This window comes from Dermacentor variabilis, unplaced genomic scaffold (assembly GCF_050947875.1).
Source record: "Dermacentor variabilis isolate Ectoservices unplaced genomic scaffold, ASM5094787v1 scaffold_12, whole genome shotgun sequence".
Classification (NCBI taxonomy): Eukaryota; Metazoa; Arthropoda; class Arachnida; order Ixodida; family Ixodidae; genus Dermacentor; species Dermacentor variabilis.
The window spans coordinates 47984999-48129177 of NW_027460280.1; the positions used below are offsets into that span (position 1 = coordinate 47984999).

At 43.7% G+C, this 144179-nt stretch overlaps 7 protein-coding genes across 10 annotated transcripts in view; 3 read left to right on the forward strand and 4 right to left on the reverse strand.

Annotated features, from left to right (window-relative positions):
- Window positions 1-522: 522 nt before the first annotated feature.
- barr (non-SMC condensin I complex subunit H) lies at window positions 523-75473 on the reverse strand. Of its 2 annotated transcripts, none has more exons than XM_075677171.1 (17): window positions 75148-75473; window positions 74697-74938; window positions 74498-74588; window positions 74339-74428; window positions 74102-74231; window positions 71376-71449; window positions 59578-59643; window positions 54397-54562; window positions 42287-42384; window positions 36085-36260; window positions 35809-35930; window positions 26070-26299; window positions 23885-23968; window positions 18493-18618; window positions 10449-10541; window positions 5155-5319; window positions 523-842 (listed from the first exon to the last, which is right to left on the reverse strand). In XM_075677171.1, the coding sequence occupies exons 2-17, from the start codon at window positions 74873-74875 to the stop codon at window positions 783-785; spliced, it is 1950 nt and encodes a 649-aa protein (XP_075533286.1). In that variant the 5' UTR covers window positions 74876-74938; window positions 75148-75473; the 3' UTR covers window positions 523-782. The 2 variants fall into 2 exon arrangements, with proteins under 2 accessions (XP_075533286.1, XP_075533285.1); XM_075677170.1 differs by having other exon boundaries at window positions 74697-74941; window positions 75148-75472.
- Window positions 75474-77488: 2015 nt separating this feature from the next.
- On the forward strand, window positions 77489-78589 carry LOC142566159 (uncharacterized). 2 transcript variants are annotated; one of them, XM_075676998.1, is made up of 3 exons: window positions 77489-77736; window positions 78017-78127; window positions 78250-78589. In XM_075676998.1, the coding sequence occupies exons 1-3, from the start codon at window positions 77638-77640 to the stop codon at window positions 78427-78429; spliced, it is 390 nt and encodes a 129-aa protein (XP_075533113.1). In that variant the 5' UTR covers window positions 77489-77637; the 3' UTR covers window positions 78430-78589. The 2 variants fall into 2 exon arrangements, with proteins under 2 accessions (XP_075533113.1, XP_075533114.1); XM_075676999.1 differs by having other exon boundaries at window positions 77491-77685.
- On the reverse strand, window positions 78555-84934 carry mRpS18C (mitochondrial ribosomal protein S18C). Its single transcript, XM_075676997.1, has 5 exons — window positions 84671-84934; window positions 84139-84215; window positions 83990-84073; window positions 78793-78919; window positions 78555-78721 (listed from the first exon to the last, which is right to left on the reverse strand). The coding sequence occupies exons 1-5, from the start codon at window positions 84789-84791 to the stop codon at window positions 78630-78632; spliced, it is 501 nt and encodes a 166-aa protein (XP_075533112.1). The 5' UTR covers window positions 84792-84934; the 3' UTR covers window positions 78555-78629.
- Window positions 84935-94415: 9481 nt separating this feature from the next.
- On the reverse strand, window positions 94416-130597 carry LOC142566059 (ELMO domain-containing protein 3-like). Its single transcript, XM_075676789.1, has 10 exons — window positions 129818-130597; window positions 103529-103577; window positions 103386-103454; window positions 103235-103323; window positions 103035-103158; window positions 102828-102950; window positions 102634-102764; window positions 98602-98678; window positions 94789-94916; window positions 94416-94695 (listed from the first exon to the last, which is right to left on the reverse strand). The coding sequence occupies exons 1-10, from the start codon at window positions 129845-129847 to the stop codon at window positions 94568-94570; spliced, it is 948 nt and encodes a 315-aa protein (XP_075532904.1). The 5' UTR covers window positions 129848-130597; the 3' UTR covers window positions 94416-94567.
- On the forward strand, window positions 103999-130992 carry LOC142566060 (ADP-ribosylation factor-like protein 3). Its single transcript, XM_075676790.1, has 5 exons — window positions 103999-104198; window positions 104941-105084; window positions 112202-112318; window positions 114639-114875; window positions 130604-130992. Exons 1-5 carry the CDS (start codon window positions 104196-104198, stop codon window positions 130643-130645), a joined length of 543 nt encoding a protein of 180 aa, XP_075532905.1. The 5' UTR covers window positions 103999-104195; the 3' UTR covers window positions 130646-130992.
- On the reverse strand, window positions 130736-143947 carry LOC142566058 (isocitrate dehydrogenase [NAD] subunit beta, mitochondrial-like). Its single transcript, XM_075676787.1, has 9 exons — window positions 143826-143947; window positions 143344-143400; window positions 137955-138097; window positions 137746-137886; window positions 137515-137647; window positions 137172-137408; window positions 136823-136969; window positions 131766-131921; window positions 130736-131341 (listed from the first exon to the last, which is right to left on the reverse strand). Exons 1-9 carry the CDS (start codon window positions 143874-143876, stop codon window positions 131264-131266), a joined length of 1143 nt encoding a protein of 380 aa, XP_075532902.1. The 5' UTR covers window positions 143877-143947; the 3' UTR covers window positions 130736-131263.
- A 224-nt stretch (window positions 143948-144171) lies between these two features.
- The window catches only part of LOC142566140 (protein TEX261), a 12185-nt gene continuing 12177 nt past the window's right edge, over window positions 144172-144179 (forward strand). For both annotated transcript variants that reach the window (XM_075676961.1, XM_075676963.1), the window contains exon 1: window positions 144172-144179. This exon is cut by the window's right edge and continues 147 nt beyond it. The gene's annotated coding sequence lies outside the window, so the exon portion shown is untranslated.

Consider the following 144179-nt stretch of genomic DNA (forward strand, 5'->3'; position numbering starts at 1 on the left):
TGCATCTAATAGTACATCTAAAGTGGACAAAATTGATGTTACATATGAATATAAAAAAAAATTTAGTAATATGAAAATACAGCTTTTGCAGAACCCTTGTAACCAACTTAACAAATTCACGTAAGATGTAAAAATGACGTATCGAATTTTTGCGCTTTGAATGATTTCAAGTATACCGTTTACAGAACCGCGATATCTGTTCCTGATGGAGAGCTATGAATTTGTAAACTTCGTGCTTCTATTTTTTTCAAACGGTCGAATATTTGAAAATTTTAATTCAAGCCATAAATCAAAATTCCGCTTTCAAGAGTCACTAGAATTTAACTTTCTCTCTCAAATGCAACAAATTTCATTAAAATCGGTCCATCGGTTATCTCAAAAGTTTTTGCGTTTTACATGTATTTGAATAGGCCGCGTCGGAGTTGGGCTCAAGCTAAAGCTACCTCTTCAATTCAATTTATAGTAAGATATGTTCCAGCAATGATTCTTTGAAAAATATAGACTTGCACTTCAATCACACAATAGTGAAAAAGCATCCACTTTATTAAGAATAAAAACAATGTCTATGCAAATGCTTGTTGCATTGAGTGTAGGATAAAAATTCAGTATGCAAGGTTATACCATTAAACAATGTTTGAATATGCTTATTCCCTTGCACACAAATTGTAGATTTAGCATGCAAGGTCGTCCAATAAAACAAAGCCCATGAATGGTTGTTTCCTTGTGTACCAAACAGATTGTTCATTGCATAAGGTGGTTCAATGAAAGCTGCTCTGCAGCTTTTATGTTTGCAACTTGATATCCAAGTCTGTCATGTCCGAGACCGATTCCACAAAAAACTCCTGTAAAAAAAAAAAAGCATCAACAAAACAGCTGGACCATTCCCAATAAATTTCTCACTCGCACAAGCATAACTTAAAGTGACACTAAAGAGAAAAGTCATTCGGGCTGTGTTAGTAAATTACCTTTGTACAATAGAAAAAAAAAAAGGCTCTTTCAGCGTGCGAACAGGCTTGTAAGCCAGAAAAGATGTGGAAACGAAACTATGGTGGCGACCCATCAGTATGTTCCCACACCAGCTTGCTGTGATGTCATGCATTTTATGGTGTCTTCTAGAGCCTAGTTAATTTTTCGTCAGCAAAGTTGGACAGTAATATTGAGATAGTTTACACCATAAAATGGGTTGTCCAAATGTTGCCCAAATCAGTCACAATGATGAGGAAACGGAGTGAGCCTGGCAGGAACATGACACAGGGATGCACCCATTTATGTTTTTCTCTCTCTCTCTCTCTCTCTCTCTCTCTCTCTCTCCCCCCCCCTGTTGTAATGCTTTATGGAAGCCTACTCTGAATTGGAGGAAAAGAAAAAAAAAACAGCACACTGAACAAAACCATGCATTAGAGGCTGCAACTCAATACAAAAGACACATTAAATGGAAGTGAAGAAGACCATACCTAGGACACCGCAAAGCAAGTAGAGCGCAGCAACGATTGAGAGCATGTCCATGAAGCCAAAGCAAAGTATGGAAGGCGGCTAGGGCAAAGGGCTTTGAGCATAAATACCACGTTCACAGGCATGAATGTAGAATTTTGCCAGCAGTTCCTGGACCCACCATTCAGTTACAAGTGCAACATATATGACTGTCCATAGCCTAGAGGAGGCCCTGATGTCACTGTCCACAAAGCCTTCCAGGACAACTTATGAGGCAGCTCCTGCTCCTTCTCACCTGAAGGCCCAACCACAAGAAACAAATATTTAATGGATTTTTGGCATCAGCGCCATTAAGAACAATGTGACGCCGGTTTACGCCCACTCTGCAAGCCAGATTACAGTGTTCACGGCGGAAGTGGTGGTCGAAGCAAGATGCAAACAAACTATGACCTCCGAGATGGCACAGCGTGCCACGTGAGCAAGCTCAGAGGCAATTCACAAACCAAGCTTCTGGCACTGCGGTCTGCGAGTGACTTGTCTGCATGGTTACCGAAGCAGCTGATCGCTCTCATGCGCTCCGATCAAAGCAAATAGTGCAGCCAGCTACGGCACCATCGACAATGATGTTTTGGTCTCTCTTCTTTCTGTTTCAGCTTCAGCAACAGACATTCTTCTGTGTCCGTGGAGAAATCTCGATCGTAACTACAGTGTATGAGAATGAAGTGCTGTGTGCCAATACTCACAGGCAGGGAGTGCCGGAGTGCGTACTAGCAAGCATGGAGTGTGTGCTAGCGAACTGGTGATGCTATGTCACTGGTAATACGTGTTTCAGTTTAGAGAACAACAGGGTGTCTACAAAGTTGACATTTTCAAATTCCATGAGTGACACAGAACTTTATGTCAAGACCGGCTGACACCATGTCACCAGATGCTGTCACTCTCAAGTAAGCATAAAAAAAAAAAGAGACTTAATTCAGTTTGAATAGTAAGGAGTAGTGTTTATTTTATTCAAACTAGAAAACTGAAAGAAGGGGATAGTAAAATGCACAGCAAATAAAGTGTATTCGAAAAAGAAAAATGATAAAGCCTATTGCAAATCGAGTCAAGCATTTTTAAATACAAATAGAAAGATGCATACAGAAGCAAATATTTTCGAAAATGAGCTCTTTATATCAAGTGATAGCAAGATCATTGGTATTAGGTCCGAACTTGTCACAAGTGAGATTTTCTAAGCAGCTGGAAAGTCAACCTCAACTGTCCTCACATACTCTTAGCCCATGCACAACGCCTCCGTTTTATGTTTCACTGCTTTCAAGAGTTTAGTTTGGTTTGGGTGAGGGTCACCTGCATCTTTGCGTCAGCCAACACTTTGCTTTTTGAGCTCAAGCTCCTACAAAGAAGAGGCGGCACAGTTCCTTCCTCTATCATTCCTCAGTGCGACGGTCATTTGTGTTCTTGTCTAATTCTGTTCAGCCCACGGACCATTTGAAGCATCTTCTTGGTCAGTTGTACAGTCAACGTTCGATTTTTCGTACTCCCTAGGGGCCACGAAAACGTCCGAAAAATCAAATCGGGCAGTCTGAAAAAATGAATACGTCTTTTACTGCCCTTAAGGGCTCAAATCCTCACAGGCCCGTCCGAAAAAGCTCTGAAGGCCTGCCAGTACACTTATTAAGCATATCGGTGCTTGTACTGTGATAGCAGACGGCGGGTGCACGCATGTATAGTTATGCAATACATACTGTGTCCCGTGACAACTGCCTTTCCCACGCTTGAAAAGCTTCACCGCGTAACATCGCCGTGCTGAGGCGAAGCTGCCTTTCGGCAACCGGCATTATGTAATGCGCCATGCTTTCTAAGCTTCGAAGCCAATCGCAAGGATTACAGAGGTGGAGTCGGTGCCGTTACTGACAGCGGCAATTCTTTCAATGAAAAACACGGCACCAAACGGCAAGGACCTTAATAAGCGAACTTTGAAGCAGCTAAGCTCAGCATTGCCGCTGCGGTCGCTACGGCTGCCAGCGGATCTGCGTGCGAGAGCGCTGGTTTGAGGCGGCAAGATAATAAAAAGGACGATGTTGGCTTAGATTAATACCGCTTCGGACCTGCAGTCGCGGCAAATAGTCCGGAAAATCTGACAGCGAACGGTTCTTGCATCTGCAATTACAGACATTCGTATACGTTGACTCTATGGGGCACGTGGTGGTGCTGCGAAGCCGTCCGCATTATCGGGAATTTAACAAAAAATCAGGCGTCTGGAAAATGGGCCTTTGACTGTACACTAGCAACTCCTCCACCTGACGACATGGCGTCAATGACAATTTGTTCCGATTTTTGTTCCCTTTCAATAAAATGACAGCTAATTTTCCCTGATTCAAGCATAAATTCCCCGAGTTTTCCCCAAGTATTTCCGGACTATTCAAAATCACTGAGAATTCTCAGTTTACCCGGTTAGTAGACACCCTGAACAAGTAAACTGCTGTACATATTTGCTCTAAAGCTAAAGACAATATTTATGAAGTTTCAAAGCTACAAGGCTTTATTAAGTAAAAATAAGTGTTGTGTTAGCACAACATTTTGCAAAATCGGCCATCTAAATTCGGTGCCTTTATAAGGGGAGGATCTGGCCATGTTGCGGCATGTTTGAAGTATGTCGAAGCAAAGAGTACCTTGCGATTGAGAGCCAAGCCTGCCTTTTTTCTTTTGTGTCATGTTGACTAAAGTGTTGCCAATCACAGTGTGCAACCAGCATTTTTAGCAACCGTTGTTATTTGCCCCATAAACGAAAATAATGAAGCCTTGAAATGACATGCAACTTCTACCACACTTTTTGCATTGCACCCATAGTTTCAGCAAGACATCCCACACTTTTCTTGCAACTCTCTGTCATTGCTCACTGCAATGTTTTTCAGCAAGGTCATCATTCCACTCAAAGCAAGTGGTAAATGCTGGGACAGGCCCCAGTTTACAAGGACAAGGCTTCAACCCTGCCCAGGAATTAACGAGTATGGATACCTGACGATGTCCAAGGGCCATTCTAAGCTGAACTGAGCATGTGACCATCTGATTTCGCCAGGAATTTTCTTTAGACTGCTTCACCAGCTCATGCACAAAGGTGAAGAATAAAGAATAGTGAATCCCGTCATGAAGTTTCTAGCCAACATGGAGACTACAGACATTATAGTCATCAAGCTACCCTATAACCTCAATGCAGAGAATGCCATAAACATGCACATCCACTGCTAGCTGCTCAAAAACGTGTTTTACAGTGTCGGGAAGGTAAAGTAAGATAAGAAATTGCAGGTTCAACTTTGAAAACACATGCTCAAGCCAGTTGTCCCTGTTATGCACGAAATGTGAGGGTTATCTGAGTGGCCCTCCAATCTTTTCAGGTGTTTGCTTTTTTGCTTTCCCGGCCAAGGAATAAAAAAAAAGATGCATGCATGCACAGAGAGAGAGAGAGAGAGAGAAGGGTATTTGAACTTCTTGCTGGCCTAAACATGGCACGCTGCTCTGGTCTGAAACCTAGAGTGAAGTCCTAGAGCCTGGCACCAATAATACTGTTACTATTGGAATGGGATTTATTTTTCAGAACAACTACTCACCAACAATACTTTTGGCAATTTGGCATGCAAATAAGCTTTGGTTCTTAATATACACTAGTTTCATATACTCCTTCTTAGCCCTCTGCATTAAATCAAAAACAACTGTGACAATATCTACCTTTTCTGCTGCCAAGTGAAGCAGTGCCACAAAAGCCACTGGAACATTAAGACTTTCCCGGTTGATATGGTTCAGTTGGGGTCCCACATGTTCATACAAGCTCCGAAAAGTGTGCTTAATAATGGCTGCCTTGTCAAGCACATTCGCAGAGCTTGGGATATTCTCCTGAAAGTAAGCCATTATTTAGCATGCAAGAAAACACTCCACATTGCCACATACAACATTTCTTTTCACGTACAACTTATCCAACCCCCCATTATAGCCTACAATTTCAAGCATACTTATCATAGTCAGAATCAGAAGAATTTTGAAGGCAAAGCACTAATTAAAATGAAATTAGTACAAACTGTTTTTAAATCAGTAACAGGAAAGCTGCTGCAGCTGTCGCTCCACCCCTCAACGGTCATACTCCTACTTTTTGTAACAGCACACTATTTAGTAATATCACCGAGAGCTCTCGAACGTAGATGATGTTTTTTTTTTTTGGCACAAAGGCCAAAAACAAGCAAAATGCACAGCAACAAGATGCAATAGGCCTGCACATGATGGCAGACTTCACCACTGTATGGAATGTTTTTGATGAAGATTATAAAAGAACAAATGGGACACTACTGCACAGGTCTGTTACGAACAATGTAATGGACTAAGTCAAGCTATGGGGATTTCATTTCATTTCACTACCTTAAAAACCCCTTGATAGGGGTATTACATAAGGGGTGGGAATACATTCGTACATTTCATTTCATTTTATTTGGGCCCATTTACAAGCAAAGAGAAGGGGCCAAGGTAAAAGCTGCTTATTGGCAGCTTGAGTGGTCCCTGGCCCCCTTTACATATTGGCAGACCTGTGGCCAAGGACACTTTCAGAAATGAAAAAATAAAGAGCAGTGGGTTACATCAATTGGACTAGTTGCATTTCTTAGCTCGCAGGACCTTTCTATAAAGTTACTCCATCCATCCATCCATTTCTTTCACTGTGAATACATATGGTTTTACGGAACCATGGTGATTTAAATCGTAGTTTTCGTCAAACAGATGAGCTCCGATGGTGTCAAGCCATGGATGTCAATGCCGGCTTCTAGATGAGAATTTAGTAGCCGTGGCAAGCTATTTGCAACCATTTGAGGGCCGCAATTTGTTCTTGAAAAGGGTATGAGCCATTTTTCAAGGCTGTGCGTCTCATATGTGGGTGTATTCTCTTTTAAGTTTGCTATATTTGTTATTAAATTGCTTCTATTTTTTACCTGAAAGTAGTAGGTGCGTAGGGGGGTTTGTTTGTAGAGATGATGACTTTTTGTTAAGTTGTATACTTGGTGAAAAGACCCTCAGTGTGCGAGTTGTATGGCCCATTTGCAATAGCGCGTATTATTTTATTTTTTGCATCAGTAATATTTTAGAGTGATTGGAAGCTGATGTCGTGCCCCATACAAGATGACAGTAATTTAAATGCGAGGCAGACAGTGCATTATAAATGATCAATTTAGCTGACGTTGATAAAAGGTAGCGATTTCGATGTAGTATACCTGTTACGCAGCTCAGTTTCTGGAGTACAAAATCCAAGTGAGCGTCCCATTACAATGTGTTGGTAAAGAATACGCCAAGTACTTTTACCGTGTCAACAACCTCTATTTTCTCAGAGTTGTAAAATATGTTGTGGGTCAATGGTGTACATGTACCTCTTTTTTTAACGATGACTGCTTGTGTTTTATTCGAGTTTACTTTTAAAAAGTTGTCCTGGCTCCATTTTGAGAGATGGGTTAAGAGGTTGTTCGCTGCACCAATGAGGCCTGTATAAGAGTTGTTTGATAAAAAAACACTCATTTCGTCTGTGTAGTTTATGGATTTTGCTTCTCGGTGGATAAGAACAATGTCGTTTATGTAGATATTAAACAGAAATGGACTAAGGATACTTCCCTGAGGGACACCTGTTTGTATTTGTCGTGTAGATGATATGCTAGTGTTTATAGACACATATTGCTGTCAATTTCTAAGTTAGGATGTCAGTAACTGAAGAGGAAGGCCCCTGATGCCATATCTTTCAAGCTTAAGTATTAGCAGCTCATGATTTATGCAGTCAAATGCTTTTGTGAAGTCTATGAATAGACCAATTACAAGTAACTTATTTTCGAGGTTGTGCAGTATGTATTCTTTCTGTGCTACAAGTGCTAGTTCCGTTGATTTACCTTGTTGAAAACCGTATTGAGCATCTGTTATTAGTTTATGTTTATTGCGGAAAGATGTTACTTGGTTAAGAATGATTTTTACAAGACCTTTAGAAAACTGCGGGAGAATAGATATCGGACGGTAATTTTTAAAATCAAGCTTGTCACCTTTCTTACATAGCACAATAACTTTTGCAATTTTCCTTTTTTCAGGAAAAGTACCTGATGGTATGCATAAGCTATAGATATAAGCTAATACTGGTGCAATGTCACAAATGACAATTTGCATAATACATAACTGAACATGCAAACAAAAAACCACATGAGCTAAAGTGCTACATACGTCAGTGCAAATACATAGACCTAAATAATACAAACTAAAATTGCACGAGTACCCGCCGTGGTTGCTCAGTGGCTATGGTGTTGGGCTACTGAGCACGAGGTCGCAGGATCGAATCCCGACCACAGCAGCCGCATTTCGATGGGGGCGAAATGCGAAAACACCTGTGCACTTAGATTTAGGTGCATGTTAAAAAACCCCAGGTAGTCGAAATTTCCGGAGTGCGTCATAATCAGAAAGTGGTTTTGGCACGTAAAACCCCATAATTTAAAGTTGAATGAGCATATAAGTCTGTTATCACAAGTCATTTTCATTGTGAAAATGACTTGTGATGTACCGACGACAATTAAAAATTAAGATTATATTATGGGGTTTTACATGCCCAAACCACGATCTGATTATGAGGCATGCCGTAGTGGGCGATTCCAGAAATTTAGAACCCCTTGAGTTCTTTAATGTGCATTTAAATCTAAGTACAAGGTTGTTTTTGCATTACACCCCCATCAGAATGCGACCGCCATGGCCGGGATTCGATCCCACGACCTCGTGCTTAGCAGCCCAACACCTTAGCCACTAAGCAGCCACGGCACGTCCGACAACAGTGATATGCTATTGCGCAGCCTCAAGAATGCAACTGTGGCAACTAAGAGAAAGGTAGGAATGGATGTGAATTACACACTGAGGCTGTCCAACTAGGATTATGAAGGATACTTTATATTGCAACATGCTGTAGTATTAAAGGGGCCTTGAACCACCCCTTGGGCTCGGTGAAATAACATAGTCCGTGCGTAGCATATGCTGTTATAATCTCAGCCAAGTTTTGCTGTCTACATGGTGCGTGGAGCTCACAAGCGGATCGAAGTCACCTTTCTCTCAAACGCTCTCTGTTCAACAGAAGGCTCGGTCCTCACTCTCTTCTAGACACACTATTTCTTCATTCTTTTAGACGGCTGCTATTGGCCAATAGCTGACATCAAGCTGCGGCCGGCTAGATGGCATAGATACTGCAGCTGCCACGGGGTACCGCCACGAGTCCACCGGCTAGGTGCACTGCGGCTCGCTGAGGACCACCGTGTATGGCTTATGTTTAGCGCGTCGTTGGCACTAAAGGTGGAAGTCGTGGCATCTAGGTTAACATCCAAAATGAAATTTGAACTGCACGCCACGGTGACATTTAAAAGGTGCAGCGTTGTGGGCACGCCCCACTGCACCCTAGCCTTTGCAGTGCAAGGCATTGAAGAACGAACGGGAGCACAGTGGAGGCCATGTTTGATTGCCAATAACTCCACTTCTGCTGAACGCATTGAAGTATTTTTTTGTGGCAAAGTATTTCTGAAATAGCCTATTTTCACTTCAAATTCCTTTCTCCACTTTGATGAAAAGTGGTTCAGTGCCCCTTTAAGACATAATTCTGAAAATTTTATTCCACCTGATATTTTGTATGAAGAGAAAAAAATTTTTCAGCTAAGAATCATGTCAGCTGGCCCCCCCATCTCTGTATTTCACTTTCGCCATATGGCGTATCCTTAACTGCATCAAAGAGGCTTACAGAATGCATTTACAGTTTAACCACACAATTTCGAGCAGTATGTTCATTCATTATTCCGTTGGTCATCAAAAGCAGTGATTGCATGCAACTTTGCCCACACGGAGTTTTAGAGGCAATAATAGAAAACAAATAAATAGTTTTAATCCATTTAATCAGCTGTTTTCTGGAGATGCACAAGGAGCAGATGAAGCGGACGCCTTGGAATTGACGGTGATGGATTAACTCGGCTCTGCAAAGGCGCGAGAAGTTGGGACATGGCAACGGTTTGCTGCTGTACTGTCTGCTAATACCCTGCTCTTCGGCAATCGTCATATAAATCTCACTCTAGTGGAACACGTCCTTGTAGGGGCTGTGCTTTATTGTACAGCACAGGGCCATGATTTTTGATCACATCAATTACCATAGCCACTGGCACTTTGGCCACTTTGTTCAACGTTAACATGGCAGTGCAGCTGCTGGTGAAACAGAATAACTTTTCACTTTCACCAAGGCCAAAGAATTGATCCGAGACCAATGAGGCTTGCCAGCAGATTTTGGGGTTTTTTTCTGCTTCCACCCGCTTCGAGACCAAGAGTGAATTTAGCCTAAAATTGGGGAGCGAGTTATGAATTTCGACTTGAAGTGTGGCTTCACGGCAAACAAATTTCGCCTCCAGGTGTTCTTTCACTGCAGTGCAGCTGACACTGCCATGAAACCACCTTTAGTGCACAGTTTTCCACCATTAGCGTCGCTGAAGAGGTTGGGAACAGAGCCATTGACGAAAGATACAACCTAGGCAATGCGTGCATCTGCGAATGGAGGCTACTTTTATAAAGATTTATGTATTGTATGCCGTTATTTATGTGGGTCATATGCCCTTACTTTGTTCCTTCTTTCCAGGGTGTTGTAACTGGGAGTGTTGCTTATATGCAGAAAAATTTGTATATATTCGTTCGTTTTGAATACTTCGAAAACTTCTACTGAAATTTGAGCCATGAAATAGCATAATATTCAGCTGGATATTCAAACCATTGAACATTCGTACAAGACTAGTTTTGGGCTTCTCAGGTAGTTGAAATGAGAATATGAAAGTTTCTTCAAAACAGAAAGGGTACCAAAGCAAGAGCTTTGATTGTTTTTGTCTATATAGTAAAGAACTGAAATTCATTATGTGCAAAGGTCTTACATGTAAGTGTAAAGTACTCTAAGGTTGACACTTGAGAATGAGACAATAATAAGGTGAAACAGAAGGAAGAGACCCAACCTTGTTGTCCATATTGCCAGTCAGTGTGCGCCACATTGCTTGTTTCATATCTTTCATGTCAAACCTCTTGAATGAAAATTGGAACTTTGGCGGCTGAAATAGCAAAATAGACACTATAAACAATTATGTCCCTCAGTAAGTTACAAGCATGTGAAGAAAACAGGCAATGAAACATAGCGGTACTATAATTGATAAAAATACAGTATTTATTTGAATCTAGGCCGATAGTTTTTTCAAATAATTATATACCAAACTCTAGGGTCGGCTTAGATTCGAGGATTTTAAAAAATGTGCCAGTTTGTAATTGAAAATTATAGATGTGGCGCATAGCTAGCGCCATCTAGAAAAGTCAGTATCGGTGTGCGGCGCGGCATTATTGTAATGGCACCAAAAAGGCAATGCCACTGCAGTGCCGCTTTCAATAGAAAAATTGTGCTCGTAAAATGTAAAATGTTTACGTAAAATGTTAAAATGTAAAATGTAAAGAGGCATCGTAAAATGTTCAAGCCGGGCAGGACTTAAGCATCGATGAGAAAAACGTCCATCGGAGGGGGAAACGGGAGACACCTTTTGCGTTTGCCACTGCGAGGAGATGACAACGATGACGAAGATAAGCACGCAATAACAGAGTTGTTCACCGAGATGGCACTGCGTTTCGATGCATAGAGCCGCGCAGCACTGTCTGCACATACGTGGGTGCGCAGACGTGAGCTTGTGCATGCTTGCAAGCGTACAAGGCTAGCAGCGATGCTAACCTACAGTGAGCTCGGCATGTTTATATTAAGTAAATGCTGTTTTCATTTTGTGAACGCTGCCCTCACTTTTTTGTCCGGCTTACATTCTAAGCAAGTTCATTTTTTCTGGCTTCGGAAATTTGGGGGTTGGCTTAGAATCGGGGTCAGCCTAGATTGGAGTATATACAGGAACAAAAAGAAGGTAAATGAAAGTGGACGACAAGACAACTTGCCAAAGATGGAAGCATGGCAAACATCTTCCACATTATGCATGCAATGCTTAAGCATAAAGCTACCACAGCAGCCATCCTCCCATCAACCTTCTGGTGTTTTTGTCTACCTGTACAAGATTAGCACTGGGAGCATCAACCAGCACAACCAGGCAGACGTGCAACATCTTTTCCACTGTAGGCGTCCCGTAGTATGTGAACTTATGAGCAGACAACTGGATAATACAACCTTGCATGCAACCTCATGGCATCAATACTGTCAAATCCTAGGCTCTTGATATGCAGTGAGCAAGAATAAGAGAAATCGAGGGGCTCAATTATTTGGTCCCTTGGCTCAACCATTTTTTTTTTTTTACAGTAAATCCAGGAAAATGGCAATTGCCGGTTAAACAGAAGAGCCTCTAAATTGATTGGTTTTGTATTTGGATAATGCAAAAAAACTGTCACTAACCGGAACCAAAATTTTAGCAACTCTCAGTGAACAGAACCACCAGAAGCAAGCTTTGCACATTTTTTTTTTTTCAGGCCACAATCTGATTTTGATGCAATAACTGTATGCTATGCTGAAAGCCACCCTTAAAAGGCTGTGGCAAAGACTCAAGCAAGCAAAAATATGACAGATATTTAATGCATAGCACGTGCATCCCAGACAGCCTAACAGCACTGCCACTCGCCCCAAAGATGGCCGAAATAAGAATGACTGAAATTTCGGATGCCATAGAGCATGCCGTTCCATAATCGGGACTCCACCAGCATGATTTTCTGTTAATTTAGCGACCGAGTTGAGCAGTAAGAGCAATGTTATTGCTTTGATTTGTCAGCGGTGTCTCTTCTAAACCAAAACTAGCACTAGCACCAGAATTCAGAAACTGACAACCGTGTCCTAACAATGAGACAAACCAGCTGCTACATTTACTTCTTGATGCTCAACATTTTTAAGAGTGTTAAGATGGTGCATGGCATAGAGTGCTGTAACTCTGCCCATCTTTCTCAGTGAATGGAACTCCTGTTATTTGGAACATATTTCTCCAGTCCCTTGAGGGTCCGTTTAAAAAGATTCTACTGTAGTTACAATAATATTAAGCAGAAAATGAAGCCAGAATATTATTATGCACATCCAGGATGTTTTTAAGGTTATATGTGTATTCCTAACAGTTTAACAAACTTATATGCAATTTAGTGGCACAGGCTTCAGTGGCAAAAGCTTGAGTGGTAAAAGCTTCAGTGGCAAAGATCTCTGGAGGCTGGTCACTATATGTGATGTGATTCTAAAAATTCACCAACGATTACCATACTCCCTAATGCGAAATTTGAGTGCAGTTCTATACGTGTTTTAATTTCATGTGTCGATATTTTGTATTATGATTATATAGGTTTATATTAGGATGAGAACACTGTGAGTAGCACACTTTGTGTCCATAAAGACAACACATGCTACTCTGACACCATATGCATACCTGCCAACCTGAAGATTTGGAAATTCGTAAAACTATCATGGGGATCCGGATGCAGGGGTGCGGCAGCACAATTTTTTTTTTTTAAGGGACCGCAAGTGAAATCCGCATCTTGGAGAGTAAAGAGCGAAAACTCCACTGGGGCACAATTTATTTTTGCAATTATATTTTGCTGTTGCCAACTTTGCCTGCTTCAGAAACTTCTCCGTGTAGGTTTGCTCAAAGCAAGTACCACTCTGGTGCCCCTTGACCATCAGCAGACTTTGGAGTGTTTTCTCACAGTGCTGAATATTCTTTCACATTCAGCATTGCTTTGGCGAATGGAGAGAATACCCAGCATAACCACTGAAATTCTGTGGAACCTGAGCAATCTGTCGACACTTTGAACGCTTTCTAATTGCGGCCACTGCACGTCACACCTTGGCTCATTCAATATGTTGGCTGGAACCTGATATGTTTGCAAGTTGGCAAACTCGACTTCAAGTGTGTCGATTGCTTGTTCTTTTGATTCGCCACTCTGCTGGGGTAGGATAGCAGGGAACGCCATAATAAAATGACGTATGCTGTTGAATGAAGCAGTTTTCAGAGCTTGTACTTGAGCAACCTCAGCCATCTTGAGATTGAAGTCTTCTAGCGGGAATTTGTGGCAAATGTAATTGCACGCTGCCGTTAAGTACAGACGTACAGCAGAGAAGAACTGCTCTCTCTCAATGCAGCGCAGTGTCTCAAGCACAGAGTAGGTTGTGCTGCCAATGGCTATGTCTTGATTCCCATTCTGGTTCTCTGCAGCTCCATAGTCAACTTCCAGGAATGAATGACATGCCTTGACGACACCTGGGTGCACTAATCCACTCAGGAGATCCTTGAAAAGGCGGTTTAAGAGGCCCCTCAGTACATGAATCTGAGAAGCCTGTGCGTTAAGAAGGCAGTTTGCCTTCTCAAAAAGCATAACATTTTGGAGAAAAAGACAGCATGCCCGGTTTAGCTCCGATGATAAAAAATAAAACAGGCGCTCCTCACGGGTCATGTGGCTGGCTTCCCCAGAAGCCCCGGTATGAAGTTTGTTTTTTTGCTTGAGGTCCAGAATGAGCTCCTTTTCTCTTTAGCGAGAGTTCATCACCGTTTGTGCTTTTGTTCCCCGAGGCCTGCAGCAGCCTTGTGAAGATATGTAGCAGCAGATGTGTGGGGCCAGTGCAGGGTTCTTGGAGGTTTGTGCAGTCTTCGGAATTTGGTACGACTCCAAAAACAATCTCTGCTATTTGCACTGCTTTGTTTCAACCTTTACAGGAAGACATGAAGCTCCTTTTTGGGCGGCCAAGTTGAGGAGATGCACGGGAAACCAGCCTCTATCAAACCTGGTTGAGCCTCTCTGAATACAGTAGAAACACTGTTTTTCTTGCCGATCATGAGATTGGCATTGTCCGAACATACAGCCAACAGGTTTCCAATAGGCAAATTCCGAGACTTCATCTCAAACAGAACCAGATTTGCAATATTGTGGCCCGTTGCTTCCTTTTGGATTGTCCCGAGGAAAAGAAGGCGGCTTTCGACTCTACTCGTTTCTTTAACGAAATATGTCACAACAATAGGGTAAAGCTGCATATCTCTACTGTTACTGCCATTCACAGTGATCGAAAATACTTGCCGCTTTAGGGCATCCAGCAAAGGAATCTCCGCGTTGGTGACCATTCCCCGAACAATTGACGTCGTCTTTGCTCATCTGCAGGCATAGCATTTTGCTTCTTCGCACTTGGGGAACATCTTCAGGAAAAGCGGTCAGGCATGATCGCTGATACTCAGTGGGATGTTGTGTTCAACTAAAAACGCCGTGAAGAGGCATCCTACACGAATCACACTAAGGTAATTGTCGGTGCGTAGAAAAGTTGCTAGGCATGGCTGGCTGTCCGCGGCTAGCACATTGTCAGACTTGCCGCCATGCGAGACGTTCACATCACAGGCACACATCGTGCAGAATCCGAACTTCTCCCCTTTCTTCGAAGGCACGAAGCACGGAAATTCTGCCGTGTATGATTTCAAAAACACTTGGAAGTACTGTCGGGGCTTCGAGCCCGCCACTGCACTGGAAAGCTCCTACAAGCCGGAGTTGCACTGCGCCCGACGCGGCAGCTAGTCACACAAAAGGCGAGGCCAACACTGCAGTGACTGAAGCTGACTGAAGTCTGAACTCAAGTGCCCGCACGAACAAAGGCAACAGCATGGCAACAGGTTTGTGGAGGCGCTAGAGGTGCTATCACCACTATGGGGAACCAGCGCTGGATAGGTGGCACGTCGAAAAGAGTGCTTTGCACACCACCCTGGCGACGAAACACGGCATATTACAGCCTCGCGACCAGACGACACACACGTGTGCGGCCGTATTATAGTTCGTATGTTTCCGTTTTCCCGCCGCTTCAAGCGGACAGTTTTCGTAAAGAAGCTAGCGCCATCAAGTGAAGAAATGACGAAACAAGCTTTTTAAACTTTATATATTTTTCACAGTGTGTCGCAGCGAGCACGTGTGCTTCTTTAACGGTTGCGCCATATGGTTGCGCCGTGGTCCGTTGCCATGCTTGCGTGGCAGCCTGCCTCGCAAATCTAGCAGCTATGGCTCCGGTCATGCTGCGCTATGGTTTCGGAAGTATTAGTTGGCCTGAAGACATTCCATATTTCTCTGGCTAGACATAAAATATTCTGATGTTACTTCGCCACAGCAGTCAATGGAGAAGAATTAAGCTTTATCGCATCAGCTGACTCGCGCAAGCAAAGGTTTGAGTGCTCCGCTGCTGGATCCGTAACAACGCTGGCTACATTTAGCACTAATAACATAAATTTACCGGATGCATCTCAGCCCCGAGTCCTCATCCGCATGCGCATTTTTAAAAACACATAGGCGGCTTAGTCGCGGGTGCGCCGGCAGTATGCGCACGCAACTCGTGTTGCAACGCAGCTTCCCTTCCACATAATTCTTGGCAATGAATGGATAATATTTACCTTTCGTATCGTTCGCTTGGTTGTGGTGGCGTCGGAAGGGACTTGGCGGTAGTATTGCGAAGGAAAAATGGTTGGTACATATGCCGGATGGTGCATGCTATTGCTCATTTTGTTTCCGACGAAATGCCGACTGCAGATTCTGCTGTTTGGTACTGTCTGCCATGGCTGACAGTCTTCACTATCGAATAAACCAAGCACACACACGAAATTCGATTTAGAAACCAGCCCGACACCGCTTGGGCGACAAGACGGGAACTTACTTCGCTCGCCTGACTGCTCGGATCTAACGCCGCCTCCGTTCTTGTTCTTAGGGTTCAGATGGAAAGACGCAGAAGGATACATCCTCCCTCAACCCGACATAGTTGTGGCACCTGTATACGCAACAGTATTGTCGGCGTGCTTTTGTTTTCCTTCGATTTTCGGGGCATGCAACGCCACTACCAGTAGCAATTTTCTTCCGCGGCTGTGGCTGCATTGTGCACGTTCTGACCGCCAGGGCGGCGCTGCAGGCATCGTCAAAACTCCAGTGCTGGTTCTCCATTGAGCTTTGGATATGGATTCGTGACCCTCCCTAGTAGTCGACAGAAGTCACTACAACCTTGCAGCTGCTGATGATGATACCACAAATACGTATTGCCCTCTTGTGTCGGCGCAAGGTACCAGGGTGTAGTTTTAGTACACTTTCTCATTTTTCCCCCCCAAATAAAATGTTTTCCACAAAATTTCAAGCAAGATTTGTAAAATTGTAAGACTGCTCAAAATTCTTACATCTTACAGAAAATTCGGAAGAGTTGGCAGGTATGCATATGGTAGCCGTCGTTGCCGCACAGCCTGCCTTGTGCAGCACTACGCTTTTCTTCTCACGCTTTCACTGCACTAACGACGAGAGCGGCCCTTTTTTGCGGGGAAATCGTGCCACCACTGTCAGCGGCGACAACACCTAAGAGAGGGCCACATCGAGCCACTCGTAGCTGCTCGCCACTGCCCCTTGCAAACGGCACACAAACTGGCACAATGGATTGACCTGAGCAGCTGACACCGCAAATGAGCATAACCCTCCTCACCTCATGCCACCCTAGCCCCCTTCAGAAGCACAGATGAGATCGCCCAAGTGGCGGCAGAAGCCGTGGCTACCGGCAACTTGGCGCACGAGCAGGCCATTTCCCTCTGCTCTTCCTCCACTTTCCCTGTAGCTGCCTCCGCCTCCTCCTCCGCTTCCGCTTCTTTCCTCGCGCGCTCTTCTTTCATCTACTGCTGCATTCTGCGTTTGCTTTTATCTTTTGCCTGTGCTTGTTTGCTCGGTTACGAGGTGCAACGCCACCGAGGCATGTCGACGCTCAATGCAGGTATGGGTGCTTAAGAGCTGCACTCTAAAATGCTATCATGGTTATCCTATACCACAAGTGACTAGAAAACTTGCACAACTGTCACACAGAGGCTTTCTATGGCCATTGAAACGACTGACCATTGGATCAACTGAGATCAACCACAGTCAATTATTTTCTTAAGTTAAATGGCCGTCGAATGCAGCCCCGCACTGGCTAAATGGTGAAAAGAAATTTAGTCTAGAAATTGTTAATCATAAAAAACTTCGACAATAGACAGTTTAAGTTTAGCATTTGCAACCAAACGTAAACGCATTACATACGTAAAGAAATAGTGTTGTCATCACTGCGCATGCTCTGAACGTTACTGGATTTCTGTGGTTTACGTATGCCATGATAACATACGTTACTTGGAGAGTTTAATGTTCGAATGTTTACGTACGCTAAGAAATAGCACTGTAGAACATGGCGGCGCCCATGGCTCCCGCTTCAGCATGAATTCTCGTGATGGTTGCGCTCTGACTCGCGTTGATCGCTAGGAACTATTGAAATGAGCTTTCGCTTTCTCTGAACTCACCTGAAACGTTAGTTATGAGCGCATAGCGCGTCCAATTTTTTAGACTGTTCGGCGATTCTGGCACCCATAGATAGATAAAGATAAAGCAAATAATAATAATAATAATAATAATAATAATAATAATAATAATAATAATAATAATAATAATGCAGTCTGACATTCTATATGCAAAAACACAAACTGATTATGATGCACACTGCAGTAAGGGACTCCAGTTTAATTTTGGCCACCTATATTCCTTCAATATGCACCTAACTATAAATACACAAGCATTTTTGCATTTCATCCCCATCAAAATGCACCTTCCAAGATCAGGATTGAAGCTAAGATGTCAAGCTTATCAAAAATTTAATTACGGGGTTTTATGAGCCAAAACCACAATCTGATTATGAGGTACGCTGTAGTGGGGGACTCCAGTAATTTCGAGCATCTGGGTTTTTGAACGTGCATTTAAATTTAAGTACATGGGTGTTGTAGGATTTCGCCCTTATCGAAATGCGACTGCAGTGGCAGGAGACGTTAAGCTTATCAGCGCAATGCCATTGCCACTAAGCTACCATGGTGGGTAATATATAAAGCTAATGGACAATGAAGCCAAGGAAAGCAAAGAGGAAATCTTTCACTGAAATGTACAACAAAATACTAATGACTTCATTAGTGCCACGAGTTTGCAGACATTGAATGCAGTATGAGAAAATGGAGCCTGCAAAGACAACTGTGTTAGTGAACAAACCTTTGGATGGAAAGGAACCAAAGGTTTGAGCTCAGGTCGCGGTGGTGGTGGCGGCAAAAGTTCCACTGGATTAGGTGGGCCGACGTCAACAGCATGGTCCAGAGACATGTTGGAATCATCATTCATCTGGCAAGAAACAGGGACACAGAGATGGCTAAACTTTGCAACAATAAAATACAGAGCCAACCAAGGCTTTAGCATTGTGCCACAGTGGATTGCAGTGAACAGATGGCCTATATTGAGGGAAGTTCTTATTATAAAGCTAGAATTATCAAACTTTAGACAATGATAGCGTATTATTGATTTTTATTTTATTATGGTTAGAACAGTAAAATATTGTCTTTTCTGTGAAGGTTCTTTCACATGCTAAGCTTTTGCGACAGTTATCATACAACAGGCTAATTTTTTACTTTTTACTGTAAATTGCATAAGAAAAAATGATGTACAGTGCTCAGTGATTGAAACACGATACTCGGATCGCATGGCAGATGGCACTTGGGTGGGGAGGGAAGGGGAGGGCAATGCAGTCACAATGCACCAGAAAGCCTCTTGCTTTCATGTGATAACAAAAATGCATCAACTCGGTGCCCACTGCACCAGTGACATAAAAAAAAAACACCGGCAGCCATGCGCACCGTATACCGCATTTCGATTGCTGAGCTCTGTACATAAAGGACATTTTTCAAAGATAATGATAATTCTGAGTGCTTGTGAGAAATGTTTTCTTCAGATTCTTAAGTACGTATCAAAGATAACCTATACATATCCAGGTAATTGTGCACTAAGAACAGTGAAGAGCATATTATAAAAGTTCATTATATGACAGTTAGGCAAAGCACCACACAAACAACTGATTTAAAAATGAACCCATAAAGCAGTAACAAAAATGCTTTTGCACGGATGACATGCAGAGATGCTGAGATGACAAAAAGAATGGATAATGCCGTTTTTTTTCTTCATTACAGTATGGCATGAAGAAAGGCTATATCGATATTAAGTGGTTCTTGTATATCTCCAAGTCAATGTTGCAGCTACTGCCCATGCAACAAATGGACGATGCACAAACAGGGCCACATTTATACCTTCCGGTCTTAAGCTGTGGAATTACCTACGTTGTGCAAATAGGCCACTCAATCAACATGATGGAATGAGAGAACACACGAACAATTTAAAGAAGGATTTGAGTGTAAATATTTCAGTGCAGTACAAATCTTGCCCCTATGAGCCACATTTTCCTGATGTGTGGATCTGGGGAAGAAGATAAAGCTGTGTGGGAACTGTTCAGCATTTCACATCCAAATCAATAGTCAAGCTTGTTAGTTAAACCTGTTTCCTTACACAGTAGACTTCCGCTGGTTCGACTCCGGTTAATTTGGTTTTTCATTTAATTCAACCTCGACTGAAGGTCCCAGCCAGTGCCCATGCATTTCTATGGGCCCCAACCTCCGTTATTTTAAGGGGGTACTGACACAAAATTTCAAAGTCGAGTTAACGTGCGAGATTGATTTATGTGGGCACACACACATCGTCTGCAAAATATGAGCGGCGAAGACAGCTCAGAACATATCTAAAATCAATTTTAAAGTATGTGCGCGCAGCCAACCGCAAAACACAGCACCTTGTGACATCGACACAAAGAAAGGAATGTAAACAACCGAAAAAACGCTAGATCACCAGTTTGCGCTGCCATCAGGACGGGCCCTGCGAGCAAGTTTCTCGCCGCTCCGATCGTCCTGGTGTCTTTTTTTTCTCCCTGGTCATGACGCTGACCTCTTTCGCTGCTGACAGCAGCACAAAAATCAGCAAAAATTTGTTTCTGACATGAAATAACTCATAAAGTGACCTCGAAAGTGTGCATGTTATAAAACGTTGCGCTATATAGTAAATCAATAAAGAAAAAATCAGACATCCACCAGTTCGTAGCAATTTCTCATTATTATTATTATTATTTATTGCTCATAATTATTCATTACTTCTCTCCACCTTGCGGGTTTCTGTAGAACTACTACGTCAAACCCTTGCCTTTGCTTTGTGTTGTCGACAAATTCGACTTCGCCCTGCCATCTGCTAGCCGCCTGGTTAGCTCAGATGGTAGAGCGTCTACCCCGGAAAGGCAGTGGTCCTGGGTTCGAGTCCTGGACCAGGACAAATTTTTTCTTCAACTATGAGGCTTTTCTTTCGAGGAACCCGTATGGGTTTCCTTTGTAGCAATTGCTACGAACTGGTGGATGTCTGATTTTCCCTTTATTCATTACTTCTCTCGACCTTGCGGGTTTCCGCAGAACTACTACGTCAAATATAGTAAATCGGCGTGATTCGACTCAAAGCGGTCAGCGCAGTGCAATCGTCTCTGCGAAGCAGCTCGCGCGCCTGGCTAACGCGTTTTCTCCTCGCTACCATCGGCAACAAGAAAACTATTTGTATTGTCAGTTATGAGCGACATAAATGTGCAGACATTGATTGTGTTGATGAATACAGATGCTTTATTACCAACTGTGGACAGGTCGTAAGTGCCGTCAGCCTCGGATCTGACAGCCAGCGAGCTAGGCCTATATACCATTTCCCAGCGATTGCCAGCTCGTCTGACTTGCTTGCTGGCTACACCGTCTGCGTCGATAAGCGGCAAAAGTGGTCCGCGTTCTTGCACGTCACTGGACACTTAGAATTGACCCCTTTGAAGAGAAGCCAGATTTGCTCGTTCCATTTCGAGCGTAAAACCGGCTGAACTTAGAGCAGTCCGACTATCTTCCGCCAAGACTAGGTAGCCCCAAACCCGATGCTGTGCCGACATATAGCTCGCCTTGTGTTCTGCTCCGGAATATGCTTTGATCCCAAAGCACCCGCGACAAATGCCTTGTACTACTAGTACCACTGCGTACGCATATTGATAGCTGTCACTAGCCGCACTTTCCGAGTCGCTGCTCTGAAGTGGATCCAGTCAAATGTGGTTGGCCACGTCTAATTTGGTGGCGACTACAGCAAGCAGGAAATAGTCGCCGCTGGACGATGAAAACGAGAACGACGGCGATAGCGAGCACATTGCAAAGCACGTGCAGACGAACTAGCAGCATGAAGCTCATGCGCTGGTGAGGGTGGCACGTCACAGTTTTGTACGATCACGTATCCAGCTGTGTTTACATTCCTTCTTTGACATATCGTTGCTCTCTCAAACTTAGACTGGCCGCTACAAACAAGACTTCAAATAATTACCTCTCGCGCTCTGAAGCCAATGATGTTTCGTAGCGTGATTAGTGGGTCATTAGCTACTCATTGCAGCAGAAAAAACAAGATCGAAAATTTTTGTGTCAGTACTCCTTTAATCTCAAAATTGGCATTCACCGAATAATTTGAATTTGACTGATGAACTTCTCCATAATACAGCATTGTTATCGGGTGAAGCATACCAGGAATGAAAAGGGGCCACTGTCATGGAACATCATACGCATTCCTTAATTTTGCAGTAGCACATGCGCCATCTCCAGTCGCAGTGCGAGCACCCAGACGCCTAATAAGCATACTGGCAGCCATTCAGAGCTGTTTCTGACATTGCTGTGGCAATTTGAGGCCTCATATCGGCCGCCATGCATGTCTTGTATATGAAACCGTTAACAGGGCCTAGTACACATAGCTTAATTACACGCGCACGCATGCGCCTTGCACTGAGAAGTGGAGAAAGACCATCTGTGTTTTTGGAAAGCTAGCAAAATAGAAGGCAGTAAGATGAAAAAACTCCGAAAGTCCGGGGGACGTTTAAAGCCAACAAAAAGAGCAGGGGTCTATCTAAAACTCTGAAGGCCTACCAGTAAACTTATTTAAATCAGTAAATTTCCACTAATTTCGCTGCACGTAGCGATGTAATACTTAGCAGACGTGATCGTTAGCGAGCATAGTATGCACAGCGCTTTTCAGCTCAAAATGAATAGAATTGGTGAGGGACCCTCTAAGGGCTCAAATCACCACAGGCACACTCGAAAAATCTCTGAAGGCCTGCTAATAGACCTATTAGGCATATCAGTGCTCACACTGTGACAAGGTGGCGGGTGCAGTCATGTATAATTAAGGAATACACACAGTGTCCCATGACAATTGCCTCTTCCCATTCTTGGAAAAGACGGGGAATGCGGGAGATGGAAATTCAAGACAATGAGCAAAACGCGAACAAGGTGAAGAAGACAAGTCCACTTGTCGAAACGTTGGCTCCTGCATTCACCTTATTAGCGTTTTGCTCATCTTCCCATTCTTGTTATGCGTCACTGCAATACTTTTGCATAAGCTTCACCACGTAACATTGTTGTATTGAGGCAAAGCTGACTTTCAGGAACCAGCATGCAACGCCTCATGCCTTCCGTGCTTTGAAGCAATTCGCGAGGGCCACAAAGGCAGAGTCGGTGCCTTTGCTGACAGCGGCGAATTCTTTCAATGAAAAACATGGTGCAGAACTTAACAGTGAAGATCAAAGCAGCTAGGCCTAGTGTTGCCACGTTGGTGGCTACAGCTGCCAGCAGATCAGCGTGCGAGAGCGCCGGTTCGAGGCGGCAAGGTAATCAAAATGGTGGTAATGATGGTGGCTTTGATTATTGTTGTTTTGGACCGGTGGTGATGGCAGAAAGTCCAGAAAATGGGACTGCAAAGGGTTCTCGCGTCCGAAATTTCAGATTTTCTTACACGTTGACTCTATGGGGGACGTGGTGGTACCGCGAAGCCGTCCGAACTATCAGGCGTCCGGAAAGTCTGTCGTTGACGGTACACTGGCAACTCCTCCAGCGCACAACACGGCATCAAAGAGGATTCGTTACGATGCCTCTCTGTTACTCAAGCCAGCATTACCACGACTTTTGTTCCCTTTCAATAAAATTACCGCTCATTTTCCCTGATAGAAGCAGAAATTTCCTGAGTTTTCCCTGAGTATTTCCAGACTATTCAAAAATCCAGAGAATTCCTGGTTTTCCCGGTCGGTAGACACCCTGAATAAACAGCCTGCCTTTGTGTCTGCTGTTTCCTTTTGCTGTTTTTTTTTCGTTTTCCGATTTTTGCCCAACAAAAATCACGTTTTACTAGTATATGTTGTGTGCACCAATACTTCAAAGAAAAGTTGTTTTACTGCCACTCTCATGATGCACCAGATATGATTACCTTTTGCTCCTTACTTACGAGCTGCTCCGTTGATTGAACATCCAGTTGTGAAAGGCATTACATGTATCAGTTAATGTAAACAAACCTGCCTTTTACCAAGCAAACTTTCTACTTTACTTTGTCTAGAAATGAGAAATACTCAGTATTTGATTCAAATTGGAAATTTCGCTATTCGTACATTTGTAGTTTAGGGCATAAAGAGTTGTAGAGAGGATCAGTGCCAAGTGTAACAAAGACAGTTGTTAGCTTTACAACATACGTCAGGTGGAAGACCACTGTCAGGGCTGGAATGAGCATCTTCACCAGCAGCATGTCTAGTGGAACTTATAACAAACTTGGGAATCTGAAAAAGTCCAAGAACATCACTAAAATATATGGAAAAGTCCCATACAAGAAGACCTATAAGTACAAGTTATGACAACCACAAAGATGGAAAAACCATGTGGCAAAGCTCTCACTTTACTCATTCACCAAAATATAGATAAACCATGGGTCTCCGTTTTTGTTTTTTTCCTATACAGAATCTTCATAAATTGCTTGTGCCAGATAGCACAATTCTAGTCCTTGAGTTAGATTGCAGAGGCAGAACATTACTTGCACAATAAGTTGAAATGCATAATTGAATAATTAACATAATTTCCCTAATTCAGTTTAGCTCATTACTATACCACACATATCACAATTTACAAATGGTAGCCGGTGAGTTTGGAAGGCATATCCAATTGGAGGATGGCACCAGCCTGGAGATGTGTGCCGTCAAATTTTAGTTGAAACTGCACTGTGGTCCCATTTACATTTTTAACCCCCTCTGTGTCTGGACAAGCTGGGTAAGTTCATGCGTTCCTTGGTAAGAACAGCCAAGGACGAGTTGTGCTTGTGGGCTGTAGTTTCCAATTTCTAGCGAAGTCCTGGATGAGCCGATTTTGTCTCAGTGCTTCGTCGTGCCTCTGATAGACGGCAGCACACCTTCCGTGCAGAAGCGCTAGCAGGTACAAGTTTATGTCAAAGAAAGTAAATCAATTTGCCAACTTGGCCTATTAAAAATGTCGCCTCTGGCAGCTCATACTTTGCTGGCTTCTTTGCAAAAAGTAAAAGCTGATTTCAGTGATGAATTGAGTGACTTCAAAGATGCAGTATATTGCTCTGCAAGTAAAGATTCTCCATGTACTCAGCTCATCTTCCGAGAGCGGTTCTGGTAACCTTGAGGTTGTAAGGCAGTGGTATGAACTCGACGTAAAGCCCATGAATAGCCCAGCTCACTTCGTTTTTGGTGTCTGCAGTTAGGACATTCAATGTGGAGGACACAGGTGACCCATTGGAGAACTTCAAACTATACTCTGCAGGCGAACATAGAGTTTTATTAACCGTTTTTATACCTATCGCACGGTATATGATATAGTGCTGTTAAGCTTCTGTTTTACATACAATTAGGCTTGATTTTGAATAAATAAACATGTCAAGCATTGTCTGCAGTCTTCATAAAATTCCGCAATAAATAACTTTGACCATTATTGGACAGAATTAGGGATAATGGTCCGGCACGGAAGTGGTTAACAAAACACTATTTTATGCATTGAAGCAATAAAGTAACTGGAGAGCGAAGGTATCCTGTCACACACTTTGGAAATGAATCTGAAAATTTATGTCATCCTGAGAACTTGTTCCAAGTGGATACGCGTTGCACTCACAACTACAATTAACAAATTGCACTATGTGCCATAAAGTACTTAAAAACAGAATTAGTAAAGTTGTGTTAATTGATAATGCATTTCGATTTCCTGTGCAAGTGATGTCCACTTGGTAGCTATCTGCCGCAGGCGATTTTTAAGAATTCTGAAAATAGGTGCCAGACTGCTGAACTCAGCAGAATTAAAGAGAATGTGAACTTAACCAATGTCAAACATCAATTCAAATTGAGCATAATTTGAGCCTTCAAATAGCTAGCCCTGCTAGCATGGCATCGATTGTCATAAGCACAATGAGGCACGCGACATGCTACCATTGTTGTAGCATGCTGTCGATTGTTTCACACTATTTCTAAACATTTCATATGATACTTTTTTTCTTGATGTACTCCTGTCACTAACTCCTGCAACACAATGGCCTGGAGAGCACAATAAATAAATGTTACTATATTCAACTTTTTTCGCTGCTACTTAGCGCTAGCCAATTACAATTTGATTCTGAGGTGAAATTCCATTATTCCTATACATTAGCATGGCCTCCTGAATACTGCAAGAAGTAATTATCACTACGTTAATACTACAATAGCGCTTGATCTTTTACAGATGCTTTAGGTGTGTTGCTTGAGCACTGGTAAGCATTCTTTCAGCAAGATAATTGTGTAGCTTCGCTGTCAGTGTCTATCTTTTGTTACTGCCAAAGCTGCAATGCCCCTCAGAAACATAAGGCCAACAGCAGCTAGATACAAACACAGTACTTGCCTTGTGGTCTTCAAGTAAAACCAGGGTACCTAGACTAATGTCTTCCCCATTCTTTTTCTGAGCCATCAAATTTTTTGATTTACTCCAAGAATTCATCGTTGTGTTTTCCAGAACAGGGTCCTTCTTCAATCTTGCAAACTGAGTGAAGTCAGGCTGCATCTTCGTAAAATCTAATAAGGGGACAACCTTTTCAACCTTCTTTCGTGCTCTTACTGGTCCTGCTGCCTTTGCTGCATGTAGAGAGACAACATTATTGTCAGATGCACTACAGGCATTATATCTGCCTTTAGAGAGATTTAACAAGACTTGAATGTAATGTGTTACAGGTATGACCTACAATCAGTTATAGCTTCTTTTTTTTGTACTTGTAACAACACTTTTTCTGAGTGATAATATTGATAGTAATTCTATAATGTTTTGCAGCAGCAGATTACTAGCTACATTATTCAATTATATTACTCAGAAAATAGCACAAAGTGTGCTACTTTGTAACACAATGCAGCCTGTGGGAATATTTCCTCAGTGAATGAACAAAAACAGTCAAACTATCCAAACTGTACACCTTGAACACATCCACACACATCAACTCAAACATCTGGCACTTCAGCACTTTAACACATGACAAAAGAAAGTGAATAGTGATATGCACAGCTAGAGTGTACACCTGTAAAGTGTTGAGAGTTGCAACTTTGCAAGAAAAGCAGGAAACCACTGAAGTAAAATACCAACTACATCTAGTGAAAATTGCATGTCGAAAACAATGAAGAAAACTACACCAGCTTAATTTGGTGCAAGTAGTTTTATGAAACTTCACAATGTATGAACTGAAAGCAAACTGAAAGCAACAACAAAGAATAGGCTACTTTTTTTATTACTCATTCAGTTACTGTTTTGCGGCTGCAATTTAAAACTGAAATCAATCACATTTTTCAGTGAGGTATACGTAAATGTAAAAGCCTTTTACTTGTTCGTTTTTTTTTCTTTGTTAGATTAGATTACTTTGAGATCAAAACTAATGAAACATCAAGGCATCGTCATAGTAAGTTTATCCCATTACCGACTATAAAATATAATTGTTTCAAGTTTAGTTACTTTCCCCGAACTTGTAGAGACTGGAACTCTCTTCCAGATTCTGCTGTTCGGTCGACATCATTAGCTGAATTTCTACGCCACTTAGATAATTTCATCTATGGCACTAGCATAGGGCGATGAGGTCAGATTGCTGCTGTATAAGATTGCTGTTCTGATTTCTGACTGATGCATTTTTGATTTTGTTTATGTGTGCATTTCACGAGATCTTTTTTTTTCCTTAACCAATGTATAACTATGGTTTTCAATATGTTCTGTACTACTTACTTTGCTGTTCAGTTTCATTTTTTTTTCCACTCCTGTTACAGCCCCTGAATGAGGCTGACAGTATTAATAAATAAAATGAAAATGTAGAAGACTAGCTTTAGGGTCAACTATTATGAAAGCTCTCATGCCCCCAGACCACCTACTTCACATCATTTGACACATACAAACAGTAGCACTACATATAACAGGGTGTCTACCAAGTTGACATTTCCAAATTCCCTGAGTTTTCCAGGTTTTCCCTGAGCACCTTTGCAAAATTCCCTGAATGAGCCAGAACTTTGTTTTATGTCAAGGCAGACTGACACCATGTTGCTCAGTGCTGTCACTCTCTAGAAGCATGTTTAAACAAAAAAAATGACTAAATCTAGTTTGAATAGTAAGGAGTAATCTCTATTTTATTTAAAAAGAAAACAGAGGGCATAGCAAAAAAAATGGCAAAACCCATTCCAAATTGTGTCGAACATTATCAAATATGAATGAAAAGGAGATGCATACATAAGTAAATATTTTTGAATATAAGCTATTTCTATCAACTGATAGCAGGCTTATCGGTATGAGGCCTGAACTTTGTCACGACTAATATTTTCTCTCTGCAGCTGGAAATTCAACCTCAACGGTCCTGACATACTCTCAGCCCGTACACAACATCTATGTTGGGTTTCACTGTTTTAAAGAGTTTATTTTGGTTTCAATGAGGGACACCTACATCTCGGTGTCAGCCAACACTTTGTTTTTTGAGCTCAAGCTCCTTCAAAGAGGCGGTGGCATGCTTCCTTTCCCGTTAATTCGTCGGTGCGTTGGTCCTTTCTATTTTCATCCTCCTCCTGCCACGCATTCACCCCATGGATCATTTGAAGCATCGCCTTGGTCAGTTGTACAGTCAAAGTCCGATTTTTCGGACTCCCTAGAGGCCACAAAAACATCCGAAAAAAATGAATGCATGTCCTTAACTGTCCTTAAGGGCTAAAATTGCCATAGGCACGCCCGAAAAAGCTCTTAAGCCCTGCCACTACACTCATTAGGCATATTGGGGCTCGTACTGTGACAGGAGATGGGGTGCACGCGTGTATAATTAGGGATACATACTGTGTCCCTTCACAATCGCCCCTTCCCACGCTTGTTATCCTTCACCGCGTAACAATGCTGTAGTAAGGCAAAGCTAACTTTCGGAGACGCATTACGCAACGCGTTGTGCTCTGCGAACTTCGAAGCCAATCAGGAGGATTTCAAAGGCGGAGTCGGTACCATTGCTGACAACGGCGAATTATTTCAAGGAAAAACACAGCACCGCACGGCAAGAAGCTTAATAGCGAACGTAGAAGCAGCTAGGCCTAACGTTGCCACGGTGATGGCTACGGCTGCCAGCGGATCTGCGTGCGAGAGTGCCGGTTCGAGGCGGCAAGATAATAAAAATGACGGCGGTGGTGGCTTTGATTAATGCCATTTGGGACCTGCAGTCAAGGCAATATACATTGACTATATGGAGTACGTGGTGGTGCCGCAAAGCCGTGCGAATTATCGAGCATGTTCGAAAAATCGGCCGTCTGGAAAAATCGGTCGTTAACTACTCTGGCAATATTTCCTGCCGATGACACGGCATACGTTGCAATTCCTCTGTTACTGGAGCCAGCATTAAAACGACTTTCGTTCCCCTTCAATAAGGTTACAGCTAATTTTCCCTGAGTTTTTCCAGACTATTCAAATTCCCCGACAATTGCCGGTTTTCCCGGTTGGTAGACACCCTGATATAATCAATTTGGGGCACGTGAACGTTTAAGATCAGAGTTGAACTTGAATACAGTTAAACCTCGACATAAAGTATTAAGAGGAAGCTTTAGCTCGGGTGCTCCTATCTAAATACATTTAATAGGAGAATTCGTTTTTCTCGGCAACCACTGCACCAAATTTGATGGAGTTTGTTGCATTTAAAAGAAAAACTTAAAATCTAGTGACTGTTGGTTTCGGATTTTCGATTTAGTTCGTCAATTTTTTTTATTAAAAATTGGCAAAAATCGCAAATTTTCAGAAAATGAAACTATCAAGTTTACAACTCCGTAACTCAGCAAGAAAAAATATCACAATTCTGTAAATTGTATCTGATAGCACATCTAAAGCAGACAAATTTGACATCTTAGGTACACATGAATCTCAAAAAATTTATGTAATTACAACTTTTGCAGAACCCTAGTAAACAACATAACAAATTAACGTAAGACGTAAAATGACACATCAAATATGTCTGATTTGAATGATCTAATGTATGGCGTTTCCAGAACCGCGATATCTGTTTTTGATGCAGAGCTATTAGTTTGTAAACTTCGTGCTTCTATTTTTTTCATACTTCTGAATTTTTGAAAATCTTCTTAACAAAATTCAAGCCCTAAATCAAAATTCCACTTCCAACAGTCACTAGAATTTGACCTTTTCTCTCAAATGCAACAAATTTCATTAAAATCAGTCCAGGGGTTATCTCAGAAAAACGGTTTTGCTTTTTTACATGTATTTGAATAGGCCGCGTCGGAGTTGGGCCCGAGCTAAAGCTTCCTCTTAAAAGGAAGCTTCCTCTGCTTCTTCCAACTATCCAGGCACTATGATGGTCTTGCTGTGCATGTCGCTGGGTTTCTTGCAACACCACCAGATGGTGCTTGCATCCATGCATCCCGGCTGGCGCCGCTGAGGGCTGGGATGCATAGTTCGTGCATATGGCATGTGCTATGTTTGCTTTCCTATGCGACAAAAATGCAGGTGCTGGGGTGAGATCACATCCTGGGCTGTGATAGTGTAAACAATACAATCATCGATAGCCTGAAGAGAGTGCTTGGAGCTGGCATCTCAACAGCATGCTGGTCACGTATGCACAAGGAGCACATTAACACGCGCTCAATGTTCCGGCACCGAGTGACATGGTCGGACCTGTGACAAGGTGGCCGTTGCGGAGCTCCGTGATGATTAGAGGGAAGAACCACCACCTCCACCACAAAGATGTTATGTAAGAGGCATTACTATTTACAATATATTTACATTGAGGTACGCAGCAACAGGAGGTATTCAGAGGCCTGGAGTGGGAAGAATTGGGGATAAAAGTTGATGGAGAATACCTGAACAACTTGCGATTTGCTGATGATATTGCCTTGCTTAGTAACTCAGGAGACCAATTGCAATGCATGCTCACTGACCTGGAGAGGCAAAGCAGAAGGGTGGGTCTGAAAATTAATCTGCAGAAAACTAAAGTATTGTTTAACAGTCTCGGAAGAGAACAGCAGTTTACGATAGGTAGCGAAGCACTGGAAGCGGTAAGGGAATACATCTATTTAGGGCAGGTAGTGACCACGGATCCGGATCATGAGACTGAAATAACCAGAAGAATAAGAATGGGCTGGGGTGCGTTTGGCAGGCATTCTCAAATCAAGAACAGCAGGTTGCCACTATCCCTCAAAAGGAAAGTTTATAACAGCTGTGTGTTACCAGTAGTCACATATGGGGCAGAAACCTGGAGGCTTACGAAAAGGGTTCTGCTGAAATTGAGGACGACGCAACGAGCTATGGAAAGAAGAATGATGGGTGTAACGTTAAGGGATAAGAAAAGAGCAGATTGGGTGAGGCAACAAACGTGGGTAAACGACATCTTAGTTAAAATCAAGAAAAAGAAATGGGCATGGGCCGGACATGTAATGAGGAGGGAAGATAACCGATGGTCACTAAGGGTTACGGACTGGATTCCAAGGGAAGGGATGCGTAGCAGGGGGCGGCAGAAAGTTAGGTGGGTGGATGACATTAAGACGTTTGCAGGGACAACATGGCCACAATTAGTACATGACCGGGGTAGTTGGAGAAGTATGGGAGAGGCCTTTGCCCTGCAGTGGGCGTAACTAGGCTGATGATGATGATGACGCAGCAACAACCGAGATGGTGGACAGCCTGCACACCAGAAAGACCAGTCTTCTTTGTCATCTGCTCCAGGTAGAACGTCTCTCTCGGATTGTGTTGGCTTCGTGACAATATATTTACTGAAAATTGCTTTTGTATGTTTTTAAAGTCAGCTTCGCCGCAGTACAGCCATGTTATGCGACGAAGCATACAGAATGTATTGCGGTGAAGCATATTTGCTGCGTAGAGAAGCGTGTCAAAAAATAGAAGGGGGAAAGAAGGAGGAGAGAAGAAAGTCACAGGGCCTTTGCCAGTGCTTTTGGCTACCCTACACTATCAGCTCAAGTACCCACACTGATACCTCTTCTGCTACCCACACTGATACCACTAATAATCTAGCGAAGTGCCTAAAAACACGGTATTCAAACTACAAATTTGGCCAAGCAGCAAGCTTGGCAATGTTCTTAGACCTTCCTAAAGTAGTTGAGTATACCACCAGAACGCTTCAATGGCAAACTGGATTAAAGATCTGCCTTTAGAAGAAGCAAGGAAAATTTGAACACCAAGAAAACCTGGTATTTCCTCAACAACAAAAGCTTCTAAAAAGGCTCGTGCATGCTGACCAGTCGGTTTGAATTATTCAATATCATGATCCAAATAACAAAAGCTTTGGCCCATAAAAATTTATGGGCATCGGCCAGGACTTTTGGTCAGGATCGAATTAACTAAAAAATCAAACTAGCTGGCCTCAAATTAACAGAAAAGTCCACTAGTACTACGGTTTAGCACACTACAACAGGGTGCCTACCAAGTTGACATTTCCAATTTCCCTGAGTTTTCCAGGTTTTCCCTGAGTGCCTTTGCAAAATTCCCTGAGCGACACAGAACTTTGTTTTATGTCAAGAGACGGGCTGACACCATGTCGCCTGATGGTGTCACTCTCAGTAAGCATGTTAAAAAATTAAAGAAACTACTTAATCCAGCTTGAATAGTAAGGGGTAGTGTTTATTTTATTCAAAAAATAAACAGAAGGGAGGAGTTAGTAAAATGTACAGCGAAATAAAGATATATTGGAAAAAAATGCATAAAACTCATCGTGAGACATTCTCAAATATGAATAAAAACGAGGTGCGTAGAGAGGCAAATATTTTCCAAGATGAGCTATTTGTATCAATTTTATCCCAAGGTGCCGGAGACTCCATATAGAGGGCAAAGTCAAGGCGGGAGAATGCCTCTCAATTTTATAGTGACCGATCGTAAATGCATAGTAACTAATATTCATTAATTGTACAGTGAGTCGTGCTACGTTTCATCAATAAATATATTGAATCGCCCGCTCAAATTACTTGCAGAGGTTAATTATTGGGCCCAAGAATTACATCAAGGGAAGAAATAATCTTTTGCGATTACTACCGAAATCCCCCACTTCGCTTTCACGAAGGCATCACCCTCTTTCAAGGGACGTCAAAGAGGGCAATGCCTTCATGAAAGCAGTCATTTGAAGCGATACATTTCACTGAGAAGTGGAATGGGTGTAGCTTAAGAAAGCTGAACGTGCAATTTACTCAAAGCGGAATGTTCACTGTCCATTCCTTGTGACCAAGACACAGTAATGGCAAAAATAAGTTGCATTCGCAAATGTTATGCCGTGACTGAAGGGGATATTGCAAGATTCGCAGTTTGTTTCTCCGGTGTTCTTGGTGAGCTAAACAAGGCATCTTTATTTCTAGGGAAAATTAGGGGCATGGTATGGATAAGGTGTAGGCAATGCTCCAAACGGGTGGGTTAAATGCGCATTTTCAAGTAGAATAGGTATGCAAGTGTTCCATAGCCTTATTAGTCTGTTTTATGAGCGCTGTAAGACTTAGACTGCTGCGTGTGCATAATTACAATAACAACTCAGATAAAATCGTGCGAACATAAGGGGAACAATACGCCAAGTTTATGTACGATGATAAATGCATGTTGATCAAATACAGCATCAAAAAATTGTGAACAAGTGTTTGAAATTATCACGCTGCTGCTATTGTCCCAAGAGAGCTTAAGATAATTTCTACTTTGAAGGAACAGGCAGCATTTCAAGTGGAATGTGTCACATAGTTTTAATATTTCTGGGTTATTGGGAAGCTTTACAAATAATCATTGAACCCTCATTTCTTTTTCTTCCTTCGCCATGCATGATATATTAGTTTCGGCTGGTGTCCTCACAGAACTAATGAAGGCAGCTTCGTTAGGTTTGGTGACTGTAAGGACAAATTAATGGGTGATGTGGAGGTAATAAATTATGTATGCGAGCACTCCAGCGTGTTTGAGAGTGTCTAACGAGAGCGGAAGAATTGAGCTCGGTGCTCTGGCAGTACTATAAAAGCCGCCACGACCAAATTTAGCGAAAATTGTTGGTGCCCAATGGAAACTTCCTGTGCAAAATGGTTGGATCAAATATAGCCTTTGAAAAATTTTCTTATTCAAGCATTAGAGCGTGTGATAGGGCCGCTATCAACTGTGCTTCCCGGTGTCTTGACACAGCTGTAGTCTACAACAGGTTCATATTTTGTGGAAAGTAGAGGGGGGCCATTGTAACTGCAATGTGTGACAAAATTTGTACGTTCCTGGTTCGATTAAAAGCGTAAATAATAATGAGCCATCGTTTTTCTTTCCTTATTTTCATGCGTCATAACACCTTCCGTCTTTGTTTCAGCGATGTCCTCCATGAACTAAACAATACATTTTGTTTATATTTGGCGAAAATAAAGGGCGCATTATCACCAATATGTAGGCAAACTTCAAAGATAAAGAACTAATTATGATATTTTTAGTATATTACGCACTATTCGGAGCTTTATGAATGTGTTTTGCGAACAAAATTTATCCCATTGCCCTGGAATAACTGTGAACTCAGCAGATATCAAATCTGGTGGAAATGGAGTGTGTTGGAAGGGGGGGGGGCTATAAAGCACTAAAGCATTGCATACCCCCCTCAGCAGTTATAGTGGTGGTTTTTAGCAGCTTCGCTGGACATCCACTGTCGCAAGGCCGGGATGGCGAGTTCATTTTTTTTTGTGTATGAATATTGCAAGTAACTTATGTTGATTGTGCGTCGTCGCCTACAACCTCAACAGTACTATTACCTAAACTAGCGATACATTTATGTTCCAGACTTAAACAGCAAGTACAATTCTTTGTCGAATTATTTAAATTCTTTGTAGCAAATGTGCCTTTTTATGTACGCTGTACTGCTGCTACTGGGTGCAATCCGAGACCACTGTGGGTGCACTCATTGCCTTTTGCCCCTTATCATCGAGATGTTATATAGTTGCAAGAGATAAATGTAAATGCAGCTAATTTTTCTGGCCCCGTGTTTCACCATGTGTGATTGATAAATAGGTCCCTGTCGGTTAAATATACTTATAACAGAAGCATATCCAGGCTATTTCACTTATTGTGACAGTAATTGTCAATATATATATATATATATATATATATATATATATATATATATATGTGTGTGTGTGTGTGTGTGTGTGTGTGTGTGTGTGTGTGTGTGTGTGTGTAGAGAGAGAGAGAGCGAAAGGTTAGACCGTCTGCGGTTTGCCCCCCCCCCCCACACGCACTCTAGAAATAGTTGGTACGCCACTGCAAGTCTTTTGCTGCTGCAGCACATCAGAAAAAGCTCTGAAGGCCTGCCAGTAAGTACACTTAATTCACCAAATAGGTGCTCATCCTGTGACAGGAGGCAGTGGGTGCACGCGTGTTTAATTAAGGAATACATACTTTGTCCCGTGACAATTACTTCTTCCCACGCTTGTTGAGCTTCACCGCAATAATTTGCGCACGCTTCACCGCGTAATACTGCTGTCGCGAGGCGAAGCTGACTTTCGGCAACCAGCATTATGCAACGCGTCGTGCTTTCCGAGCTTCAAAGCCAATCGCAAGGACCACAAAGGCGGAGTCGGTGCCATTGCTGACAGCGGCGAATTTTTTCGATGAAAAACACGGCACAGAACGGCAAGACGCTTAATAGCGAACGCAGAAGCAGCTAGGCCTAGCATTGCTGCGGTGGTGGCTACGGCTGCCAGCAGAGCTGCGTGCGAGAGCGCCGGTTCGAGGAGCGACGAGGTAATCAAAACGGCGGCGGTGGTGGTTGTTTTATTAATGCCGTTTTGGACCTGCCATGACGGCAGAAAGTCCGGAAAATCGGATGGCGAAGGGTTCTTGCATCCGAAATTTCAGACGTTATTATACATAGGCGCTATGGGGTACATGGTGGTGCCGCAAAGCCGTCCGAATTATCGGGCGTCCGGAAAGTCGGTCGTTGACTAAACACTGGCAACTTCTCCTACTCGAGCCAGCTTTACCGCTACTTTCTTTCTCTTTCAATAAAATTACAGCTACTTTTCCCTGATAGAAGCACAAATTCCCTGAGTTTTCCCCAACTTTTTCCAGACTGTTAAAAATCCCTGAGAATTCCCGGTTTTCTCGGTTGGTAGACACCCTGTACAATGCACAAAGGGAGTACCTTTCCCTATGCGCAGACGCCAATGTTCTGGTCCATGTGGCACAAAGGGCAACTTGTCTGTGAAATATGAGTAATCTTGAGGTACTGGTGCAAGATACTTGACAAGCTCCGACATGCCACCCCTGTGAAAAAGAAAGAAAAATGCCACTTATGATATTAGAAACAAAATACCAAGAGATCCATCTCTATCAGCACACAATTTTGTTCTTCAGCACCTATCTTTATTTTTGCATTGAGAAAAGCAAACAAATAGAAAAATGGTATTCAAACACATACTTGATCAAGTCGTCAGGCCGCTCTGGGCTGCGACAGGCATCTTCAAAAAGATCAGCACTCCCGTCATCCAGGTCATTGCAGTCACCTACATAGGGCAGACTTGGCCCTCGTTCCTCCGTGGCTGCAACACTGGAGTTCGGAATATGAAGGCTGGACATGTCCGATAATCCTGGGGTCTGGAATGAGAAAAAGAAAGGAGGTAGGTGCCGATTTCTTCGAATTCAAATATTCTCCCACCCCAACTAAGTACAGTCAAACCTCAACACAACGAAGTCGGTAAAGTTGGCAATTTGCTTCATTATATAGAAATTTCACTGTATTAAAATTTGACCTTTTATGCATATAAGTAATGTTGCCAATTGGTTTTCTTACACAGAAAGGGGACGCACAATTTTCCAAATTATTGGGCAATCGACAACAGTAAATTTGAACGAGAAAACAATTAACTTTGATAAATTTGGGAATCGGCGACGAATGATACGGTTCCATGCCACGCACTTGGACGATATCTTCTCGGCGGTACGAATTAAGTGAAGCCAGCCATGCTTTCGCGTACACTCCATCCCCGCCGCTGATAGTGTCATCCGCACTGGGACGACGCTATAAGGAAAAGTGCCGGCAGTGAGAGCAAATGCTTCGTCTGCCTCTCGCTCCAACATGTATCAGGCGCGTGCATGACCTTGCGCCTGTTCCTGACATGCGCACTATGGTCGGCCCGTTATCACTCGGTCAGCTATAAAAGCAACACTTCCCAATAAACCTGCGTTCTTCTTGTTCTGGCTATCTTGTTGTTGTCACGCCCTTCACGGCACGCATACATGGCGTCAGAAGTGGCTACGACGGTCTAGCTTCGGCAGCGGTGGAGTACGAAGCATGGAACGGCTGCAGGCACCGGAGCCCCTGCGTCTGGCGGGGAACGTCTCGGCATCGTGGAAGCGTTTCAAGCAAAAGTTTGAGCTCTTCCTGCAAGCAACGGAAGTGAAGGACCAGCCAAAAAGTGAGGCTTCGAAAGCTGCACTTCTGCTGAGCATCGCGGGTGACGAGGCGCTCGATGTATTCAACAATTTCAAGTTCAAGCCGAACGTGAGCAAGGATGACTACAAGACCTTAATACAAAAGTTCGACGCCTACTGCACAGAAGTGACCAACGAAGTGCATGAAAGATACCTGTTTCGCACGAGGACCCAAGCGGAAGGAGAACCGTTCGAAAAATTTTTACGTGACTTAAAGAAACAAGCCTCGCAGTGCAACTTTGGAGCATCGCACGACTCACTGGTAAGAGACCAAATTGTCTTTGGTACCAACAACGCTAAGCTATGGGAGAAGATGCTTTGTGAGAAAGAGCTGACGTTATTGAAAGCAGAAAATATGTGCAAAATTGCAGAGTCAGTCGCACAACAGAATGAGGTGTGGCGCAAAGCAGACGGCTGCGTCGATGCCATTTCGAGGCGCACAAACGAGAGCAAGGTTGGCGGGGAACAGTTGCAGTGCACGCGTTGTAACCGCAAGCACAGACCGAAGCAGTGCCCAGCATTTGGAAAAAAATGCTATGTGTGCCAAGGTGTCAATCACTTTGCTATATGCTGTAGGAAGTCGACAGAAGTGAGTGAAGTCAACAAACTTCAAGAGAGCGACTTTGATGTCTTAGATGTCTGCAGTAAAGGTGGAAAAACCAATGAGTGGACTGTAAAAGCTCAAGTTAATGGGCAAGGAATTTCCTTCAAAATAGACACGGGATCACAAGCCAGCCTTTTGCCGTTTTCAGTCTATCGGAAACTACCATCAAATGAACTACAGCCGACAAGCACAGTGCTGCGGGCGTATAACGGTGGTGTCATCACGTGCTTTGGGACAGTGTCGAAAATTGTGCGTGTTGGAAATGCACACACTCCGGTGAAATTCTTCATTGTAAAAAATGGTCGCCAGCCCATACTGGGACTAGAAGCCAGTGAGTCCTTGGGACTGGTTCACCGTACTGTGGATGCTGTGAACGCGGCTTCTGTATATGGTCCTCTGAAGGATTTCAGACATGTCTTCGAGGGACTTGGTTGCCTGAAGCAGCCCTATCACATGGTCCTGAAACCTGGAGCAGTACCGGTTGTCCAGCCAGCTCGTCGTGTTCCTTTGGCCCTGGAGGAGCCTCTCAAGGATGAACTCGAAAGAATGGTGCGGGCTGAAATCATCGTGAAAGAACAGGAGCCTACTGACTGGGTAAGCCCCCTGGTACTTGTGAAGAAAAAAGATGGCAGTCTACGAGTGTGTTTGGATCCTAGGAATATCAATCAGCAGGTGAAAAGGCAGCATTTTCCCCTCCCTAAGCGTGAAAACTTGGAAGCAAAGTTAGCGGGCGCCACGTACTTCAGCTGCTTGGATGCTAACTCTGGCTACCACCAGATAGCTTTGGATGAAAAAACCTCGAAGATATGTACTTTCTCGTCGCCTTTTGGAAGATACCAATTTTTGCGTCTACCGTTTGGAATATCGTCTGCACCAGAAGTGTTTCAACAAACAATGACTCAAGTTCTAGACGGGCTACCGGGCGTACTAATATACATGGATGACATTTTGGTGTGGGGTTCAACGCGGCGAGAGCACGACGAGCGCCTAGTAGCTGTCCTGAAAGCAGCCGCAAAAGCTGGCTTAACTTTTAATGCACAAAAGTGCAAGTTCGGCGTCACAGAAATCAAGTTTCTTGGTGACATAATAACCTCAAATGGTATATTACCGAACCCACAGCTCGTTAAAAGCATGATTGAAATGCCGGAACCAACAAGCAAGCCCGATGTTCAACGCATGCTGGGAGTGTTAAACTACTTCGGAAAATTTGTGCCGCGTCTGTCTGAACGAACAGTGTTGTTGAGAGATCTTATCAAGTCTCGCTCAGATTTTCAGTGCACTGAAAACCACGCTAGGGAGTGGAAGAGCGTAACACAAGATCTGGCCACAGCTCCTGTGCTTGCTATTTTTGATGCTCAAAAGGAAACCAAGATTTCGTGCGACGCTTCACGGGATGGTGTAGGAGCAGCTCTGCTGCAACGTCACAGCGATGACTGGCGACCCGTAGCGTATGCATCACGCGTTCTCACACAGGCAGAGCAGAGATACGCTCAGATTGAAAAGGAGGCCCTTGGCATTTGCTTTGGATGCGAAAAATTCCATCAATTCATCTACGGGCGAAAGCTACTCATTGAAACTGACCACAAGCCACTCGTGTCGATAGCGGAAAAATTAATTGATGATATGCCGCCCCGACTGCAAAGATTTTTTCTTCGTCTGTTCAGGTATGACTTTGTTTTACGCTACATTCCAGGAAAGAACCTAGTTCTGGCTGATATGTTATCACGATCCACGGCTGATGACTGCTGCAGACAAGACACAAACATGAACGACGTGGAAATTCACGCAGTGCAGTCCCTAGGTTACATGGTGACGCCAACGACAGAGCGCGAATTGCGGACAGAAACTGCGCGTGACAGCTACCTGCAGGTAGCGGTGGAACGTTTGTCAAGGAGCCAACCCGTTGAGGGTGAACTCAAGCCTTTTGCGCAAGAACTATCTGTTGTGAATGGGGTACTTTTTAAAGGCCCTAAAGTAATCGTACCCCAGAGCATGCGAAAGAAGATATTGTCCAGAATTCATGCGGGACACCTTGGGGTTCAAAAGTGCAAAGAGAGGGCACGCCGCCTTGTTTTTTGGCCAGGCCTTAACAGTGAAATTGTAGCGCTACATGCAAGCTGTTCAACCTGTAAGAAATATGCTTATGCGCAAGCAAAAGAACCTCTACTGATGCGGTCAGTTCCCAGATGCCCGTGGTACAGGGTTGGAGTGGATATATTTTTCTTTGCTGGAGACTCCTACCTTGTCGCTTATGATGCCTTCTCGAACTTTCCAGAGGTCCAACAACTCCAGGACACTACCTCAAGGACTGCGATAGCTGCACTAAGCACTATCTTCGCAAGATATGGCGTCCTGTTAGAAATTTGCACGGACAATGATCCTCAGTTTTCGAGTTATGAATTCGCCATGTTTGCACGAAACTATGATTTTTCACATGTAACTTCTAGTCCTCATTACCCGCAGCCAAATGGGTTGGCAGAAAAAGGTGTACAGATTGTAAAACGCATCTTGAAAAAAACCCAGGAGTCCGGGGATGACTTCTGGCAAGGACTACTGGCTTATCGCTCAGCTCCACTTGAGGATGGGCGATCCCCTGGTGAACTGTTGCAAGGGAGGCGCCTGCGAGCCAATCTTCCAGACTTCCATGAAGTGCCCTGCACTGAGGTGAAAATGCACTGCCAGCACGCACAAGGCAAACCATTGCCGAGGCTTTCTCGAGGGGACGTAGTACGGCTGCGAGGAACGAGAACGTGGTCCCGGAAAGCGAGGGCAAGAGGCACGCAAGCTCCAAGGTCCTACCAGCTGGTAACTGAAGAAGGGCAAGTTCTGCAGCGCAACCGCAAACACCTCATACGAACGGATGAGCCGTATGCTGAGACAAGCAGCGAAGACGGGGACGACACAACCGAAACGAGCACGCCTGTCGACAACCCTCAGGTACCTTAAATGCATTCTTCGGCCGGATCAACATCGCAGGCTTCGGAATCGTCACGAACGACTGATGGGGCACAACAGTACACAGCCAACACAGAAGGAAGGCCAACACCGGATTCTGTGCTGATCCCAGCTCCGAGAAGATCGTCCCGTAACACTAGACCCCCGCAACGCCTTCGCTATGACGAGGCATTTAATCAAATTGCTTAACTAATGTCAAGAGTCTGTTTTGTTTGCTCACACGAAAGGATGTATCAGGCGCGTGCATGACCGTGCGCCTGTTCCTGACATGCGCGCTACGGTCGGCCCGTTATCACTCGGTCGGCTATAAAAGCAACACTTCCCAATAAACCTGCGTTCTTCTTGTTCTGACTATCTTGCTGTTGTCACGTCCTTCGCGGCACGCATACACAACGTGTCACCAAAACTTGAGATTATGCAACCTCCAATACTGAACGATACAATACAACCTCCAATACTGTCAACCTCCAATAGTCACATCCCCCTTTTTCCCTTTGCTTGCACGGGAAGGCGGCACTCGTGAAGCCACCATCTTTCTTGTCTTACCCTTGTCGCACACTTTCTCTCGCGTAAAGCACTAAGTACGTGGGCTGCGATAGGATCTTATCGAACTTCGACTTTATAGGGAACATGATGCGGCTCCACTGGGGCGGTTGCTCTTGTTGCATGGTGTGTCATCTGAGAGGTGCGTTTGCAAGAAGCCGCTTGTAATTTAATCATTTGACGACCTGCGTCCGGGGAAGTTTCCCACTTATTGTCTCTGTATTTCTTCGCAGCAGAAGTGAAATTTCGTTTTTTGAAATCGCATACAAACACTTCGTTATACTGAGGTTCTAAATGCATGGTGTTCTATGGGCAAGAGGTTATGAAAAGTTAAATACTGTGTTATATTTAAGTTCATTATATCAAGGTTTAACTCTATAACAAAATAAAAAAATTCAGACAGCATAAATAGTCTGGAAAATGAAAACTACTTACGTGCCCAGGTTGCCATGTTATTAACAGAAGAAATAATCCACACAACTTTTAGTAACAGCACTCCAGAAATCCAGGCAATAATTAAGTGGCAAGAGCAAACAAGATAGTTATTCCAAATGTCTCAGATATTTAGTTTAATACAGTTCCCATTTGGCTAAAATTTCGTTCAAACTAGAAGGGTATGACAGAGGGTGCCGTTTTCAGTTTACTATCTTTGGAAATGCCAGCTTTCAGTGCATGCCAAGCAGGTACACCAGTAAAAGCAGTCATGAGAAATTAAATGTGGGTCAGCATCATATTAATGTTCCTTAGTCGTATATGGATGCCAGGCCCACAATTAGGCACTTGTGATGGAAGTATGAAAATTTATTACTGAAAGTGTTCAATGGATAATATGGCCTGCATATTGGGAACAAAACAAAGTGTAATAGTTACATCCGTTGAGACATCAAAATTTCGATTTCGGTCCTTCATATTTAGAATATTGCTGAGACCAGAGCTGACGTGTCAACAATATTATATGAAGGAAGAGCCACCCTGATATTTAGTATACCTGGCTTACGGAAATCAAAACTAGGAGTGTTTGAATGTTTGAATCATTTGAATAAACTGATTAATGAGGCATGACATATAGTTCTGTCTTAATACTCACATCATGCCGTTCTGCTTCAACACTTTCATTCCACATGCAGACGAGACCAGGGTCTTCACAAATCCCATTTCTGTTGTTCAGACATCTTCGCAGGTAATCTGGTAAAGAAAAAGCAAAATCCCACAATTTAAGCCTACGAATACATAATGGTGGTGCACAATTTCAGTCTATAAATGCACAAAGACTATAGTATAAATACACCTTAAGGGGCCCTGAAGCCCTTTTTCTTGAAGTCGAGAAATGCATTCGAAGTTAAACTAGACTACTTCAGAAATACCTTGCAGCCAAAAGTACTTCAATGCGTTCAGCAGAAACGGAGTTATTGGCTATCAAAGATCACCTGTTATCCCCTTTGCAGTACTCCCGCTCCTTCAATGCCTTACATTGCGAAAGCTACAGCAGAGCGGGACGTGCCCCCAATGCTCCGTCTGCTGAACATCACCATGGTGTGCAGTTCAAATTTGATCTTGGATGTTCACACAGACGCCACTATTTACACTTTTGGTGCCTACGACATGGCAAACACGGTTGTCCTCCGCAAACCGCAGTGCGCTCAGTGAGCAAGCTCATTGCAACACCCCAGGGTGGTCGCGTTATCTATGCTTTGTAGCAGACCATATCTACATGCAACTGTAGTGCATATGCGCAGTGTTTGCTTTGTGCACAACAGGACTGGATTGTGCACTCATGCTCATGCGCTCCATTCTAGCCGTGCTACCTGGTTCGGAACGGCATTGTCCTGCACTAGTTTGACTGAAAGATAGTAGCCACATTTACCTTCCCCATTTTGAAGCGCTGTCAATCACTCACTATGAAGCTATGTCTGCCAAGTCTTCTAGCCAGGAGTGACTACTACTCAGCGTGCATTCGCAAGTGCATGTGTGGTCTGACCCTATGTTTAGCATGGTTCGAGGCTAGTTCAAAATTAGCTAGACCCAACGACTACGACAATGATTAGCAGTGTCACTAAAGCTTCATTCCTACAGGAGTGGGGAACTGAACATTGTGATCTGTCATGGAATCGAACCATTAAATTATTTGTGTGTGAAACCACGCATGCACGTGTGAGCATGCGTGCACATGTGCCAGAACAAAACTAGTTCACAGCAATCATGACCTCATTTCTTTCGTTGCAGCACCTGAAAATAATTCAACACTTTGTAATATCTTCCAAGGTCATGTATCAGAGTATTCTCAAACACAAGCTCAAGCTAAGCAATGCTGTCCTGCCTTTCAGGATTGTTACCTCTGTGCTAAATGTATCTCCTAACCCTCCCACTTCACACTCTCTCTCCGTGTGAGCGTGCATGTGTGCGTTATGTAACCCTTGACAATCTTCATACCATATTTTTCCACATATAACCCACACCACCAAAACTTAAACATATGTGACAATAAAGTCGGGGTGCAGGTTATACGCGAATTTTGCCTTGAGGCGTGGCTTCACAGGGGCGCTACCGTGAAGCCACACCTTAAGGCAAGGTTCTCCACTACTGAAAGTTTTATGATCTCCTAGGGAACCCCATCCTCGCCCCACCCCTGCGTGTTGAAATTCCCTTCTCCTTTCCTTCATGGACACCCATTCTCCTTCTCTATATGGGTCGGCATTTTGTGTTTATTTGTTAGCAAATAACACACGGAGCGCCGTCAAACTTGTACATCACCCTTTCCTGCGGCACTCCCTCGGTTTGCACGAAGTGCTTTGGAATGCGGTGGAGAAGTGCTTCGCGATGCAGTGGAGACACATCACCGTTGGAATTTTCGGCACAGTCACATTTGCTTTGTCATCACTGCCTATGATCCATCCATGCTGTCATATTCAGTCATGCGAGTGCTAGCTGCAAAGTGTCACATGTTACGCGACTTATTCGTCCCCGATCACGTCCATCGTCTGAATCCAGCTTTATCAGCATCACCAAAGAAGGGACAACAGAGCCTGCTGGATGAAGATTTGACGTGGCCGAGTCGTGCATACACAAATGGAGACTGTTTTTGCAAAGATTTGAGCGTTGCTGTATACAGTTTTTTTAAGCAGGTTATATGCACACTTTCTTTTTCTTATTTCCGGGCTGTTGTAATTGGGAGTGCGGGTTATATGCGGTCGCCAGTGGCCAAGTCGAGGGAGGGAGTTTACGGAACGTAAGTCCCCCCCCACACCAAAATTCTTCCAGCTGGCACCCTGATCCCTTTTATGCCTAGCATGTCGCCTATGAGCAAAGGCGTATATCCTTCAGATGCCCGCCCCAGACAAGTAGAAAATGGTACAACGCCTTCAGGCAGACCAAGGGCCTGTTGAAGGTAATTGTTGTGTGGTAAACTTGAAGAAAAGAGCGCTACGAAGACGCGGACTAAAAGAGGAACGTGTACGAAGGACAAGGCGCTACACTTCCAACTAAATGCATTTTTGAAGAAACAGGATTTTAAATAGATACAATCTAGAATGGCCCATCGTGACATCACGACCTCCCTATCTCATTAGAAAAGCTATCTCTTTTTCGGTAAGCGTCACTGAAGGGCAACTAATGCACGTGCCCTCGGCCCTGCACTTCAGTGACGCTTACCAAAAAAGAGATAGTATTTCTAATGAGATAGGTAGGTCGTGATGTCATGATGGGCCATTCTAGGTTGTATCTATTTAAAATCCTGTTTCTTCAAACATACATTTAGTTGTAAGTAGCGCCTTGTCCGTCGTACATGTTCCTCTTTTAGTCCGCGTCTTCGTAGCGCTCTTTTCTTCAAGTATGCAAAACCAACTCGCCCACATCAAGCTTCTGCCTGTGTGGTAAACTTTTGTTCTTCAGGCGCGTCGCTGGTTTTAGACATGAGTAAGTAGTGGGGTACGGCTTCAAAGATGAGGAGTAGAGGTTAGAAACAATAGAGTAGATCAAGTGAAGGGACGTACAATTAAAACCCCTGTGCTCTTAACTGTGCTTGGTGGTTCCACAGTTACTGGTGACCCAGACTACGAATGTGATCTTCAATGGATCAAGCCCAGACTCCAGACGACCTGAACTCCCCTCCTACTGTCTCTGCAACCGGTCAGATACCTTCTATGGGTGTTATAGGAGCTACAGCTACTATTACGCTACCGCAGTTATGGCCCACCGATCCCACGTTATGGCTCATACAAGCTGAAAACAAGCTCTGTAGTCATCACGTAATGTCCGAGTTTTGCAAATATGAACTGGGAATATGGCCATGGCCAAGATATGCGACATCCTTGTCCAGCCATATCAGGAAACACCATGTACGGCAATCAAAGAGGCTCTTCTTCGCTATCTCGTCCCGCCTGCGCATCGGCGTATTCAGCAGCTCCTGAACATTGAAGAGCTCGGTGACCGACGTCCAACTAAGTTTCTAAGTCACCTGCAATGCCTCATTGGTGACCAACTAGACTCCTTGGACACGGCCGTATTACATAAGTTGTTTCTACGTTTTCCAGCCAATGTAGGCATGGCTCTCGTCACAGCTAAGCATAAGCCCTTGTTGGAAATGCTGAATGGCTGACGATATGATGGACGTTGCTCCGGCACTCATAAATGCTGTCCGTAGCTCTCCACTTCCTAAAGTGGATTCCCTTCAGAAAACAGTAAATGAGCTCATATCTCAAGTCGCCAACTTGCGTCAGGAATTGCACAACACTCACAACTTCAATGACCGACCCTATCTAACTCATCAGCCTCTCATGCCACCTTCCCTGCAACGGTTGTTTCAACAACCTGAACGCAGTTTTTCATCACAGGGCCTGTGCTAGGTACTACCACCGACGTTTTCGCACCGCAGCTCGTCAATGTGTGTCACCCTGTTCGTGGCACAGAGGAAACATTCAGGCCAGTCGTCAATAACAGCGGTAGACACTAGTGCAGAGGTCAACATAATTCCTGTGTCCAAAGCTGACCGCCGTCTCCGCGCAAAGTCAACCTCCTACAAGCTATCAACTCTTCCATCATCACAACTTATGGACAGAAGTCTCTTACCCCCCGATCTCAATCTTAAGAGAAGGGTGCCATGGCTATTTTGGATAGCAGACGTCCGCTATGCCATCTGAGGGGCAGATTTCTTGGGCCATTTTCATCTGCTCGTGGACATGAGCCGCAGTCGCCTGGTGGATAACATCACGGGTCTGTCAGCATTTTCTGTTGCACGCTACTGCTCTCAGCCTTACTTTCATCAAACTGCCTACCTCGCTGTATGCAGCTCTACTCAACTAGTTTCTGGAGATCACTACACAGTCTCTGATGGATAAAACCCCTAAACACACTGTAACCCATTTTATTATTACCAGTGGCCCACCTGTCCACTGCTGCCCCAGCTGACTCGGTCCTCATGAACTTCGAGTTGCCCGCAATGAATTCGAGCGTATGTTGTAACTAAAAATGATTCGTCCATCATCCAGCTTGTGGTCATCAGCACTACACATGGTGCCTAAGAAGAACAATGACCGGCAGCCCTGTGGTCATTATTGTGCACTAAATGCGGTCACTGTTCTCGACCGATACCCACTACCCAATACAGTATACGCTCATTACAACGGACCCGCAAACAACAGACTACCAGATATAGCTGACCATATTTGACCCTTAGTTTGGTCTGCCTATTTTATTAACGCAATGAAGTTCCCTTTTAACATACCACATTACATTGGACTATTGGCTACAGTGGACGAAATTAGCGGGAATTTTTGTCAAAATCGGGCGTATAAAACGGACTTTTGCCATGTTGACACAGGCTGGCAACGATGATCCGCGATGATCGCGGCTCAATATCTTGTGCCTGAAGGAGGGAGGAAAGCGAGGGGGAAGCGCACCTGTCTTTCGCGCGCGTGCCACAGGGGGCAGGTGAGGGAAAGCGGGGGGGGGGCTCTACTGCGGTCACTGCTGTTAATGGCGCAGCCGTCGTATCTTGAAAGCAATCTGTGATATTGTTACGTGTTACATTAATGAGGTCGTGGGGGCAATGAGCAATTACGGTGAAGAGGACAGGAGTGTGGCAGCCGGCGATGCTGACACGTGCCGTACACATGCCGATGATAGGCACAATACCGCCATCAGCAACGCGGACAACGCGTGCCGACGCTGGGGTGAGGAGCTTGTTCAGTCATCGTCAGAAGGCAGCACTCATAATAGAAAGATGTGCTCCTCTATCGATGAGTGCCGTGACAGGATAGCCGTCAATGTCAACGTCAAGAAGGTTTCGGTTAGTGGGTAACGTGAGCAGAGGATTTGAGGGCAGGGTCGACAACGCAGCTTCACCTCCAGAAGCTGCAGTGCCTAGTTTTCTGGCTGGGTCCGGGAGGCGATAGGCGGCGAAGAGAAGCAGCGGGGTTGGGACGAACGAGACTGGTGGCATCGAGGTGAGGGCGAGCGGCAGTAGCGAAGGTTCGGAGCAGGGGCATCAGCGGTAGTGGGTTCATGGCGGGTGGCATAGAGTACAGGAGGTCCAAAGGTGCGGGAATAAGTGGCGGCGTAAGTCCGAGGAGGTGGTGGCCATTGGTTTCGGCAGTGACGGGTGACGTGGCCGATGCAACAGCAGTGGAAGCAGATCAGCCTGTCATCATGGGTACGCCATTCGGACGGGTTGCGGCGAGATGTGGCAGAAAAGGACTGCCGGGGACGAGGGGGACCGCTAGATAAATGGGGAACGCTGGGTCGAGACGTGGAACACACGGTGTTCAGACCCATGTTTTGAAATTCCTGTCTGACGACAGCCTGAATTATCGCAATGGTGGTTGCTGGCGGATCGAGAGACGTCGTGGAGAAGGCTGGCGAACAGGCGGCCTCGAGTTTGCGGCAAACAATTCGGGTGACGTCGTCGCAGGTGGTGGTCTGACGCGGTCGACCCTCACATGTCGACGTAGCAGCAGTGTTGGGTAGCTGCGCAATGTGGTGTGAGATACGGCAGCTCTTAGCCTGTTCAAGGCGACGGCATTTTTTTATAATGGCGTCTATAGTCGAGACGTTGCCGAAAACAAGCAACTTGAAAGCGTCGTCGGTGATGCCTTTTAGCACATGCGCCACTTTATCTGCTTTGGACATATTATCGTCAGCTTTACGGCATAGAGCCAAGACGTCGAGGATGTAGGAAACGTATGGCTCTGTAGATGACTGAACACGAGATGCAAGAGCCTTTCTCGCGGCAGCCTTGTGCCCAATGAGGTCGCCGAACAGTTCCTGTAGCTTTTCTTTGAAACTGTCCCAACTGGTTATTTCGTAATCATGAGTTTGGTGCCGCACGCGTGGGGTGCCGCTGAGATAAAAGATGACATTGGCGAGCATAATCGTTGGGTCCCACCTGTTATTAGCCCTGGCGTGTTCATACAGCTTGATCCAGTCATCGACATCCTGTCCCTCCAGGCCAGAGAACACACCTGGGTCGCAGTGTGGGGCAACCGTGACGATTGGAGCCGTCGGACAAGCCAAAGCCGTTGCAGAGGCGGGCTCGTCACCGGGAGGCATGGTGACAAGTTCGGTGTGCCGACCACTTCGGAGTTCCGTGGTGAGGACGGGGATCGCTGACCTCCACCAGAAATGTTACGTGTGGAAAGACACAGACGAAAGATGCTATTTACACTGGAGCCAGGCAGCCAGGCTGTCACTCGCTCGTGCCAAGGGCACCGACCAACTTCTTCGTCGCTCTCGCGGCGGCTCGTCTCTTGAGCATCGCTCCATGATATCGTAATAATATGAACAAAGTGGGAGCCCACGTGGGCCTCATCTTCAAAGCAATTTGTGATGTGGACAAAGTGCGCCCAGTGCCAGTAGCTTCGTAAAAGCTGTGCTTTCGACGTTTAGTTTGTGTTGAAGCAAGAGACAGCATAATGGTCAATTCGCTCGCTGCTACTGCCACACTTATCTTGCTTAATTTGCCATCGAATTGATGCTTCACCTTTCGGGAGAAACTGTGCTTTTTGTGTTTGTTTTCTACTTTGGACGTTCGTCGCTCACTCTTTGCAATATAGTTTTCAGACACTGCGACGAACGTTTCGGAAATGATGTGTCTCGGATATTATGAACTTAGGATAAAGCGGACTTTTTTTTTGTTGGATTATGAGGGTCCGTTGTAATGAGATTCGACTGTATTCAGGAATGCATTGCCTTTTTAACTGGCACAACAATATACTTGAAAATCAATCTTGTGAAAGTTTATCACCAGATCCCCGTTGAGCCAACCGACATTCCAAAAACTTCTATAACTACCTCTTTTTGAATATTTATACATGCCTTTCAGTTTGTGCAATGCAGCTCAAACCTTCCAACATTTTACAGACGAAGTCACCAGAGGCTTATTGTTTTGTTTTGCCAACACAGATGATCTCGTTGCCAGCAGCGATGCTGAGACCCCCCCCCCCATAAAGCCCATATAGCCAACATTTCACTCGACTTCGTGATTATGATCTCGTCATCTATGTTGACAAATTTGAGTTTAAGGTTCCGGAGGTCGATGTTCTCGGACACCACATCACCAAGTATGGCATCACTCCACTGCCCGAGAAGGTTCAGGCCATCATTGACTACCCGCCACCAAAATCCACACGTAGCCTTGCGACGTTTTCTCGGACTCATCAATTTTTAACGCCGTTTCATCCCTGCATGCTCCAAGTTGGTGCAGCCTCTTGAAGCACTCCTTTCCATTTTGAAAACTTTCTCTACCACACTTCCTTAGGACACGGCCACTGATCAAGCTTTCACCGCCGTTAAGACCGAACTTGCGCAAGCCGCCCTCCTGCATCACCCTTCACAGACCACTCCCACTAGCCTTATGGTGGACACTTCTTTGAAAGCTGTGGGAGCCACTCTTCATCAGTGAATTAATGATGCATGGGCCGCCATCTCCTTTTCCCACAAGTTACGCAACAGTGAACGCCGATACAGTACTTTCGGACGGGAGCTCCTCGCGGCCTCCCAGTGAAGCATTTCAGGTACTTCCTTGAAGGGTGACCATCTATAATTCTTACCGACCACAAACCACTTGTTTCGGCTTTACGTTCCTGCAGTGCCACCCATACTCCTAGAGAGCTCCGGCATCTTGCTTTATTGCTGTACTCACGACAGAATATGCTACATAAAAAGCAGCCTTAACAGGATGCTCTCAGTCATATTACCATCAACGCCACAGCAAGTTCTATTCACCTTTCCTTATTTTTGCTCACGGCAGCTCAAGCATCAGATGATGAACTTCCACGACTCTTATCTTCTACATCCCTCCGCTTGGAGCGAGTCAACTTTCCCAACCACGTCACACTCTGGTGTGACATTTCATTTAACAGTACCTGCATTTATGTTCCCGCTCTTCTTTGCAGTGCTGTTTTTGATATACTGCACTCAATCTGCCATCTAGGCGTACGTGCCACACAACACCTTATCACCGAATCTTAAGTTTGGCCGCGTATATGCACTGATATACGAGACTGGGTCCGCACTTGTACAGCGTGTCAACGTATCAAGGTGCAACGACACACCAAGACTCCATTGGGCAAATTTCCTCTTCCTGACGCCCGTTTCAACACCATTCATTTGGACATTGTTGGCCGTTTGCCACCATGCAGTGGTTATATGTATTTGCTTATGTGTATTTATAGGTACACACGGTGGGCTGAAGCAGCTCCAATGCCTGACATAATGGAGGAGGCAGTTATACTTTTTGGTCTACCTGGATTAGCCGTTTCGGTATGCCATCAACGGTGACCACTCATCAAGGCAGACAGTTTGAGTTGGCACTTTTCACATCTGTAACATCCCTTCTGGGTTGTGCGCACATTCACACAACTGCTTACCATCCTGCATCCAACTACACTGTCGAGAGGCTACATCAACACTTGAAAACTGCACTCGCTGCTCAGCCTCACGAGGAGGATTGAGTATTGCACCTTCCAATCGTGCTGCTTGGCCTTTGGTCAACACTCCAAACAGAAATTGCCTTTGCTGTAGCTGAGATGGTCTATGGCTTCACCCTCTGTTTGCCCGGTGACCTCGTCAATCCTGTATCTACACCGAATGTTTCGGATCCATCTTCTTTCGTCCAGCATCTACGCATTTTCATGCACAGCTTGAGTCCATCGCCAACATCTGCTCACACGAATAAGCACGACATTTTCATACCCTCAAACCTGCAGACATCCTCACATGTCTGTCTGTGTTGACATACCTCATCGCCCTCTTCAGCCCCGCTATGACGGTCCTTCCGCATCAAACGTTCTGAACACCATTTCATAATCTTGCACAATGGCCATGAAGACACAGTTGCTATTGCAAGAATCAAACCAGCTCCCATTATCAAAACCTCCGTCTGACCACCTCTTCAAGTGACCACAGCCACTTGTCCGCAGGAGGGGGGGGAGGGAGGCATTTGTGGCAAACTTCTGGCGCGTCGTTGGCTTTAGACATGAGCGAGCAGTGGGGTGCAGCTTAAGAGATGAGGAAGAGAAGTTAAAAATGATGGAGTAGATTAAGTGAAGGGATGCACAAATAAAACCCCTGTGCTCTTAACTGTGCTTGGTGGTTCCATAGTTGTATTATTATGCACCAAGCATGGAAAACTTAACAGAAAATAAAGGAACCTTAGCTCCCCCCACCCCTCTTAAAAAAAAATTCCTGGCTACGCGCCTGGTGGTTGCGAGTTACACGTGGCAAAATTGAGTCAATTATATTGCACATTGCCTTCAATCTTCTTCAAAATTAACCAAGAAGCATTTATGTGATGTATTAATCCTGGATATGCAGCGAAGTGCATGCACAAGTGTATGCAAGTAGCTTAATAATGTTCATGCTGTGAACTTTCAAGAAAATTGACACTAATTTTATATAGACTGCTGTGTTGTCACATACTAAGACAAGCACCTGTGAAAAGTATTTCGAATACCTCACGATAAGAAAAACCATGATACAGCATCAACATGCCAACCTATCCTATTGCATTACATCTTCACATTTGTGTTTAGGCAAGGAAAAGTGGTTTTTACCATAACAAACATGAGAAGATGGTTACTTTGTCCCCATGCGTGGAGATGTTTCAGCATCAAACAGTGGTATTTATTTATTTATTTATCTAGAGACTCTTAGCACACCCGTCTCCAGTTCGTGCACAGTTTTAGGCCATGCGTGATGACTGGATCATAGTTCCTGAGCGATCACAGGGAAAGTGCAGTTTCAGCATTAGAATGGCATTTAGATCACAAAATAGTCTTTTTTTTGTTTTTTTAGTGGTGCAATGCAGCATGGTGAGACCACTTCTGCTGCACAGCAGGGACAGAACACTGGAAGAAATCATGTGTGTCATGATGCTCGTGCAGTAAAGAACACTAGCAGTGGCATTACCGACGCTTCAAATCAATGCCGTTCTGCTTTGATCAGTGCATGCACCATGGTGTGATATGAACATGCTCCTCAGCAGGAACATTACTGCGTGTATGCACAATGCTCATGCCAGCAGCAGAAGCCAGAATGCTGCCTTCTGCTCTGGCAAAGCCGATTGAGTGGAGCGTGATGGTGTGTTCCCTTCACTTTGTCATTCTTGTAGCCAAACAATCTGCACATCTCTGGAGACCTTCTAAACCTTCACGCATGGGCCGTGGATGTACCATCGATACCAGGGCAACCTAATGGAGGCGGTGCCAATGGCATAAATGCGCCTAGTGTTCATATTGCTCTCAAATTGATAAATCACTTCATTGATTACCGTATCAGCACGATACTATTGCACACCTTTATTGAATAAAAGGTGCATTCAAATTTGCATGAGTGTTACAATCGTAACTAATTCTACTTAAAATCAAAAACGAAACAGATTCTTAGTAAAAAAAAAAGAAAAAAAGCTCAATGCAAGGCAGCTAGCCACAATGCCATCAAACGGATTGTCTGAAGAAAGCGACGCTCAGAGACATCACAAGGTGGGTCCATGGTGCTTGAAATGCATTCCCGGAGACAACAGTTGTGCAAGCCTACGGAAGTGTGGCATTTCTAAAGCAATAAATGGAACTGAAGATGAATTTCTGTGGTCAGCAGACAGTGAAAAGGAGGTGTCGTCGGACTCCAATAGCAACTAGCTGCTAAGATTTAGCTACATGTCTGCGCGCTTTTGTATGTTCGATAAACTCGTTTCAATACGGTGCGCATCGACTCAGGTTTCGTTACTTGATGTGCATGGTAGAATCTGCACAAAGTTATCTTTTGGAACATTTGGGTGGCAATGTAAGTGCGCATCACAATCGGTGGCGCGGTAGAATCGTGCAAATACGGTAAGTGCTGGAAAAGTATGCAATGTTCGTCTACAAGTTGGTTCACCTTAGAAAGCAAGCAAACAAAGCAAAACGCTAGACTAAGACAAGAAAAGGCACAACATGAGTGCTGTCGCATATGATTTTACACAGAACATCTGTTGATAATGAGATACAACATAACGCTCATGCTGTACCTTTCCTCATCTCAGTGTACATTCTTCTGGAATGTTTTCCCACTTCTCAAGTGCTGGAGTCGTCTATACACATCTCTTCAGGTAGTCAAACCTCCGGTGGCACCTCTGTATGCATGGCGGAAAAGACACAAGCTATGCCTCACCTTAGACCTTAGATTGTCCATACCTAGTTAGCCCATATCCTTTACAAGATATATTGCCAAAAGTTCCCCCTCGCACTACTTTTGCTCAGCTGCCATCATAAAATGATAATGTGATAATCATAACGTATGTATCACTGCTTGCTTTCTGCTGGTCCCATTTTTTTGTGTACTAAAGCTTCTTGTTTTCTTCCATTAAACTTCAGTTGAAAGTTGTAGCGCCTGGTATGCGTCTCCCTTCTTCGTTCTTGTGTTTTGTCAAGTTAGTGCTACTTAAAACCATGCTCAGCTGCCATCAGGTATATGGAGGCACTTGAGCCCCTAATTTGGATATGGAAGAGAAGACCACAAAGTTTGAACTTTCAACCTTGCGAGCAAAGACAAAATATTTTGCAGAAAAGCCAGTGCGCTCCTAGCCGTACCAACAAAGATCTCATCCACTAGGTTTTGCAGCTATTCGAATGAATTGTGGTTATGTTCATTGATGACAAACTATTTTACTGCACTGACCAAATAGTACTACACCTGAAAGACAAAAACAAGTATATTTAAAAAACATACCTATTGGTGCCTTGCTGCGAGTATCTTTGATGCTTTCAAGTTTTCTTGATGCATCTAGGAACATAAGCTCCCCTCTGTCGCTGAATGAATAAATGTGATTCATGACAAAGCAGTCTGATGTTCCACATGTGCTGTTAACTCGGATAAGCTCCTGGAGTGGGTCAATCTAGTTTTTAAAAAAAAGAACAAAATGCACAAGAAAAAGACTATCAGAGTGCAGGTACCTTTGCAATCCTGCTCAGTAGGCCTGATGTCTTAAAGCAGATAGCATTTTAGTAGGCATTTACACAGCTTCATGTATCAACTGCCAGACTGACTGAGGCACATGGAAGACATGGTGCATGTGTGTACATGCTTGTAAGCTTGCATGCACATACATATACACAACTGAGTGATAGCCACAGAGTACACTAGTGTTAACCCTTTACTGCATGTATATACATTTTTTTTTTTTTTTTTGTGGAAAAGTTGTACAAGCTCTTGCTTAGGTAAAATATACTACAAAAATTGTAGTTTCCGAAAGAACTGCACGGCAGCAAATGAAAGTTGACCGTATCATTTATGATACACCATGTAGGTACAAGCCTATTTTGTAACCATACAGAAAGGCAACTCAATTGCAGGAAACCTACAAAAACATCACACACAGAAAAACAATTGCAGCATTGATGTAAAAAAAAAAAGTGGGCACATTTCTGACAGCTCCAGCTAGTACAGAAGAGGGAAATAAACTTTACTGCTAGACCAGGCTTCTTGAGCCCAAAGGTGGGTGGCCTCCTCAGTCCAGGTAGCCATGGCTCGCTGCTGCCGCCCTATCATGTTCACCAGCAGAGCCTCCCACTGGTCTTCCGATTCTTCCTCTGAATCCGCTTCTTCCTGCATGTTATCACCTGGTGGTGATGATGATGGTGGTACTTCTTGGTTATCCCTGCACCCCAGCAACATATGGCGCAAGGTGTTGGGCGTCTCCGGCGGGCAGAACTTGCAGTCTCGTCCATAGGTGCCCGGATACATGGCGAGCTGCAGTGTTCCATGCGGGTAGGTTCCAGCCTGGAGTCTTCTCCAGGTTATCGCTTGTTCCCTACTCATCGTCTTAAGCATGGGCAGCTAGTGATGCCTTTGCTTCCTGTAGTGCACCAAGATATCCGACTACTTCTTGGATATCCGCTCATCATCCTCATTACAGTCGTTGGTCCGTGTTCTCTCTGTGTCGGAGATGGCTCAGCATGCATGATCTCGAGCCGCGGCGTGCGCCGCCTGGTTCCCCGCGAGAGATTCATGTCCCGGCGTCCAGAGGATTTGTGCTGCTTCTATCTCGGTGTTGTTCAAGACCTGAAGTGCTGCCTTTCCGATCCTCCTGTTCACATACAGGGTGTCTACCAAGTTGACATTTCCAAATTCCCCGAGTTTTCCAGGTTTTCCCTGAATGCCTTTACAAAATTCCCTCAGTGACACAGAACTTTGTTTTATGTCTAGGCGGGTTGACACCATGTCGCCTGATGCTGTCACTCTCTAGTAAGCATATTAAAATATTTAAAAAAATGACTTAATCCACTTTTTATAAGGAGTAGTGCCTATGTTATCCAAAAAAAAAAACAGAAAAGGGGGGGGGGGGGGGGGGCTAGTGAAATAATCAGCAAATAACATGCTTTCGAAAGAAATGGTAAAACCTATTGCTAATTGAGTCGAGCGTTCTCAAATACGAATAAAAAGGAGGTGCGTACAGAAGTAAACATTTTCGAATATGAGCTATTTCTATCAGTTGATTACAAGCTCATTTGTATGACGTCCGAACTTTGTCACAAGTGAGATTCTCTCTCAACAGCTGCTAAATCACCCTAAACTGTCTAGACATACTCTTAGGCTGCGCACAACGCCTCAGTGTTGCGTTTCACTGCTTGAAAGAGTTTATTTTGGTTTGGATGAGGGACACCTGCATCTCGGCATCAGCCAATACCTTTTCTTTAGATCAAGCTCCTTTAACGAAGCGGTGGCACGCTTCCTTTCCCATTTATTCATCAATGCGTAGGTCATTTCTGTTCTCGTCCTCCTTCCGACGCACGTTCGCTCCACGAACCATCTGAACCATCCTCTTGGTCAGTTGTACAGTCAACGTACGGTTTTTAGTACTCCCTAGGGACTGCGAAAACATCCGAAAAATCGGGCAGTTAGATAAAATGAATGCATGTCTTTTACTGCCCTTAAAGGCTCAAATCGCCACAGACACGTCCGAAAAAGCTCTTAAGGCCTGCCAGTACCCTTATTAGGCATATCGGCGCTCATACTGTGACAGGAGATGGCGAGCGTACACGTGTATAATTAAGGAATATATACTGCGTCCCGTGACAATTGCCTCTTCCCACTCTTGTAATGCTTCACCGCAATACTTTTGCGCATGCTTCACTACGTAACAATACTGTACCACGGCGAAGATAACTTTCAAGAACCTGCCTTATGCAACGTGCCGTGCTTTCCGAGCTTCGAAGCTAATAGCCAGGATCACAAATGCGGAGTCGCATTGCTGACAGTGGCGAATTCTTTCGATGAAAAATACGGCACCAAATGGCAATAAGTTTAACAGCAAACGCCTAAGCAGCTTAGCACTGCCGCGGTGGTGGCTACGGCTGCAAGAGTATCTGTGTAGAGAGCGCCATTAGAGGCGGTGGGGTAATCAAAATGGCGGCGGTGGTGGCTTTGTTTGATTATTGTCATTTCGGAGATGCGGTCACGGCAAGAAGACCGGAAAATCTGACGGCAAAGGGTCCTTGTGTCCAAAATTTTAGCCGTTTTTATACATTGACTTTATAAGGTACGTGGTGGTGCCGCGAAACTGTCCGAATTATCGGGCATCCGGAAAGCCGGTCAATGACTGTACACTGGCAACTCCTCCAGCCAATGACACGGCATCAAAATAGATTCGTTACGACTCCTCTTTGTTACTCGAGCCAGCATTACCATAACTTTCGTTCCCTTTCAATAAAATCACAGCTAATTTTCCCTGATAGAAGCACAAATTCCCTGAGTATTTCCAGACTATTAAAAATCCCTGAGAATTCCCGGTTTTCCCGGTTGGTAGACACCCTGCACATACCTTCTGTATCTTCTTGCGAGTCCGTCACCACGGTAACCAGGGTCTTCTTGCACGTTGCAATGGCCAGGGCTATGCCCAGTTCTTCCGCTGTGCTTGCGTCCTTGGCACATATGGATGTGGCTGTAAATTGTTCGCTCTTCTCGTCGACCACACTGATTGTAAATCGGTCGTTTGTTCTGTACACAGCTGCGTCCGTGTATCTCACATTTTCTTCTTTGCTGTTGGTGCGTTGGAGTATGTGCTTGAGCGCTTGTATTCTCGCCTGTCTCTTTTCCTTGTCATACATGGGAAGAGCTGGTGGAAGCGCACGTCAACCAACTGGAGAGACTAAAGCTGACAAAGACGGGAAAAGCCCTGCTCCAAGACCTGGGCTGCCAAGTCGAGGATGAGAGGCACCTACCTCAGCGTATCCCACACAAGGTCAGAGACAAGCTACACATAAGTACCATTCCCAGAAACATGCATCCAGCTAGTACAAGTTTCTTAATAATTTCATAACATCATCAATAACTAGTTGACAGCCTTAATATCTAGGTCAAAACCATTAAAGTTCTTCATTTTACGTTATTTTTTGTTTTGTATAGTCTTTAGAGGCTTTGCGCAAGCCTAAAAAATGCTCTCCTCTTTTTCCTCCAAAACTTTGTTGCTGCTCTCTTCAATAGCTCTTGAAACACAGCAGGCCCCTCGTTCAGTTTGCGATAAACATGGTTGCCATTTTACTTCCAACATATTTCTCAAACTAATGGTGCTAAGGTACCGCATATCCCGTAAAAACATATTTCGCCACCAAATTTGTTCTCTTCAGAGCAAAAATCTCTGCAGTCCTACACAGAGCAACCAATAACTGCATGTTGCATCATATATGGTAGAACTCAGTTCTCTTAAGAGCCACAAGGCCGTTTTATCAAATGAGTCACACATAGCAGTGCAGACCACATTGAGCTCAAAAATGATCACACACTAAATGCATGAATTCCACTCTCACAGTGCCTTCTTGCAATGCAATAACTCTGAAACAAGTCATAAAGACGCTGAACTGTCACAGCCATAGAGTTTCATACAATAATTACTAGAGAGAACTCTGGTGCTAGTGTGTACAGATGCTGCAATGGGAGCGGTTGACCCAGCATGGAAATTATGGGAAGTACATGGATTTGCCTGAACTTCGTCCTTCTGGCTTCAAACAGCTTCGCGACTGTAAACTCGTCATTTTCAACAAAGTACTATGTAATAAATAGTTAAATAAACTTTATTAAAATTGTGCAACGGCAGGACTCAAACACACGGACCTCTAGCACAGAAGTCCGATACTGATACCATTACGCCCCGGACACATGCATCGACAAGCGACGTAGAACCCCTTTAATTTATCACGGGCAAGCCAGTGCCTTGAGACGCTTGGCGCATTTCGATTTGGCCATCATGACAAGCCAAATAATTGCAATTAGTAGTAATCGTGCATGCTCACAGTGTCTTCTGCATTTTGAAAAGTATAGATTGCTCTGAAATTTACAATAAAGGCATATAAAGCATAATAAACAAAGTCACAAGAATGTCTGAATCCACAATATCCGAACTGACCTCCACCTTTACCTTCCTCCTCCCCACCCTGATGGATCCACTTCCTGGGGGGAGGAAACTTTCTGTGTGTTTTTTTTTTAAATAAATGTTTTAACAACACAAGCACGAAGATCAGACAAATCCATGTACTTCCCATCATTCCCATGGTGGCTCAACGCACATTTTGCTCTAGTAATTGTATTGTAGGAAACTCTATAGTCACAGCTACAACCCTGCAATGACAGGGGCATGACACAACTTCCTTCTCTTAGGACACTTCTGCACCACTTGAACATACTGTGCAACATCATTATAATGTAATGACATGTTTTACTGCACATATCATGCAGTGATCCAGGATCAAACCACTCACACCTTTCATTAAATTGCCTCTTAAATCGTGAAACACATTATTTTGTGTCAACAGCAAGAATGTAGCTAGGCCAGTGAAACGTCTTGTACTGAGTTGTTGCATCTTTTAAAACCGTAAATTTATAATCAAGCCAGAAAAATGCTGAGCCAGCACTTACAGGTCTCACAGTTTCCACTTTTTCAATTGTGATTGTTTTCTCATTCCGCACCAGTGTAGATGAACCCTGAAAGTGAGTCATTGCAATTAATATCGCAATTAATATTGCAATTAATATTGCAATTAATATCATTTGGTGAATCACAAACAAGAGAAGGAAAAAAAGGTGCATGTACACATTAATTCATACATGCACAAAGATGCACACACCTTAATCAATGGTCATTCCATGCCAAACGCACCAGACATTGAGCTTGACCTTTACATGATTTCTAAAAAATCATGGCTGCTCTTGTTATTTTAACAAAAGCCCCCACAAAGTACTGAGAGTTAAAATTTTTTAGTACTCTGGTCACCATTTTCTTAGAGGTGACCAAACATTGCTTGGAAAAAAATTTGTAAAAAAAAAATCAATTTTTTTCCCATTGCTCTCAAATATTCCTGGATGATGATAAAGCATTGTTTGTTGAAGTGACGGCTTGTATCATTTTGCTTGATTTTTATTTACTTACATTGGCAAGAAAAAGTGCGAAATGAACCACATTTAGGAATTTTTATAAACATTTGTGCTGTCAACAGAGTCGCTTTTGAGATACTTTATTCCTTTCAGGTGCTGTGTGCATAAATCTTGGGTGCATCCCAAGCAAAAGCAACGATGAAAATAGTGGTATTTCAAAAGTGTCACAAACAACTGAATGGACCTATGCAGCAAGCTTGAATAATGTGTACGGCACTTTCGTAACACGAGTTGGAAGGTAGATGTCTGGGTGTTTGCTCTCAGTATCAGAATGTCACCATGTAGTGGGTTCAGTTCTTCCATTGTTTTACACAATGTTTTAAATCCAGCATATAATTCAACTGGCGGGATGACTTCTTTCAAGTATGCTACACATGAAATCGTTGATTTTCTCGTATCTGACATTCCTATACAGAGTTGTAACATGAAATCCACATTCTGTATTCTTAACAAAACTCACTGAGGAACTGAAAATTATTAATCCATGTTGTAGCAGTGTGCCATTTATGACTCTGAAGATAAAATGCGGTGAAACTAAATTTTTAAACAATGAAATTAACTGCTACCTGTAGAGGTTATGCTTCGAAAGAATGTAAGAGTGGTAAAAATAGTTTTGCACTTCAGAAAAGAAGTGTACGAAAAAAAAAAAATGCTTTAAACAGAAAAAGATAGCATAGTGCCTCAACTTTCATCATGCATTCCATAAAAAGGTGCTCAGAATAAAATTATAAAATGCAGTACATTCCTTAATCAAGAAAGTGAGTATTTCTCTCCCCAAGTTTAATGAAAATACATGGTTTTTAAGAGACAAAGTCATCTATTTAAAAAGAGCACCCATGCATGAATCCGGCACCTCTATAGCATACATACCAGCTGCAGTGTGGATGGGAAACCCTGTGCCCTCTTATGTCACTCTTATGTCAAGAGTGCCGGTATTAGTGGTGGGTGTAGAAGAGACGAGATGTGCAACTGCGGGTGGGTGTTACTCAAAGAGATGTCACTAGGGCATGGATTTGGACACTAGTCATGAGAAGTGGCAAAAAAACTCCACTCCGCTTTCAAACTACAATCATTTTCATGGTAGCTGAGGTTGAACAAGTCCTTTATTTTTTTATTTTTATACTGGGATGAAGCACCGCCATAAAAATGTCCATTGTGCCATGAAAGCTGTTTACCAGATCTTACTGAAACTTAGTCTACATAAGCAAAGCAAGATGCTGTGATTGGGAACATGAGCCGACAAACAGCAACAGAGTCAACCAGCATGCTCACTGCAGGACCTGTAAATGTGGACCACGATTTCAGATATTATGATCCTCCAGAAAAGCAGTCACACATGTGCACTCAATTAAATTAGAAGACTGCATTTATGCTGTTTCTATGTTTCCAATGTAATTTTTTTATGATATTCATGAACCCCTGAAGATTTTCTCATATCCTTGCTGTGCTGATTCCCCTTCTTCAGTGCACCAGTGTCACATGTGAAAGGTCACTAGTTGACACAGTTTTGCATTATTTATATCTAGCACCAATTCTTCGTGCAAATGGTGGCACCCCTTGTGTCTCAATGTGCACTTCCTCTGCTCATCTCCAAAAAACTGATTGCTGGGAAGACTGTGCGTTAGTTCAAACCAGCGTAGCAAATGCACTCATATGGTCTTCCACACGGCGAAGAGCCATTACAGAGAAGCACCGGGTCCTCATATCCAAAAATTAATTTCGTGCTTAAAACAAAAATAATTTGCATTATATTCTGACAAATAAATACTGACTTTCCTGGCTTTGAAAGCATGGCATTTTATATTTCTACTTTGACCATCTCGCTATGCAATTTCCACAGAAAAATGAAACTTCACGCTATTTTTAGTACTTTAAGAATTTTATCGTCCACTTTTCTTTCGAGCTGCAATAAGTTTTTTTTTTTTACTGTTCCTTTGCATTGCTACCAAACAATAAATATCTCGAAAATGACTTTCTAGACCACAAATTTTTTTGTAAATATCCCTAAATGTGGTTAACTGCATTCTTTCATGCCAGTGTGCTACAAAAAATAAAAATAAAAATGATACAGCACATCGTTATCTCAACTAACAACGCCTTACCAATCATCAAGGAAAGTTTGAGAGCAATGTGCAATAAGATATTAGTTTTCTGACATTTTCGTCCAGCTAACGTTTTTGCCACTTCTGAGAAAACTTAATAATGGCCAGAAAGTAAATAAATTATTTTGACTAAAAGTACTTTGCAAAAACACTTGTTACAATAACGAAATCAATCAAAATTTTTTATAAAGAAATTGAAGATGGTCAAGCTCAATGGCCTGGTGCCCAATTATGAGGGTGAATTAAACTTTTTGCCCCTATTTTTTATTATCCAAAGTAAGGTACATACAGGCCATTGCAAATATACGTGCTATTCTACGTACCTTATACCATTTTCCCACATATTCCCCCCACTGGTTCAGGCATTTGCCCCATCGGAGCACTAAATTTGTCCCATCACAATCTTCAGTCAGCGACGCACGCGGCTTCCCCAAACGCTCATTGTCAAGCGAGTCTTCACGGCCTTTTGTGAACTCGCAACACCACCACCTCACACTTTTCAAAGTGAGACATCTTTCGCCATAATCGTACTTCATTGCTCGTACACCATGGACGTGTAAAGCACAACCGCCATCTTCAACAACTGATAGCAGCGGCATGTCGCGCAACTACCAGCAGATAAAGCCAGGCCGGTCCAAAAAAAGGTCCACTGCTGGGAACGGATGTGTTGACTTCACATTTACAGCCATAATTTGGCTAAAAAAAATGGGTAAGCACTTTCTGATTTGCCCTCATATAAAGAGCACAACAGTCAAATGAACTTGCCAATAGTGCAATTACAGCTAGGGAACATCCTTATTTAGCAATAAATTTCAAGGAACTAAAGACATTAACAAAAAAAAGATAAAAACAGTCACATTGTGCCCAAGTAATTGGCACACACAGTTTGAATGAAGAGCTGAAATGTCGTCTTTCAATATCTAAAGCACATTTGTTCTATATAAAAAGTGTTCAGAATAAAAACTTCGAAAATTTGGCCATTTATGTAACATGTTCTATTACTACCTAAACGAAACTATAGTGCATTTTGACAACCTAGATAAAGGTCATAAGTGCAGAGGAAACCCAACCACAGTTATCTTATAATCGTACAAGGGACACACTTTCTTATTGCGCGATTTTGGCAGCCCAATACTCAAGCATGCCATTTGCAATTCAATTTTAAATCCACATTTCTTCATTACACATTTAGAGGTCCGTGAATAGCGATTTTTAAGACCGAATCCAATACGAATCAAATAGGACCAGAAGTGAATCAAATCGAATAGTTTTCAAATAATGAACAGCGGTTATCACAATTACTATAAAATTTCGTTCACTTACTAGTATTCTTAAAATTACCAAGTTTCTGTCATCACATAGTACATTTTGAAGCACTGTTCATTAAAACACAAATGGAGCTTTAGGAGCAAACAAGTAGTTTCTTCGCATGCACAGGGTTCTTTAAGTGTGCGAATGATTGCTGTATAGCCAGTAAAGTTTGGCTACCTAAGCGACATAGCCTGCTCCACTACGCAAGTTCTCATGTTTTATGTCTATACGAAGCCTGCAGGGATGAAAATTTATCATACTTTTGCTCCAATATTACGTTTAGTTAGGCATTGCTGACATTTCGAAATATTTAAAAAATATTCACAGTTACGAATAATGACTATATGATTCAAAGACCAAATCAAATAGGACACTATTCAATTCTTTATTTGAAAGTCCCAAATAAATATTTGTACACCCCCTATCCAGATTTCTGACATTAAAACAGCGTGCTATCTGGCATTTGTTAGCAGTCTTCATCCTGTCACCGCATTCACTGTGGCTGTTGCTAGGACACAGCTCATTTATTTATTATTTTCAAATACTGCAGCCCTATTCAGGGCTACTGCAGGAGTGGAGTACAGCAAACGCAAGAAACAGAAACAAAGGCAGTTGAACATAATAGATTAAAAAAAGGGGGACAGCAAACTTAACACATTAGTGCTTCTACAAAATCACACAGTGCCATTTCACGAACAGAACTGGGTAACTCGTTCCAGCAGTCGACAATTCTCTGGAAATAACTGTGTTTGAACATGCTAGTGCGTGTAAAGAAAGGCTTTAGGTTGAGGGTGTCACAACGTCTAGTTGGAAGAGCACTGGTATACACGATGTAATCATCAGCAGATAGTCGACAGCATGAGTGAATAATTTAATGTAATAGCTTCATAGAATCTATATGTCGCCATGTGCATAGAGGAGATAAATTCAAGAAATTCATTGCAGATGAGGGCGAAAAATCATGGTTGTAGTGATGGCAAATGAAGCGAACAGCTTTCCTTTGTACCAATTCAACTTTGTTAATGTTGCATACTTTATACGGGTTCCACACACATGAAGCATACTCTAATACAGGACAAATGAGTGTTTTATAGATTAGTAATTTAGTGTGTTTTGGCGAATTATATAATGTTCGTCTCACGTAACCTAATTTTCTTAGTGCTATAGATGTAATGTGATCAATATGCTGGGATGACTGCATGTTGTGCGTGAAGATAATTCCAAGGTATTTGTAAGCCTGTGCCCGGGAAAACTATTGTTATTGAAAGCATGTTCGATGAGGTAGTCATCCTCAAGGTCGTTCATAGCATTAGAAACGCCTGTAACCATGAAGCTTTTAGTGATATTTTCCAATAACACCGCACACCCCGTACACCGCACCAAGACGAGCTGCAAAGGTGCCTTTCCTTAGCCATCCAGTCAGCGTTGTCCTGTGGTTGCCTGATGCTATCCATCCAAGTTTAAGTACCAAAACTCCACAATGGACACATCGAACAGATCCAACACATCCAACGGTTGCAGCCCGCTGCAACCGTTGGATGTGCTGGGGCAGTTATTGCCATCTCGTAGATGCACCGATTGCGAAGAGTGCGGCACCATACATGAAATGCAACTATTTGTTTGCCACATTGTTTTCTATTAAACTTCCGGCAGCAAAATTAGGGGATGTGGCCTTTACACGAGTCCTGTCTTTAGTATATTCGGTAGTAACTGTAGATAGATTGTAAGTGTAAACAAGCACAACTTTTAAAGGCCTTAGCCAAGGTCCTGCTTTAAAGGGGCCCTGAAACACTTCTTTAACTAATCACAGAGTGACATCACTATTAGATCACGTCACCTCACAAATCTCCTGCTGCAAAAGTTTTTCAAATCCTTCAAGCACAAGCAAAGTCATACATGGTTATCGGACCAATCAATGGCTTTTTCTCTGCTTTCATTTCCACTAGTGCACTGGAAGCTACCCAAGGGAGATGGCAAGGGGACGCAAGGAAGCAATGCTCAACAGGCCTCGGCCAAAGGTTGAACGTGAGACGGCTTGTGGCGGCACCCTGTGGCGGCCACGGTATCTATACTACGCTTTTCTTTCCGGAGGCCACACACAGCAGACACAGCATCATCCAACTGTAGTGTTTTAGACTGGAAGTGCAAAAATAAAATGTTTCTTTGTCTTTTTTGAGATTGCAGACATATATTTTTCATTTATTTAACTCAAATGAGCAATAGTTGTATTACTGAGAGTCTCTGAAATGACACTCAACAACTAAGCTAAAAAAAATGTGCGACCAAACATTTTCCAAAACTATTTTTTATCCAACAGCCCACTAGAGGACAGCTGTTGGCACAATTTGGTGTAATTGGTGCAACTGTTCCACTACTGCATACATGTCCCACGAATGAACAATTTTGCTTAAAGGGCCCCTTACTAGGTCTGGTCATTTCGAGCTGACAAGTGCAGAGCATAAAATGCATGCTAACGATCGTGTTTGCAAAGGATTACATCGCTACGCGCCGGGAAAAGGTCTGAAATTTCAATCTGAACGCCGTTTTTCCTTTCCCTCATGGCGACCGTGCTCCAAGCCAGACAGTGACATACTCGCGTCCCTACACCTAAGTACTCATGTCCGCAGTGTGAGGTCGCTCATGGTGACACGTGACTTCGAGAATTATTCAAGGCAAGATTTGTTATTTGTGTGATCTGTTGCTTGAATTGACGATGAAGTTTAGAGAAATAATACAACAAATGGAATGTCTGCGTGTTTTTTTTGTTTTGTTTTTTTTTTTTACTTCGCACCGAAGCAAGAGAGATGTACTTCCACTTCGTCTGCTTGTTCCCACGGTCGTGCAGTCATGTGCGCCGGTACCGAAACTATGCCATTTTCTACAGTGTTCCAGGGTGTGATCATGCTCTGCGAGCCGCTTGTTCAGCCTCACTATTCGTGTAGCACTGAATTATGCTGCTAGTCATGTGTCCTAGAGCACAGCACGCAAAATCATGCGCTGCGTGAAACCAGACAATCAGAACAGCTCACGTGCAACGTTGTCAGTGGAAGTGTGCAGCAGTGGAAAAAAGAAAAGCGAGCAGAAAAAAAATCAAGGCGGGGCCTGTGACGTACGCGACACGCGAGCCTCGAGGTCTGGTATAGGAGAACAGAGGGAAGGAATTTCGCTTGCGGAGGCTAGACGGGCAAGTGGAGAGAGTGTCTTGCTAGGCAGTGGAGCTTGCCTCCTGAAATCATGGGTTCGCGCCACTGAAATATTTCTATCTCGGCTATTAACGAGCAGATTTGAAAAAGCTTTTCGGCAGAACGCTTCCTCGAAGACACGTTACAACTTCTGGTATATAACAAAAATTTGCTACGGGGCCTGGTGAGGGGGCCTTTAAGAATGTTCGCCTCCACTGAGCTACAATCTGCATACATCCAAATTGAAAGAAAAATTAGAGTTTTAAAATAGGGGCGTTAAACGTTTGGGGCCCCAAGGAAATAGTGTCGTAGCCACTGCACATGCGCAAGATGCAAACTGCGTTAGGGTTTTGTGTCAGGCACACTATTTCACTGATTTAGTGGGAGCCCCAAAAGCTCCCCAAAAGACTTGCGTCGACATACATGGCGGCACCCATCAAAGCGACAGCTCTAACTTAGCACCAAACTGGGCTCAATTCTTGGTAACGCACGAAGTTCGCAAGCTAGGAGAAGCGACTGTGGTTATTGCTTTCTCTCAACTAGCGTGGGTTATAAAGATTGATTCATTAGACATCGCCGATTCTGAATTCGATTGTCAATTTCATGGCTCGTAGGCCTAACACAGCTTATACCCCAGTCACACGAGCATGCCAAAGGTCCTTTGAAGTTAAGGAGCATTGAGCTTTCAAAGGAACATTTGTTCAAGGGATATGTGTCAGTGCTACACAGTCTCTAGATGGTCTCCGTTGAAGCTTTTAACAGAAACCACAATGTATCCTTAGCACTGCCATTGCCTCAAAAGTAATAAAAAAAATATGGCCCAAATGCGTCTTATAATAAATTTATGTAATATTTTTTTCAGCAATATTTATTTTTCCTAATACATAGAAACATCAAAACAAAATGCACACGTAGTAAAGGCATTACTTTACCAAATACAGATGTATTTATTGCAATGATGGCCACTATGTGTACCGCTTCGTACACCGCATGTTGGCGTCGATTATTCGTTGTTGCCCTTTAGTGTTCTCGCCTTGTTTTTTTTAAATTTTATTTAACAATACTGTAGGCCTTTGCACAGGCCCAAACAGGAAGTGGATTGTAAAAATACACATGAGCATGGGAAAAACAGGGAAAAAAAAGAAAAAAAGAAAGAACATAGAAAGCAAAAGAAAACATCCATACAACAGCACTGGTATTCAACACAAGACACTTTCTTTGTTTCTCATGAATCAAGGAATAACAAGAGGTGCTCAAACAATTGCAATATTAGTCGTATAACATTCTTGTAGTTATCGTGGATCTATAAAACAGCACTATTCAGCACATTGCAATATTTACATCTGAAATCATAAGGCAGTATGCAATCACACGTGCCGGCGCTGCTGTACCGGTGCATTCATGATGGAGATTGCGGGTGTCCCAAAAGTGTTTAGTACTTAAGTAATAGTATTCAGTACTTATAAGCTTGTTCTGAAGAGGCAAAAATTGAACTTTCATATTTTTGGAGATTTTTTTTTTTTCTGCTGTCGGATGCCCTTTAGCCTCGAGAGTACTCCTTTGAGGTTTCAAAGGACAAACGTGCACTCCTTTGACTCAAAGCTCCCTTTCAGTAGGGCTCCTTTGCAGTGCCTGTGTGACAGCGCGCATTCTCCCTTGAAGTAAAAGATCTTTGGTTCAAAGGACTTTGAAAGTGCCCGTGTGACTGGGGTATTAGCTTGGCTGGTGAAGGCACATAACGTTGGTTACTCAAAACTAAGCGCAACTAATTGCTTACTGCTAACAGAATAACCTCTAAATTGTAATTAAACGCAAGAACACGAAAGTCAAAATTGCTCTTATCATAAAATGGTATATTTTATTTAATTATTTCTAATAGCTTTTCTTCAACACCGTAGTAGCGCTGTCAGGGCAAGACGCTATCCGCAAACGCAAAGCCTTATTCAAAAACTCTTCACTCCTGTGTGCCCCAATGCCAACACCTGCAAAGCTCTTTGGGGCCCCAAACTTTTGGGGCCCCTATTCTAAAACTCTCAATTATAACCAGTTGAAATAAATGGAATTTTTAAACATTTCATACCCCACAACAGAGAATTCAGTTCAGAATTCCGTTCAATCTGTTCAACATGGCGCATCCACATGGCAGCGATCTCTTGCAGAACATTTCTTCACAAAGTTCTCACTACACTGAAGAGATACGTGTCAAAAGAAAGTTGTGCAAGTTTCTTTAACTGCTGAGAGTGCTAACAAGATTGTTCTGAAGATTCAAGCATCCTTTTCCGGACAACGTTAATCACATTGACACAAAAACTGAGAATAGGCACAACAGTGACCGAGGAAGCAACCCAAAAGGGCAGCATATATAGCTGACTTTAAGAACAGACAAAGAAATTATGACTAATATCAAAAAAGAAAAAAAAAAAACTGGGAAAACCGTGTAAGCACAAACGATGGGCATGTGAATACAACAGAAGAGGTTAGGTTGGTGCTTGTAGGTTGTACACAATGACCGAAATGTGCTAAAGAAACGGGAAGAATGACGAGGAAAAAGGACATAGTAAAAGTGGGAACAAAGTGCCCATTTTTCTACATCCTTTTTCTGTGTCTTGTTCGAGTAGTGCATTTTGATCAACATGAACACGGCATGCAACCATGATGAAGAAAATAGCATGGATTCACATGGAGACATATTAAGAACACAGTAACCCATGGAAATAATTGGTAAAGAGCCTTTTGCCAACTACTAGCCAAATATATACAGCACTATTTCCCTGGCGTACTGCCCAGGGCCCAGCTTCTTGATACGCCAGTGTGCTTAGTGATTATTCGAATCCTCATTTTCATGGTTTCTGCTGCAATGCAGAACTGATTGTGCAGCTGTGAATGATGCTCGTGTGCTTTGTTTACTTCCAAGCGCAGGTGCATGGCTTGAGGAAGGGTTTAAACTAGTCGCAGGGCATTGTGCTCATTCCATTAATGGATGCACTTTTCATGGATTAAGTGAGTAGAGGAAACGTCCTCCAATGGAAGGTGAGTTACGACGGCTGCCTCAGTGTGCCAAATCAGTTCTGCAGAAAACCACAAGGTGGAGCATGTTCACGAAAACGAAAATTGTCATCCACCCGATTGTAACACGAAGCTACAAAGGAAACCCATAAGGGTTCCACATCAAGTTAGCTGAAAGAATGTCATTTCTTACTGACTCCATTGCAAAGCTTCGTCCATTCTCCCTCCTGTGTACGTGCCACATTTAAATTGCAAGAAAAACAGCAGCAATGGCAACTGAGGGTGTCAGGAAAGACAACACAGGGCACTAAACATTTGTAACAGACATGCAGCAAAGGTGTAAACAACCTCAGCATAAAAGACAATTTTTTTGCACTCCAAGTGCAATGTACATCTCTCCCTCAGTAAATACAAAAACTACAATCTCCATCAGCCCTTGTGCCAGCAATACCGAATTCATAAGTTTTGTTAAAATAAGAGGTGTTTGAGAAGACAAAAAGTAAGTATTCTTAAATGCATGTCCAAGCTGAATAAATTTTTGGCATTGCACAAACACAAACCCATTGCCCAGTGTCGCAAATTCATGACACACCAAGTTTGAGAAATATAGCAGTGCAATGAAGCTTTCCAGTCTCATTTTTCAATGTAGAGGCAAAAGCCAGGTAAAGTACAAAATTAGAATTCTTTTGTAAGACCAAAATAAGTTGGGCATTAAGGGGTTAACATACAGACAAACACATTTCCAATTGGAATATTTAAAGCAAGCTTTCTTTGCAAGCCCTCCCAGATTTTCCTGACCATGGCTGCTGGGTACTGCTGCTGTCCTGCCAAACAGCTCACACTAAAAATAATAATAATAATAATAACTATGTGCCCGAAGGTGGGATCAAACCTCGGTTACACAGTGTGATGCTCAAACCATTAGGCCACAATCGCACGCATACTTCTATGGTGCCAACTAGCTCTTTGAGGTGATGACAGCGTATGTCACATTGCGAGACAGCACATCTGTACACGAAAGCTTCACTTCACATACATTTCAAGATGTGCAGATCTAACGCACAATTTTATAATGGATGGCAGCTAATACTGCTATTTTAACATTCATTCTTACTAAAGAGCTACCAACCAAAAATTAACAAAATTAGATTTTCAATTGGCCCTATTTCCCATTTCCAACGTTACACAGCTAAGCACAATATAAAATATACTTCTTGCATTAGTAAATGCTTTTCCAAATTCACAAATGTTCTTCTTTGTATTGCATATTCTCCCAATTAATGATAGCAAAAGCCATTCGATTGAACACAAAGTGTGAACTGCATATGAGAGTGTTTGTCTGTTAAATGTGGTTTCATCACAAGAGCCAGGTTTGCATCTTTCATCTCATACAAAGCACACATGCACATTGATTGCAAAATTAGCTTGGCAAGCTGCCCTGCTGTCACCTTGTTTATGTCACAGAGCGAGCTTTCTATTTCATTTTTTGTTGTTCCAAAAGCTTGGTAACAGATACAATACCTTGTGGGTACCCTGCACAGACATAATGGCCACCACAATGGCAATCCACTAGCACAGAGAATGCCAATGATTTGAGCAGTGATATTGTACTTTCAAGATTCCAGACCCAAGTTATCTATTCTGAAGTGCCAAGCAAAAATTCAGTTAAACGTCTACTTACACGGCCCTTAGTTCGCTTTGCACGGCCTTTTGTAGCCACTGGTGGTTGGTCAGGATCCTCATTTTTGGCTTGTGCTAGCAAAATGAAAGAAGCAACAAAAGGATAAGAAAGGAATTCATGGGAAGAAATAAGTTGATTTGCTGTGTGTTAGCACAGGGCAAGTGGATATTTGGCAAAACAAGCAATTTTTTGCAGCATTCCAACTACTGGCTGTAGCACAGGAACTTCTTTAAATTGAAAGATGAAGTAAAATTTGAAGATGCAGTCCCAAGTCAAAAATCTTTTACAGTAATAAAGTTAAATAAGGAAAAAAAACGAGAAAAAAAGAAATACCTAGCTAAATCTCAGCTGACTATTGCACAATGATCTAGTAGCAATGCTATACATAGCCCTGTGCAGTGCTTAAAGTCTGCACTTGCTTGAGAGTGGCTCCCAGGTATACTTTGGCTGCATGGTGTACATGTGTATGGATACATAGGTGGGCAAAGGGAATAATGAATATTTAGGGGTGTTTGAACAGAAAATTTTTCTAAACAAATGGAATACAAATACTTGAGGAAGAAGACCTCCGAATGTTGAATTGAATATAGAATATTTTGTCATTTCTAAACAATAAAGTTTGCATGGAGTCTGTTAGGCAAAAGAACAGAAGAGTGTCATTCAATTGTTCTATACATGCAGTTAATATCATTCAAAACTTGACTGTTATTGAACTTGGGATCTTGTAAATCAAAAACAACGGCTTTCAGTTATCTGGAGTGCCCCGGCATTGACAGCAATGAAACAAAGGAACAGCACATCATCATATGCACGTATTGTACTGTGCTCGTTGAAGCAGCGAATTGCGATACTACAGCACCTCCCATATCTGTTAAAGTTATGCAAACATGGTGAGACTGGAATAAATTATTTAGCATAATCAAGACAACAAATTCATATATAGGCTGCCAGAAGATATAGCAATGTTTATATATGATTGCAAGTTATTGACCAGAAGTTTCCTGCCTTGTACTTTCTCTCGGTAACTGATGCCCGAGGTTCAAAATCGGGGCTCTCCTGAAGCAATATAATTCAGAATTTCTATCATTTGTATCAGTCTCTATCCTTCAAAACTCTAAAGTGTTGTTTGGAGTCTCGAATATTTGAACAGGAACAAATACTGAACAATTTTGAATAGTGCATTTTCAAATCCAAGACGAATCAATAACAAGGACTATTCAATTCATATTTGAAATTTCTAATATTTGCACAACCCTACAAATAATATTTGAAATTTAACAAATTGTAAGCCATCTTTCTTGCATAGCTCATTATTCTCTGTCTAGGTTCATTTCACTCCCCCAAAACAGCCAAGTTTTTCAGGCAAAGGAGGCCAGACCCACTCATAAATATTGGTGGATTGGTAGAAGGGGGGAGGCAGTTCGCTGCTCACAACTTCGAGCTGCCTTGGCCCTGTGGCTTGAACCATCATCACAGTTTCCGTTCAACTGCTTTTGAAGCTCTAAAAGGCATATTAACACCATACTAAATATGTAGAACTTACCAGGAAAATCATTCCACAAAAATTAACTGGATGGTAATATAAACAATCTGGACATACTAAATGGCACTGTGGTATGAGACAAAAATAGACCTAGAGAATGAATAAATTCTGGGGTTTTTTAAGTGCCAAAACGATTAGATTATGAGGCACACTGCAGTGGGGGACTCCAAATTAATTTTGACCACCAGGGGATCTTCAACGTGCCCCCAATGCACGGACCTAGAGGATGAAGGGAGCCAAAGGTGCATCCTCGTGCATTGCCTCCTTTATAGATGCCTGCAGAATGGCTCGCGCTCGCAACGGCATGGGCATGCCCTCAGCTGTGAACAAGCGTTGCAAGGTGGCGTCCGTGACCGACACTATCATCACGGGCGGCGGGCAGTGGCAACGGCTGGTGACCCAGCACACGGTGTTTACGTGGTCTGTACCGCGCTGAGACCACAGTCGGGACAATCCTTTGGGTGTGCATTTTAAAGGTTGGTTGTCCGGCACCAGAACAGTCCCTTGTACTGCCTGCAAACATACGCCGAGCTTTGATTCAGGTTAATGGCCTTCAAGATTGACATGCATGCGTGATGAAGTTTTCGGAAGCCACACGAGGTAGGGTCCAGTGGTTCTGCCAGCCACATGTGGTGCTCACGACAGACTAGTGAAGAGGAGGAAATGGAAAGGGTTTGGCAGCTGGTTTTTCGCTCATGTGGCAGGCATCTAGTAAAGGAAGCAATGCCCCATGGTATATTCGAGCGGTCTGGAAATGCTACTACTGTCATATAAAACAGCTATAAAGTTGTATTATGTGAATAAATAGGTCTAACTGCAACAATCAGACTTAATTCACAAGAAGCTGTTTATACTCGCAGCAAACCTAAGTGTGTGACTCATGGAGCTTTGCCGGAGTGCTCTGAAACAAACTGACAGTGGTATATTAAGATCATGCAACAAGGTTTTATTATCACCAGAGTTCATTATTATATCACCACTTATGCTCGAATTAAAGCTTAGTTGTTGCATTGCACCTTTTTATGTGCTCCCGGAGTACTTTCGCATATGCCATCAGACAACTCAGTTAGGACACTGGCATTTTTCACCATGTCATCCACATGGTCGTATGCCACAAATGGTTCTCAAACAGAACATTTCTATTCAAAGTTATCTGATAACGAAACTGAAAACCAGCGCTCACCTTTCAGTTCACGCTTCCTAATTCTCGATGAAATTCCAAGTTCTCCAGCAATGTGCAAAGCCTCAGAATGCACATGATCCACACGGTGAGCATAGATCTTGGCACTTGCATCGAGAGTACAGCTGGCACTCTGTTTAAATAAAATGAATATTTTGGCTTCTTATACCAATATCTGATGATCTTTCAAAGCAATCTTACAAGATAAATAGTGGCATGCAAATATTCTTTAGATTTAACCTGAAAATTTGTAGTTCCATCTTCGGCTTGCAAGACCTTTCGTATGTGGTCAATTAAATGCAACTGAAATGCATTTTTGGACGTAATTTTCTGTAAGATAATGCGGCTTCATTAGCATAAAACACTAGTCAGAGGTTGCAAGTTTGAAAAAGACCTCACGTTTTCGTTCGCCAGACGGATACAACTGGCGTAATGTTCAGCAAGCTGGACATCGGTAAATGTCGGGGGCACCAATCCAACAGACCTGCGCCTGTGAACGTACCAAAATAACCACGCCACTTTCACAGCCAGCAAACATATCGGCAACACAAATTCCATACACAGATCTTTCGTTCAGTGGCGGTTACGACATACTTACTTTCTGCCCGGTGTTCCAGGAGATTCAATATGTAGCGAATGAAGTTCTTGCAGAAGTTCCTGCTGTCTACTGTGCCTTTCAGCACAGTCGTCATTGGGCGCCTGCAACGCCGAATCCACAAAACTAGCCCGCGTGCTTTTCGCTGGTCTCCGCGGTGGAGTAGTGAAAGTATCCTCCATTTTCAGGAAGGAGGAAAAGCAGCGGTCCTCGTCCTTTGCAGCTTAAGAACAACGCTGTAGTAACTGCTGTAAATAGTCGAAGCAGTAACTAGTATTGACAATTCTCTATGGCCTCCTGTGAGCGGTCGTCTGGGCAGAATGCGCACAGCGGCGACCGAACACACAAAGTGACATAATAAAATGTTAAATTCACGACCACTGCGCGCTGACGAACGTCCTGCAGGACCTTTAATAAAGTTTACCCAATCCAATATATATTCGACGACACTCACCTTCGCAAAAACAATTGAATGCTGACTCGAACGTTTCAGACGGTTAGGAAAATTCGAATAAATGGATTCGCACGTTCGCGCCAATTTCACACCAAACACACAAGACAACCAATGTAACGATGACGTCATGGCCAAAATAACGCCCAAACTATATTTATTACGCTTGTTGAGCATTTACACAACTCATAAAATTTGCATATTTCTTTGAAAAATGTAGTTTTGCATGGAACTACATTTCTTCTCGCAATGAACATCCGCTGTTTGTGTCCACAGTGCAACAAACATTAAAGTAGCGGTAGCGTTGTAAACTAAAGTATGCGACCCAGAGATGGCGCTGACAAAACAACTAGTATGGAACTACAATAAGTACGAGGTGGTACGAGGGATATGGAAAGGGGTAATGGTACCAGGCCTGACTTTTGCCAATGCAGTTCTATGTATTAGAACAGAGACCCGGCAACAGTTGGAAATTAGGCAACGTGGTGTGGGTAGGCTCGCTCTGGGAGCACATGGCAAGACACCAAATCTTGGAGTGCAGGGGGATCTGGGATGGTCTTCTTTCGAGGGCAGAGAGGCTAGTAGCAAGATAGCATTTGAGGAGCGCTTGAGAAAAATGGGGGAAATTCGGTGGGCTAGGAAGGTTTTCAGTTACTTACACACGAGGAATGTTGATACGAGGTGGAGGAAGCGAACTAGAAAATTGACAAGCAAATACTTGGGCAGTAGCGGGGGAACAAGTAAGGAATCATCTGTCAAGAAAAAGGTTAAGGAGGCAGAGAGGGGTATGTGGAGTACAGAGATGCAAACCAAATCGGCATTGGAGACATACAGGACGTTTAAGCAAGAAATAGCCAAAGAAAATATTTACGATAACTCTAAGGGAAGCTCATTGTTGTTCGAAGCCAGGACAGGTGTACTGAGGACTAAAACGTACCGAGCCAGATACCAGGAGATAGATTTGGTGTGCGAGGCGTGTAGAGAGGAGGAGGAAACGGCGGAACACCTGATACTTGCTTGTAAACAACTTCACCCTGTAGTTGAATCTAACGGGGAACTATTCAAAGCCTTGGGTTTTAAAGACAGTGAAAGTAGAATAGACTTTGAATAGGTAGAAATAACTAAACGGAGGCTATCTGATTGGTGGACAATATCAACGCAAAAGTAAAGGAGTAAATACATAGGTATGCATGCATATAGAACCATTAAAGGCTAGGTGGCGCGCGCCGCCGTCGCCCGATTCAAAGGGTTGAGCCACAATCATCCATCCACCCATCCATCGTGTGATCATCATTACATAGTGAGAAATAACCGCTACACGTCCACTCACACTCCTGCAGAAACTCTATGCACTCCCGCCTTTGAAATCATCATTATTTAATCATTATTGTATGAGTTTCATACAATAATGTTTGAAAGGAGTGCGAGTGAATGGGAGCGAGTGCACTTATTGGCGATTGTGCTGCCCTCTGCCTATATTCATAACGACACTTCAAATTTAGCACCTATTACATACAAGGCAGTGTTTTGGGCTTTTGGGCCCAGTTTTATTTTTAATATACATAAACGATTTGTCTTCCCAATTACATGGTAACATCCCTCTATTCCATTCGCTGACGATTGTTTTTCGTACCGCGAAATTAATTGCAATGATGATCACCGTACACAAAATTCTACATTTTCTTCGGCTGGTGGGGCTCGTTGCGCTACTCGCTTGCTGGTTATGGACGTTTTGTTACCGCTTTCGGAGCGGTATTTATGTGTACGGTACTCTAAATGACTACAGATATCTTTAATGAATCAAGCGTTCTTCCTTTCTTTAGATGACTATCACAGATATCTTTATTATATGTGACTGACAGCATTAGCTCCACCTGACCTGAATTGTGGCCATTAACCTTGGGCATTACTTCACTCACGATTGACAATAAGAATGTAACCTTACTTGTCTGACGTTTCTTTTTTTTTTTGACAGTTGAGGTTTTTCGGTTACCTGGCGATAGATTAAAGGTATCTGTAGTCGTTTTATAGTACCGTACACAGGAACCACCAGGAACATCGCCCGGAAAGTGGTAGCAAAACGCCCAAAAGCAGCGCAACGAGCGCCACAACAAGCTACCGACTGGCCAATCCCGTGGACTGGCGATTCCTCTAATGACCGTCTCGTGTCAAGCAACCGTAGCGGACATATTGCTCCATAGAGTTACTATACTTATTGCTCACTACGTAATTATGATGATATTGATGTTACTTTTGATTTTGCCAGCGCCATCTCTCGATTGCATACTTTAGTTCACAACGCCACCACTAATTTTATTTTCGTTGCATTGTGGAAGGTACAGTTTCCCTCCTCTAAGTTATATAGGTGTTCTGTGGTTCAGCCTCCGCAGGCGCGGGTAACACGAAGAACTAGCCGTGTGTGCGTCGTCACAGTGAATAACTTGTGTTCATTGTGTAGTACTAGTACGAAAGTACTGAAGTGAACTATTGGGCATGGAGAACACACCGGAACATAACGCGCCTGGATTCGCGCATCTGTTGGTACATCGCTCTGTTCTGAAGGGCATAACCGTTTCATCTTGTAGCCGTACTGTATGTTGCTGGAGTATGTTACGAGTTTTGTTTTTCCTAACTGCGAGAGTTAGCGTAGGCGGGTAGGCGGTGTCGCATTCTTGCACTTGTCTGGCGGTTTGCCGATATGCTCAAGTTTTCATCGGCTGCTTATCGTGCGAAACTAAAACCCATACTACGCGCACTTAAGCGAAAATAGTACTACACTTACGGCACATAGTAGTTTAAATGAATATCTAAGGCATTTCTATGACAACCTTGCGCCCCTCTCCCTTATTTCATTTTTTTTTTTTTAACGCAGGAAAACGACCCCGCTGTGCTTCAGAAGGTCATTGCAAACGTCCAGCGAGAGGTCGCCCGAAAAGAGGACACCTTGCGGCAGCTGAACATAGTAAAAGCACACAGAAAAAAGGTATGCCAGGCACTCGTTAACGTGTTCCTACAAGCAGCTGGATAGAATGAACAGGATTCACGACTTTGTCGTGCCTGATTATGCGAATGGAGCACGTGTCACAAGGTCATTTCCCTGTGCAGAACAAGGAGGAGCCCATCAATGATTTGATTGACCAGTGGCGCTCAGCAGCACAGCAAGCAATTTTGGACTTTCAACAGCACATGGCTGAACCAAGGCCAGGCCTGAAAGATATCCTTGTGAACTTTCAAATTGAACCCTCTGTTATTGGCTACAGCGAAGACGATGATTGCTTTGTATAACCAAGAGCAAGCTGGATGTTAAATTTTCAAGTTGAACCTTTTACTACAATCCGCTATGAAAGTGGCAATCTGTTTTGTGCAGCTTGGTCACTAAACATATGTTCTAAAATAAATCGTACATGTAGTGTTTGTACTCTATAAATTGTACTGTTTATTATAACTTCACTTCTACACTTTAGTTTTTACAGTGCAGTCGGTGATCAGTGCGGGTTGGGTCTAGTTGGCTTGAATGCATTAAACAATTTAGGATCCTTTAAGAACTTCGACATTTTCAGGTAATGTGGCATCATACCTGAAAGAAAAAAAAAAAAGTAAGACCAAGCACTGCGGTGCCTGAATGCCATGAATGAAAGGAACACTCACCACATTTTTTTGCTTTCATGATTTCTCTCTTGACTTTAACTTGCTGCCCTTCACACAGCCCAGTGATGTGTTTCTCATAAAGTTTTCCAGTATATGGCGATACAAACTGGCTGAGAAGCTTCACATTCTGCAAAAATGGCATTTGTATGCGGTATACAACAGATTTGTTATCATGGGTTCACTATATACACGGTGTATATATATATATATATATATATATATATATATAGTAGACCATACACAATTTTTAATTAAATTGCCTGTGGCTGCATAGCATAATTGTAGCCCTTGCGCTGGATTACTCAGAGCAGCGGACATTACTCGCACAAGAAAACGAAATGCATAATCGACAAATTAAAGGAAAAGCACTATTCCACTTTTTAATTAACCCTTTAATGACACCACATATATTTAAAAATGCTTATATTCTAGGTAAATGTCGAGAATAAGCATAATGGATGAAAAGAAGAATATTTTGTAGGAACTTTTTCAGCAACATGGAGGGAAAGACTAGGAAGAAAACTGGAAGTGGGCTTTGCCCCAAGCCACCTATGGCTTTATTTGGAATTACTACAGACAACTCTCATCGTGTGTGGACCATAGGTGTACATTTCATTTGCTTCTGCATCAAGTATGTGACACCACTGCAGCAGGATATCTTGCATCGGCCTGTCGCCTCTGCACATGCGTGCAAAAGAAAGCGAGTAATGTGCCAAAGTTGTTCCTCCTGCTCTAAATCCACAAGCGACACTTGCTCCCTGTCATTCAGTGTTGGCCAAGGCATTTAGCCAGGAAGTTTATACTCAATATCGAAATTTCACAAGAGAAACAAAAAAAAATATCTGGTATGCTGCCTCTAGGCAACATTCATCAATAAAGGGTTAGTTACTATATGATACATATTGCAATTTACTAATTGTAGCTTGCGAGTTTGCAAGGCATATCATATCCACTTGGAACCAATTCTAAGGATCGCACAGGTTTCTAAATATGCACCTTGAAACTTGCAGTATACGTGCGCTATTGTTTACACATTGAAGCAAAAAAGTAACTGGAACACCCACGTATTTCGTCATATGCTTTGGTAATGAATATCTCGAAACTGGTGTCATCCTGAAAATTCGCCCCATTTGGTCATGCCTTATGGCGTCACCGGCCACAATTCATAAATTGCAATATGTGCTGCAAAGTAATTATTTAGACTTAATTAGCAAATCTCTGTCAGTCAATTATGCATTCCACTTTCTCATACAAGTAATGTCTGCCTCTAGTAATCCAGCTCAGTGACTAGAATTATGCAATTTTCCACAGGCAATTTTTAAAAATTCAGTATGGTTAAAAAAACAAGCACCAAGTAGGTGAGTACTCCTTGTTGTTGCAACATACTATTGTGAGCTTTATGAAAGCGAACACAACTGCACAGTAGACAGTACCAATACATAAGCTACAGATACGCACTATCAAGAATATTTTTCTTCTAAAGTACTAAAACCTCATATTTCATCTCCACACTTGATATTGACAATATTTTATTTTATGAGTGCTGTATTGTACACTCATCGGGGATCCATTCACAAGAACGAGAAGCAAGAGGTTTGACAGCATTCAAGAAGAGCAGTTTGCTTTGTTTACAATCACTATGACCACACATCCATAGCTGACTTCTGAACTAAGGCAAATTTGCAGGCTTTATCAGTCTTTATATATATAAACTACAGCATTTTAAGGTCAATGCACCTGAAGTTTTGTTTTTCCTCGGGTAACAAAAATGGCACAGTTGGACTTTAACAACGTATAAAATGTGTAATAGTAGCTTTAAATACTTTTTTTTTAATTCTATGTATGCACTTACTGTTGCGGCCACTTTCTTCAAGTTTTATGTCCTTCATAATGTTTTCGTGGTACATCACTGTTGGTAAACTGTAGTCACTTTCACTTTGTATTTTTACTGTACTTTGTGCATAACCCTGTAATGCACAGTGCACAATACATGCTAAGCTGAGTTGGATGAACCTAAAATTCTGACTTAAGCATTAAAATTTATGCAGAGACCAAAGTTGGACTTTTAATATGGTAGTGAAATGGCAGCTGCCTCAGCCAAGACACAAATCAGGTGACCATAGCATTCTCATCTGCGCATAGCTCAATTAGCTGTCAGCTGCATTTTCTAGACGGCAGCTTTTCCAGGAAAAATCATGCTTGACATATGAGGGGGTACTCAAAAGAAACCAGAATAGTGCTGCGCCGGGTGGAGCCATTGTACTATGCATTTATCCCACTAGGCAGGCATCGTGCCACTAGTTTTCAGTTCATTGCACCCAGCGGCTTCTCACGGGAAGATTTTTCCCGGGTACAGCGAGTTTTTTCGTGAAATCAGTTTCACGCACTCCTTGTTTTTTGTGATGACCGATTTAAATTAATAGCATGCAGTTGTGAAATTGTTTCTTGCTCGAGAAAAATGTCGCACAAACTGTTGAGGTGATAAACACTGCTTAAAAGGATGGTGCTATGGAAAAAGTCAAGTGCACAACTGGTTTTCTTGGTTAAAAAAAGGGGGCAAATGTCGATTCTTGACAAACCTCGTTCTAAACGTTTGTCAACTTCACGAAAGGATGTAAATGCAAAAAAAGTTTGTGCACTTGTGCTTGAAGACTGACGACGGGCCATTGAAGTGTTGGAGAAGTTATCTAGTGCACCTTCGAGATCAGGTGAGCAAACTTTAGCAGATTTGGGAATGAAAAGGGTTGCTGCAAAATTTGTGCCTCCAATTTTGACAGATGAGCAAATGAAAAAGATCGAGTAGAAGCATGCCGTGCTTTGAAAGAACAGCTCCGAGGAGACCCAGACTTTCCTCCAAAGTTGTTACTTGTAACGAGAGATGATGCTATTTGTGTGACCCAGAAACTAAACATCAATCAAGCCAGTGGAAGATGCCATTGTCACCTCACCCAAAAGAAGCACACCAAGTGAAGTCAAACATTAAAACCATGCTTATTTGTTTTTGTTTTTTTATGTGAAGGGGACAGTGCATTCGGAGTTCTTTCCACCAGATCAGACTGTAAATCAAGCTTTTAGAAGTACTGAAGAGATTGTGTAACAGTGTGCGACAAAAAAAGACTGATTTATGGAAGTCGGGGGACTAGTTTTTTTACCACGACCATGCACCACAGCCATGCACCAGCTCAATGTGCCAGTTTTTGGCAAAAAATAGCGCGACTCAATTGCCCCACACCCCTTAATTACCTGACCTCGATTTGTGTGACTTGTTTTGTTTGCTAAAATGAAGAACATGAAAGGACTGCCATTTCACAACATAAAGAGGTGAAGGAAAAAATGAGAAAGGAGCTATTGGCCATCAGAACAGGCAAGTTTGAAAAATGTTTCAAGAATGGAATCGCAGATTGGACAAATGCATTAAGTGTAACTCATTTACTTAGCCCTTTCTCAGCATCTGCTGCCTACCTTCCTTGTTTGATTAATTGGGCAATGCATGGTTGCATGGAATATCCTTACTTTGAAGGTGACAAAGTTGTTGTGTAAAAAAATAAATACACACCTTTTTAAAAAGAATTCTGGTTACTTTTGGGTACCCCTCGTATGTTGAACCTGACTGCCTTCATTTAAGGTACAAAATAAGGAAACGTTAGGGTACACGCAGGAACAGTCTTATCGTGCCACCTTTTCACAAAAAGCTGGATGGGTACAGCCATGCTTGGGACTTGTCTGCGTGGGACATGTGCTTCTAGAACTGCAATAAGGCAAAGGAAGCAGGTGCACAGGCTCTGGTTGCCAGATTTCAGAAAGCAGGGGTGCTTGGGACTAGTGCTTTCTGTCACCTCTGTGCTAAAAGGTATAGAAATGTAATTGTTGATTAACTATTTAACAAATTAATTATTTAAACAAAAAACCTGTTTTCATCAAACACTTATGCCTTATCTCATGTGTAATTAGCAAATGAACATAAAAGCATATCTGTGCAGAGGATTAAGAAGACTGCCTAACAACAGTGTCCTATGCATCCCACTTTTCCTGTAAAATTGGAATCAAATTATCAAATATAAGTTCTTATGCTGACAAGGATGGCTAATGAGTAGCAAGAAACATGAAACCATCTTTTACATATGCTAGCCTGTGTATGGAAACTCCCGGCTGGTTAATATGCTCATGAGCACATCAATGCATAGAGTGAACAAATGGAGCAATAATAAAAGGAGAGAAAAACAAGGAATACATGCCCCGAGTGTATTTGACACGAAAGAGGCTTGTATGGAAAAGACCATTGAGGCAGTTAAACTTCAACTGGCTGGTCAAATGCCCAAGGATAAATGGCTGCAGTGGGTAGCAATGTGGCTTCAGTGACAATAGAACAGGCAGCAAACAAAAGCACCTAGTTGATGTAGTGCAATGTGGTTGGCAATGCCTCAGCATTGCTAACGACACTGCTAACAGAGGCAAGAGGATGCAAAAGGTAGGCAGCAGATGCTGAGAAAAGGCTAAGTAAATGAACTGAGCACAGAAGAATGCATGCAAGATGAAGTGTGAAATTCTTGTGACATTTACCAGCTGTTACAAATATGCATGGAATGAGTTACTGACTGCAATGTATCTCCTTCGAATGCACACTTTGAGAAGAAAAGTGCATCTCTGCATCTTGTATGACGCACCATAGTCATTTCCACGATATTATCACTAGTCGTCATTCTGTGCAGCTTCTGTGGAGATCGCTTTTAGGATTCTCATTACTATGAGCTTAGGTGCAAACACCATGCATGAAGCAGTACCTGTGCAAAGTGCCTCTGGCTAACATAAAAAAAAAATTTTTTTTCAAGCTGAAACATTTACATAGCATTTCACGGTGCAGAAATAATACAGTTACTACATCTGAAACTTTTAATATATATTAAGAGTTGCGAATCTTTAAAACTACTGACAAAGTCTGTGATGTACATTAACAATGCAAACTATAGTCACACCCTGAGATCAGTACCCTCTGATGTACTGTTTACATTGAAACAACATAGCTTATCACAAAACACACAGTTCAACATATCTTGCAGTCATGCTGGGCAAGCACATGGAGCTATCATGCCACAGTGTACAAGCCTCGAAAATATGAGCAGCCTTGCAGGTAGGAAGAGTGGAGAAATACTAGTTTCCTCACGTCAGAGCAGTGGTCACTGCAAAAATGTTGCCTCACCTTGTAGTCAACTTCTACGTTATGCTTGCAGAGAATGCACTGGCGAGGCTCCCTTTTAAATGGGTTTTCCATGTTGAAGTCTGGCTGTTTGGGAAAGACATTGCGAACTGAAATCTCCAGAAGAAATCCACGCCACATATGTCACGTACCATGTCTTCATCTACTGCCGTTTCTTGCTCTTTCATCGCATGGCTGGAGGATGTGCTGTAGAGGCTGCCTTTCAGTGCTAATTCGAAAAGAATCGGCAACAGACATCAGCGGCAGCAAACACAAAGGTATAGGTCCCAAAGGCAATAGCCTGTCAATTTTTTTTCTCCAACTCGACCATTCGAAATCGAACTTGTTCTAGGCAGTTATTTCGCACTCACGCGTCGTCAAATTTGGACGTTCACAATAAGCTTCACATTGAACAAGATTACGGTCATGCCAAAGCCGGTTACAGTAGCACATTAAATGAGTGGTATGAATGTTATTCAGAGCAAATGGAAGTTTAAAATGAAATCAAAACGGCTACATTTGTGCTTAATACGATCAGTGGTACGAAACCACAGTCGTTTGCTGGGCAGGATCTCTGGAACAGCAAAAACTAAGTATTACACAAGCTTGCCACACTGCACATGCAAAGAAGAAAAAAAAATGTATCAAACACAACGAGATCACCAGAGTATTCAAAGTGATTACCTGAAAGAATCGTGGTACGCACTTCAAGTGTTACAGGTCCAGTGCGCAACACGTTCATGGTGCCCAGTGTTCGTGCTAAAGGTAGGTATCTGAGCATAATGAATTTACGTATGTCTTGCATTAACTGACATGAAATTTTAACTGTGTTCACGCTTGATGCGTAGCTATCACAGGAACAGGGCCCGCGGGTGCATCCCAATCACGCAAACGCTGTTGGCTGGCTCCATGTGCATATCCGACCTACACGCCAGATTGGCCAGATGCTGATTGCGATGGCCATAGTTATGGCCTGTATCCCTATTAGGGTATTTAACCGAAACTAAACCCAACACTTAAAATGTTTGCACCCTTTGGGGCTTTTAACACAACGATCATCGGTATTTGCCTTGCTTGCGTTTCCTTTCTTGAAAACCCTGCTCTCACTACTTTCTTGTCGAGAGTGCTATGACACTTCGATAACGGGCACACTGTTCGTGACCAGGAAGTACCGGGCGCGCCGCGTTAAATTTAGAAAGCAAATGCGGGCAAGATATTATATTGTGGAACAAAATAAGCCCTAAAGGGTGCAAACTCCTTTAAGGGGGTATGGTAGGGAAAACGTGTCACTTGTGTTTAAGCGGTCTATCGCAAAAAAACTACTGAATAAAGCAAAATGAAAATTTGCAAGGTGGTATATTGCGAAATTTTTTTTAGCAATTTTCGCAAATACGTATCAAATTTTGGCTAGAATTTTATGTTTCAGTGTGCCTTTTCTCAGTAATGAATAACAGGATAACTACCAAAATTGATAGTTGTTAGTAGTTAATGGTATACAAGCGGACAGTTATATTTCATATATGGCTGTCTTCAAACGGAACCTAAAAAATTTTATTTGTGCATGCACCATGCGAGAAAACAATTTTTTCTATACTGGTTACGTCTAATTAGAGATGGACCTGAAGATTTAATTTTTACAGTGAATTAAAATTGATAGTTGTTAGCAGTTAATAGTATACAGGCGGACAGTTATATTTCATATATGGCTGTCTTCAAACGGAACCTAAAAATGTTTATTTGTGCATGCACCATGCGAGAAAACCATTTTTTTTTTTTCTGTACTGGTTACGTCTAAGTAGAGGTGAACCTGAAGATTTATCATAATAATCATATTATAATATTAGAGGTTCATGTTGTTGGCAACAAAAAGCTTCACGGTGATCGGTTGAGCGCTTTTCTACAAAAGGTACACTCTTAGGCAAAGTTACACCCTTTGGCTTGCCCCTTCTGCCACACAACAATAATCGCTATCTGCCTTGATGCGTTTCCTTTCTTTAACGCTGCGAGCCCGGTACTTTCCAGTAACGAACGGCACGCGCGTTATCAGCATAGAACAGTTTACACCCTTTGGAGTGCCCCTTCTGATAATGCGCGTACCGTTCTTTACTGGAAAGTTCCGGGCTCGCAGCGATAAAGAAAGGAAACGCATCAAGGCAGATGACGATTATTGTTGTGTGGCAGAAGGGGCAAGCCAAAGGGTGTAACTTTGCCTAAGAGTGTACATAAAATTCATTAAAAAAAATGAAAAATGTCATTCCGAGAAATACGCGATTTGATATATAGGTGTTAGCACACGTCAACTCCGCGTCTTCTTCCAAGTGAAGCTCACCTTCCTTGCATTTCTTGCACATAGCACATGATTGCGAAAAATTCCGAAGGATATTAATGTCAACAGAACGAAATCCCGACGTCCTTGCTCGGTCGACATTAGAACTGCCACATGAAAAACTTTCACCTATATTTAAAAAGCGCGCTACGACGTACATTGTTGTTGCTGCTCTTGTTGTTACTGGCATTTTTACAGCGAAGGCTGTATATGACTAACCTTCCGTAGTTATTTCGGCGTCCGGCAACATAAAACAAACCCATACGGGTGCAGCGCGGCGGTATGGTGGCTATGTAGCCACCATAGCGGCGGCGCATATGTCAAAATGCGGAACAGATTAGATCTCTCTCTCTCTCTCTCTCTCTCTCTATATATATATATATATATATATATATATATATATAGAGTGTACGTCACCGTCTATGATAGTTGAAATAAAGATCTCACTCATATGTAAGTTGAAGTGTACAGCTTCTGACGTGCTCTTCCACAACGTGAAATTCAAATGAAGCTTTATTTGCTTACTATCCCCGAGTTGTTGCAAATGTTGCAAAGTAGGACAGGGCAAGTAAACGTTGCGCCCCCGGGCAAAGACGTCTCCCAAAAAGATTCCACGAGCCATTTTCTGTGCTGTGGCTCCCCTCTGGCCCCCTCCATTGGTGGAAACTTGCGGTGCGGAGGGCTGCGGGTAGCCGACTTATAATGTCGCATCGATGCTGGGTACGGGCTGCGCATTTACACTCCCATGCGAGGTGGAAGACATTGGCTCGCTTTACGATGCCGCACCTCAAAACAACGATCCGTAGATTTGTCTGATCCAATATGTCCGTTAGTGCATGCTCTTTGGTAGTGGATGGCCGCCATCGCGGATAATATGTCCAGCATTAAGTTTTTCAATACCGCTTTGCGTGGTCCATTTCTTGTTCTTGTTTCCTAGTGAAATGGTGCAACCCACTCTGAGGGATCGGCCATGAATCGGCGCTGAAGAAGCTGTTATAAATATTTCTTTTTTTTTTATAAAGTAAGGCATTTGCTCTTCTATAAAGTTCGCGATCGTGTTACTTCTCTTCATCTAATATGACCCCAGCTGGAGCTGACAGTTTCACTATCTTATGCTGTGTCCGCGCAATCAGGACCTTCTGCAGGGGCATGCAGCTTTGTTTTTCACATCCTTCGGCACTGTGCACCTACTAAACCGGCTTTTGTAGCACTGAATGTTGACCAATAAATAGTGCTAATAAGCACGCCTAAGCCCTGCGTAATAAAACATTAGATCACTACATAAACATTGTGTATATATATGCCTCCACCCCGATTTCAGACTAAAGGCCGCACGCAGCAGCCGCGTCACATCAGGGAGGAGCTTTGCGCCGATCCTCACTGTCTTGCATACGTAATCATGCGAACGGAAATTAAAATTTGCAGCCGGATATCTCGGAACACGGCCACGCTAGAAGAATTCTGCCAAGTGGAACTGTGCAGAATCACGACTGTCTCTAACTTTTCAGCACAAACATGCCCGCTTACTGATGTCACTAAAAAGATCATTATTCAACTTTACTTAATTGGCCGGCAGACAGCGACAACTATCGTCTCACTTTATGTCCCTCTGACCACATAACTTATTTGCATAGGTGAACTTCACCTACCTCCTAGCGCATAATTTTAAGAAAACCGTAAAACTTAACCCTGTATATAAACATGATATTGAGCCGCAAAGCAGTGTCAGGGAGCGCATCTGTTCTGCCTATATATAAAACAATAAGCCACGACATGCAGCCCGTACAATGCTAACATTGAACAAGGAATGTCGCTGGAGCCAACGTTTCGGCAAGAGAATTTTCCTCAGGTTCGGGTATAATATATATAGCTGAGCTGAGTTACCTACCTATAAAACACGTAGACCTCTTAATGTAACGGCGCATGATATTCAGCTTCTTTGATTTTCTGCACTTTGTTTGCATAACCCACACGTGGGAATGTGCCACTGTACGTGTATAGGTCAATTATTAGCCAGTCCTCCAGAATGGGTATGTCGCCACTCTGGCAGAGTCGGTATAGAAGCCTTAAATGTTACATTTAAATATACTGTGTGCCGTACATACACCTGCCATCACCATTATTTCCTCTACAAACATCATGTATCGCCTTTATTTCTCGTGACCTCGCTGCGTTGATGTTGAACAGCATCGCATTTAGTAATATTTAGCAATATTTATTGAACCGCTTCACTAAAGCTACGGCAGCTTCAATGCGTCGTGAGGCAAAGCAGCATATTTTCGGGCCGTATAGACACTGTATGTAGCTGTAAGAAAAGGACACCGTATGGTATGCTAAAGGATCCCTGGACAATGCGGACTGCACAGGAATAATCTTGAAGACGCAATGGTAAAAATGGCCTTATACTGCCACGCGCTTGTGCCACGCGCTTTTGGCCACTTGCTCCCAGAAGATGAGGACGGGCTCTCACGAGCTCGTGCCGTGGTCTTTTCGTCGGTGCTGCGCTGCCCCTTCGACGACTCGGACCTTTAACGGCCTCTTTTAGAAGTTGCCTGTCAATTAAACGTGACATTTTTCTGGTGGAGGTGCTGGGTATTCTCGACCCATGCAACAGACCCCTCCCAGCAGCAGGAACGCTAGACCGATACCGCGGAGCTCGCGCCAGTACACCCCACCAGCCGGAGACTCATCCAGGGATTGGCCCCTGAATTTGAGCATTTACCTGCGAGGACAACGACAACGTCAGCAGGTATGGATGCTACCTCCGATACTACCACAACTAACTCTGCGACGGCTTCTCCGGTACCGACGCCTGCAGCCATAGAGCCGCTCTTCGAATTTCCGACGACAGCGTCACGATACCACCTGGTGCTAGTATAATGATTCCGATAACGTCCGAGGACACATGCGAAGGCGAAATACTCGCAGAGTGCAACGTCTCTCTTCTACTTACCCTCGGACTTAGCGTGGCTCGAGGAATCATTGAAATTAGGTATGGCCAAGCTGACGTCTTGATCACTACAGAAATGAACACCGATACCTCTTCCATGGCACTGCCGTCGCTTACGCTGAAGCCTTGGAGGACGTCATTGAGTGTTTCGCTTGTGGAGAAAGCGGCAGCGATGAAGAATGCGTTACAAATATCGACATCAACAACGAGCCGTCGGGGGACAATAAGGAAGCACTGTGAGGACTGTTGTGTGAATTCAAGGACTGCTTCGCTCGATCGTCTAAAGTCAGTCAGACGCCAGTCATGCAGCACAGGATAATTAATTACGGCGATGCACGTCCTATTCACCAGCAGCCATATCGTGTTTCGCAGAAAAAACGTGAAGCAATTCAACAAGTCAAGGCGATGATTGACCGATGGCGTCATCCAACCTTCAAACAGTCCGTGGTCGTCACCGGTTGTCCTGGTAAAGAAGGACGGCACTCTCCGTTTCTGTGTTGATTACAGAAAACTCAACAACGTCACAAGGAAAGACGTCTATCCGTTGCCAGGCATAAATGACTCTCTCGACCGGCTACGGCGAGCCAGGTATTTTTCCTCCCTTGACTTCAAAAGTGGGTACGCCCACTGGCAAATGAGGTGGACGAGCGTGACCGGGAGAAAACAGCCTTTGTTACTCCGGATGGACTCTACGCGAGTTCCGAGTACATCCGTTCGGGTTGTGCTCCGCTCCGGCAACTTTCCAACGGATGATGGACACTGTGCTAGACGACCTAAAATGGCAAACCTGTCTCGTCTACCTGGATGATGTGGTCGCATTTTCAGGCAGCTTCTCCGGACATCTTAAGCGACTGCGGCAAATGCTCGAGGCAATCCGATCGGCCAACCTCACGTTAAAGCCTCAGAAATGTCACTTCGGTTATGAAGCACTGAACTTCCTTGGACATGTCGTCAGCGTGGAAGGCGTCCGTCCCGATCGCGAGAAAACTGCCGCTGTAGTTGCTTTCCCGACCCCTACCGACAAGAAAAGCGTTCGACGCTTCCTGGGACTGTACGCAATTTTTCTAAAATTGCCGAACCACTCACTCATCTCACTAGAGACGACACACCGTTCATTTTGAAGCTCTGAACAAGAAGCGGCTTTCAATGAGCTTCGACACCACCTGGCATCGCCCCTTCTTGGGCAATTCGACGAAGAAGCCGAAACGGAAATACATTCCGACGCCAGTAACGTCGGTCTGGGTGCGGTGCTCGTACAGCGGCAGGAGAACGGCGAAAGGGTCATAGCTTACGCCAGTCCCACCCTATCATGACCCGAGTCCAATTACGCTACCATTGAGAAAGAGTGTCTTGCCGACGTATGGGCACTTGCCAAGTTCCGACCTAATCTCTGTGGCCGTCCATTCCGGGTCGTGACGGATCATCACTCCTTATGCTGGCTGGCAAACCTAAGAGACCCTTCTGGACGACTGGCACGGTGGAGCCTGCGCCTGCAGGAATACGACATGACCATCGTGTACAAGTCAGGCCGCACACACGACAATGCCCACACATTGTCGCGCGTGCGCCTGTTGAACCTGCCGATCGACACACCGAAGATGACAACGCTTTTCTCGGCGCCATAAGCTAGGCAGACGTATCTATACAAGGCAGCGAGCAGATTGTGAACTGCGACCGATCATTGAACATCTAGAAGGTCACAACGTGCGTCTGCCCCCACAAATTGCTAGCGGATTGTCGTCGTTTTGTTTGCGACAGGGCATCTTATACAAGAAGAATTCTGCTGCCAGCAACAAAACCTGTATTTTGGTCGTGCCAGCAGAGCTTCGTGGCGAAATCCTGTTCGCATGCCACGACGAGCCTGCGTCTGGCCACTTGGGTTTCACTGCAACTTTTGTTAGCGTACGGAAATCGTACTACTGGCCGAAACTCGCCAGTTGTTGTGTCAAAAGATACGTCCAAGCCTACCGTGAATGTCAGCGCCGAGAGTTGCCCAATGTGAAACCTGTAGGATTGCTGAATCCTATCGAGCCGCCTCGAGGGCCCTTCGATCAATTCGGCGTGGACCTCCTGGGCCCGTTTCCGTTGTCTATTTCCGGAAACGAGTGGATCATCATCGCCACAGACTATTTAACCCGCTATGCTGAAACAAAGGATCTTCCTATAGAGGCACAGCTTCTGAAGTTGCACAGTTTTTCGTACAGAACATCGTACTACGTCATGGCACCTCAACCTGTGTATCACAGGTCGAGGGCAGGCGTTTACGGCAAGGCTGCTTGAAGTTTTTCAACTGAGTTTCACCGCGCACCGAAAGACGACTGTCTATCATCCGCAAGCAAATGGCTTGACCGAAAAGCTTACCAAAACGATGACCGACATGCTGTCGATGTACATAGCCGTGCAGCACAAGACGTGGAACGAGGCACTACCGTACGTCACGTTTGCGTACAATACCGCTACGCAACGGACCACACGCTTCACGCCGTTTTCTCTTGTTTACGGTCGTGAAGTTCAGACGATGTTAGAAGCCATGTTACCATGCGACAATTCTGACAGTCTTGATGAAGACACCGAGCGTTTTGTGCAGCGTGCCAAGGAAGCACTGCAACTGGCTCGAGTAAACATCAGGAAACAACAGTGCAACTTGTCGGTGGCGGATCCGCCACCGACAAGTTGCACTGGGTGACCAAGTGTTAGTTTGGACCCCCGTCCGCCGTAAAGGCCTTTCGGAAAAACTTCTTAGCCGGTACTTCGGCCCTTACAAAGTGCTTCGGCGTGTGGGCGACCTCAATTATGAAGTTCTTCCGGATGGCACTCAGCCAGCACGACGCCGACAACCGTGGCCCGAGATTGTGCACGTCGTGCGGTTAAAAGCATATCGCACACCATAACAGTCACGGTTTTCGGACCACTGCGTTTGTCCTGTGACAAGTCTTTCTGCCCGTCAACGTTTTGTTTAGCATCGAGTCGATGCCCGTTCGGAGGAGGGGTAATGCCACGCGCTTGGGCCACGCGCTTGGGCCACTTGCTCCCAGAAGAAGACGAGGACGGGCTGGCTCACGAGCTCGCGCCGTGGTCTTTTCTCGGTGCTGCGCTGCCCCTTCGACGACTCGGACTTTAACGGCTTCTTTTAGAAGTCGCCTGTCAATTAAACGTGACAGTATGATGGCATGCTTGTCACTATATCCTATTGTCAAGACGAGACTGCATGCAATTCTTTTCTCACTGAGGCTATGCGAAAAGCGACAGTAAGACATTAGGTGCAACAAAATTGCCACAAACGCTATAGGATCGATCCCCATAGCCTATTTCGGACGCCGTGTGGCATCCAACATAGCCATGCGGTCCTCCTGCACAGGCAAAGACTAGGCGTTCCTTTTATACCCGACAATATTTGCATCGCATCCGACACGCGGACTCGCCACACTGTGATGCATGTAAAGTACTTGAGAAAAAGCACATATATACTTATTGCTTGTTTAGGTACTGACCCTCCGATCGTTAGCGCCAATTAACAACAGGCTGTTGAGTGAAAATGTGTTACTGGGCCCTTGACCGGACATAATACCAACGAAGCGAGCCGTCAATGCTCTCTTACAATTATTAGTTCACACAGGCCCAGATTCAAGGCTGTGAACGGGCCCTTCGGACACGTAGGTGTATATAAGCGCATTCTAATGTCGTTCCTCCTAATAACTCCTCATACCCCTGTTTTCCTCCTCTTCCCATTCCCTATATGAGCAGAGTAGCAGGCTAGAGGATTCTCTAGCCTGCATAATTATGATATGCGGGCTGTGCCCTCTGATAGCAGCTGTAATTGGTTGTAGGTATTCTGCGACTTCGTAGCGTTCGGGTAGCCAGCGTGCCTCATGGTCAGATCGTGGTTTTAGCAAGTAAAAACACCATAACTTTTTTAAAGAAAATCAAATTAATTTCTTTGGCTATTTATGTCGTGTTAAAGTGAATAGAGCTTTCTTTGGTACTTTCGCCCGCTTACGTACTCGAACGGGCGCAATTGTCGCAGAACAGCTCTTTGAGACGCGCGTACGTGCTTTCGCACGAAAGCTTCCCTTTTCTCCACTGGCGTCACATGAATCTGTTGGCACTGCGCATACTGCACTGCTCTGATACGCCACTGGAATACTCCTGCTGCTGTTTCGTTATCACCGCGATATCGGTGGCCCTTTGCAGGTTTACAAAACCCAGAGCGACGGGGAGCGATGTCGCCACGTTGAAACACTCAGCGCAACGCTCTCTGCTGCCGCAACACAGTGTGTGCACGGCAAGAGTGCTTGCTTCTGCACATCGGGAAGTGAAACGCGCCCTTCACACATATGAATTAGGAGCGCGAAATTATCACAAATGCGCTTCCCCCTGATTTGTTTCCAATGCACTGCAAGGAAACCTTTTCCTAGCTAATACTTGTCATTTCGATGATTCCACGTGCCGCCCGTGCTTCAAAAGTGACTGCCCAGTTGACAGCTGCCGCTATCGAGCACCTTGTCGGTCGCACTCGTCAGAGAAGACCGTTTCGCTTATATGCCGTGTTCAGCGCTACAAAGGACATCATGCAATTGCACTTTATCGCGAAAATTAATTTGAGCGGTATATTGCACGAATAACTGTGGCACTGCCGGATCACTTTCAATGACCAGTCAAAGTTGTGTGCAAGCCCCATCATGCACCGTGCATGTAGTACTCATCGAGTTCCTTCACTTCAAAATAACCACCACGTAGCACACGAGGACACAGACAACGTCGCAACTCATGTTTTATTGCAGAAATTAAGCCGTGCTTTCACAACCAGTGCTTCTCGTGCTAGCTTATTTCACATCACAGTGTATGTACTCGTATTAATTTCCAAATAATAGGGCTGCCTTTTATTGGTATATTTACAATAACCATATATATACAAATCGCTAGCCCACGTGCTTTCTTTTTCTTTTCTTTCTTCCGTTTTCATGAGCTTTACAACATTTTCTTGTTCTACGGGAATTTCAGTCTCGACTTATATGGTCCTTATATTTATTATTTTCGCATAGAAAACGACGTCACCGATACGAAGTGATACACAAACACGCCTGTGAGTGCGTTTGCGACACAAAATGCTCAGTCTATAGTTGCACGCGCACACGGTTTCCTTTCTTTCTTTCTTTCTTTTACGGTATACTCACAGTACCCTTTCATGTTTCGGCCGCACCATTTCTCACACACGGGTCCTTATGCGGCGCATATGTGGCGCCCACGGTTATACCAATCTGCACGGTCGCCATCGTAAACGGTAAGTGGCAGCTCTGCGGTTGCCTCACTGAGCTTCAATCGCCGCCAAATTCGTGAACACCTGCGAAGTCGTCAAAGAACTCTGCTCTTCCTGGTACTCCCTCAAATTCTGAAGCACGTATCCGGGCTTCTTCTTTGCGAAAAACGATGTCTCTGGAATGAATCCATAACGTGTAATGAACAAACGTTAAATGTGACCGCAAGCAACAGACTTGTTATGATGAGGAAGTGAGAGAAGTTATATACCTTTCAAAATGAATCCAGAATCTTTAATCGTCAGCTTTTTGTTCCTCCAAGACAGGTAGAGCAGCAAAAATGTGCCAGCGTAAAACTCATTCACAACATCCATGACGTCATTTCTTTCGTTGCAGCACCTGCGCGTAATTCAACGCTTTTAATATATTTTCAGTTCATGTAACTAAGGGTATTCTTAAACACAAGCTCAAACATATACTATGCAGCTTCCCTGCCTTCCAGGATTGCCTCTGTGCTAAAAGCGTATCCTAACCCTCCCCCGTGCGTGCGGGTGTGTGCATGTGTGTGTGTGGGGGGGGTGGGGGTGGAGAGGGTAGGGGGCAGAGCTAGAGTGTCCAGTGTGCCCAAACTATAGCAAGATTAGAAAGAAAAAAAAAACGATGCACATGAAAAGCAAACGTATGTCAGGTATGTGCCAGTCGATTCTTAATTCGTCCTGCGTAAGTATATAGCTGCAGTTGCAGAAGCAACAAGGATTTCCATGGCGAGAATTATCAACCCTTAAAATCAACTGGCAACCAAGTCAAACAGATAATTCTAAATACCGGTTAATTCGAACAAACCAATCATAAGAAATGAATCGTTAAAACGTGCGCCCGTTTAATTTTCAGGTTTCTGCGCATTGGTCGCGCAAACGGCTGCGCGACCAATAGGCAACAACCACGCAATCGCAGCTCTGACACTCCGAATGTTCTTGCGTGGGTATTTTGTCCATCCTTTAACCTTTCGTAAAGCATGTGTCCACGCCTGAATTCATTTATAGTCGGGCATATATAATGGAATAATTATTCTTTTTTCTCATCTCTTCGCGCGGAACTTTGCGTCGAAAGGTATCCTAGTATAAATGGAGCTCTCGATCCGCTAAACCGTTGCTAAGTTTCGTAGTATGGCGCTTACTGGGCCAGAACTGGCCCTTGCGCCACAAGAACCCATTAATCAATCAACCAGTTTCGCAGTGGATTTTGTTTAGTACCATTCGTGGGGATGTGGTGTTTGCGCGTTTCGTCCATGATAAATCAACAGTACAAGTTGTCTGCGGAGATGCCAAAGAAAACTATATAGGGCCGGTATAATGTAAGGATTCATTTCGCCCGATTCTAGCCCTTCCTTATCAACACGCACGTCCGTTCACGTGGCCGGCCGATGCCGGTGATAACGTGGGTGGACCGCCACTCAAGCCACTGTCCAAGCGCGAAAAGGAATATAGCATTAGAATAGAATCGTTACATTATACCGGCATTTTGTTTGCAAGAAAAAGAAAGAACGAAAGAAAAGGGTGGTACGGTCTGTCACCCAAAGGAAAATATTAAACTCCGGGGCCTTACGTGCCGAAACCCCGACATGGCGAGCCATATGCCGTGGGTTTCAGCGAACACTTTCAAAAATGCTTAAAAGTTGCCTGCGACCGACAGCACAACTGTAGTCACTGCATCGCCTCCGCAGCGGGCTGCGAGGCGATGGCCATCACCGCGTGCACGACGCGCGTCTGTGTGTTGTTTGTGTTCAGCGCGGGCTCCACTGACCGCTGCAACGGTTATCCGGGCTTTGTGCTATTCGTGTATCTGTGCGACGTCTTCTCATCATCCGTGGGGCCTGCGCTGCTGAGCCAGGTGCATTCTCTCCGTATAGGTGCGAGACGTAAGCGAAAAAAAAAATCTAATTACGGGGTTTTGCGCGCCAAAACCACGATGTGATTATTAGGCACGCCGTAATGGGGGACTCCGCAAACTTGGACCACCCGGAGTTCTTTAACATGCACTTAAATCTAAGTACACGGGTGCTTTCGCACTTCGCCCCCATCGAAATGCGGCCGCCGTGGTCGGGATTCGATCCCGCGACCTCAGCAGCCCAACACCGTAGCCACTAAGCAACCAGGGCGGGTATGAGAGACGTAAGCGAACATTTTCTAGTGTGGAGCGACGCGGGGAGCAGGAGCAGCAATTTTATGGAAGGGATTCCTCCCGCATTCGTGGCTTGTCACTGACTGTGTTCATCGCAGTGGTAAAAGGCCGTGCGCACCTGATTCCCAGTGAAAAGCAGAACCACTCGCTGCACGCGTTCAGCGAGCGCACACCGTGACGAACTCTCTGGCAAACTCGCGAAACCACAAGATCCCGAACGCAGCGTATTTACTACTCCATCCGGGGAGCTTTTTGAAAACAGCGCAGCTGCCCGCGAGCAGGATGTCGTTCCATTTTCATTTAAAGCGACATCTCCTTTGTGAACTCTCTCGCACTTGGATGCGTGGAACCGTGGCTGCTGCAGCTGCCTTGCCGAATAGGGCACGTGCGCGGGCGCACGAGTCAAAACCGGTGAGCGATAGTGAACCGCTCTTTTCTGCGTCGTACTTGAGTACGCTTGCACTCCTCCTTGCCATTCTTCTCTCGACAAACGTCGAACATCGACTTCGTCCTCGCGACGTCACTGCGTCAACGTCTCACAGCGTGCATTAACTGATGTTTGCATTTCGGCGTAGCTTGTGAACAGTGTAGGGCATAGACATTAAACGTTGCATATGTACAAGTTGCATGGGATAACAATAAATACAGTTGTATGTATGCCATGTAGGTTTATACTATTTAATTAACCGCTTCACACAGAATTCGAGATGGGTGTCGGACCTGCATAACTTTTTTTTTAGAGAATTCTCTTATGAACAAGTTAAATAGAACTGCACAAAGGATAGCGTGCCAAAAACAAATGCAGATGGTATTATGAAAAGTGAACTAAACTTTTGCACTGAAACATCAACCGTCGAACGAAGTTAAAAAGTTAGCCAATTAGTCACTATAGTCGGGTGCAACTTTATAAGGTAGCGGCATTTGCCTCTTAAAGGCGGATGCACGCAAGTCTCCACCAATGGGCGCGCACTCTAGACTGACGTCATGACCCGGACCCGGCTATTGTACCCGGCTATAGTAATCAAACTATTAGGTTGAAGGCACAGTACTGTCGGCTTCTCCGTACGGCTGCTAGCAACATTCACTTGGTCTCATCCACATAGAGAACATTTACGCACTTCTTTATTTCCTTGAAGCATGGCAATAATTCGCACATCGTCTACGTCCACAGGCAATGATTAAACCCTCGACGTGGAGCTAGAACAGAATGAATTATCGGCCGATGCCCATTTTATTTATTTATTTATTTATTTATTTATTTATTTATATTCCAATCCCCTCTTTGGGAATTTTAGCAGGTGTGTTACACAAATACAATAATGAACCAAATTTGCACAAAGGAACAATAAAAGTTGCATGCATCATGACAGTTGAGACAGCATGTAAAACAATTAGACTAAACTAGATAAATAATGACGTCAGTGTCGACGGGCCATTAAGGACCACCCAAAACACCAACAAATAGCGAAAAATAAATGCGGGCAGATTATTTCATCTTTAGCGCCACTCGATCTGGTCAAAAACATTATCCAGTAAGTAAGTTCCGAGACAGAAATATGCACATCCGTTTGGGTGACCGGGTAAATTTGTGCTCGCGGTTGGGGTGACCCAGCGGTGACCGACTGGGTCGTGGTGACGACTGACAGGATAGACACGTACTGTGTGAATTTAATCCAGCTCTATATGTCAAATTCACAATGGTAAGGACACAGGACGAGCGCCGACCAGCGCTATACATGATATGCCGACAAGATATGCCGACAGGATATGCCGACAGGATATGCCGACCAGCGCTCGTCCTGTGACCTTTCACTCCTTCGGCGTCTTGTTCGCGCTGTTACCACTATGAATGTATTTCGCAGCCCGACTGCTTGAAGCGGGCCTTAAACCTGCATATACGCACCTGTTCAGTACCTCCTCCCTGAGGGCCTCTATGGACACCTTCGTGATGTTGAGGCTCATCAGAGCAAACGGGAAGTTCTGAAAAGAAAATAGGCAGCGCCTCTTCCAGCTAGCGCATCCAGGTGGATGTTCAGGGCCGCAAATAACTCATTATAATCATTACTTATCTCCCACAGTTCTGTTAGTTGACTCCTCTAAAAAGATCCCCAGCCAACACACCCCAAACCAAGCAAGAAAGAATGCGAAGAAAAGAAAGAAAACTTGGTCACACGATATACTACATGCTGTCTCTCAAGCGCGGAGCTCTCGCTGCGCGCGTTTGCGTGCGCGCGTTTACAGGGCTGGAGAATACCCGGCAATATTTCAACTCTGAACAAAATAATTCGCGTGCATAACGTGTACACGAGACAAATCTTTAGCAAACTGTCTGCCACTAGCAAAAGACGTTAAAAAATCAGCGGCAATTTAGCGCGCTGTCTCTTCGACCACCATCATATATATATATATATATATATATATATATATATATATACTCCTAATGCTAACGCATTCCCAATTGTCTACAACATGCGTATTACTGAAGTGGTGATACTATTACGATTTCTGCTAGGCAGACGCGACCTTCGCTATACTCCTCGGCTTCAATTTCGCAATTACAACATGTGCCCTAAAGTGAGTAATTTAAAAGTTAGCTAGCACATTTCGAACAATTAGCGAAATTATCGCTGAACATTTCCTGGTTGATATGTCCGCCTAACCTTGTAGTCTATCTAAAAAAAACGGCCGGGGCTTAGATATGACAGTTAATTTAAATGAAAGTGTTCCACATAAAAAGAAACATCTCATATATTACCACATATACGTGTCTGGATGCACAGATTACAGCAGCGTTACGAGGGGTCAGATTCTGCGTAAATATGTTAGTTCCAGAGGAGATTCGACAGTACTGTTATAACATCCGTGAAAATCGTTCCCCAGACTGAACGTTTGCTCGCAACAGAACAGTGAAATCTCTCTTCACGGCTTGTTCTATCTCGAGTGTCGGGAAGGTGCTTAAAGCGCATAATCCGATGGCAAACTGCACACAGACACAGAGGTGTGACCGAGAGAAATTGTAAAACATGCTAGAAATGGTTGACCAAAAAAAACGAGCATTCTCTATACGATCTGAGCGATGCACCTATGATTGCCAACCTCAAGGGAGTAGTTTAACAATTTTCACTTCAGAAGGACCAACTCTTGGACTAGTTCGTCTGACATGATGACAGTAAAACTAAGCGCGAATGAATTTGAACAACACACGTGCGTAGGTTAATAATAATAATAATATTTGGGGTTTTACGTGCCAAAACCACTTTCTGATTATGAGGCACGCCGTAGTGGAGGACTCCGGAAATTTTGACCACCTGGGGTTCTTTAACGTGCACCTAAATCTAAGCACACGGGTGTTTTCGCATTTCGCCCCCATCGAAATGCGGCCGCCGTGGCCGGGATTCGATCCCGCGACCTCGTGCTCAACAGCCCAACACCATAGCCACTGAGCAACCACGGCGGGTGTGCGTAGGTTAGATAACCGTTGGACCATTCGGGTTACAGAATGGGTGCCAAGAGAAGGGAAGCGCAGTCGAGGACGACAGGAGAGTAGGTGCGGCGATGAAATTAGGAAATTTGCGGGCGCTAGATGGAATCGGTTGGCGCAGGACAGGGGTAATCGGAAATCGCAGGGAGAGGCCTTCGTCCTGCAGTTGACTTAAAATATGTTGTTGGTGATGATGATGATGATGATGATGATGATGATGATGACACATGGAACAGACGAGAACAAGCGCGCTGGTATACCAACTGTTAATTCCTATCAACACCCTACCGATTTATGAGCTCTTTCGAGCACATCCGTCAAGCCACTTCTTGAAGCGAAAGTGCGAAGTCGTATTAGCTACAACTATGGCGCATATGTCAGAAGTACTTCCTCCAGAAAATCAAGCTCGGCATTGTGCAAAACAGCAGACGCCTCGAAAAAGCAGATAGTGGAATGCTTGCTAATAAAGACGGCCTCCAAAGCCAACCGAGCCGTGTTACTTGCAGATCTGCCTAGAATTTTTGCCCCAAGAAGGAGCGTATCGCATCCGCGCCCCGTAATATACGGACACTGCCAAATGCGCAAGCTTGTCGTCTTTCTGCCTAGCTTTTAGAGCATGCATGCTCCCTAAGTCAGCCGTTTACACACCGGTCGGTCTGCCCGATGTAAACCTTCCCACATTCCATAGGATTTATAAGCACGAGAGAGCGTATAAATGGGTGGTGTGTTTACAGGAATAAACGGTTGGTAGTAGCGCTTGTCCTTGCCTGTTCAATGTGTATTTGTCTAATTTATTCGCGCTTATTTTTACACTCGACAAGTGTCACGCTGGTCACGACTACTACAACCCTTGTCTGTACAGCGGAACAACTGATTTGCCCAGAACGGTCATACCTATAAAGTAATTCTTGCCTTTAGTACTGACTGCAATACGTAAACCATATAATGTTGTTACCTTCTGATTTGTAGATACACTTGTAAGCCTCCATTATCTCTGTCCAGAAATTATTGGGCTTCCAACAACTTATTCCGGCTTTACTAATAAGTATTCTACTTAATAATAATAATAATAATAATAATAATAATAATAATAATAATAATAATAATAATAATAATAATAATAATAATAATAATAATAATAATAATAATAATAATAATAATAATAATAATAATGTCCACTGCAGTACGGAGACGACCCTAGCGATCCCCAATCACCTTTGTCTTGCTCCAGCTGACCCACATATTACGCCCGCAAATTTTCTGATTTCATCGCATCACCTAATTCTCTGCCGTCCTCGATTACGCTTCCCTTCTCTTGGAATCCATTATGTAACTCTAATGGTCCCCCGGTTATCTGCCATACGCATTACAGCTCCATTTTTTGCTCTTAATGTAACTAAAATATCGGCTATTCCCGTTTGCTCTCTGATCCACACCGCTATCTTCCTGTCTCTTGACGTTACTCCTAACAATTTTCGTTCCACAGCTCGTTGCACGGTTGTTAACTTCTCAGGCTTCTTTGTTAACCTCGAAGTTCCTGCCACATATGTCAGTACTGGTAAAATGAAATGATTGTGCACTTTTTTTTTTTTTCAGGGATAGCGGTAAGCTGTCCGTCATGATTTGGTAAGGCTTGTCGTATACGCTCCGACCCATCTTTCTTAATCTTCTGTAAATTTCCTCCTTATGATCAAGATCCCCACTGAGTAATGGGCCTAGATAAACGTACGCTTGCGAATATTCTAGAGGCTGACTGCCAATCATGAATTCTTGTTCTCTTAATTGCCAGGCTATTGAACATTATCTTTGACTTCTGTACAACCCTACTGTGTTACTGAACAGTACAATGTCATATGAAAACCGAGGTTGCTTATATATTCGCAGTTAATCCTTACTCCTAATCCTTCCCAGTCTAATAGTTTGGATACTTCTTCTAAACATGCAACGAATAGCATTGGAGAGATTGTCTCTCCCGTACTTGACCCCTTCCTTGATCGGTATTTTTCCCTTTTTCTTCTAGAGAATTAAGATAGCTGTGGAGACTTTCTAGATAGTTGCCGAGATATTTACGCATGCTTCCTGTTCTCATTGACTACGCAAGGCCTCCGGGACTGCTGGTATCTCTACTGAATCAAATTCCTTTCCGTAATTTATAAAATAGTTAAAATTATGATATTGTAATTCAAGAGAAGTCAATTTAGCTATGTAATGATGCCGTGCGACGTCACACCCCTCCCCCCCCCCCCCAAGAAAGAAGAGAAAAAGAACTGTCACAATAGTAAACGGATATTAGTGACCGCTTGACACCGCCCATCGGCAGGAAAAATTAAGGCTGAAATAGGTCAAAAGCGGCGTGTAAGGGGCAATAAAGCGCAAACACAAAGACAGCACAAACGCCAGCATTATTAGAGTTTTTTACAACCTATTACAGTTGAGTGATAAATAGACACAGACCTGTTCTCGATCGCGCGAAAGGCTGTAAATGTCGTTAACGAGTTCTATGTTCCCAAAGCCTGTGGTCAAGAAAAGCAGGTGCAGTATACCAAGTAGACCGACGCCCCTCAAGTCAGTGGCTGGGTCGTTCCCTGCGGAGTGACAATATATTTGTAATCTGCGCGACAACTTGCCAGTGTAAGAAAGCTTGCTACCTTGGAACCCGATTCTCTCCCAATGACTGCCGTACCTCGGGCAATCATATACAGTGTTCGTGAGTTTCCTGTAGATTGTCTGCAGAATCTCCAAATGCAGCGTGTTCTCGTTATCGAATGGACCTGAGAGGATCATAAAGAAGCACATGTTACGGCCTGTTCACACGCTACCCTAGCTGGTGTTTTAGATGCGAAACTCAGGCATACACTGGGCCAAGGCGAAAGTGAAGTCTCTGGCCGGCACTAGCCCCAACTTCAAGCGCGGCGGACCGAAAAGGCAGTGCAAAATCAGTTTGATCCCTCTCCGCTGGATCACAGGCCTGATGGCAGACTGCGTGCGAAAGCAGGTTTCTAATGAACTCGAACGTGTGATGCTATAGCATGCACGTTTGACTCGGCAAGCTTACCATGACGGAACTCAGGTCTCTCTCCTTGAAGTGGCAAAGCGCTTCTTCATACGTGATAATACGCGAACAAAATGTCACAGTCCCTATACCTAAAAGAATGACAGATAAGGAAGTGTTGTGCAGGTTTCGCAGAGAGACATATGGTGCTTACCGACAACATTCGTTACTCTTTCCCACTCTTCTTGGACCGCGCGCTGTTCCTCTTGCACTTTTAAGGAATCTTAGGGGTGAAAACGTGATTTATTTTCTTTTTTTTTTTTAGCAATAATTGTCAATTGGTGGAAGTGGTCTTACCGAATTCTGCGCGCTTAAAGAACGCCGGTGTACTGAGGTCGGCCGGGTCCTGAAATTAGAATAACGCAATAATTAGCGCTGGTCAAGTACCCTTCTCCTATACTTCGTGACCACCACGTCGCCGAACTGCATACGATGAAACTGAAGCATGAAGCTCAACTTTCCAACGACGGCATTCGCCAAGTTTCACCACGGTGCCACGCTTACACGGGCGCTACGTAACGCTAAAACTCAGCGCAGTTAGATGTGCACAGACTCACGACGGAAGTGCCACGCTCTGCGCTAAAGCCGCGTCCACGCAGCGCACATTTCCGCGGAGAGGTGAAACGGTGTCACCGTCGTTATACCGTTTCGTCGCTCTCCTCGGGTTCCAGTGGCCATGTGTCCATTTTGGCCCGGAGACTGTTTGGACGTTGCCTAGACAACGCGCTCGTTGGGATCCCGCTTGGGAAGGGTGCGAGGTTCTCGAAATGGTTATCGAAGGCAGAAGGCGCTACTGCTTGTGAAAGCACTGCCCAAATGCCCCGTCCCAGAGAGTCCTGAGGGTGCGCCAATTTTTTTTTTCTTTCGCTCTCAGTTTTCCGGATCACTTCACCGGCCTCCCCGATCTCCCTCCCGGGCATCGGAGTAGGCCCCTTCCAGAACGAGCGTCGCGCAACGCAGAGAAATGGTGAGAGGCGCATTGATCGCGCGCTGCTCGCATACAGACGAGCGCCGTCGTCCGCTGGATACCCGCAGATATTCAGCAGTGGATTTCGGGTACTTTCCGAGTCCTTGTAATCATGCACGCTCGTCCGTAAGAAGATGCCCAAACGACAATCTGCATCTCCGCACGAGTGCTAATTTTTGCCTCTCACCGAGCTTCTAGGAGATCACAGCGACTAACGAAACGAGGCGTGTGCTGTTGGAAGCGCACACAGTCGATGCTCGCGCTTTGAACAGTGTCCGGCCTGAACTGGGACAGCGCGTGCGACATTCTACGTTACGGTTCATGGCAGCGTATGCACATTTCATATATTATACCGTATGTGCTATTTGACTATTTGACGTATGTGCTACATGACTCGATGCCATCAGTGGTACGTTATGGATAGTGTATTTTGGTCCGGTAAGCATTGGTGCAGAATGCTTCGTACAACGTAGTATATGAAAGCATATGTTGCGAGCAGTAGCGTGACTGCAGCTGTCAGACAGACCAATTTGCCTGGGTGGCTCGCTTCCGCAGCTGGCTGGCGCGCTACGTAAAATAGTTGCTAATTTCACACGCAGCACCACTGGCAGGAGATAGCTATAGGAGTGCCATTCACGTAATAACGAATGAATTAATTAAATTTGCTGCGATTTCATCCACTTAGCAAGCACATGTCGAGCCTACATCCAGTGTGCGTATTTTAAGGTGTGGTCACCCGCAGGGACTCCTGGCACTGCTTAGGAAGCTCAAGTCGACGCCCGACCGCGAGCTGCGGATCTTGTTGCTGGGTCTGGACAACGCCGGCAAGACAACCATCCTCAAGAAGTTGGCGTCGGAAGACATCACGCACATCACGCCGACACAGGTGGCTTAATTATTCGATGCAGTGCGAGCGATCTTCCCAAGGTGCGCGCGCTCATGCTGCAAAACCGACGGATCGCTTTCGCAGTGAACGGTATACTGTATGCACGGTGACGTTGTTGGCACCTTGGTCAGACAAGAGCGCTTCTTATATTATGCGACAGTGCTCGCTAAGAATGTGTGGGTGTGAGGCAGAGGGGAACACTGCAACTGTGTCACTCAAGGCGGACACCTTAACCTATAGCCACGCCAGCCCTCGATGGTCCCAAGGGGGGCCGGCGTGGCTCCCTCCCAGTGGCATCGAAGTCTCTCTCCCTCCCAGTGCTGAGGGCACCTTTCACCCAGTGACGTTGGAAGTGAAGGGGGGGGGGGGGGGAGTGAGTTTAGAGTGCGCTAGAGTAGGGAGCATACATGCAAGCTCTGTTTTAGGTGACTGTTTGGGCATGTTGGTAGGACATGAATGCAGCTTTTTGCGCACAAGATGAGGACGAAGAAGAGGCTGAGACACACGAGCGCAGGGGCACACCTGCGCTCCTGTGTCTCAGTTTCTCCTTCGTCCTCGCCTTCTGAGCACAAAGCTGCATTCTGTTTTAGGGTGGTCACAACACCAACATTTTGACCGCTGTTTATTGCCAAACTTGGAGAGTTAGCCATTTTGATTCCCAATCTGGCTAGAAGTCGCGGCGCATTCCTGATTTTTTTTTTTTTTTGTCACGCTCTGACGTACCAATGTTGGCACGCGATCTATTAAATTTCTTTAATTTAGTTTTATCCGATGCGCACACAAAACTTGCATGAATCTATACTACTAGTTGTTTTTTCCTTTTATTTTAACACATCAAACTTATAATTATATTTTTTTTCTCCTCCATGTCGTGCGACACGTGTACGTGTCTACGTATACGTGTCTTACAAGTATACGCGTTATACACGTATAACTTGTTGCTTTTTATTTCATTTCATTTCATTTCATTTTATTACCTTAAAGACCCCGTTGGGGGGTATTACATAAGGGGTGGTTAACATGTGAACATAGGAAAAGGCAGGTGTTACATTGAAATACAAGTTTCAACAGTTTCTAGAAATTGTGAATGACATGTGATGGCAGCGACATTAATGGGTAGGTCGTTCCAGTCCTTGGCAGCTCGAGGAAAAAATGATGATTGAAAAGTGACAGTTCGTGTTCGAGGGCGAGAAACTTGGAGTTGATGGCTGGTGCGCTGTGACATGCGTGAAGATGATGGCGTGACGTAAGGCGGGCGGCTTAGTGAGCTGTAAAAAAATTTGTGATAAAGAGAGAGCGTGGCGATGCGACGACGAAAAGCAAGAGATGCCAAGCTAGATTGTGCTTTTAAGTGTGAAACGCTGATGTTATATGAATATGAAGAATGGATGAATCTAGTCGCACGATTCTGAACCGACTCGAGTGCATTGATGATATATGTTTGATGAGGGTTCCAGATGGCGGCGGCATATTCCAGTTGTGGCCTGACAAATGATTTGTATGCGAGTAGTTTGACGTGCTGTGGAGCATGACGAAGATGACGCCTCATGAACCCAAGGGACTTGTTTGCTGACGAGATTACGTTAGTAGCATGCGCATTCCAGGAAAGGTCGTGGGACAGGGTTACGCCTAAGTACTTATATGTTAGAACTGATTCTAGTGGGACGTTTGCAATTGTGTAAGTAGACAGATAAGGATTACGACGGCGGGAAATTGAAATAAATTTGCACTTGTTAGGGTTCAAGGCCATTTGCCAACGGTTGCACCATTCCTGCACGTTATTAAGGTCATTCTGGAGAGATGCTTGGTCAGAGATGTTAGTCACAGTACGATAAATCACACAGTCGTCAGCGAAGATACGAATAGGACAAGATACATGCAGCGGAAGATCGTTAATGTATATTAGGAAAAGAAGCGGTCCTAAGACTGAGCCTTGAGGGACACCTGAAGTGACAGGGAGGGGTTCGGAGGAGACGTTATTGACAAAGACGAACTGGGAACGATTAGTAAGGAATTCTTTTATCCATTGTACTACAAGAGGATCCAAGTTCAATCTAGATAATTTTATTAGCAAGCGGTTATGAGGCACTGTGTCAAAAGCTTTAGAGTAGTCTAGAAAGATTGCATCGGTTTGAACGTTGTTGTCAAGATTAACGTGGAGATCATTAAGGAAGATAGCTAGTTGTGTTTCACATGAAAGCCCTTTACGAAAACCATGTTGTGAAGGATGAAAGAAGTTTTCCGAGTCTAAAAAGTTCATGATATGCGAGTATATGACATGTTCCATGATTTTGCAAGGTACACTAGTTAATGAAATGGGGCGGTAGTTTAAGGGGGAGTCTTTGTTACCTGCTTTGAATACTGGAACGACCTTTCCCACTTTCCAATCATCCGGTAAAGTACCTGTAGACAATGATTGCGTGAACAACAGAGTGAAACATGCCGCGGATATATGCTTAGTATTCATTAGGATCTTTGAGTTAATTTCGTCTACACCAGAAGAAGTACATAATTTGTTTTTTTCAATGATTGATAGTATACCATCTACCGAAAATACAATGGGTGGCATATGTGATGTTATGTTAGTAGGTAGTGGAGAGTCCGGAGTGGTAGTTTCTTTTGTAAACACGGAAAAAAATGCTGTGTTGAATATATCGGCGCACTCGGCGTCCGTGGCGGTGTCGCCTGCTGCATTCGTCACGCTGATGGTACGAGCTTCTTTGGGATTTAAAATTCGCCAGAACTGCCGAGGATTTTGAGTAATTAGCTTGGGCAGGTCGACGTTATAAAAAGATTTTTTAGCAGTGCGAAGGGCACTCAGGTAGGCGTTCTCTGCCGTGTAGTATCTTGACCAAGCCTCGGTGCTTCCAAGACGCGTGGCTAGCCGGAAGCGACGTTTCTTTTGGTTTTCAAGCTTCTTTAAATCTCTGGTGAACCATGGCTTATTTTGATTAGTGTGCATAGTTATTCTTGGTATATGTTTGTTTACGAGTTCATTAATTTTATTTTTAAATAGTGTCCAGTTTTCTTGAGGCGAGCGCATATGGAATAATGTCTCAAAAGTAGAAAGGAAGTCACGTAACTCGTAATTAATAGCTTCGTAGTTCCCTTTATCATACAGGCATATAGTTTTGTTAGATTTTGGATGTCGCATGGGTTGAAAGTTGAAGGTGGTATGGATTACTTTATGATCACTTACCTCACGGAGGTAAGTTATGGACGATAGGCTGTCAGGATGGCTGCTTAGTATAAGGTCGAGTACATTAGATGTGTCTTTTGTAACCCGCGTAGGCTCTAGCACAAGTTGAGTTAGACTGAAATTAAGACACACATTAACAAATTCTTTAGCAGCTTCATTGCCTATGATTAAAGCACTATTGTTAGTCCAGTTGATTTGCGGAAAATTAAAGTCACCGAAAAGCAGGATTTCTGCGTTAGGGTGTTTTTCCCTAAGTTTGCTCAGGATGTTATTAAGTTTATGCGAAAAATCAGGAGTGTTATGTGGTGGTCTGTAACAAACGCCCAAGAGAACAGTCTGTGGTGAAGCGCGGCAGATTAGCCATATTATTTCCAAGTCAGTCTCAATGGTTGCAAGCGTGCACGATAAATGGTGATGCGCGGCGATTAGCACACCACCACCTCGTGAGATTTCGCGGTCTTTCCGGAAAAGGCAGAAATTCGGCAAGTCAGCAAGAACCTCAGTATCAGTAATATCGTCAGTGAGCCAGGTTTCAGTTATTATCAGCAAATTACTGTTAGACGACAACACGAGGTTAGACAGAATATCGCGTTTAGGAAGGAAGCTGCGTGCGTTGGCGAAGATTACGGAAAGGTAGAGGTTAGCTCGTGTCGATACCGTAGGGCGTTTCCCGCGTCGAGTTGGCTGCTATTGTAATTCTTTCACACTCTGTGTGCGTTCATCGAAAACATAGCGCTTATTACCCATAAACAGAGTTTTAAAGCGCAGGGAGTAAGGTGCTGATTTGCTTTTTGCGAATGATAGAAGGTGTCTGCGGGCCAATTGAACAGGACGCGTAAAATCCTCGCCAACGCTGAAGTTTGTTCCTTTAAATTTAGGGCCGTTAGAGAGAACAAGATCTTTTGTTTTATGAAAGGTGAACTTCACTATTATGGGGCGGTTACGATTAGCTGCACGATTGCCCAAGCGGTGCGCGCGCTCGATTTCTTTTGGGTCAAGAGTGATGCTCATATGTTTGCGACAGTGGTCAATGATTATGTGCTCCGATTGCGCGAACGACTCTGACCCTGAAGATTCATCAATACCATAGAAAATGAGATTGTTGCGCCGAGAATGATTCTCGGCATCATCAAGACGCGCTTCCAGCCTCTGAATTGTGTGTGCTGCACGGGCAGCATCACTCTTCACGCTTTCTATATCAGAACGCAAGGGGATTAGGTTTTGGTATAAAAAGCAACAAGTTATAAGGTACGGTGGCATGCTCGTGGTAGTATTATCTCACACCAAGAATGTGAACTGCATTAGGCATTGTCGTTGCCTTCCACTTGTACGTAATATGTAAAGGGTGTTTTGCGAAGTGTGCTGTAATAAAGACTGTGCTTACCAGCCTCTTTAACTAAAACGTAGACGTGCCGTGTACTGCGCTCAGACACGCTATATATCTCTGGCTGCTGAGGCCAAAGTTTACAGAAAAAGGTTAATTAGTTTCACGTCACCAAAGGTTGCCGGAAACATGGTCTGTCGGCTGGTCTTTTGCCATTTTGATTCCAACATTTTATAATTTGTCGGAAAGTTTAACCTGCTAACTTAGCTGGCGGCCGCAAGCACCCGTACAAATGCTGTCATCACACTAGAAAAGAGCCTACATGTGGGCTCCCTAGACTAGAGGAGATAGCACATAATCGGTCACACAAATAGGTGGCAAGCAAGTGAACGCCCCACCATCCACTCCATTCCATCACATTCCTTCCATTCAATTCAGCCGCCAAGCAATGACGACGCTCATGCTCCCACCGTCGCTCTAGAAAACCTGCTCGCTTGTCCTGCTTTAGTACAAGTTGGCCCTGCGGCAGAACATATGAGTTTAGGATAGCCTGTGACAAGAACTTCCACAACATCCGCCGGATTCATAAAGCTTCCGTTCTGTGTAAGCTCTATCAGTATAGCCAGTTATAACTGACCGAAATTACCTGCACAAATACTTTTGTGAATCCGGAGCATGTCGCAGACCGTCCGAAACTCAGATGTCCTGCCGCGTCTTGCGTTAAAATACCACGAATGAACAGGCTTTTACTAAAGCAGTGGTGGAAGCGGCCCTCAGAATTTTGGGGCAGCTCAGGGAGGTGAAATAGTTCTTGGAGCACAACTCGTTCTTCGAGCAGATCTGTAATGACAAGCAGTACTCCGGTCCACCAAAATTATGTGTCGAATGAATAAAATAAAACAAGGTAATTTAATATGGGATGTTTGTTAAACACCAACTAAAGATATCGAACGTGTAATTGTTGCCTATAGACATTGCCCAAATCATGCTTTGGGGACAGTATATAATGGGCTACGACAACGCAAGTCTATAGAAGCGTTGTAAAACTTTTATGCAAGCAACAAGTAAAGGTCGCTGACTGTTTCCGATTGTGGCTGCCCCGTAAGAGACCCATGTATTCCAACGCTATCAGGTGCTTTCGATGTGTTCCTATTAAAAACAATTAATGAGGTTTTATGTCCCAAAGCGACGAGCGTCTGCAGGTTTATGAAGGGCACCTAAGCGGAGTTAATTCGGTAATGAACTCCATGGTAACTTTAGAGTGCATATTGTAATGACGTAATTGAAGCCAGTCGGTGTTTAAAGCACGTCCATTCAGTATGAATCACTAAACAAGCACCAGTTTTGATATGTTTGCCGCGAAAATGCGCCATGAAAATCTCTGTCGGTCCACGGAGTTTTGTTCCACCATGCGCAAGAAATGCTCATCGGGAAAGAAGAAAAACGTGGAATGAGAATCTATTTCGGTGCGCATCTTATGCAGATATTTCAAAGCCTCAGCTTGTTTGGTCTTCTGGCAAACGGCCATGGCATGACCAGTGATTGGTTTCAATTCCGCGATTGCAAAACGTGTCTTAAATCTTAATTAGCAATTTTGGTAATTATATGGATAATTACGTGGTTCAACAAATTACTTCGGGCTACTCAAATATGAAGGCCGCACTCATCAAAATGTCATCTTTACCAAAAATAAAGGCCTCTAGTAATTTTTTCTACCTCTACTGGAACGCACGATATGCAACGGTCGTTGTCATCATACTACAGGATGATCATTTTCAAGTTTTACGGAATTTTTAAAAATCGCCTGTAGCAGATAGCATAATTCTTGTCGTTAAGCTGGATTTGTCAAAGAGGCGGACATTACTAGCACGTAAAATCAAAACACATATTAACCTAATTAACTTCTTAATTAATTATATTACGCCATATATGGCAATGTTGTAGCTGGTGAGTTTGCAAGACGCATCCACTTGGAATGTATTTTCAGGATGACACCACTTTCAGGATCATATTTCCCAAAGTCTGGGACAAAATAGATGGGCGTTCCATTTACTTTTGTGCTTCAATGCATAAAAGAGCGCTTTGTTAAAAAGTAAGTGGACCAACAGTGCATTCTTATGGCAAGTTTGATGATGCATATCTCCAAATTGGTGTCATTCCAGAAATTCATTCTAAGTGGATACGCATGACAAACTCACCGGCTACAATTCGTGAATTGCAATATGTACCGCAACATAATTAAGAATTTAATTAGTAAATGTTTCTTAATTATTCGAATATGCATTCCGATTTTTCGTGCAAGTAATTTCAGCCTCTCTGAACAATCCAGTTCAAGGACTAAAATTATGGTATCTGCAACAGCCCATTTTAAAAAATTGCATAACACTTAAAAAATGATCACCCCATATAATAGACTTGATGCCGCAGTAAAGATATGTATCGAGCGGGATAAAGACATGCCCGTACAATCGACATCAAATAATTTATTTTCTCTTTCGAATACCGAAGAAAACGAAAATGCAAATCGAACAAGCCAATTTTTCACACACCAGCACGGCCCGTAACAATGGCGCCCACTGCTGTCATTGCTGCAGGGTTTCAACATCAAGAGTGTGCAAGCCGAAGGCTTTAAGCTCAACGTCTGGGATATCGGCGGCCAGCGCAAGATTCGGCCTTACTGGCAGAACTACTTCGAGAACACCGATGTGCTGGTCTGTGCGGATCTTTTTCTTCTTTATTCAGCTATTACCGCGCGTTCAATGGGGCTGGTTGGTTCATCTTAGAATAAGAACAGGAACAGAGCAACACAGGGCCGCTATTTTGTAGCGATGCCTTATGCCTTATTCTATGCTATTCTTATCATCCACCACACACGACCGCCTGATCCCGTTGATTATGTGGGCAGACCGTCACTCTGACCACTGGCCAAGCGCGAAAAGCCTGAAAAAGCATAGAATCTGAAAAGGCATCGCTACAAAATAGCGGCCCCGGACGAGCGAGTAAACAGGACAGAGCGCTGTCCTGTTTACTCGCTCGTCCTGTGTTACGTTGTTCCTGTTTTTATTACCGCGCGTTTTCTTCGCAGTGCTAGCAGTGCAATTGTGTTTCAGTTCTTGGCCGTGACGACCTTGATGTATCAGTTATTCTTGTATTCCTAGAGGGAGAGAGAGAGGCCTGCAGTTTATACAGGGGCCGATCGGAAGCCATTGTCATTGATTTGATTCCTGGGGCTGAACATGCCAAAATAACACTGGTGCTAAAAAGGGATGCGGTCTAGTGGAGGGCCCCGGATAAGTCCTTTTGCATTTCGCCGCCACCGAAGTGCGGTCGGAAACGAAACCCGCGAGCATTTCGCCTCTCATTTCGTCGACCGTCAACTGCATTGCCGCTGTATATCACCGCCTCCGAGTTGTGTTGTTGCTAAGTGCAAGTTCACCCGATGAAGAGAGCTCCATTCACCTGTCTGCCGCGGCGGTTATATACGTGCACGTCCGCGCGGCAATATTCCTCGCACTAGTCGAGCAGCGCTAAAAAAATTGGGAACCAATTTTGAAAAGAACATCATAATTTATGGACCCTTGAATGCGAATCCCGGGTTAATGTACTTTGAAATAGACTTAAACATGCGCAGACTAACACGCGCACTCCTGTACCAAAATGGTCTGCAATTGCGGAAGACACTCTTCTCGAAGCAAAATCAAGTTCAATTAATGTTATTTACAAGTAATTTAGTAAGTTTGAATTAGTACATTAAATAACAATAATTAAGTTCTCCAATTATATCCAACATTCATGCAGTTTTGCAGCTACAAATATCTGATTGACAATATTAAAGCCGCCTTATATCTTTCCCCGCGTGTCAACCATGTTGTATCACAGTGACCGCGGCGACTCTGCCGAAGTCAGGTGAACGGGGCTAAGCTGCTACCGTCGCGGGAGTCAGGCTGCGCTAAATGTGAAGAGCGTCGCATAACTTCAACCTGGCAGCGGCCGCTGAAGAAATAGCGTCGCTGCGAACTCAGCTATTGGTTGCGCTTCGTGTAGCTCCCTCGCGGTTGTGCGACGACGTCCCTTCGTGGCTCTTATGCGTTTGTTGGACAGGAAAAATTGCTCGGAGAAGCCCAATAGGAAATAAACGGCATTTAGCCGTGAAGGACGCCGCAAGGATCACGCATGTCGTTGACGAATTGAGGCATCTCACCCGTAAACAGCTGTTATGTTCCGGTAAACGCCTTACTAAGCTCTTCTCTTATCTTTTCCAAATGTCATTTGCTCACAGCAAAGGCAGATGCATATCAATGGCCGTGAGCGAATATTTGTTCAAGCAACGAACGATTGCGGAGTCGGTTTCCCCCCCCCCCCCCTTTTTTTTTCGCGAAGTACTTTTTTTTTTTCTGGCAACTTTTTTTTTCTTTCTTGTCCTTTCTTTATACTTTTTCGTAGAGGCAACTTTTTCTTTCTATACCTTTTTCGCTCACAATCCCAGCCGCTACGCCACCATTTCTCCCTCCCCACTCTTTTCTTCTTTAGTGGCCCTCGCCGCCGTAACACTTTCCGCACCTCGCACAGCCCTTCCCTCCATCGCGTCTTTCGTGGCAGACGACCTCATCGACCACGGCTAGTTCCCCTTTTTGTTACCCCTCTCTTTTGGCTGCTTTCTTCATTCACGCACTGTCGATAACACCTGGACGTGCACTCCCCTGTCTCGTTGTACTGCCGACTTTTGCGCGTTTCATTATGTCATCCCGCCTCGCTAATGAGGGTGCCCGCGATGCTTGATTCTAGTTTCCTGTGAAACTTCCTTCGTACTCAAAGTTTCTGTCCCAGTAGGAGTGCAGAATGAAACATTAAGTTAAGCCAGTGCTTGCGTCATCCTTCCACGCGTTCCTGTCTATTTGTACGAAGAGGGAGAGAGAATAATCGTTGCGGTAACGTGCACCAGGCGCAATCAACATTTAAACCTTTATTTTACGTGACCTCCTGATCGCAAGTTCACTGTGCGCACACAGCTCTGAAGCGTTCCTCGTGCAGCTGTACGTGATCGACAGCTCGGACAGGGCGCGATTCGAGGAGACAGGCGTGGAGCTCGCCGAGCTGCTCTCCGAGGACAAGCTGCTGGGAGTACCGTTGCTCGTGCTGGCCAATAAACAGGACTTGGTGCACAGCGCGCCGGCCGCTGAGCTGGCCGACGGCCTCAACCTGCCCGCCGTTCGCGACCGGCCCTGGCAGATACAGGCCTGCAGTGCGCTCTCTGGCGAGGGACTTAAGGTACGTCAACGCCGATGTCTAAAATCGTTGTTATATGACACCGCACCAGGAGAACGCTCAACGTCGTGCCAATCGGAACGTTCTCGCGGCCATCAACACAGCTCAGGTGCTAGCTGCAGCTGCAGACCTGTCCCCACATGCTCACGTGCCTCTTCAACATAATTGGCGAGAACCGGTGCGCACTACTGGAGTAACGTATCCCGCCCCCCCTTCTTCGTTTTTTTTTTTTTTTGTGAAGCAGTCTTTGCCTTATTCTTGTCACTCTGCGGTAGGTAGATTCCTGGCTCGCTTCGCTTTAATAAAAAGAAAATGTGTGACCGATGGTAGACCCGAACCTCTGCGTAAACAGCAGCCCAGTGCTCGAACCACTAGGCCACGATCGCGCGCCTACTTCTCTCGTTCCAAATGCAGCCAGCTCTCTGAAACACTCGGCGCGTGCACCACGTGCCACTTTCTCGTCTTCTTTCCTCGTGAAAACTCGCGCCTTGTGACGCTGTGTCAGACTGCACTCTATCCGAGACCGGCCCATTTTCCCCAGCATGTTACTCGTAGCAGTTTACGCTACGTAAAAAAAAAACAAGGAAACGTTCTGCCAACTTCATTATCGCCCAAATTAATCATGCTTTAAAATTTCATCCCTGGAGTACAAATGCCATCGTCGTTTTAACGTACACCGCATGACGTAGCCATAGGTACGTGCGAGTGTATAACACGTAGTTGTTGATGACGTCACAATCCGTGTTTCTCTCGCTTACGCTCACCCATAGCCATGTAGAAACCAACGATCGTCATGTAGTAAGCTCGTGTCGAACGGCCAGCGAAGATATCCTATACCATTGCTGCAGTACAATCGTCTTCGACGTGGTTGTCGTCGTGCTGCTGTCGTCACACAGGTACGCTCGCAAACACACACACGTACACAACTACTCAATTTACAAAAACGCGATGGTATTGTTTGGGGTTGTGCAAGCCCCAAACAATGACTGATACCCTGGTGCCTACAAAATGCTGCGCACAACATCGATTCCCACAGTGCGCAGAATCTGCACTTTTTTTTTTCAACAGAAAAAGACAGCTATTAAGGCGTGACGTCTCATCAAACGTTTTGTAAGCAACAGCACAAAATAACAAACGAATCCATGTGTAGTAAAATTCTTTCATACACAATTCAGAAATTGTACCTGTATGCACTATCCAAGGCTTTCCAGACACAGTGAGTGGTTTCAGTTAGAAGGTTTGTGAAAAGACAGGGAAAGCGACTGCAGAGCCCTAGGGAGCGCACAACCTCAGAATGCGCTAGCCTCACAAGCGTGCACACAGCAAAGCGTAAACTCCACAAGGATGCTTCGCAGGAGTACAGTATAGGAGCAACAACGTCACCGGCACTCGATTCTGCACACCCTTGTCAGCGACGCACTCAGCAGTGACAGCAACGGCGGAGTCGTCAGACTTTGTTCCCTGTAAAGGGTGCTCTTTGGTCAAAACTGCCTTGCCGAGGAGAAGCCCGCTTTCGGGTACATAGAAAGGAAGCTTGATAATGCATGCAGTCAAATCGTTGAGGCTCTAGAGCAAGCACACGAAACAGCTTCAAGATTTCAAACACGATGTCAAGATTTCATAGCCACGGTGGCCCTCGATATTTTCTAAGGAAGTTGAAAAATAGTTTATGCATAAATGGGAAGCCAACAAACAAAGACACCAAGGAAAACATAGGGGAAATTACTTGTACTAAAATGATAAATTAATGGCCATGAAAGTGTATGAAAAAAAAAAAAAACAACTTGCCGCAGGTGGGGAACGATCCCACATCTTCGCATTACGCGTGCGATTGACCACTTGCCTTTACCCAGAAAGATAACGTACTCATGACGCATGCGGCAGAAAGGATGTTCCACGTCTGCCGCCAAGGTTTGCGAGTGGTGGCGCTGGCTAACGCTCCCAAGAGGTGATGGCCACGTGGTATCACAAACCACTCACGCGCGGGCCTGTCATTCCGATGCAGCGGTTGAAGACCACGCGACGAAAGCTGGCCGCGCTCTCCAGATTGCGCTTTCCATCCTTCATTTTGCACTTCTCCGCATTCGACACGTGCCCAACTCCGACGCGGCCTATTCAAATACATGTAAAACGCAGAAACGCTTTTCCAAGATAACCCCCGGACCGATATTAATGAAATTTGTTGCAATTGAGAGAGAAAGGTAAATTATAATGACTGTTTCAAGCGGAATTTCTAGTCAGCGCCTCAATTTTGTTAAAAGAATTTTCAAAAATTCGAAGTTCGAAAAAATAGAAGCACGAAGTTTACAAATTAATGGCTCTGCATCAAGAACAGATATTGCGGTTTGGCAAACGGCATAGATTAGATCATTAAAAGCGGACAAATTCGATATGTCAATCTATATCTTATGTGAATTCGTTACGCTGTGTACAAGGGCTCTGCAAAAGCTGTATTTCCATATTTCTAAATTTTTTTTAGATTCATGTATAACCTATCAAATTTGTCCGCTTTAGATGTACTATTAGATGCAATTCACATAATTGCAATATCTATTTTCATTGCTGAGTTAGAGAGTTGTAAACTTGATAGTTTCATTTTCTGAGATCTGCGATTTTCGCCAATCTTTAATAAAAATGACGACCTAAATCAAAAATTCTAAACCAACAGTCACTACACTAAGGTTTTCTTTTAAATGCATTAAACATCGTCAAATTTTGTACACTGGTTGCCGAGAAAAACCTATTCTCATTTTACGTGCATTTAGATAGGAGAACCCGAGCTAAAGCTTCCTATTAGGCCTCGTTCTCTGCTGCCGCTTCCCTCGAAACACACTGCGCGGTGATTACCTCTTACCTCCCTTCCCCGCTTATCCCGTCGCGCGCTCAATGGACTCAGCTTCCGGTGGCGCGGTTACAGTGCGTGTGCATGAGTCAGTGGTGTAGTACCACGTACGAGATTACCGCCTCAGATTTTCGAGACATCCCATCCGAAGCCACGCTGTATTAGGCGCCTTTCCTGGTCGAATATGTAATTTGTTGCTCTCTCAAAGGGAGTTCAGGCTCTGTAGCGCACTTATTTGGTCGGCAGCATACAGTAAAGAAAAAGAAAGTCAAGCATTTCGAGTTATCACACGTTTGTAGATATCACCGTTCGAGGATTTCCGCAGTTCATTTTCGCCGTCACTTTCGTGCGAGACTCGGCAAGGGTCGCTGCAGGGAGATTGAGAAGGAAGGTAACAATTGATACTAGAGATCCCTGCCATGCATACCAGGCTGCAGTTCCATAGTATGATCAGCATATTTGAGCTTGCAATCGATTAGTGACCAGAGTCACTCGCGAAATTCTCCAGCCGCTTGTCGCACTTTATCTTTGACGAGGTAGGAGGAGGGGGGTTAGTTTTGAGCTTTTTTTTTAATTCTGGCGTTTTTCGTGCAAAAAGAAAAAAACACGATATGATTATGAGGCACGCCGTAGTGGGGGACTCCGGATTAATTCTGACCCCCTGGGGATCTTTTACACGCACCCAATGCACAGTACACTGGCGCTTTTTGCATTTGGCTCCCATCGAAACACGACCCGCGCTCTAAGATTTATTTTTTTAATATTTTTTTTAAGGTGCGAGGGGGGGGGGGGGCGTTTTAATGTTTATTTGCGCCTTCACGGGCGGGTGTTCGTGTGGTCAGGTTTCCACGCGGTCTGGACTGGTACAATTATTTCGTTTTGATCCGCGACTCTTCTCCGAAATGATAACAGAGCAAATAAATAAATAAATAAATAAATAAATAAATAAATAAATAAATAAATAAATAAAATTTAAAAAAAGCCCGATCGATATACTCACCTCAAGAGTAGCCTTGTAATCAATTAGCCAGGGCGTTCACACGAACCCCACAATAGCGGGTCGAGTGGGTTTTTCGGGCTGATATTTGTCTGTTGCGAAACGCTTCCAGGTCGGGGGCATGAAGGAGCCTCGAATATAGGGATGAGCTAGCCCGACTGTGCATATGTTGACTCAGCCCGACCCACTTGCAATGCGCATCTAAACGCGCACAGGATAGGTCCGCTGTTCGCAACCAGCCCCGAATAACCGGAACGCGCTGTTCGCGTCGCTGTGGTGCGTTCTTCTGACGTCCACGGCTGCCGCAGTAGCAATTTGTGTTCCTCGGGAAGTCTCAGGTACAAAACGATCAGTAGAACCTGCTTACATGAGTATTCAAAGAGCCTTTTCTAAGAGAGGAGGCGCGCCCTCAGTAGTGGTGTAAAAAACGCGAGTTCGTCGCAACGGTACTGTGCGAACAGAAATTTTTCTTTTGCGCCCTAGGAGAACTTGATTTGCCTTTGGCAGAGGAAGTAGTAATGGTTGGCATAAGCAAGTACCAGAAGAAAAATAAAATATAAACCGCATCCCTATGCAACGCACATTACAACAGCGATAGCTGAATGCGACCCGTGATTGAACATAGTAGCAATTGGATTCATGTCTGGCGCGTATTGAGCATGAAATGATTTTAGCTCCCGCTGTCGGCGACCTTCCAGTGACCTTGAACCAAAAGCCAGAGCTGCTATCTGGGCACTCAAACGAGAATATCCGGGCAAGTTGCGAGAACAAAACGAGATCCCCCCCTTCGCGCCCTTTGCACAGGACTAAGTATTCTAGTTCACTATACACAGGACCGCATTGCATATGCTAGTTTCTCACCATAGTTACCCCCAAATAGATTACAAAAAATATTGCTTCCGAGTTCTTCCTAATGTTTGTTCACAATATCACTCAAGCTGCAACTTCTAGTATACTGGTTTTATTTGTCATTTTCAATGGCGGACGTTCAAAAGACAGATACTAGGACGCCATACAATTCAGTTCTGGGAAATAGAATTTGCTGTGGATCTACAGCGCTCGCCGAGCTGCGGCGTGGCATGGCGCCGGAAGCGTCTGATGCGCTCATTTGCCTTCATTGAGGAAGGAATAAGTTGGGAAAGAACATTACGTCACGCAGCCAGCCTAGGGAAGCGAACGCTCCGTGATGCCAGCCCTTTGTTCAGTGGCGGCCCAACACTTGATCTCCTGCGGCGAGATCACGGAGCAACAATCGAGATTTCCCGAGACCTTTTGTCGCACCTCCTTCAGGCGCTTTTCTTCTAGTTTGGCGGCGTCCATATGGATCATATGGATCAGTGCAGTGCACAGTATGGCGTGGTGCGGTGTAATGTGCCGTGTCGAACATGCACTACACTCATTTTAAGATTGTGGCTAGTATCGTCGCCATTTCATGCTTACATCTACTCATAGAGGTTCATACAATAATTACTAGCGGGAATTCTGGTGCTGGTGTCTACGGGAGCTGCAATGACAGCGGTTGACCGAACGTGGGAATTGCGGGAAGTACATGGATTTGCCTAAACTTCCTCCTTCTGGCTTCAATCGGCTTGATGAGTTTGTAAACTCATTTTCAACAATGTACTGCATTATAAATACTTAAATAAACATTATTAAAATTGTCCGAAAGCAGGATTCGAACATGGACTGCTAGCACAGAAGCCCAATACTGAAACCATTACGCCACGGACCCATGCATTGACAAGCGATGCGAAATGCCCTTATGAATTTATCGCAGACATGCCAGTGCCTTGGGATGTATGGCGCATTTCGATTTGGCCACCTCGACAAGCTCAATCATTGCAATTAGAATTGATTGTGCGTGTTTGCAGTGTCTTCTGCACTTTTAAGAGTATAAATTGCTCTGAAATTTACGACAATGAAGGCATATAAAGCGTAATAAACAAAGCCGCAAGAATGTCTGAATCCACAAGCATGAAGATCAGACAAATCCATTTGCTTCCCATAATTCCCATGGTGGGTCAATGACTCCAGCGCCAGAGTTCCCTTTAGTATATTGCAGGAAACTCTATGCATCTACTCTTGATTACGGGAGAGCCAGTTTTTTATCCTTACCTTTGACCACTACTACTACTGGGTTTATAATTTACATGCTCCACAGCACAGCATTAAATGTTTCGCATTTCTGGTACTCCAAGTTGCACGCTGTTTGTTGAGGGGGCTTCAGTGGCAAGTTTCGTCCTTCGCGCCTACATCCTTCGTCTCGAGACGGTGGCTGTGGAGCTAAAGTGTATGCGGCCAGGCGAGTAATCTACTTTAGCCAGAGAAAATAAAATAATTTGTTTTTCTTTTTTTTTTTCCTCAGGAACCATCGCAGATTATTTTCAAAGTAAGCGAACAGCCACATGCGGACATAACGGTGGCACAAATTAGAGTCGATACACTTTTGTAGATGGCATGACAGCACGACAACGGAATCGCAACAGTGTGACGACAGCGGTGGTATGACATACTCCTCGGATTCGCTCATGCAGATCCCACGCATTGTAGGAGTCGGTTTTAGTGAAGCCGAAATGGCACATTTCGACATGAGATGTGCAACTTAGTGTGCTTGAATACGAGTACAACATGGACTCCGGTGACGAATGCGTCCTGCATCCGCCAGGCCAGGCGTGGGAGAAACACGGCACCGCCACAGACCGTAACAGCTGAACAGTCGAAACCTTCAGACACCACAAAGCTCTCGCACAACGTCTCAAAAATCTAGTTGGCATTCTACGACGACCGCACGCTGCAACTCTGTTGCAGGAGAGCTCATGCCCTTAGCGGGGAAAGGTTATTTGCTTTAAATAAGGGGAGGGCGACCACCTGTCTCTGAATGGGGTTCACTAGCAGCGTACAAGAGCTCACCACTCGGAAAACAGCCTTTTCATTTCAAGCAGCGTTGTTTCGTTGGCATTGTCAGTTGAACGAAAACCCAGCGTGATGATAATTTCTATTGGCATCCACTTAGAAATGGGCGGCGACAAATAGTTACCTGCTTGACCTAATCACATTTTACTACATATATTGCAGTCTAGCATGTCGCCGATCTCTCCTCAATCTTTTTTTCTCTGTTCATTAAAATCTATATTGTACAGTTACCTATGCCTGTAACGACTCTGGTTCTTTCGATCTCTTCCCTGCTTTTTTTTCGCACAAATGCTCTAACCATCTCTTGCTTATCTCGACAGCTGAGCAGTTGATGCTTCCATTCGCTTTGAATCCCAATGATTCTCCACTTCAAACGAACGTTTTGAGGCAGTGGGACTCCATAACAAGAATTGATAGAAGCTCACAGAACTACCCAGATGGAGAAGCTCTCCAAAAGCCAAACCAGAAGACGAATTCTACTATCACAGAGCATCAACTAAGGAACCAGAACCAACATCAAAACAGATATCCCACCATTACCCAAAAACATGCATCCTTTGCATAACAAAGAACGAAGAAAGGAAAGACCCAAAGCATTACGTAAAAGTTTTCAAAGTTCTAAATATGTGATTTATGTGGATGCAGCTAAATATGCACAAGATACCGTGGCAGTGGCAGTAGGCAATAATCAAGGAGATGCAACTGCTTCCCGCACAGTCCTAACAACCACACCAGAGGTAGGAGAAGAGGTGGCCATTGCACTAGCAATGAAAACCTCTTCCAAATATAAAATAATAATAAGTGATTCCAAGACCACCATATTAAATTATGCTAAAGGACGCATCACTACATCTGCAGGCTTGGAGTGATGCCTGACACCGGCAAAAGATGCCGAGAGCGAGTGGGGCTATACTAATCCAGGTACAACCAAATTAGGAAGGCCCACTAAGCTTCAACAAAGCCACTCCCTCACCAGAACAGGAATTGGCCTCCCTGGTGCAGTATTCGGCCACTACCTCCCAAATGATTCCTTCAATAAACCCATGGTCATCAGTCCCCAGCAGCTGCGGAGCACCTGACCAAGATGGCGGTCAGACCTGTAATGCAGCAGAGGGTGCTAAGTATCTCTGGGTCTGGACAGGCCGCCAATGGAAACTGACCCTGTCAACCTTTAATTGCCGAACTCTGTCGAGTGAGGCTAGCTTAGCAGGACTCTTTGAGGAACTATCAGACGTTGTTTGGGATATCATCGGCCTTGAAGAGATTAGAAGAACTGGTGAGGCTTATACATTGCAGAATAATGGCCATGTCCTGTGCTATAGAGGTCTGCCAGATAAGAAGCAATATGGGGTACGATTTCTAATCCATAAGGATATAGCAGGCAATGTTGACAAATTCTACTGCATTAATGAGAGGGTAGCTGTAGTTGTAATCAAACTTAATAAGAGGTATAGATTAAAGGTATTACAAGCCTACGCTCCAACATCCCGTCACGATGAGCAAGTAGATCAGTTTAATGAAGATGTTGAATTAGCGATGAGAAAAGTGCAAACTCAGCATACTGTAGTAATGGACGACTTCAAAGCAAAAGTGGCGAAAACGCAGGCTGGTGAACAAGCAATTGGCAACTACGCTGTCGATTCTAGGAATGCTAGAGGAGAGATGCTGGTAGAATTCGCAGAAAGGAATAAGCTTTGAATAATGAACGCATCTTTCAGGACGCGTAGCAACAGAAAGTGGACCTGGAAAAGCCCTAATGGTGAAACAAGAAATGAAATTGACTACATTCTTTCTGCTGGTCTCAGCATAGTGCAGGATGTAGAAGTGATAGGTAGGGTAAAGTGCAGTGATCATAGGTTAGTGAGGGCTAGAATTCACTTCAATTTGAAGAGAGAAAGAGTAAAATTGGTCAAGAAGAAACAGGTCAACCTACAGGCAGTAAGGGTAAAAACAGACCAATTCAGGCTGGTACTTGGAAACAAATATGCAGCATTAGAACAGAAAGATGAAGATGACATAGAGATAATGAATGAAAATGTAACTAGACTGGCTTCAGAGGCAGCAAATGAAGTAGGAGGCGAGGCACCAAGGCAACCAGTAGGCAAGCTCTCCCAAGTAACAAAGGACCTAATAAAGAAACAATAAAGAATGAAAGTGTCAAACTCAAAAGATAAGACAGAATTTGCGGAACTGTCAAAACTGATCAACAAGGCGAAAATAAGAGATATCCGGAACTATAACGTGAGAAAGACTGAAGAAGCGTAAAAAGAGGATGCAGCCTGAAATCGGTGAGAAAGAAACTTGGCATAGGACAAACCAAGATGTATGCACTGAAAGATAAGCAGGGTAATATCATCAGCAATCTCAAAGATATAGTAAAAGCAGCGGAAGAATTATATACTGACCTGTACAATACCCAGAGGAGTCGGGATACCTCCATTAGAAACAGTAATGAACAACATACAGAAAATCCTCCTATAACTAGCGATGAGGTCAGAAGGGCCTTGCAAGACATGAAACGAGGAAGTGCAGTAGGAGAAGATGGAATAACAGTCAATTTAATCAAAGATGGAGGAGACGTAATGATAGAAAAACTGGTGGCTCTCTATACAAAGTGTCTATCGACTGCAATGGTCCCAGAAAACTGGAAGAATGCAAACATTATACTAATCCACAAAAAGGGAGACGTCGAAGAATTGAAGAATTATAGGCCCATTAGCTTACTCCCAGTATTATGTAGAATATTTACCAAAATAATCTCCAATAGAATAAGGGCAACACTGGACTTTAGTCAACCAAGGGAACAGGCTGGCTTCAGGAAGGGATACTCTACAATGGATCACATCCATGTCATTAATCAGGTTATCGAGAAATCGGCAGAGTACAAAGGCCTCTCTATATGGCTTTCATAGATTACGAAAAGGAATTTGATTCAGTAGAGATACCAGCAGTCATAGAGGCATTACATAATCAAGGCGTACAGAATGCTTACGTAAATACCCTGGGAAACATGTACAGAGATTCTACAACTGCCTTAATTCTACACTAGAAAAGCAGGAAGATACCTATAAAGAAAGGGGTCAGACAGGGAGACACAATTTCTCCAATGCTATTCACTGCGTGCTTGGAAGAAATATTCAAGCTATTAAACTGGGAAAGCTTAGGAGTAAGGATCGATGGCGAACATCTCAGCAACCTTCGGTTTGCCGATGACATTGTTCTATTCAGCAAGAATGCAGACGAGTTACAACAAATGATTCAGGAACTTAACAAAGAGAGTGTAAGAGTGGGGTTGAAGATTAATATGCAGAAACAGACAATGATGAATAGCCGGGCAAGGGAACAAGAGCTCAAGATTGCCAGTCAGCCTCTAGAGTCTGTGAAGGTGTACGTTTACCTAGGTCAATTAGTCACAGGGAACCCTGATCATGAGAAGGAAATTCATAGAAGAATAAAGATGGGTTGGATGGCATACTGCACACAATGTCAGCTTCGGACTGGAAGCTTACCGTTATCATTGAAAAGGAAGGTGTACAATCAGTGCAATTTATCAGTGCTGACATATGGGGCAGAGACTTGGGAGACTGACAAAGAAGCTTGAGAACAAGGTAAGGACCGTGCAAAGAGCGATGGCATGAAGACTGCTAGACATAACGTTAAGAGACAGAAAGAGAGAAGTTTGGATCAGAGACAAACGGGTATAGCCGATATTCTAATTTACAATAAGAGAAAAGAATGGCGCTGGGCAGGTCATGCAATGCGCCGGTTAGATAACCGTTGGACCATTAGGGTTACAGAATGGGTACCAAGAGAAAGGAAACGCAGTCGAGGATGGCAGAAGACTAGGTGGAGCGATGAAATTAGGTCATTAGAGATCGCAGGAAGAGGCCTTTGTCTTGCAGTGGACATAAAACAGGCTGATGATTATGATGATGATGAAAGGACGCATCTTGCCAAAGGTGCACAACATCCTCCGGGCTAGTTTCCACAGAGACCGAGTCAGAAGTATACAAATCATCTGGGCACCAGACCACTCAGGCCTGCCAGGCAACGTGAACGCGCATGATGTGGCTTGAAGTTTCGCAGACCTAGATGACGTCACCAACACGGACACATTCACAATCCACCGGTCGGCCAGAGATAGGCTGTTGTCCTATAGGGAAATCCCAGACCATTACAGGCTAGCCAGGGCTAGGTACCTGGTGGCACATTGCTCCTTATGCAAGTGGCAATCAGTGGCTTGGCGCCTAATACAAAACATTCCCCATCCCCACTGCCTTCAGTCACTATCACCCTGGCACATACACAGACATGTGTAAGCACTGTAACAACAGAGCGGACCTTGAACAAATAATCTGGGCATGCCCAAAGAAAGAATATATTAACAATAAGAGGTCAGAAACACTGACGAACTTTAATAATAAGAGATTAGGAGCAATGGGAAACCCAGATATTCAAGCAAGTAAAGTCCAAATGGCTGAAGACGCTGCTGCGGCCCAGGGGCTGCCAGCCGCGGTATAAAGGGGGGAGGCGAGAGACCTCCAGTCATTACTCCCTCTAACCACATTTTGGGCAAAATAAATTTATTTCTATCTCTGTCTCTCGAAGGTGAACATCCCCTAAGGTGCTTCCTGGGTGAATATCTTGGCATTCTATTGTGATGTGCAAAGTTGTGTCCAGGCTATTGCTGTAGCAAGACAGGTCTCATCCTTTTCCGAATATTTACACCAGTATGTTTTGTCCTCTGCGCAGCCAGCTTGGGCCTTGAATAGCAAGGCTTTGCTCTTTGTATTATTAAACAGATTTTTTTCTTCCAAATTTTTTTTTCTTACAGTGTTTGTAAATCTTCATGGGCGTTTTTGGTTTCCATCCTTGGCATCCAATTTACCATCTCTGTTTTCCTCGCTTTCTTTTTGATGACTCTGGGTTACCCTGTACTTTTTGCCAAATTCTTTAAACTCTTCCTCCATTCTGTGCCCACGCTTTCATGATATAGATATTTGTGCAAATGAGCCGCTCATTTCCTTTCATCTACATTCCCGAGTCTTTCTCTAAATCTAATTTTGCTCTGCACTTCTCAGACTTGAACACAGGCCAAACCCATGTCCCGCTGCACTGCCTCATTTGTGGCTTTAGCGTAGGCCCCCAATGACAATCAGCCCAGCGACCTTTGCTTAACTTCCAACAGACTAGATCTCCATTGTTATAGCACAGAATGACATAAATGTGTGAACGTTAGTACCAGTACAAATGCTCTTCAATTTCCTCACGCCGCTGAACATTTATTGTACCACGCCACCACGCCAACCAACCATGAACCAACCACGCCTTTTTGTTTGCCTGACAGACACACAGCAAATGACTCTCGCGCTTGAAGCACCGGGGCTTTTGAAAATTGTCAGCTACCGTGAGCTTAAGTTTATCCGATCCATCGGCGTTGCAGCATAAGAGAACCGTAATGTGCTCTTTGCTTTTTTTGCGTCCTTTGCATGCTTCGCCTTTTAAACAGAGGCTCTTCTCGGGTTGCAGGTTAACAGACCGGCCTCGTCAGCATTAAAAACATCACAAGGCTTATACTCTGCGATCAGTGACGGCAGCTTCGCTAGCCAGTCGCTGACAACTGCCTCGTTAGCTTTTTTCGCTTTGCCGCAAACGCTTTTATAACAGAGACCGTGCCTAGTCTTAAAACGCTGCAGCCACCCACTTGAGGCCTGGAATCCAGCGATGTGCAGAGCAAGTGCAAGCTCGTCGGCTTTCTCCAGCAAAACTTTACCGTCAATATTTACACCAGCTGCGGTTACTTCTTTAAACCAAGTCAGGAGAGTCCCCTCAAGCTTCACGTGCTGAGCAGTCTTCGCTTGCCGAGCGTTGAATGAAAGCACACTTTTCACGATGGAGTCTCGCTGTGCAACAATTGTGCTCAGTGTTGACGTTGCGAGGCCCAGCTCCTTAGCCAACTCTGTCCGCTTCCTCTTGGGATCCTCATCGACCTTTCGAAGAATGTCTAATATCTCTTTAAAGGAGAGTGCTTTCCGCTTGCGAGACAGCTCGCTGTGACTAGGCAAAATGGCGCAAACAAAAAGAATGCGGCCCGAAGCACAGCAGCCACTCCGTCCGATAACACGCGGAAAAGCACAAAAGCAACAGAAGCGCCACTGCTTCAAACTCTTCATGCCCAGTCGCAGCCTCCGCGCTGTCCGGCACCGCATCCATGCCTCCGCACCAAAAGAGAAAGGGAGAAATCGCGTGACTGCGTGCTGTTCTCTTTCGCGGCCGTCGGTGGGGCGACGTTTATTCATATCAACCGACGCAGGCCAAAAATCGATTCGTAACAACCGTTCTCTAGCATGTTTGCAAAGTAATGGGGCTCGGCCAGGACCTCAGAAAAATTCGTATCACCCGGAAATTCGTATTAGCAGTGATCATATCATCGAGATTTCACTGTATATATATATGTATGTATGATATTCTGAAAGCTGGTTGGGCCCCAGCCCCCTCCGCAAAAACGAAAACTCTCCACCTATGTCACCACCATATTCAATGTTCTCCTCCTTTTCGTCACAAGCCCTACAGCTGGGGTTCGGTGTTTTTTATTTAAAACAAAATAATGTATGTCTACATTTGTTGCCAGAATTTAGTTTTTAATGGAAAAATTCAGTGAATGGAGTAAATTTACTAGACAGCTAATACAGCAATGCAGCAAAAGGACACATCACAAGCCTACATGCACTCCAATAAAGGAATCTGGGCCGCTATCTTGTACACATTCGAAAAGCTGACGTTCAATTTCGCCTCACGCGATTGGACTACATTGGCCTAGGCCGCGATATCGGCGCAGCCTGGACAATCAGCCCTGGTGGGGTCAAGGTCACATGTCCGCCTGCCACCCAAGCAATCTTTACCTTTTTTTTTTTCCTTTCTTACTTGCATCCATTTTGTCTGCTGCAGCAATGAAAACAAGAAAGGGTGGGATACGCAGAGGGTTCAGGAGAGTCCTAGCCCGGCCCTTGTAGTCTTTGTGCTGCAGCCATTGCAATGGATGAACTACGCAAGTTCACTGATGCTAATGCAGCGTCGTATCTACATAGTCATTTTTTTCTACATTATTTTTTGGAGCTCTGTATGCGAGCAATGCTACAAATAAAGTCTCATTCTATTAATGCTCAAATATCAAATGTGCTCGCTCTTCATAGCTGCATCGTCACATCGTGGTATGCTGTTGTGCCCTTGCTAGACTACTACTCAAAAACTTTATTCTGTGTATTAAATACAACTACAGTGTTAAAGACCAGCATCTGTAGTTATAGAGCAGATTTCAGCGTCAACTAGATTAGTGAAACAGATATTCACCAAAAGAAACCAGTGAGCTCTACAAAAAAAGTTATCCCCCAAATAAATGTCGGTAAAAGTTCATCTGGAGAAATATATTCACGGAAAAAAAATGAAGTTTAGGTTAGAAATAGGAACTGAATATACTATGGCAAATTTTGGGAGGAACAAAGCAAGAATTCAGAACCCTACTTACACATAGTCCTATGTATGGTTATTTGTAGTGGGGCAATACTGGTGCTGATATTTCAGCATCCATGGCCATCCACCACATCTGTCTTGTGTTGGTGCACCCGAGTGCCTACCACCTTTGCTGACATCTGAGCATTCTCTGCTTGCCATAGGGCAGCCATAAAACGCACAACTTCCTGAGCAGTCATAGCAAGCGCTTCCTCCACTTTATTCTCAAGCAGTTTCTCATGTAGTTGAATACCTTGCATGCCCTTACATATTATACACAATAAAAAAAAGTCAAAAGTCGCCAAAAGTCGCCTATCATACGTAATCTTGCTGTGCTCCTCGCATCTCCCAAAGCTTTACCTGCAAAGCTTCCCTTGGATGGCCTTGTTGGAAATGTTTTCGTGGCAGCCTGTTCTCAGGCATTCAACGGCTAACTGGCCTTCCTAGAGCCACTCCCAAGTCAGCTAAGTCAAGCAAACGACATTGTTGGCAAAAGTGAGGGCAGGGATGTGTACTACTATTCATAGTTTACAAACCACTACGTATTGGTTGAACAGCTACAGCAACCCTCGCCTACTTTCACATTGCCAGCCTGCCTTGATCCGTGCGCAGGTGGCCTTAGTGTGTAGCAATGTAATTGGGCTCAATGCGTAGGTTCACACCTAGGTACACGTACTCAGTCACCTGCATGAAAACTTGGCCTCCGGGAAACATAAAGGGGCGATGAACCCTTCATACTGTGACCCCGCCTGGGAGCTGCTCCGGCAAACGGCCACTGTCTACAAGGTCTGGCAGTGTTGATGTAGTGGACGACAACAATGTTAAAAATACTGGGAAGAGCTTTTGCTGTAAAACAGGACAAGGTACCAATAAGCTCCAGTTGCATGTGTTATTAACGATCTCAAGTGCATGCACCGCCTTTCAATGCATTTGCTCTATGCATGAGAGCAGCATGAGACTCGAATGACTGATTGTGACTGTTACCAACATTGTTCTCTGAGCACCTATATTTTGTTATACAATAACTTGGCACTGAATTTAAAGCTGTGAGGCATACTCTGGTGTTTGTGACTGTGGTCAGGATTATGCTTGATATTGCTGATACAGAGAAATGCGTATTATAAACAAACAACGGCTGAATGCCTCACTCCTCATAACTGTAGTGTGTTAGGAACAAGAGCAGTCCTCTCAAATTCATTCCTTGGTTCGCTGTTTATTTGAACTAGCATCCTTTATCTCGTTTGTGTGATATTGTTCTTTACTGAAACAAGGCGAGACGTTGGAGCTTTTTGTGCAAAGAACATTGAGGCTCTGCTCTCAAAAGGCACATAGTGATTATCTCCTTTGCACAACACAGGTGTGCAAAACTGAACCACAGAATCACATTATTGTTTGATCATGAACTGGTTCAGTTAACAGATAGGTAACATTCCTGGTTGCATTTCTAACTCGAGTTTTGTCATTTTTCAGGATGGACTTGAATGGGTGTGCAAGACCATTAAAAGGAAGTAAAGCAATGCTGAAAGCTGCACAACTCTATTGTTCCTTGCAATGGGGTATCCCAGCATTGCACAGTACAATGGCTGGCAGAGCACCTTCTGATGAATGGGAGATAATTTTATTCAGCACAAAATGCAGCGAGAAGATAAAAGAATGCGAAAGCAGCCAGGTCTCCTGTGTAGCACATCACAACACTGTTGCTAACCTGCAAACGCACTATCACTACTTCTCCCAAGGGCAAGCAGGCTCTGTCAAAACATTGCAGACTAGTTCCCTTAGACAACAATTTGAGCCCTTCTAGGGGAATGGAATAGGCATAGGCTGCATCTGCCAGAAAGGTTCACCGTGGTTTCTCAGTTCCTTGACTGCAAAAATCTCACAGGAATACCCATAAGCCGCTAATGTAATAATCTCCTTAAATTACATAAAATTCACCTAAATGAGTGCAAAGAACCTTATTTTGGTGTCGTGCCACAATCTGCAACTGACTGCACTCAAAGAGTCATGTTGTAGCTCAATTAAAAGTCCTTTTTAGGAGCATGTGTGCGTCTCAGTATTGACAAAGAACAAACAGCACTATACTGGAAATTATACAGCACAAATGCTAGCGGTGTGACCACTTGCATGTTCCTAGTGTGGGAGATTCTGGATGACTGCAGCAGTAAAGTCGGTTGTGCTGGCGTAGCCACCAAGGTCTCGAGTACGAACCTATAAGTGAAGAAAAATGGTAGCGGTAATTCAAAAGGATACCTAAAATGCAAATGAGTCATTAGATTAAATTATGGGGTTTTACGTGCCAAAACCACTTTCTGATTATGAGGCACGCCGTAGTGGAAGACTCTGCAAGTTTTGACCACTTGGGATTCTTTAACGTGCACCTAAATTTAAGTACACGGGTGCTTTCGCATTTCGCCCCCATCGAAATGCTGCCGCCATGGCCGGGATTCGATACCGCGACCTCGTGCTCAGTAGCCCAACACCATAGCCACTGAGCAACCATGGCGGGTGCAAATGAGTCATCAGTTAGATGCTGGGTATGCTTAAAATACAAAATATTTTTGGCCCTAAATGTACTTTGTAAAATGATTAAATCATTGTGTACAGTTATGCTGATCTAAATATGGAAGCATACCTTGCCACTCTTGATGACCTTCTCCACAGCATCCTTTACAAGAGTAGCATAGTAATGAAGGTTCACATGGCGTAGCATTTGCGCAGCACACAGAAACATAGCTGTCGGGTTTGCAATATTCTTGCCTGTGGCCTCTCCAAATGTGTGTCGTGCTCCCTGTAAATGACGAAAAAAGAACTCAGAGCGCAAGTGTCGGTGCTGTACTACCACAGCTGTAAAAGTAGCAATTTAAAGACAAGGATGACAGAAACGAACAAGACAGACGGTGCTAGCGCCAAGCAAGACATCTTCTTTGTCCTTGCCAGTAACATGCTATCAGCTCATCACAGCATTCACTAGGAAGATACATAAAACTACTACAACTCAGCTTTAACTAAAAATTTTATTCTTACACATAGACAAAGGTGATTTGATCACAGTAATATGGAGCAGCTAAACATGATATTTTATAGCAGTAAAACACACATTTGGTGCCGGTTATACATATAATTACACGCACTTTCTCCCTCCCAGTGTCTACATCTATCTACTTAGTCCTTACTTATTTCATCTGCATTGATCACTCCTTGTTTGCCATTATGTCCTTTCTTTAGATACGACAGTTCTTTTTTACTTGCTGAAATACCAAAGCTTTGCACTGTCTTTTCCTACAATATAAACCTTGAAAAGTTCTGCAAGCAGGCTTTCCTGCCGACACCTAATGCAATGCCATTAAGAGCGCCAAGCTAACCCTGAGGTTAAGAAGCAAGTTGGGCCCGTATCTTGTATCATGCCCCTGCATTATCCGTTCTTTCTGCCCTTTGTCATTGGCTTGAGCACGACTTGCATGCCACTGCTCCGCTGTTATTGCTGTGATCAGCCACTCGGTGCACCATGCGATAAAAAAAAATAAAAAAAAAATAAAATGGAGTTAACAAAATATACACCTGATAGTAGCCCACAACAAAAATATTGAAGCGCTATAGCTGAAAGAACCACCAGTGTCTAGCATTGCCACTACTTTGGGTGCTAGCTAGGCACTACAGATATGTGACAAGTCCATAAGGGAGCATCAGTTCGTATCCAAGCTACACAATATCCACAGGTTCACTTCTGCACACAGTTCATAACTGTTGATAACGTCAGGTTCTTTGTATAAAGGCCTAAAAAAATGATTATGAAGAAGGCCTGAGACCCATATTCCTTCCAGGCACCAATGAATTCTGCTCATTCAAGATTTAATTTCGCCACAGTTCTTGTATTTTCTTAATCATGAAAAACATACAGCTGCAGAACGAATTCAGAATTTTCAATTTTCCAGTGAGTTTTTGCAACTTTCTACAATACAAACTCCAAGTGAGGACTCTCTACATGAACGTCATATAAGAGAACATAGAACTATTTTGTGTCTAGCACAGTTACGAAGCACCTACACAGCCAATTAAAAAATATGCCCAATGTAAAACATAGTGAGAAACAATGAAAGATTAAACCTGCTACATAACAACATAGTGACACTGAAGGCAAACAGCTGTGTTCCTTTGAACTCTAGTGGTAGACTTTGCACATATTATTCAAACATGCAGCACAGGTTCATTTAGAAGTATTTACATATATATGCATAACATCTTAAATTTTATTTTCATCCGTGCTTTTACTTTCAATGCACCATTTTGGTATGCACAATCGTGGACACAGCACCTGAAGGGGATAAACCAAACCTTAAATGAAAGTTGCTATATAAGGTACTTTTTTTTTTAGTGAAGCAATTTGCCACTGCAGTATTGATTATAAGTTTTTGCACAATACATATTACATACACATCAGCAGCCTCCATAAAGGCCAAAACAATGGACCAAGGAAAGTTTCAACAGCTATTCAAAGAAGAGCGACGATCAAAATGTGTTTAACTGGCTGGCACCTTCTCAACATTTGTGTGCACTGCGTGCGATTTGTGCTCATGGGATGCCTAGGAATTTCTATAAGCTGGGAGCAACAGCTGATCACACAATACAACAGCATCCTACAATACAGGGACATGTTTCCTTTAAGGGGCATTAGAAGTGGTGTCAGTGTGCCAAAGCTGTCATGCAGAGTGGTGTTTTTTTGCAAAATCTCCCCATTTCAGCTCAGCTAGAAACTACACGATGAGTACCCTAGAAGCGATGAGCCCACTGGTGTTTTGAAACTAACAATTCTTCCATTTTATTGAAAGTATGCAAGGTGCATCATGGCCAGCCCCTTCTAAGCTGTTCATGCTTAGGAACCTGAACAGCGTCAGCACTGTGCGAGGTAAACAGGTTGAAAAGTTATCGCAGCTGACAGCAGTTAAAACTGCTATCAGCTGTGGCCCCTATACTGAATGGTGTGGCTGCATCTTTCTGATGGAGAATATATACTGTGCCTCTGGTAGTGTGGTTTCAACTAGCACACATTTATTAATAGGCACTAACCAGTATAGTACGAGCACAGAATGTTGCACCTGCATTTTCACTTAGTATTTTCATATGCAGCAAATTCTTCATGTGGAAAGGTTTTATTGTACCTTGCTTAGGATGATGTGAGAAAATACAATATTATGATATAAACCTCAAAGGCCACCCAGTCTTGCTATGGTAGCTTTGCTTCGATTTGTTCTGAAGGTTGAGTGCAAATGTCAGTGCTTTATCACACACTGCTATTACAGTGACGCATAGTTTCAAAGATCACAAAGCTGCCATGAGAAACATATAAACAGGATATGTTAATGGTTTCGTGCTTGAAATACAAACATTGCTTAAGTGTAGCAGTACAGCATGATTGGCTTCTTGACACAATCAGCATAGCTATTGGCACAGCAATCAGATCACTGCAATTACTGCAAGCACACTACAATCTAGGAAGGTCACATGCATTAAAAATATTTGAACTCTGAATGCTGTCATCATTATCATTATCTAATTAAAAAATTAAATTATGGGGTTTTATGTGCCAAAACCATGATCTGATCCTGAGGCATGTGTAGTGGGGGACTCCAGAAGTTTGGAAAACCTGGGGTTCTTTAATGTGCACCTAAATCTGCACGCATGTTTTCACATTTCGCCCCCATCAAAATGCAGTTGCCATGGCCGATTTTCATGATGTCACAATGCAGAAAGAAATTTGCTGACATTGTATAGCAATAAGGCTAGATATACTGATGTTGCTTGTACAATAATAAACAAGATTGCAACACTTGTTTCTTCTGGTTGCACACGCATAGCAGCTGTACAGATTGCAGGAATGGAGCAGCCAGTGTATTATTATGTGATGACACATATACCTCCTGGGTACCAAAGTCAAAACTGGTTTGTAGAAACAAGTAGTATTGTTATAAATTATTTAAGGCACTATCCAATATCTTTCCTAAGGTTTAGATGGTCTGGGCATTTATTTGATGTAAACAAATGAGAAGACTAATATGGCATGATTCATGACAATAACATATCAAGAGGCTAAAACAGCAGTGACATAAAAAAAAAATATCAGCAAACTTGAGGATCCTCAATGGATATACGAGCCTAGTTATAATGGTACATACATTCCCGATTTTGAAGCATGTAAATTACAGCTTAAAAACAATTGACAGAATATTTTTAAGGTGACAGCCACCAAAGCACAGTCTTCTGATGTGTACAAGTACTTTGGGCAGTAAGCATGGTTATCAGCAGACTCATTCTAAGGAATCATTCCAAATTAATGGTAAAGCCTGTGCATCCAAACAGACTCTTACATTGAAATCGAGGATATTGCAACATCATTACTCAGGTCATCAACCGTTAATGGCATTAACACTGAGGGCAAACTTTTTCCATCCATCTATCTCTGAGCAAGGCACAACGGTTCTACCAAGCGAGTTGATCAAAAGAGCAAATCATGCTACCAGAAGTGCCAACAGCCTATACACAGTCAACAACTATGAGGGACATTCCGAAAGTAAGTTTCGTCATTTGTTTTCACACGAAACTTTATTGCAAAAAAAAAAAAGATACACCATGGCATCATCTTTCCACATAGTCGCCACCAACATTGAGACATATGTCGGAGCGTGCAATCAGTTTGAAGAAACCACTCTGGTAAAACTCAGTGCCCTACAAAGTAAAGAATTGTTGCACAGCCTGTTCCACCTCACCACTGTTTTGGAAGTGACGTCCGGAGAGTGTGGCTTTCATTGCAGGGAACAGGTGCCCATTCATACCAGATAACAGCTTGCACTTTGATTGGCAACCACGTCATCAGCACACGTCTGTCTGCCATGGTGATTTGTACTCAACCTCTGCTGATGCTTCTTCTGTCATTGAACCAGTAAGAGGCGTGCATTCTTGTGACGATTGTTTGTTTCACCTAGTGTACCATCTTCTCTTAAAAAACGACGAAACATTTTCGGAACGTCCGTCATACAATAAGCCTTATGGATAGGAAGAGCATGCACTACAAACTAAATTTTTATACTTTGGCAACGTTTAAGATAGACAATAGGCAAATGAACTTATGTCAACCCAAAAAAGCCCTGTAACCTTTAATTTCCTGACTACTGATAATCAACTTCCTAATGTATGGCCTGCAAAGTAGAGCTCTGGCTGACACCAAGCATTCACTTGGTTGATCTCAAAAACTGGTGAAGCAAGGGTTAAATCACTGTCAGTGGCTTGTCACACCAAGCTAAACAATCACACCAATCAGAGATTAGCAGACTAAAGTACTCAAAGCTTTAATTATATAGCATGTTCAAAATCTTTGCATGCTAGCTTGCACTACATCAATGAGATGATCAGACCGAGCTGCTGCAATGCAACCAACATGAAATCCTGGCCACGTACCCATGTGCCATGACATCATAATACATTTTTGCTCCCAAAGGTCATGACTAGACCAAAAGAAAGCAGTACAAGAACTGTCATAGCAAAGAACCCTGCATCTTGCCTTGTTCTGGTCTGTGGTTGTAAGGAATTACCTGCTGTTCTGCATTATAAGCAGCACAACTTGAGCATTTCATATTTATCATGCAAAGTTATGGACTTGACAGCAGGGTCACAAAATAGAAAGGAAGAAAAACTTACTGGCTCATAAATCACACAGTCTGAGCTGTAGCTGGCTCCAGGAACTACACCTGCACCACCGACAAGGCCAGCAGCCAAGTTGTCGATGATATTTCCATACAGGTTGGGCATTACCATCACATCAAACCGATGAGGATTGGCCACCAACTGAAAACAGAAATCTGTTGCTTTCCATGCTTTCAGGTAACATAACTTTCTGGCACATTAGGCAGTGTTAATACTTTTGCTCATTATAAGTACACATGGCAAATTAACATCAACTTTCTTTATCGACCTTCCTTAATGGCAAACAAGCCCCATAAAGAAAAAGAAAAAAAGAAAAAGGCAATGCAGACAAAACAGTAGTCACCTGCATGCACGTGTTGTCAATGATCATGGATTCAAACTCAATCTGTGGGTAGAGCTCTGATATTTCCTGACAGCAGCGCAAGAATAGGCCATCTCCAAGTTTCATGATGTTAGCCTTGTGTACCACCGTGACTTTCTTCCGGCCATGCTTGGTGGCGTAGTCAAAGGCAAATTTTGCAATCTTGCGAGACTTAGTCTCAGTGACAATCTTGAGACATTCTATCACTCCATGTACACTCTGAAAAAAGAAAAAAAAAGAAAGAAAGTGTGGTACTCACAACAAAATGTAGAGTACATTCAATTCAAAACAGGCTGAGAGATGCAAATACAAAATGACACGTTACCTCATGTTCAAGAGCGCTGTATTCACCTTCTGTCTGTTCCCGAATAACAAAAAAGTCAAGATTATTGTGCCGAGTTTTGATCCCCGGTAGACTGCGCACATGAACCACATTGGCAAACAGGTCCAGCTGGTTTCTGAAATCCACAGTCAAAATAAGATGCATTTATTAGCACTAGCAATTATTCACCAAAACAAAATATCCTCACAAGAAAATGCAAAAAACTTCCTTTACCTGATCTTCATATTCAATGTTTGCAATTCCCCTGTGTGCGAGATGTTTGGTGAAGACAAAATTCCTTTGAGTGCAATGCCATTTTTCTGCACAGACTCTATCACAGTTTCAAGTGGTGCACTAATGGTATGGTGAATCTCACTGTAACAAGTTAAAAAAAAGCCAGAACAGTAACTTTCCACTGCGACTTATTCAGCTTTGGAACATACCTCAAGAAGAGTTCTTCAAACTCAATAGGAATACTGATGGCCTCAAAGACCTTTTTGACAGCATCAGCAAGCTCTGGCCCAACACCATCACCAGGAATGAGAGTGCATTTGATCTTGGCTTGAGGGCGTGAAACTGGTTCTTGCTAAGATATCAAATGTAGAAACATAGAAAACGTAGGAAAGCTTATTCTGTGAATAGCAGGCAAAACTATAGCATACAGTAGAACTTCATTAGTATGTTCCCATTTGTTATGTTTCCCAGACTTATGTTCTAAAATGCTGACCCCATTTTGTTTCCATAGGGTCATGTGTATTAGCTTCGCATTATGTTTCCCTTCTAAGTTGTTAAAGGGACACTAAAGGCAAATATTAAGTCAAGCTTAGTGCTCGAGAATGTCCAAAGCATGAATCTTGCCATGAACAGAAGTTTTGTAATCGAGAAATTGAGGTAAATGCAGGACACTAGTTGAGACCCCCCCAGGGACATTCAAGTACTAGCCCGATGATGAAGGCACTCCTATTTCTGCCACTAGTACTTAACCACTCGTAATAAAAAGATCATTGTATTGAATTACAAGAGGAAAGAGAATGCTACTTGTGCAGCTCTACTCAAATTTTAGAAAAAAATAAGAACTCGATGTTACCCCTGACAAAGGTGCGGGCGGGTCAGATGTTTAGTTTTCGTCACTCTGTGCTGGCCGCGCTTTCGCGTTTCAGTAGTCTGATTATCATGTAGTGCTGTGCTTGTGTTGCTGGCTTGCAAAACTCTCACAAACTGCAAGTAGCAGAGAATGCTACCTCTATGTGATGTTGCAGGATTCCCGAACGGTTCATGCCACTTGACCAAGAGCAGCTACACGGGCGAATTCAACACCCTGTCTTGGCTCAGTTTCTTCATTACTGCGCATTTGTGCTTTATGCAGAAAACTTGTACCACCCTCTTTTGGATGCCATTTTACTCACTGATGGCAGTAAAGGGCAGTGAGGGAGTTTGCAACATCACCACTCCCCGCTCGTGGACGGGCGATTTGAATTGCGCTAAAGGTATTCAGACCCTTCAGACGTAACTTTCTTATAAACCAAGTCTTTTCTTGACACGAAACAAGCGCTACAAGGTTTCTGGAGTGGTATTTTACCAGTCCACGTCAACTTAGTATTTTCCTTTAGTGTCCCTTTAAGTAAAAAAATTGCAACAGTGCACCACAGAAATGAATTGTCTGTCGGCAGCACTTACATTAAACGGCTCTTTTGTGGTCTTTGATAGCTTGTGCAATTACTTCAAAATACATGGCTGCACAGACACTGAAAAAAAGCTATAAGTGCTCAAATAGAGGTTGTTATTATCAAACCTTCAACACAATCGCCAGATGGAAATCGCAATCTTCATTTAGTGCGATTTACGGCTAAGACTGCTCCTCGTTCACTGCAACTGCCAAGCAGCATAGTGAGCTTTATATAGTGCGTTTTCAATAGTTTGGTGGCTTTCTATTGAACTTTACATAAAGATTTGTGGAAGTAGCTTTTTGCCTCATTTGTAGTGCTTCCGCCATTGGATGTTACATGTTTTTAGACCATGCATTCTCTTCCTGTGGTCTCCTAAAAAAACATGTCAATGGAGGTCTACTGTAGTCTAAAATATGTGGTCAGTCATGTGGCATGCAAAACTTCAAAATCGCATTGTGTGGCGTCAAAGTACTTCACACATGCTACCAGAACCCATTGGGACTACATAAATTACATGGCCAGTTGCAAAACACGCTTAAGTTACCTTCAGTGGTGATGCCATCACAACAGGCATTATTTGCTTATACATGTACTCTGTTTCATATGTAACTGGCAATGCTGCACAAGTTGTACAAGTAAGGCGGTCACAGAAATCTCGCTCTGTGCATTTCATAGTGGAGTTCCTTTTGCTCTGCAACACTTTCTACAGAATATTTTCATATATTACAACTACAACTTCCAAACGTAAGATTATGTCGAATCGCACACTGTTTGTGAACTTTACGCTTTCAGTATGTGACAATGTTTTTGTCATGAGTGCAAGTGCTGTGGCCACTGGTCCCAGAAACATGTCACTCCACTTGTTCAGTGGTAAATAAATTCATATCTGCAACAGCTTCTATACAATAGCACGTCAAATTTTGCAACATAAAAGTATGAGACATAATGCTGCACTGAATTACATAACGCCTACCTATATCTTTCTTTCATATGTGACCCGCTATTCTTCGGTCACGAATGCGAGCAGTGAAAAAGAGTATCTCTAGCCTTTGTAGCATTTGCCAGCTATGTATGAAATGGTTGACAGTAGAATTTGATGTCTTATATGCCAAAATTTACTGGAAAAGTTGTTCTAAATAGCTACAATTTGTGCAGTGACATAAACAGCGTGGGCTTCACCAAGAGAAGAAACTGCACACCACTGAAGGTGCAGCCTCAAAAATTAATACTGTATGCTTGATTACACCACAGCAGGTTATACAAAAATAAATAGAAAAGTGAGGGTGTGCGAATACTCAAATACAAATTAAATATTTTCTATTCGATCTGTATTCTATCTATGAATTTTCTATTGCAAAGTTTCAAAAATTCATTTGTTTGAATAGATGACAATGCTTATGTGAGTCTACAGGAAGAAAAACCAAAGCAAGTTGAAGATGCTCCGAATTATTCTGCTGCAGGAGAGCTGCAATTGCTGCAGAGAGGCACTAGTTGCTGAGTAAAAGCATGGAAGAGCTAAGGTTTGCAAGCATGGAAGAGCTAGCATTTGCAAAATAATTTTTCATTGTTTAATAGAGCTGTTAGCCTTTAGGCAGCCCACAAATTGTTGTCTCAATATAGGCAAAACAATGTTATATAACCAACCTGCTTTGCTATGAATTTTCTTAAACTGATGTGTGGTGCTATAGTATTAGACTTCCATGAGTGCAGCACCCTATGTGCATCTGGTTATCTTCTGTAAACTTGTTTCATTACAGTTAATGTCATGGTGCACCAAATAGGATCACCTTTTAATTGCTTATTATTTTAAATTATGGGGTTTTACATGCCAAAACCACTTTCCGATTATGAGGCATGCCGTAGTGGAGGACTCTGGAAATTTTGACCACCTGGGGTTCTTTAACGTGCACCTAAATCTAAGTACACGCCCTGGATGTAGTTGATAAATCTAATTACACAAGTGTTTTCACATTTCGCCCCCATCGAAATGCGGCCACCGTGGCCGGGAATTGCTTATCCTTTACAAGCTGGTTCACTAGACTGGACATCTAGTTGTGAATGTCATTGCATCAAATAATGTAAATGAGGTTTTTTTTTTTTCCCCATAATAGACTCCACACAATCTTTCTATTTTACTTTGTTTAGAAAGGAAAAAAATATTCAGCATTTGATCTGGTAAAGAAATTTTGCTATTCAAATACCTCTAGAGAAGGTTACTGCTCCATGTGTACACACAGAAAGTGCTCCCTCTACACAGCAACAATCGCTCCTGCAATAACCTTTCATTGGGATGACAGATTGCAGGAGCAAAGTACTTCTGCCTAGGCTGCCTTAGTAGTACGCAACTGAAATGGCCAGTGTAAAAACACCACATGCATGGCCCTTTTTACAGACAGACCCGCTCAGCTACTTTATATAATTAGCCAAAATATAATACAATAATACAAAGCTATTGAATCTGATATTCTTATTTAAAGTGAAAGTATTAATTTTGTGTTTAGAACTTATAATATTGCTGCATTCCTTAAGAAAATGTACTTATTTCATTGAATAAAACAGAACGCTCAGAAGCACTGCAAGGTTTGGAGAAGCTGCATGTTTGAAGTCATGCATCATGCTTCATGCCTGACTGTTCTCCAACAGTTCAGGTGAATCGCGCCCACCATCAACACTTTGCACCTACTTCATACACCTTCTCCCAAGGCTGAGTGGCTGACTCGAGCCACAACTTATCTGGACCTGACAAAATTTGTCAGAAGAGCACTGAGGTACAACACCAGCAATTTCCTCGACTGGGGGCTTCTACTTAATTTTTATTTGATAAATAAAGTATGTCCTTTCTAAGAAACAGAGCCTTGTTGTGTTGTGGGATATTGGTACTTCCATACAAAGAAACAGGAGATTAGGTAGTCTCATTTGAACAAAGATGAGATACCTGGATAGTGTTCAAAAGAAAATGGGACAGTCTCAGCTAAAAGAAGATACCTATACTTGTGCAGAACTTTGTGCAATGCTTTAGAGTTGAAGCACTTAATCACGAGCACTGCCAAATAATGCAGAAAGCTTTTTTTTACTTATATTGCAGTAACCGCATTTATTTTGTTATCTCCTATACTTAAAAACTATACACTGCTATTCATATTAGTGTCCTACCCAAACCTAAATGCAGAGGAATGTGCACACACAAAAAAGCAATAGCTTCATAGAACATTGCAGCAGCCAGTGCATTCACTGCATCATGGGCTTGCTGTTGTTCCGTGCAATGCAAATGTACTCCCAAATTGATGAATGGTGCAAGTGCATGGCACAAGCCAGCAAGAAAAGAAATTGGAACAATGACATCTGCACAAAGCACACACACACACACACACACATGTACACAGCAGGAAAGTGCAGTCCAACCAATGAAAAGTAAAAACGAAATGCAAGTAGCTAAAGCTTCCCGAGCGTCAGAGCATGCACTACTCTGCTGCATGCTAGTCTTTCTAAGAAAATAGCAGCTCTTTACAGGCCAAGTGCTGCTTACACAATGTAGGAGTGACTGCAGTGACCCTTTTTTTTTTAAAAGGGTAGGGGCAAGCAGACATCACACTCATCAATAAGTCATCTGTGTTAGTGGTTCCTACATGTAACACAGAATGCTCTGAAAGGGAGCATTACCGATCAGGTGTCAGTTTGATTTGCACATGGACAAGTTATTGTTACCATTTATAAATGAAAGCATCGTCTATGGTCTTGCATCAACAGTGGCACTTCACACATACAGAAGGAAAGTTAGGCGTCATGTTACTCAAAGATTTTGCGTACTTAATGCACATGCATTAAGTATACGCCACAAGTGCTCCCCAAAGAGTTCGGGCGGGCGTGTGTGCACAGGTAACCAGTACTGTCGGTTAGTGGTATCCTGATCCACACTCGTGCATGCTACTACAACCAGATGACGAACTATGTCTGCGAATCCATGAACTCACCGAAATCTGGGTGAAGACCAGGTCAACACATGTAAAATGAACACGCCAAAGTTCTTAGTAGAAACGCCAAGGTAACAGCAAGGTCACGAAGAATTTTAGAACGTAACGCCGTTGAATAATTGTGTAACGGCTTGCGGTCAGAAATAAGGGACACAATTCACGGAACGCCTCAGCCGCATGTGCAAATAACTTACCACGGCTTGTAGCTGACCAGCGGTGACCGCTATGCACCTCTGATGCCTGTGTGTGCTCTGCAAATGAGAAGTAAAGTTTCGCACATGCTAAAGTTAAGTTGCAACGCGGAACTACAGAAGGTCGTAGTTTATAAACATTATGTTAAACACTTTGGTTAATTCGGCATGGTAACAGAATTCAATGGTCAGTCGAAAACAGAGGAGGCGCGGCTTTCAATGCACTATAGAGAGCTTCACAATCAGTGCAGCATCAAGCAGGCAGCAACAGTAAGATGGTACAGTGAGCTGATAGAGCTGGCGTCCCAATACACAGTGCGTGTCTTTTTTTTTTTTCTTGCGACATTATAATATGCATCGCACACACTTTTCACTCCTTCGATCACTGAGCTGAGGAAACGAGCAAAATATTTAGTGGTTATTTTGATGCACCAGAATTACAAGCAGTTGGCTTAAACACTGCATAACGAAATTACTGGACGTACAAGGCTGCATATCTTGCTACAGTTTTTCAATATTGAGCGAAAATTAATCATCCTGTCGGAGACCACTGCGACCACGGCGCTGTAAGGCGAAACCGCTACAGAAACTTCACGCTTCACGCGAATAAATAATAGTAAAAAAGCGGACTCGGGCCACCTGGTGACAGTGATCTTACAATATTTCATTACACAGTATCAAAATTTCAGATTTTTATTAATTTACAGCCTAATAAACTACTTTATCAAAATATTTTAAATAATAATTACAAAAATATGACTCAAAAAGATAGTTTTTGACTTGCCGACAGATTTGGTGAGTTGCAAGATCCAGCGTGGCCGGTGCTGGCAACCTAGGCG

What these genes read in the sequence shown, in the direction of transcription:
- barr (XM_075677171.1), bottom strand. Translation starts at nt 74,875, where the DNA reads ATGGAGGATACTTTCACTACTCCACCGCGGAGACCAGCGAAAAGCACG. An exon ending in AAGTGGAAACTGTGAGACCT is followed by an intron (nt 54,563 to 59,577) that starts GTAAGTGCTGGC and finishes TTTAAAAACTAG; the next exon opens with ATTGACCCACTCCAGGAGCT. An exon ending in TCGCAGCAAGGCACCAATAG is followed by an intron (nt 42,385 to 54,396) that starts GTATGTTTTTTA and finishes TTTCTTTACCAG; the next exon opens with ATTACCTGCGAAGATGTCTG.
- LOC142566159 (XM_075676998.1), top strand. Translation starts at nt 77,638, where the DNA reads ATGGAGAACACACCGGAACATAACGCGCCTGGATTCGCGCATCTGTTG. An exon ending in TTTCATCTTGTAGCCGTACT is followed by an intron (nt 77,737 to 78,016) that starts GTATGTTGCTGG and finishes TTTTTAACGCAG; the next exon opens with GAAAACGACCCCGCTGTGCT. An exon ending in TAAAAGCACACAGAAAAAAG is followed by an intron (nt 78,128 to 78,249) that starts GTATGCCAGGCA and finishes TTCCCTGTGCAG; the next exon opens with AACAAGGAGGAGCCCATCAA.
- mRpS18C (XM_075676997.1), bottom strand. Translation starts at nt 84,791, where the DNA reads ATGCAAGACATACGTAAATTCATTATGCTCAGATACCTACCTTTAGCA. An exon ending in CGGCAGTAGATGAAGACATG is followed by an intron (nt 84,074 to 84,138) that starts GTACGTGACATA and finishes TTTCCCAAACAG; the next exon opens with CCAGACTTCAACATGGAAAA. An exon ending in CATGAAAGCAAAAAAATGTG is followed by an intron (nt 78,722 to 78,792) that starts GTGAGTGTTCCT and finishes TTTTTCTTTCAG; the next exon opens with GTATGATGCCACATTACCTG.
- LOC142566060 (XM_075676790.1), top strand. An exon ending in CGCACATCACGCCGACACAG is followed by an intron (nt 105,085 to 112,201) that starts GTGGCTTAATTA and finishes TCATTGCTGCAG; the next exon opens with GGTTTCAACATCAAGAGTGT. An exon ending in TCGAGAACACCGATGTGCTG is followed by an intron (nt 112,319 to 114,638) that starts GTCTGTGCGGAT and finishes TTCCTCGTGCAG; the next exon opens with CTGTACGTGATCGACAGCTC.
- LOC142566059 (XM_075676789.1), bottom strand. Translation starts at nt 129,847, where the DNA reads ATGTTTCCCGGAGGCCAAGTTTTCATGCAG. An exon ending in CTTTAAGCGCGCAGAATTCG is followed by an intron (nt 103,455 to 103,528) that starts GTAAGACCACTT and finishes TTCACCCCTAAG; the next exon opens with ATTCCTTAAAAGTGCAAGAG. An exon ending in TTTCGCGCGATCGAGAACAG is followed by an intron (nt 98,679 to 102,633) that starts GTCTGTGTCTAT and finishes TTTTCTTTTCAG; the next exon opens with AACTTCCCGTTTGCTCTGAT.
- LOC142566058 (XM_075676787.1), bottom strand. Translation starts at nt 143,876, where the DNA reads ATGATTAATTTTCGCTCAATATTGAAAAACTGTAGCAAGATATGCAGC. An exon ending in GTAGCAAGATATGCAGCCTT is followed by an intron (nt 143,401 to 143,825) that starts GTACGTCCAGTA and finishes TCTCATTTGCAG; the next exon opens with AGCACACACAGGCATCAGAG. An exon ending in CTGGTCAGCTACAAGCCGTG is followed by an intron (nt 138,098 to 143,343) that starts GTAAGTTATTTG and finishes TTGATATCTTAG; the next exon opens with CAAGAACCAGTTTCACGCCC.